Source organism: Lissotriton vulgaris, chromosome 4_1 (assembly GCF_964263255.1).
Source record: "Lissotriton vulgaris chromosome 4_1, aLisVul1.2, whole genome shotgun sequence".
Classification (NCBI taxonomy): Eukaryota; Metazoa; Chordata; class Amphibia; order Caudata; family Salamandridae; genus Lissotriton; species Lissotriton vulgaris.
The window spans coordinates 81,559,987-81,704,165 of record NC_141691.1 but is presented as its reverse complement, the minus strand read 5'-3'; the positions used below and the strand labels follow the sequence as shown (position 1 = coordinate 81,704,165).

At 45.4% G+C, this 144,179-nt stretch overlaps 1 protein-coding gene across 1 annotated transcript; it reads left to right on the top strand.

Moving 5' to 3' along the window:
- Positions 1–71,109: 71,109 nt before the first annotated feature.
- On the top strand, positions 71,110–123,544 carry LOC147718402 (uncharacterized). Its single transcript, XM_086967192.1, has 4 exons — positions 71,110–71,356; positions 120,439–120,540; positions 121,646–121,777; positions 123,108–123,544. Exons 1-4 carry the CDS (start codon positions 71,110–71,112, stop codon positions 123,542–123,544), a joined length of 918 nt encoding a protein of 305 aa, XP_086823318.1.
- Positions 123,545–144,179: the final 20,635 nt, after the last annotated feature.

Below are 144,179 nucleotides of genomic sequence, written 5' to 3'. Positions count from 1 at the left end.
ATGTCTTATAATGAAAGTTCAGATTGTGTTTGAACTAAGACCTCATTTGCCACAGATTTTTTATTGTAGGTTTTGTTGAGTGAAGAGTTTAATGATAGAGTCTATGCTGAGTGAGGAAACCTGCATGTACTTTTCGTATTTCTAATAGGTTTGCACCCCTCTTCTTTTGACCACACGACAGCAAACCTTGCAACAATAATGCATAGGTGCCTTACTTTCATGCTACAAAATATGATGTATTACAGTGAGGATGAAATCCCACAGGGAACTTTATTTTTTTTAAACACAACTCCATGATGCAGGAGGGCAGAGTAAGTACTGGGATTGGACAGAAAAACTCATCGAGATATCACCAATTTATTGGATAACTCCACCTTCCCATGATTTTCAAGTTTTTCATGGAATTGATGCCGGAATGTGCATGCGGGTAACTGGGTAAAAAGAGGGAAAATGTGCAAAAACGAAGTGTGTGGTATTTCTGATTCTGCATGCTATTCCACATTCCAAATTATTGAGTACTTTTAGCATGGGGATCACTGCAAAATGTGTAACTTGTTTTGCTTTTGGCAAGTTTAGGGCGCATTAATTCCTGCAAGGTCAAAATGAGGAGCTGAATGTGTTAAAGAGAAGTGTAATGAATTAATGTTTTATTTTATATTTAGGTAATTGCCTATACTTTATGATTTATATCTTGAGAAAAAAACGAACTGGTGTGTGCGTGCTGTAAATGAATAAACATATGTATGGAATTAAAAAAACGAAATGAAATCACTTACAAATGTAAGAAAGTTCAGAAACACAAGTATCTTGGATACTAAACGTTGTAAATAATCCATGTGGCATCAACTACTCTATTGGAACAATGACTAATGTGGTATGATACAGAGCTGAAACTGCATACAGAGCACACAGCTGGGAAAGTGAATACTTTGTGCTCCTCAGAAGGTTCCAGACGAAGGAAGTTTACATGAATAGATTAAACACCCTTTGAAGTCCACTCCCACTCTGACAAGGGCTTGTGGAAACGCAAGAGGCGAAGAAATAAAAGGAGTGACGCTTTTCCACTCCAGCTAAATGACACTGTCTATAAAAGTGTGCATGAAATGACTCCTCTTATAGAACAAAGAGGATCAGAACAAAACGAATGCATTTAAAAAAAAAACCTACAGTATGACTCCAATTACCTCGCAGTAAATGCACATGTCTGTAAATGAAGCTGAATTTAAAAGAATGTTATGGCAGAGTAAATGATTATTATTGAAGGCATGAATGCCTCACTTTTAATACCGAGTTGATAATTTTAGATCAATTTCAGCAGTTCATGAGCACAATGTCTACCAATATCTATCCAAAGTGTATTAAACGTGAAATGTCATCCGACTTTGATTTATTTTTAATGAAAGCTTTTTTTGTTTGGAATTTAATGCAATAATCTACTTTGTGGGTATATTAAAAACAGCATGGCATTTTGCAATGCATAAGTGCTGGCCTTCCATTCCCTTTCGACTATAAGTGCCCCTTTCAACTCCAATTATAATACCGTCTTAGTCTCTTTGCTAAATCCTTGATTTAATTACAAATGAAACATTTCTCTTCTGTTGCCAAATTGGATAATGCTCATCTAGAGATCAATAGCAAAGCACTTCTAGCTGTAACGTTTGTTAAAGTGGAATTTGTCCCCGGATACATAGGTAAGGAAGGTACTTTCACAGTTAAAGTTAACACATCACTCCATGGTAAGAGCTGTTTTCGTGTTAGTGATAACAGTGCCCCCTTCAAGCCAATCATGTGGCCAGTCTGCACCAAAACTTTACACAAATCTTCAGGAATCTCACATTGGCACATCCAATGGGTATATTAACAAGGGCCAGCGATAATTATCGCTGGCCCCACAGAGCGGTAGAAATATTATCGCCGGCTATCGCTGAAAATTATCGCCATGATAACGCTATGTTAACAATACATAGCGTTATGGCGATAATATTTCAGCAATAGCGGTGTATACCATGGAACATCGCTGGTTTTCCAGCGATGTTCCATGGAAAACAGCGATAAAATTGCTGATACCACCCTGTGTCGTATCAGCATAATCCACCTACCATTATTAGTGTGACTCAGTCTGGAATTTAACAGACGTTAAATTCCAGCATTAAGGCCGAGGTAGCAAGTTTTTTTTATTGCTGCACCTCCTTGTTAATATCGCGAAGCTGCCTTCGCGATATTTTCATGTGTTGTGTTCAGCGATGCGAGGCAGTGAAAAAACGGGCTCTACAACAAAGAAACGCGCTAGCGAGTCCTTGATGATATTGCGATATAATTATCGCCCGAAAACGGACGCTAAAGCGGCGATAATTATATCGCCAGCCCTTGCTGATATGCCCCCAAATTTGTTGCAGTTGAGCAGGAGTGTCAGAGTTATAACGTGGCTGAGGTAAAGAATTTCAATTCATTATCTGTATGGAATTTCCAATAGGCAACTTTCCCTGCATAAAACTCAACTTTGAGACTTTGATTCTAAATTGTACGTTAGTATGCAAATTGAATGCAAGTACTTCTTGTGTCGGATCTAGCTATTCCAGGTTATAGAGTAGTCACGCACACCTGCAAGATTTCCCGATCCATATTTTGCAAAGAAATTTATTTCAAACTTTACGATACGTGTATTTACCCTGCATGACTTTACCCCTGCAGGCTTTACAACTTGTTGACCTTTACAACACATTGTAATGTTACGTAAGGGTTTACAACTCATGTTTTACCCTGCAATGCTGTTGTAAAATCTGATATTCATTCAAACCTTTGGTTTTATGGTGAATTTCGAAGGTTTTTCAATGATATTTCCTAACTATACGGTCCCTGTAACCTTTGTTTTTTCCAGTGAATATATATCTCAGTTTACATTCCTGTAACCTTTCTTTTTTCGGTAAATATATATCTATATTCACTGAAAAAAACAAATGTTACAGGAATATTATAGTTAGGAAATGCCATTAAAAAAGAAATTCACTGAAACCAAAGGTTACAGGGACAATATTGTTAGGTTGAGATTTTACACACAAAAAAAACCATGGAAATTCAATAGTTACAGTTGGAGTTATCTCAAGTAAATATAACCGCTCATCTTGCCCTAAGGTAACTTTAACTGGCACCGTCGCCATGCACAGTTTTCTCATGAACAATTTTACAGAAAATGTTGCAGTGATATTATTAATGATGGCATAGAAGATGTCATGAGAGATGTAATATGTGGGGTAATTAGCAGGGCATGGTGTGGTTGCAAGTTATAGCTACCTTCGAGCACAAGGAACCCCATCACCCGGGCCTGGCCAAATAACTATGGGGTAGGAGGCCACGCAGTCCCCCCCCCCCACCTTAGGCCTATTTCGTCCCTAGGGATCCCATTCCTAGGGGCCTCCACAATAATGCATGGGTACCCTGGAACCCGCCCAGGGCAGCCATTTTACCATTGTTGGTTGTTGCCGTGTGAGCCCCAAAGCCCCCACAGCCCCAGCAGGCTCCCTGCCTCCAGCGGGAGCCAGTATTGCTCCCACCTGCAGTGGGCAGTTAAAAAGGCTGCTCCTGCAGGCAGCAGCAATCTCTTAATCTGTTTCCTTGCCTGCTTTACAGCGGACAGGGAAGCAGATGAGTGGATGGCTCCCAGTAGGTGGGAGCATTTTTCACGCTCCCGCCTGTAGGGAGAGGACTTTGTGTTTGCTCTCGCTTGGTGGGAGCTTTGCAATTGTTCCCGCCAAGAGAGAGCAAACACAGGTTTTCTTGCCTGCACCTTTGTGGGCAGTGAAACCAATATGTCCAATGGATGGACACCACAGGACATATCAAGAGCCAGCCCTGGCAGATGGGGTGCCCAAGATCATCACTGGCTCTGAGAGGTATTCTGTGTCGCCCCTCCCCTTTTCTATGCACAGCCCAGCCTCAGAGTACCAGGAGAGTGGTGCCGCATGGCCCCTTTCCCCTCATTAAATTTCGGCCGGGCCCTGGGGTCACTGGGCCGAAAATGGCCCAGGGAGGTGGGTCGCACAGATCCCTCCCCATTTTCCAATTTGGCCGGTACCTAGGGGATGAAGTCTGGGAGGGGGTTGGCAGACCCCCTGCCCATTTATATATATGTTGTGGTGCCCGGGGGATGGGGCTCCTTGGGTCATAATCAGCCTTGGGATCAGACTACATATGCCCCCCTCTCCCTCATAAATAAATTACCCCAGGACGTGGGTGTCTTGGTTTTTGAATAAACTTTCCCAGGGATCAGCGAATCCTCAGTGAATTTGCTGGAAAAAATAATATTTTTGGCCACCCGCAGCTTCCCTGTGGGACCTGAATACCAGACCATGGAGAGATCAGAGTATTCCTACACTGCCCCTTTATGTTTTTTTGTGTTTTTTCTTGGGACTCAGCCGAGTTCAAAACCCAAGATGGCTGCCAATGCTTCCTGGTTGAAGTGTTGGCAGCCATTCCGACATCAATAGATCTGTTGGATCTGTGAAGGATTAATGTCCCCAGATTTCTTTAAATCTTTTTTTGTTAATGACTTAAAAACTAATGAATGGATTTACACCAAATTACAAAAGGGCTTTTTCTGGACCAAGAGCTATTTTTCTGCTGAATTTTGGTGTGATTCCGTTCAGTGTTCTGGCTGTAGTCATGTTCAAAATACCCTTTTTTTGCATGGGGAAAGTGTGTTCCCCCTACTTTTTTTCGTGCCTTGCTTGATGAATCACCCTGAAACTTTCTAGGCAGCTGCTGAAGTGAAAGCCAGCTAGTTTTGAAAATGTTATGAAGATTCCTCAAATGGTGCCAAAGTTACTAGCAAAACAATAAACACTTTTCCTATGACAAGTATGTATTCCCTAACTACCTAGTCATGACCGCCACTAGGCAATATATCAGCTTTGCTAATTTGCATACGGGCTGGTGGGAGGAGCAGGTGCTACATGGACGAGACCTACAGGATTGGACGGAACCCCTGGTTTTGTGGGTCCACTACATCGATGATGTGTTTGCACTGTGGGAAGGGAGTGGCATTTCGGCAAAGGCATTTGTAGAAAGAGTAAACTGCAATAGTTTGAATCTGAAGTTCACGTGATATCAGCAACAAAGAGATACATTTTCTGGACGTACTGAATACAGTAAAGGATTCGAAAAGGATCACTAATGTGTACAGAAATCTCACGGCAGGCAACTGCATAATGCATGCCAACAGCTTCCACCCACATACATTGAAACGTAGTATCCCCTATGGAAAACTAATAAGAGCCAGAAGAATTTGCAGTACAACAGACACCTATAACCAAACAGGGAAAAACATAACACAGAGATTACGACAGAGGGGCTATAAAGAACCAGCACTAGAGGAGGAAAGGCGAAAGGTATCTGAGATAAGGAGGGCAGACATACTCTTTTCAGAAGAGGTGCCCCCCCCCTCCCCTACCCAGTAAGGAAGAAAAAGAAGAAACAAGATTCATAACCACATATAAGGACAAACATACCCTACTCAGGAAGGCACTAAAAAGACACTGGCACCTAATACAAAATGACCCAATTATAGGAAAGGACTTCTCACGTAGGCCACAAATCACATTCAGGAAAGCTAAATCTAGGTGTGATGCACTGGTAAAAAGTAAGTAATAACAACAGGGCAACCCAGGCTGAGGCCCCAAAAAGGCTTTAAAACGAGTAATAAGTGTAAAGCCTGTGAGAATGGAAAAACTTAGTGGAATTAACAACACCGCTGGGTAAATCTTTTAAGATTAGACAGCACCTAACATGCAACACAGAATATGCAGTGTATACACTGAAGTGTCCATGCTCCAAATGCTATGTGGGCAGTACTAGCAGTGCACAAACAGATTTTGCAACACCTAAGAGCATGAAAAAACAACGACCCCAGTTATACAGCAGCTCGACATTTACACAAAACCCATGGGGAGATCATAAACTATTAAAATACAGTGCTGTAGACAGTGTGCCCAAAGGAAACAGAGATGGTAACTGGTAGAAGGAGCTCAGAGGTCTACCATCAAGGTACATCCTAGAGATAGACAGTAGAGAACCAACAGGTTTGAATATTGACGAAGAGCTCTATGTATACCTCTAAAAAACTGATCGAGGTTGCTAGCTCCATGATCATGTTATGTTTTATCATTTTAATGTTCAAGACGTCCAAAATAGATGTTATATGTTGTGAGACTGTTCAGGCAATAAGGGTTGTAATAATGTTATTGGATGTATTTTGTTCACACGTGGAACAGCAATAGAGATGCATCACAAAGACAGCAAGGATAAGAGTCTTCTACTCCAGTTGAGAGCAGCAAGAGAGAGTCAGAAGACTGCACAGCAACAAGTAATAATGTTTATATAGTGTTTATATAGGTCCACTGGGGCGTGACTTTGTCTGCAAATAGTTGACGTGAAGAGATTTATATTTTGTTATGGTAATAAAATGTGAACCCAATTATAACCATATCGATGAGTTAAAATAATTTAAATATTTGTGGTATGAATGAATTTGATAAAATGAATATTATTGTTGGGGTAAAAACACAGTTTATTATGAATTAAGAATGTTTGAAATACAGACTTGCACAGAGGAATGTGAACCGCTATATTGTTTAAAGCCTATTGAGAGCACCATACATGTTTCACTCCAAAATGTCTGCCATGGTAAAATGCATGCATGAAGTCCATCTACGATGATTACCAAGATTATTGTCCTAATTGAAAAATAATTGCATAAAGAAAATTTGAGCCAACATGGTCAGCGTCGTGACCAAGGTGCTTTTAAGCATCGAAACATGTTGGCATTTAGGCCTTTGCTTAAATAAATAAGCATATTGAAAACTTATATCAGAGTGCTTTAGGATCTTTTTAATGAAGTGTCAGGGACTGCAATATATATATATATATGTATATATAAATATAAATATATATATATATATATATATATATATATATATATATATATATATATATATATATATATATATATATATATATATATATATATATATATATATATATATATATATATATATATATAAATATAATATAAACTCGAAAGTAGCCTGCTGTAGAAGAGCCCAACAGCAGGTAAGATTGCTGAAATTCTTTAATGAGGGTTACCGCATGCACAAGAATCCTGGTACCACAGTAATTACAGTCCTGGTTACCCGACGCGTTTCGTGCCCCTCAGCACTTAATCATGGGCTGCGGACTTGAGTTGGACAAGATGGCACAGCAGTTCAAGAAACACAACCTTAAGTGAGTTCCCGCCTCAGTGGGCGTGGCCGCATCAAGCAGCATCTTGGTCCTCGTAGTGTCATCCTTTCTTACCCCAGTGGGTTGCCTGCCGCCACACAATTTTCAGACAAAATAATCCCCAGTGGGTGCTGGTGCGCCCATCTTCTTTGCACCGACACCTTTTGACCCCCAAACAGCTGCTCCTGTTCCTTTTTCTGCAGCGCAGTTTGGCGTCACAGTAGGTCTGAAATTAATCAGCGGGGCTCTTCCGCGGTCCAGGCAGAACTGCTACTATCCATAAACTCGAAAGAAGCCTGCTGTAGAAGAGCCCAACAACAGGTTATATTGCTGAAATTCTTTAATGAGGGTTACCGCATGCACAAGAATCCTGGTACCACATTAATTACAGTCCTGTTCACCCGACGTGTTTCGTGCCCCTCAGACATTAAAGAATTTCAGCAATCTTACCTGTTGTTGGGCTCTTCTACAGCAGGCTTCTTTCGAGTTTATGGATAGTAGCGTCCAACTCAAGTTCACAGCCCATGATTAACTGCTGAGGAGCACGAAACGCGTCGGGTGAACAGGACTGTCGTTAATGTGGTACCAGGATTCTTGTGCATGCGGTAACCCTCATTAAAGAATTTCAGCAATCTTACCTGTTGTTGGGCTCTTCTACAGCAGGCTTCTTTCGAGTTTATACTAAAGGTACAAAACAATAATTGCTTTTAAAATCTGGACACATTTTGAATTGTGACACGCATTTGGGAACTTCATAGCCCAGCATGCAACAGTGAAAGCTCATCAGCACACGCCCATTGAAGGGCGAGCATGTTAATAAAGCACAGCAGAAAATGTCAAAATGCGTGCATCAATCTGTGTTCAGGAGCAGCCCATGAAGAAGCGGCGTAGGACCGCAAAATGCGTTGGCACTAATGAAACAGGTGGGGGCATGAAAGCAAGCTGCATTTAATTGCCGGATGGCCGAGCGGTGTCGAGTGCCCTCTCATCTCGATGGGAACTTTGTGGAAAAACTATGCACGCGGCCTCCCTGCCGTGGAGAGGGAACCATCACCAGCTGGAAGAACAGGATTCCAGCTGACTGAGGCGGAGATTTCAAACTTTTCGAGAACGACAGCACACTGCTCGAAACTTTCACACAAGCTTACAGTTATGCCCCAACTCTTACTAAAGGTACAAAACAATAATTGCTTTTAAAATCTGGACACATTTTAAATTGTGACACGCATTTGGGAACTTCATAGCCTAGCATGCAACAGTGAAAGCTCATCAGCACACGCCCATTGAAGGGCGAGCATGTTAATAAAGCACAGCAGAAAATGTCAAAATGCATGCATCAATCTGTGTTCAGGAGCAGCCCATGAAGAAGCGGCGTAGGACCGCGAAACGCGTTGGCACTAATGAAACACGTGGGGTCATGAAAGCAAGCTGCATTTAATTGCCGGATGGCCGAGCGGTGTCGAGTGCCCTCTCATCTCGATGGGAACTTTGTGGAAAAACTATGCACGCGGCCTCCCTGCCGCGGAGAGGGAACCATCACCAGCTGGAAGAACAGGATTCCAGCTGACTGAGGCGGAGATTTCAAACTTTTCGAGAACGACAGCACACTGCTCGAAACTTGCACACAAGCTTACAGTTATGCCCCAACCCTTACTAAAGGTACAAAACAATAATTGCTTTTAAAATCTGGACACATTTTGAATTGTGACACGCATTTGGGAACTACATAGCCCAGCATGCAACAGTGAAAGCTCATCAGCACACGCCCATTGAAGGGCGAGCATGTTAATAAAGCACAGCAGAAAATGTCAAAATGCGTGCATCAATCTGTGTTCAGGAGCAGCCCATGAAGAAGCGGCATAGGACCGCGAAACGCGTTGGCACTTATGAAACACGTGGGGGCATGAAAGCAAACTGCATTTAATTGCCGGATGGCCGAGCGGTGTCGAGTGCCCTCTCATCTCGAAGGGAACTTTGTGGAAAAACTATGCACGCGGCCTCCCTGCCGCGGAGAGGGAACCATCACCAGCTGGAAGAACAGGATTCCAGCTGACTGAGGCGGAGATTTCGAACTTTTCGAGAACGACAGCACACTGCTCGAAACTTGCACACAAGCTTACAGTTATGCCCCAACCCTTACTAAAGGTACAAAACAATAATTGCTTTTAAAATCTGGACACATTTTGAATTGTGACACGCATTTGAGAACTTCATAGCCCAGCATGCAACAGTGAAAGCTCATCAGCACACGCCCATTGAAGGGCGAGCATGTTCATAAAGCACAGCAGAAAATGGCAAAATGCGTGCATCAATCTGTGTTCAAGAGCAGCCCATGAAGAAGCGGCGTTGGACCGCGAAACGCGTTGGCACTAATGAAACACGTGGGGGTATGAAAGCAAGCTGCATTTAATTGCTGGATGGCCGAGCGGTGTCGAGTGCCCTCTCATCTCGATGGGAACTTTGTGGAAAAAAAATAAATATATATATATATATATATATATATCTGCGCAAACTCCAACAACAGCCACTACTGGTTCTTGTGAAAATCAGAACCCTCCAGGCAAATAGGAGACGGACCACGAACTGGATACACAGATGATTTTATTCAAGGGTTGAAAACAGCGAGGGCAAGACGCGTTTCGGGCTTCCAAAGCCCTTGTTCACATGCCAATATATATATATATTCACTGAAAAACCATAGATTTCAGGCCTGATATAGTTAGGAATTAGCATTTAAAAAACCTTAGTAATTCACTGAAAAAACTGTAGGTTTTAGGGGTGTTATAGTTAGCTGTACATTTCACTCGTACAAAACTATTGAAATTCCTCCGATATAGTTAGTTGTACTAACTATATCTCGTGGGCCCACAATCCACTGCTGATGATGTCACATATTACATCATTCATGACATGGTCAGTCACATCACTGATGACATCTCAAATGACATCACTGATGCCATCACTGTTACCTCATCCAGTGAATGTGGTTAGCTTCGTTATTTAAATATGTATTATATATATAGCAATTTGCATTGAAGAATGAGTGTATATATAAATATAAATATCTGGATGGAGGATTTAGTAGCAGTGTGATTGACTGTTTACTTGACTAATTTAAAGTGTCTCTCTAAATATATTGTATAGTGAATAAACTGTGTGAAAATCTGTATCACTTTGTCAGTTGTTGTAAAAACTACTTCTCCAGTTGGTTACTAGCTAATTGAAAGTCTATATTAGTTATTGATTAGTTAACTGAGTATTTGTATGGGAGAGTGAATGTGTATTTGGTTTGGTGGGACGTGTGTGACTGCCCAAAGATGTGTGAATAGTTGATGTAGTAGGTATATGACGTTAAGAATACATGTTATAACAGTTGTTTGGGTGAGTGAATATCTTAATGGGTGTGGTGATGAACAAATATCTCTCTTAATGGTACATGTCCAACAAAGTAGAAAAATAAAAGGCAATGTATGTGTCAGTTGTTGTTTATAAATAAGTATACATAAGACTCAGTGATTGTATGCGTGACTGTATGGATAACTGTATTCTTGTAATAGTGATTTTATAACACACTAAGTATAATTTACTTTCTATAGGAATAGTTAAAGTGGTGTTTGTATTAGTGTATAGCTTAGTAAATGTAAGTATGATCCATTGTTTGAATAAGTGAATTAGGATGACTTTATAAGTGAATAGGATGTGTGCTGGTGTATAATGTCGATATAGGTGTATAAGTATATTTGATAGTGTTCTATTTATCATTGACTGCATGTATGAGTGAATCTGTAGGTAAGTGATTTGTGTATAGATCTAGGAATCACTGAGCGGGTTTTTAGAAACTTGTATTGGTGTATCAATGGATTCAAATATGGTACTCTGTATTTTACAGTGAGTGATGAAAGGTTATACTAGTGTATGATGAGGTGTATCATCACGTGGATGATCTCATCAGTGATCTCATTTGAGATGTCATCAGTGATGTCACTGACCATGTCATGAATGATGTAATATGTGACATCATCAGCAGTGGATTGTGTGCGCGCGAGATATAGTTAGTACAACTAACTACATCAGAGGAATTTCAATGGTTTTGTACGAGTGAAATGTCCAGCTAACTATAACATCCCTAAAACCTACAGTTTTTTCAGTGAATTTCTAAGGTTTTTTAAATGCAAATTCCTAACTATATCAGGCCTGAAACCTATGGTTTTTTCAGTAAATTTCAATGGTTTTTTAAATGCTAATTTCTAACTATATCAGGCCTGAAACCTTAGTAATGTTCAGAGAATTTCGAAGGTTTTCTAAATGACAATTTTTAAATGTATTAATTGTTATATTTATTTGTTTTGATACTGATTTACTACATTTTTATTAGAAATATTTTTATTTCTTTTATTTTTAAGTTATATTTCATATTCTTAATGTAAAATAATAACAAAACTAAATTCAAAAATAATTTTTTTATTAATTCGTTTTTTAATATGGGCTGAAAGATGCAGCACTGAGGTCTGCCAGTCAATTTTAGCCTCTGGAAGGAAATTCAAGTTACTGTAAGTATGGCTAGAATTACCTTTCAGGATCAGTAGTGGGATAAAAGATGCAGCACTGAGGTCTCTCCTGATAACAGGTGAATAAATCGGAATTCGTAGTTTGGCTGATTTTAGAGGAATTTTTTTAAGTTCCAAAACTCCACACTTAGAAGAATTTCCAAGTGAAACCAGTCAATGTTAGCCTATGGAAGTAAATTCAAGTTACTGTAACTAGGATTAGAATTACTTCTCAGGATCAGTAGTGGGATAAAAGATGCAGCACTGAGGTCTCTCCTGATAACAGGTGAATAAATCGGAATTCGTAGTTTGGCTGATTTTAGAGGAATTTTTTTAAGTTCCAAAACTCCACACTTAAAAAAAATTCCAAGTGAAACTGGTCAATGTTAGCCTATGGAAGAAAATTCAAGGTACTGTAAATATGGTTAGAATTACTTTTCAGGATCAGTAGTGCGCTCAAAGATGCAGCACTGACGTTTCTTGTGATAATAGGTGAGTAAATCAGAATTCGTAGTTCGGCTGATTTTACAGGAATATTTTGCTCACTAGTGAAGGAAAGGGCGGGGCCTGAGGTAACATGTGTGCAAACACGCCCCGTGGTGCATTTTAGATCGGGGAATTAATTCCTCTTCAATCCTGAGGTCCCCTGTGAGCCAACTAGCCCACCAGGTACCTCCAGTATGCGCCAGGCAGCTGTGTTGCAGAGAGGTGTTCAGAGGGCACGACCCCTTTTTACAACACTCTGTAGCACAGCTCCGTGGCGCTTACTGGAGATACCTGTTGGACTAGTTGCCCCCTAGGCGACCTCTAGATTGAAGAGGAATTAATTTCCCAACTTAAAACGCGCCACAGGGCATGTTTGCACTCACATCACCTCAAGCCCCACCCCCTACCTTCACCACTGTGCAAACGCGCCCTGTAGCGTGTTCTAAGTTGGGGTATTAAGTCCCCTTGCATACTGGGGGTCCCTGGGGGCCAACTAGCCCACCAGGAAACTCCAGTATGCGCCAGGGGACTGCGTTGCAGACAGGTGTAAAAAGGGGCGTGGCCTCATTACATCTCTCTGCAACGCAGCCCCCTGGCACATTTGCAGAGGAGGAACTAATTCCCCTTGCTCACTGGAGGTCCGTGGGGGCCAACTAGCCCACCAGGAACCTCCAGTATGCGCCAGGGGGCTGCCATGCAGAGAGGTGTAATGAGGCCACGCACCTTTTTACACCTCTCTGCAACGCAGCCCCCAGGCGCGATTGCAGAGGGGAACTAATTCCCCTTGAATACTGGGGGTCCCTGGGGGCCAACAGGCCCACCAGGAACCTCCAGTATGCGCCAGGTGGCTGCATTGCAGAGAGGTGTAATGAGGCCAGGCCCCTTTTGACACCTCTCTGCAACGCAGCCCCCTGGCACGTTTGCAGAGGGGGAACTAATTCCCTTTGCATACTGGGGGTCCCTGGGGGCCAACTAGCCCACCAGGTACATCCAGTATGCGCCAGGGGCTGCAATGCAGAGAGGTGAAATGAGGCCACGCCCCTTTCTATACCTCTCTTCAACGCAGCCCCCTAGCGTGTTTGCAGAGGGGGAACTAATTCCCCTTGCATACTGGAGGTCCCTGGGGGCCAACTAGCCCACCAGGAATCTCCAGTGTGCGCTCGGGAATGTACAGAGTACAGCACAGAGTATGGTACTTTGTACCCCGTGATTTTAGAAAATAAAAATAATAATTTTGGGGCCTTGGGGGCCTTGTGGGACCCCCTGAGCAGGCCTAGGAGATCAGGGTGTTTCTACCCTGCCCCCTTTGCATGTTTTGCACGTTTGTTTCACTTTTCAGGAAGGTACAGAGTACAGTACAGAGTACAGTACAGAGTACGGTACTTCGTACCCCGCGATTTAAAAACTAAATATATATTTATTTTTGGGGCCTTGGGGGTCCTCGTGGGACCCCCTGACAAGGCCTAAGGGGTCAGGGTGTTTCTACCCTGCCCCCTTTTCATGTTTTGCATGTTGTTTCACTGCTTTCTTGTGCCTCGGTTCTACTGAGGCACAAGATGGCTGCCAACACTTCCTGGTTTGGAGTGTTGACAGACAGTTGACAGTCAATGACCATGCAGCTCGTGCTAGGGAAGGTACAGAGTACAGTACAGAGTACAGTACAGAGTATGGTTCTTCGTATCCCACGATTTAAAACACTAATAATAATTTTTGGGGGCCTTGGGGGTCATTTTTAGACCCCCTGAGCAGACCTAGGGGGTCAGGGTATTTCTACCCTGCCCCCTTTTTGTGTTTTGCACATTTGTTTCACTGCTTTCTTGTACCTTGGTTCTACCGAGGCACAAGATGGCTGAAAACACTTCCTGGTTTGGAGTGTTGACAGACAGTTGACAGCCAATGACCATGCAGCTTGTGCTCGGGAAGGTACAGAGTACAGTACAGAGTACAGTACTTTGTTTCTAGATATCACTATGATTTCACTTTTAATTTTCTCAGGAACTACTGAACGGATTTACACTATTTATGAAAAAGCACAATCTGCGAACCAAACTCTACCTTTTTGCCAAATTTGGTCTAATTCCGTTCAGCCGTTCGGGCTGTAGCCTTGGCTAAAGGTCCTATGGAAAAATGCATGGGGAAAACATGTTTTGGGACCCCCTTTTTTCTCGGCCCCCACTTGATGAAGTCCCCCCAAACTTTTAGGGAAGGAGCGGAGCAGGCCATTTTCTTGGAGAATTTTTTGAAGATTCGTTCACCAGCGCCAAAGTTATTCCAAATAGAATGTTGTGGATTTCCTATGGAAACTAGGTCCTAACTATATCTACTTACTGGCGACCGCCAGTAGGTATTATATATATATATATATATACAGTACATTGTACAGTACAGAGTTCAGTACAGAGTACGGTACTTCGTACCCCACAATTTAAAAAAAGAAATAAACATTTTGGGGGCCCTGGGGGTTCTTGTGGGACCCCTGAGCAGGCCTAGGGGGTCAGGGTGTTTCTATCCTGCCCCCTTTTGTGTTTTTGACGTTTGCTTCACTGCTTTCTTGTGCCTCGGTTCTACCGAGGCACAAGATGGCTGCCAACACTTCCTGGTTTGGAGTGTTGACAGACAGCTGACAGCCAATGACTATGCAACTCGTGCTCAGGAAGGTACAGAGTACAGTACAGAGTACGGAACTTTGTCTCTAGATATCACTATGATTTTACTTTAGATTTTCTAAGGAACTACTGAATGGATTTACATCATTTAACAAAAAGCACAATCTGCGAACCGAACTCTACCTGTTTGCCAAATTTGGTGTAATTCTGTTCAGCCGTTCGGGCTGTAGCCCTGGCTAAAAGTCCTATGGAAAATTGCATGGGGAAAACATGTTTTGGGACCCCTCTTTTTTCTCGGCCCCCACTTGACGAATCACCCCCAAACTTTCAGGGAAGGAGCGGAGTGGAGCAGGCCATTTTCTTGGAGAATTTCGCGAAGATTCGTCTACAAGCGCCAAAGTTAATCCAAATAGAATGTTGTGGATTTCCTATGGAAACTAGTTCCTAACTATATCTACCTACTGGCGACCGCTCAAAAAACTTTCACATTTTGCATGGGAACCAGGTTATTTATTGGTCTCTATGGATGTAACATCCTTGTATACTAGTATATTTCACAGGGATGGCACAAGAGCAATCCAGTACTACCTGAATAGGAGACCAACGCCATCTATTGAACACTCAAAAATGATTATTGATATGATCAATTTATGTTTGGACAACAATGTTTTTCTGTTTTCTAACCAGCTGTTTCAACAAACCAGGGGAGTAGCCATGGAGGCCTGCTTCTCCCCCAGTTATGCCTGCTTACCCATGGGCTACTGGGAGGAGCAGGTACTGGCTATTGACTTCAGTCCCATCGTCAATACCAAAATAAAGAGGTGGTTAAGATATATTGACAACCTCCTCTTTATTTGGGACGGGTCCACTAGCGAGGTTGTTGAATTTATTGAAGAACTTAATGTAAACAACCTGAATTTAAAGTTTACTAGCAGCATCAGTGCGTTGTCAGTAAGTTTCCTGGATGTTGAGATATTTGTGGCCGATGGTAGATTGGAGACTAAGCTCTTTAGAAAACCTATGGCTGGAAATTCCGTGTTGCATGCTACAAGCCAGCATCCAGCACACCTAATACGGGGCATACCCTACGGGGAGATGCTCCATATCAGGAGAATATGTAGTAGTGACACAGAATGCCACAAGACTCAAATGGAATGTCAGACCAGGTTCCTTAGCAGAGGTTACAACATTGATACTCTGACTAGAGCAATCAAGAGAGCTAACTCCAAAGACAGACAGCAACTGTTATTCCCTACAGTGGACAATGTTCCAATTTCAGTATCTGACAATGAGACACAATTTATTTTTGGCTTCACTTCCCAACACAAGGCCATTCACAGGATTGTGAAAAACAACTGGTCACTCGTAACCAGTGATCCGGTTGTTGGCCACTTAGTGAAGGGCACTCAGAGTATTACCTATAGAAAATCCAGATCTATGCAGGATAGTCTTGTATCCAGTAGCCCGGAAATTAGAACCAACACATCCTGGCTAGACAGCAGTAGGGGCTTTCTGAAATGCTTTGCTTGCAAAGCCTGCAAAAATGGTGTAAGCAAGAAAGAATATATGACCCCTTTCAGTACAGACCCAGTCAAAATTCGACACAAATTGAATTGCAGAACCGAATATGCCGTATACATTCTGGAATGTCCCTGTGGCCTAAGGTATGTGGGGAGTACCAGGCCTTAGGTGTACAAACGGATTCTGCAACACGTCAGGGCCATAACTAATGCCGACTCAGCGTACCCTGTGGCACGGCATTTTGAGGAGTGTCATGCTAAGAATGCAAGTGGGCTCAAATACTTTGTAATTGACACAGTACCACCTCAGAGAAGGGGTGGGGACCGTGAAGCCCAGTTGCGTAAACTTTAGACAAGACATATTATCCTGCTTGATACTAAAATACCTAATGGTCTCAATGCCAGCGAAGACTGTTACACCTATCTATGAAATTGGAACCATATCAGAAAATCTTGTATTTATCATTATAATTCATTGGTACATGTTATGGAATAATGAAATTTACGCCTTTCATAGCCAATTTTAGAGCACAATTAATATTTTACATCACTTCTTTGTTATCTCATTGGTAGCACTATTATTTATTATACATATTTATGTTTCTTATTTTATTTATTCACCATTGCTAGTAGACATATTCATGCATTTGATATGCCATGCGTTGCTTTGCACATAAATTATGGTTAGCCCACTTGGGCTTAATGAACCTCACGGTCATTCTTTAGTATGATGACGGAATTGGTTTTAGCCTCCCTGTAAATATGTGTGATTATGGGTTAGAGATTTTGATATTTTATCATAGCTGACCTGGCATTTTACACACATTTTTTACCATGGTTTTAGGGAAGCCAAGTCTTTTATCTTTGCAATGAATTGGAATATTTATATTTTAAAACATTTTAGATAATTATTTATTGTGTTTTACTATTATTCTCAATTGCAAATGATAACAAATAATAACCATGTCTACTTTATTTGTGTACAAAGTTAATGGCAAGAATATGGGATTGTAGAAATTGCCATGTGCGTTATTTTAACGTAAGGAAAGCATGCTTGCAGTATTTTGTCTATGTCTATACATAACAATGGCACTGTGCACTTTAAAATGATCAGTCCGCCTCCGTGACGTTGTTATGTGATCAAGGCCTCGTCAGGCCGAAACGCGTCATGGCAGAGTGGTGTTGGGTTAAGAAATAAATATCACGCACCAGATACTGTGTGTGCCTCGTCTTTTTACTGTGAGACGACAACGTACCGAATATATATATATATATATATATATATATATATATATATATATATATATATATATATATATATATATATATATATATATATATATATATATATATATATATATATATATATATATATATATATATATATATATGTGTGTATCATGTGATCAAGGTACGAATAGACCTCTATCTATACATAAGAAAGATCAAATTGGCCAAGTTCTTTGAGGAAAATAAAAACAAAAAAGACTTCCAAAAATACAAATGGAAGAAGAAAGCACCCCAAATCTCTGTGTAAAAGCAGCAGAAGCATATACCACACTTCTGAATCTAGATATAACCGATGAAAATGAAATAACGGTTAGTCAAGCAATTGCACAAACAGGAGCAGGCATCAGCAAACTAAACCAAATCGAAATTCTATCCCCAGTTACCGGCTGGAAACAAGGTGGATATTTTTCAAGAAGCTGTGATCCAGGACCTGTATAAAATCAAGGGATCCAATTACAAAGATAACCTAACCCTGGAGGAACGAAAAGCACTAGAAAATCTGTGCAAAGATGACCAAATAGAAATAAAAATGGCGGACAAGGGAGGAAATATTGTGATTTGGGAAAAGAGTTCATACATCATTGAAGCTCATAGACAATTGAAAGATGTTAAATACTACGAGAGGCTAAAAACTAATCCAACTGTTGAAATAAAGTACAAATTGGATGAAAAACTAAGACAATGGAAACTGAATAATTTGATTGATGAAGATGAACAAAAGTATCTAACAACCAGCCACCCGACAACAGCAACAATATATTTCCTGCCAAAGGTCCACAAAGATCGAAACAAACCTCCAGGAAGACCAATTTTATCCGCAAAGGGCTCTCTTTTGGAACCTGTCTCAAACTATATAGATCACTTTCTCAAACCACATGTCATACAACTAAGCTCATACATTCAAGATACTAATGATCTCTTGAGAAGACTGGAAAATACACCATGGCAAGAAAATTACCAACTGATTTCCATGGATGTCGTATCTTTATATACGAACATACAAAATGACACTGGAATAAAGGCATGTAATTACTTCTTGCAACAAAGAGACATCAAATACAAAAAATCACAACCAAATGTTGTTAGACATGATTGAACTATGTCTATCGCAAAACATCTTTCTGTTTGGTGAGGAGTTATATAGACAATCCAGTGGAACCGCAATGGGTTTTTCATTCAGCCCGAATTATGCGTGTCTCACAATGGGATACTGGGAAAAGGAAATAGCCTGGGCATCCGAACATGATCAGTTCACCTGCAAAATTATGTGTTGGATAAGGTTTATAGATGACCTCCTGATCATCTGGGATGGAACCAAAGAAAAATTCCAGGATTATTACAAGAACATCAATAGCAGTATGACAGGGTTAACCTTCACATACGAAATCAACAACAAAGAAGTAACATTCCTGGATACCCGCATCTATATCAAAGATAATCAGATCCACACGACGTTGCACAGAAAAGAAACGGCTACCAATGCAACACTAGAAGCGACCAGCTTCCACCAGGCCTCCCTGATCTCAAGCATCCCATATGGGGAGTTTCTTCGCATCCGAAGAATATGCAGCGAAGATTCTGAATGGCAAAAACATAGTGCCACAACAAAACGAAGATTCAAAAATCGCAAATATAATCAGGGGAACATTGAGAAATGTTGGAAAAGAGCCAATGAAAAACCCAGACAGGAATGCCTAAAACGATCGAACAAAGATAAAAGCGATCAAGAACCCATCAGACTTATCACTGATTACTCTGAAAACAGTAAAAAACTTGTTGAAATCATGAGAAAAAATTGGAAGATTCTACATTTGGATGACACTTTAGGGAAGCTAGTGGGGCAACATCCAGTGGTAACATACAGGAGAGCACCGAACATGAAGGATCAGTTGATTCACAGTCATTGTAAACCCAACAAAAAGAAAGACTGGCTTAAAACCACTGGCTTTGTGAAATGTTATGGTTGCAAAATGTGCCAAATTGCCAAACAAACTAAGGAAATATCATTGCGTAACAACAAAAAATGGCAGATACGACACTTAATCTCATGTAAAACTGAATTCACAGTCTACGGAATAGAATGTCCATGCCCCCTCATGTACGTGGGTAGCACTCGCTCTACGCTTCCGAGCTGAGTGGTCGCTCCCCTGCTGCTAAGGTATCGTCTGTGCAGCGCTTTTGCTCAAATCTTGGCTGGAAATAATTGCATGTTAGAACTGCTGCTCTGACCATTCTGTTTGCTGCTTTGCCTATTTTATCTGCTGAACTTGCCGATCTGCCCACTCGCAGTGTGTTACTGCCAGCGTGACTCTGCTATTTAATTTATTTATATATCGCCGCTTTTGCTAATTTGCATTCTGTTGACCAGCGCAACCCTGTTGCAGTACTTGCGTTTCCCCCCAAGCTCTCCTGCCGCCCTGACCCCTCCACCTCCATTTTGGTGTTGTTGTCGTCCTCCTTAGCCCGCCCCGCCTCCCAGCTGAAGCGCCCTCGCCCCTCCACCATCCATTTATGACAGGAGTTCCCGCGCGCAGCGTTTACGCGCAGCGTTCGCGCCCAATCCGCGCCGAAGGTGCGCCAAAGGTAAGCCCGTCTGCGCCCGTCCGCGCCTGGACTGCGCCCAGCGCCAGACCCCCTGGCCCCCGTCCCTCCCACTCCTCCCGCATTACCTACGATGCCGCCACCCTCCTAGCCCTTAACCCCGGTCGCGCCCCCAACTGCGTCCTAGCCGCTCCTGGACGCACTCATGGACCGTTCTCCTGCTTCTCCTGCAAATTTAGCGGCACCGACAACATCTCCGCCACGACCACACCACAGATTCCCGACCCCAACCTCCTACAATGCATCCTCCTCAACACCCGCTCGATCCACAGACACGCCATTGACCTATGGAATCTACTAGACACCATCTCTCCAGACGTCGCCTTCCTAACGGAAACTTGGATGAACGCTTCCTCCGCCCCTGACATCGCCATCGCTATCCCTGATGACTATAAGATCACTCGCAAGGACCGCACCGACCACACAGGAGGAGGAATCGCTATCATCCATAAGAAATCCATCCGCATCTCTACCAGCTCCGACGCCAACCTCGCTAACTCCGAACACCTTCACTTCCAGATCCACATCGACCCCAAGACCACACTCAGAGGCACCCTCCTCTACAGACCACCAGGACCCCGCGCAAAATTCAGTGAAGACATTACGGACTTCATCACTCCACACGCACTCCCCTCCAAAGACTACATCCTTCTGGGAGACCTCAACTTTCACCTTGAAAAGATCAACGACCGCAACACCGCCACCCTCTTAGACAACCTAGCCAACCTCGGACTTAAACAACTGGTCACTTCCCCCACCCACATCGCAGGTCACACACTCGACCCCATCTTCACCTCCAGCAATCACGTCTCCTTCAGCCACACTACGGATCTCCTCTGGACTGACCACAGCTGCGTTCACTTCACCTACAACAAGCCGAAACCCATCATCCACCTCCAACCAACTCTACAAAGAAACTGGAACAAAATCACCACGGATCAGATCTCCACATCGCTCCTTCGAACCTCCCCAGCCCTCTCTTCTAACGCCAACGAAGCCGCCTCAAACCTCACCCTTTGGTTATCCAACACCGCCAACACCTTAGCACCACTGAAAAAACGTCAACACAAACTTGGCAACAAGAAGGCCTCATGGTTCAACGATGATCTCAAGAAGTCCAAGAAAATGTGCCGCTCCCTTGAAAAGGCCTGGAAAAAAGACCCATCCACCAGCAACAAGGACGCCTTCAAAAGTGCCACCCGTACTCACCACCAACTGATCCGAAAAGCCAAGAAAACAGCATTCAAGGATCGACTTGACAACAACGCCCACAACAGCAAGGAACTTTTCAACATCGTCAAGGAATTTTCCAACCCATCGGCCAACTCCAACGACATCACCCCCTCTCAAACCCTCTGCGACTCCCTAGCCTCTTTTTTCCACAACAAGATTGCTGACATCCACAACAGCTTTGACAACCAACCCGGAAGCCAACCCACCCTACCATCTGCTGACCATCTTCCCCCCGTAAACACCCTTAACTCCTGGAACCCAATCTCCACTGAGGACACCATCCGCCTGATGAATTCCATCCACTCTGGATCCCCCACGGACCCATGCCCTCACCACATCTTCAACAAAGCAGACTCCGTCATAGCACCGCACCTCCGAGACGTCATCAACTGCTCCTTCAACTCCGCTACCTTCCCAGAAGACTGGAAACACGCTGAACTCACCGCCCTTCTGAAAAAACCAACAGCAGACCCCACCGAACTCAAAAACTACCGCCCCATCTCGCTTCTTCCATTCCCGGCCAAAGTCATCGAGAAAGCCGTCAACAACCAGCTCGCCGCCTTCCTCGAAGCCAACAAATCACTCGACCCCTCACAATCTGGCTTCCGAGCCAAACACAGCACTGAGACCGCCCTCATCGCAGCAACAGACGACATTCGAACTCTACTGGACAATGGAGACACAGTCGCCCTCATCCTCCTCGACCTCTCTGCAGCCTTCGACACAGTCTGCCACAGCACCCTTTTACAATGCCTCAGAAACATCGGAATCCAAGGAAAAGCACTGGAATGGAAACCTCATTCCTCACCGGAAGAACCCAGAGAGTCCGCCTCCCACCATTCAAGTCCGAGGCCTCTGAAATCATCTGCGGCATACCTCAAGGATCCTCACTCAGTCCCACCCTCTTCAACGTATACATGAGCCCCCTCGCGGCCATCGCCCGCCAACACAACCTCAACATCATCTCTTACGCGGATGACACTCAACTGATCCTTTCTCTCACCAAGGACCCCAGCACCGCCAAAACTAACTTACACGAAGGAATGAAAGAAGTCGCCGAATGGATGAAACAAAGCCGTCTGAAACTGAACTCAGACAAAACAGAAGTCCTCATTTTAGGTACATCCCCCTCTGCATGGGATGACTCCTGGTGGCCGGAAGCCCTCGGAAAAGCACCCATCCCGACAGACCACGCACGGAACCTGGGCGTCATCCTGGACTCCTCACTCTCAATGACCAGACAAGTCAACGCCGTATCCTCTTCCTGCTTCAACATTCTTCGCATGCTCAAAAAAACATTTCGCTGGATCCCATCCGAAACAAGGAAAACAGTCACCCACGCTCTAGTCACGAGCCGACTGGACTACGGAAACACCCTCTACGCAGGTACCACCGCTAAACTCCAGAAGAAACTACAACGAATCCAAAACGCCTCAGCAAGGCTCATATTAGAGATCCCACGCAACGAACACATCTCTGGTCACCTTAAAGACCTCCACTGGCTACCCGTCAATAAGAGGATCACTTTCCGACTGCTTACCCACGCACACAAATCACTCTACGACATCGGACCAGATTGCCTCAACTCTCGTCTGTCCTTCTACACCCTCTCCCGCCAACTTCGCTCTTCCAGCCAAGCCTTTGCCACTGTACCTCGCATCAACAAGACCACCATGGGAGGCAGATCCTTTTCATACCTGGCTGCCAAAACATGGAACTCACTCCCCGCTTACCTTCGCCTCACCCAGAATCACCTAGCGTTCAGAAAGCAGCTTAAAACGTGGATATTTGACAAACAATCATCCTCCCCTCCCTAAGCGCCTTGAAACCCTCTGGGTATGTAGTGCGCTATACAAATTTTATGACTTGACTTGACTTGACTAGCACCAAAGGAGAACTAAAAAAAGGAATAATGGAACATGTGAGAGCCACAGTACATAAGGACAGAGCCAACGCAGTGGCAAAACATATGGAGCTAAAGCACAATGGAGATTGGCTAAAATTTAAATTCTTTGGAATAGAAACTATCCCAAAGAACATACGTGGAGGAGATTGTGAAAAAATTTTGAGACAAAAGGAGTCACGCCACATCCTAAATTTCAGAACTTTAAGTCTGCATGGCCTGAACCAATCGGAAGACTTGATGATCCAAAATAAGGGAACCTTATCAACTAATAGTTGACTAATCCAACTAGAGGGATGAAAAGGGATAAGTGTTGACAACAAATAATGGCGAAAAATTATACTGTCAGCTAATATTATCATATGTGCTAGTATGAAAGCAAAAATAACAAACAGTTAACTAATCCCACTAGAGGAAAGGGAGTAGAGTTGGAAAAAATAATGGTGAAAAATTATAATGTCAGCCAATATTATCATAAGTACAAGAATGAAAGTAAAAGGTTGTTTGAATTCTCTTGTTAAATGGTTTAATTTCACTTAGAGACTTCTTTTAAAAATAATTTGTTAAAAAACCACAAATACCACAATGCCTAGCTACTAAGAACAGGATGTGATGTAACATCAAACACTGAGGTTGCTTTAAATGTGTTACAAAAAAATTGAGAAAGTGATCGTGAGCAAGGTGCTAGGAGCACTGAAATATATATATATATATATATATATATATATATATATATATATATATATATATATATATATATATATATATATATATATATATATATATATATATATATATATATATATATATATATATACATTGTTATAGTGAGGATTTGTGTATTGCGAATAGTAAAAATCTGTAGATGAGTTCTCAATACACTCTATAAATAGGAATGCAAATTGTGGCCCATGTTATTGAGAGGAAGTGTGTAAGACATAAGTACTGTGAAGGGTAAAAGGTTAATTCTTTTTGTTTTTTAAATGTTATTATGTCGTGAAACTTTTGGTAGATTGTGAAAAGTAGGAAGGAGTAGGCGATGTTTAAATACACTCTGCAACTCTGCTATGCATACTTGTATGTTCGTTAGTAATGTCAATAATTAAAGAACAGACATCATTGATAGTCTCAGCACATGTAGATACGGGTGCACAGACATAATATTGAGGTTTTCTTTTCGACCTACAGAAATATCGAGGTGTAAATATCTTAGGGACAGAATATCGACATCAAGAATATTGGTGACCAGAATATCGACCTGAAGGTAAGAAAAATTGTTCTTTTTAATATTGAAGTTAGTAATAGACAGTGTAGTGGTGTGGCTCACTGGTTAGAGGCGGCAGACCCGAGAGCAGAAGTCGGCCCGGGACCAGGGTTCAATTCCCGGCGCGGTAGGGTCGTGGACCAGGGTCAGCGGACTCGATAATTCTCGCCTCGGTGCCTACTCTAACCTGGGGTCCCACTCGGCAACTCTGGGCCTTAGCTTGCCTAATCTCCACAACGGCCCCATCAACGCCGGGGATGCCTGGCTCCACCTTGGGGATTCCCAGTTGGGACCCTCCCACAGGGAAAGCCAGGACCGGTTCCCCAGCGGTATACAGCGCCGGGACGCCCCTTTGCTGGGGCAGCTGTGCGCTTTACAAGTATACAACATTTAATATCATTTGCAAAAATATTGTTGTTAATAATATCGATGTATATTTTAGTGTTATGTATTTTAGTATGTATTTTATATGTATGTGCTCCACATTTTTGTTATGTTTTGTCTTTCTTTTTAAGTATATGTATTACATTTTTAGAAGTTATTAATTTTGTTTAAAGTAAATTGGGCATTTTAGTACCGTAGCATGTTGTGGGTTTATAGGGAAATAGAGTGGGAAGTAATTTAATTATAGTTCATTAAAGAATAATTTGTATGCATTATTAATTATTTGTAATTAACTTTTGCATTTTAGTTCCGTAGAGGGTTGTGAGTTTATAGGGTAATTGGGTGGTAAGTAATTTAATTATAATATAGTAATTATTCATTTTTATTTTTTGCGATTGATAACTAATTTATTGTTAATTAATTGTTAATACATTTTTATTAGTTGATTAATTGATCATTATATTAATTGTGTTAATTTAGTTTAGGATCGGGCTGTTGGTTTATAGGGGAATAGGGTGGGAAGTAATGTATTATAATTAAGTAATTATAAATTTTTATTTGTTAATATTGAAAATTATTTATTGTTAATTAATTATTAATTGTTAATTAATTTGTATTAGATGATTCATTGATAATTATATTAATTGTGTTAATTTTTTTCAAAGCGGGTTGTGGGTTTATATGGGAATAGCGTGGGAAGTAAATCAATTATAATACATTAATTATACATTTTTATTGTTTGATATTGATCATTAATGTATTGTTTAATAATTATTAATTGGTAATTAATGTTTATTAGTTGATTAATTGATAAATATATTAATTGTGTTAGTTTAGGAGCAGGTTGTGTGGTTATAGGAGAATAGGGTGGGAAGTAATATATTATAATGAAGTCAATATTTATTGGTATTGATAATTAATGTATTGTTAATTATTAATATTTGGCATTTCATTTTTATTATTGATTAATTGTTAATTATATTAATTGTGTTAATTTATTTTAGGAGCGGGTTATGGGTTCATAGGGGAAAAGGGTGGGAAGTAATGTAATGTTATTAAAGTAATAATTAATTTTAATTTATTGTTATTCATCATTAATTTATGGTTAATGAATTAATAATTTGTTATTTAATTAAACAATTTATTTAATTGATTATCATTTTAATTTTAACCCTCTGCTATCCAATACTTTCCCTACAGTTATACTCTCTGGAGTGGGAATAGTAATTTTTACCCCTACGCTATCCAACACTTTCCCTACTTTTGCACTTTTTGGAGTGGGAATAGTAATTTTTACAACTTCGCTATCCAACGCTTTCCCTAGTGTTGCACTCTCTGGAGTTGGAGTAGTAATTTTTACCCCGAAGCTATCCAACACTTTTCCAACTGCTGCACTCTCTGGAGTGGGAATAGTAATGTGTACCCCTACGCTATCCAACACTTTCCCTACTTTTGCACTCCCTGAGTGGCAAATGTAATTTTTACAACTTCGCTATCCAACACTTTCCCTAATATTGCACTCTCTGTAGTTGGAATAGTAATTTTACCCCTACGCTATCCAACACTTTCCATACTGTTGCACTCACTGGGGTGGGAATAGCATTTTTTTACCCCTATCCAACACTTTCCCTACTGTTGCACTTCCTGGAGAGGGAATAGTAATTTTAACCCCTACACTATCCAACACTTTCCCTACTGTTGCACTCTCTGGAGTGGGAATAGTAATTTTTACCCCTACGCTAGCCAGCACTTTCCCTACTGTTTTATTCACTGGGGTGGGAATAGTAATTTTAACCCCTACTCTATCCAACACTTTCCCTGCTGTTGCATTCACTGGCATGGAAATAGTAATTATTACCCCTTCGCTATCCAACACTTTCCCTACTGTTGCACTCTCTGGAGTTGGAATAGTAATTTTAACCACTGTCCCTACTTTTGCACTGTCTGGAGTGGGAATTGTAATTTTTGTCCCTACACTATCCAACACTTTCCCTACTCTTGCACTCTCTAAAGTTGGAATGGTAATTTTATTCCCTTCGCTATCCAATATTTTCTCTACTGTTTTAGTCAATGTAGTGTATAATTTATTTTAAAAAGATTACAAATATTGTAATTTTCTAATTTGTTATATATATTTTTTATATTTTTATTTATATTATTGTTGTATGTGTATATATGTAATTATAATGTATATTTTTTTAACCCAATTTGTAAGTTATTACAATATTTATTTATGAATATTATTAATATTAATATAAAAAGATTAATATAACACTTAATATTATTAAGTGTTATATTAATCTTTCATTATAAGAGGGTGTGATTGATCCGCTCTGGGCTGATACTTCCAGTTTCACGTAGTATCCTTGTGGGGTATTGTAAAGGCACTATGTCCTAATATGGGTTTCCCCCATTATACCAAAATGTGTAATATAATTTTGGGATACTAGTTTTCCATCCATTATAGTCACGTTGTCTAGATAGGGTTCTTGGGTAGTCTTTAATATGAGTCCATAAACATGTAAACCTCCTAATATGGTGTAACATGGTTGGGCCTGAGTTATCCCTTACAATTTCCCGATTTACTTTTCAATATTTAGGCCAGCCACATATGAGGCATTAGGGGTCAGGGATCTGACTCTTAAGTTGACTGAATTTGCACCTTGGCACTTTATATATTTTTTGCACTAGGGTCTTTGCACTTTTGGGATTACAACTGTTAACACTAGCACTTTAGCGGGCAACTTTAATGGTAAATAATGATTTTTTACACTATCATCCTGTGAACCAAGGATTCTAATATTGAATCAATAATGTATATATATGTATTTAAACGGATATGGGTTAAACAGATCGGCAATTTGTAAATATTGTACAGATAGGTATATAAAACATTGATAAATTATATATATTCAGGCAATGTATTATATGTACACTTAGACCAATTTCTAATTGTATATACTGACTTTTTAACCGTTGTAAATATGGATCTGTTTTTCACTGTGGATGAACTACAATTTAGTGTTTTTCCTGTTTCCATTACTGTGTACGCCCTGCTTTTGTGTTAATTGGTCACCCTTTATAAGCAATTTCATTGGTTTTGTTTGGCATGTGATCAAGGTCACCGTGTAGTGACCGAAACGCGTCATGCTGGCGATTGCGTGTGAATAAACCACTGTGAATTTACTCTTTACGCTGTGGAGTGGTCTGTACCTGTGGGTTTCGTTGATGCAGATCGGATTTCTGTCCATGTGCTGATGCAGCGGAGCAGGATTGTGAATCGTATATATATATATATATATATATATATATATATATATATATATATATATATTTTATATGTATATGTTTAATTTATGTTTACATTATATATATTAGTTATCATTTTTAAACATTTAAAATATTTATAACTTTGTTGCTTTTAGTTATATGTATTACTTTTTTTTCTCAATATTTTTGTACTTACCATGATGTAGATAAGATGTCAACATAAAGTGACATTCCTACTCACTCCTGAACCCAAAAAAGCAAACCTTATCCCCAGTTTGCCTCTACCCACCCTAAACCCTAAGCCACCCTTGCCCCTTTACCTCTACCCTCCCCTTAACTCTACAAACCCTTATCTCTCTTTACCTCTACCTGACATGAATTCAAAAAACCGGTACTGCCTTTTACCTCTACTCACCAGTGAACCTTAAAAATCCCCTACATCATTTTACAATTGTATCCCCAACCAGCTATAATCATCACTACCATCCTTGCTTTTATTCTTCATTACCCTTAGCCATCCCTTAACCGGGCGTCTGTCCCCGCCCAGTTTACCATGGGAAAAGCCTTGGGGTCATTGTGGACAATTCACTGTCCCCTAGCTTCCAGGTTGGTAGGACAGTCTCTCCTTGTTTCTGGATCATTAGGATCCTAAGAGAAATCTCCCGCTACCTCTCTTTGGAGGCACATACGTAGGCCGTCTTTGCCCTGGTAACGTCCAGATTGGACTATTGTAATGCCCTCTATTTGGCATTAACCAGGGCCTAGTGCGACGTCTGCAGATGGTGCAGAATGCTGCAGCTAGGCTGGTGATGAATTTACCAAAATATCATTCAGTCTCAGCCTCCATTAGGTTGTTTCACTGGCTGCCTATGGACTGTAGGATCGTCTTTAAGAGTTTGTGCTTGACTCACGATACCTACTGTAGCAAGGATTCTGCTCCTACACAGAACTGTGCACAGGGAAACAGTGAATTGTGGTGTACCAAAGACTCACCTTAGTGCCTAAAAAAAGCCCAACCAGCTAGCAACAGTGTCACATTAGCTCTTCGTCCTATAGCAAAGCAACCAATGATTAGATAACCCAGAACATGCAAACTAGGATAAACTCAGGAATGGTGGGAAGTGAAAACACTCTTCGTTATACTCTCATACCAGTCCACAACAGGAGTAAAAAAGAGACATGGATATAGTTAAAATATTAATTTTAACGATATGCTCTAAGATGCAGTATTTTTTCTAACATAAGCAGACATATTATTAGAAATGATGTAAGCAGCATTGTTACAATTCCATAAAACACAAAAGAAGAAATCAAATCAAATCAAATCAAAAGTCCTTTATTCAGTATTCATGATATAGAAACAGCATAAAAGTACATATAAAATTTACATAAAAACAATGATTAAAAAATGTCCACAGTGACAAACGGTACCAATACAATAAGTAAAGTGCTAAAGTGCAATCTAGACAATAGCACACAGGCAAAAACTGCGATCACAAAAATAAAGTTAAAAATAATGAATTTTAAACTATAAAATACATTACATATCCTAACCTAGGTTTGATCTATGCCTCACGTAAAATTTCAAAAATTGGACAGTGTTTTTTTGCGAGGTTATGGTCCTCCAGAAATTGCAGCACAAGATAGGCAGGATGACATCTTCGTAAACCCAAGGTTTTCAATAGTGGAATTAGCCATCTCTTCTTCGGCTCTTTGTAAAAAGTACAAAATAAAACTGCATGAATCGTTGATTGGTTTGAAACTTCATCGCAGGGCAGTAAATCAGATTAATTGACAAGTCGTTAGTTTTTCGGGAAAGAGATCAATCGGTGAAATATGTTCAGCCTATGACGAGTTAACACAAATTTTTCATAGCCACTTAATTCAAAAGTTAAATATGGCTGCATATTTAGAGTGGTTTGGATTGTTACCATATGTTGGACAGTGGTTTTAGCTGCTTCAAATGTCAATCGTAGGTTTTCCAGGTGAGTCAAACACAATTTTTTAAACCCTTTTCTAGGAATCTCTAAGATTGATGAGGGAGAATAATAATACCTTGTCAATCCTAGGTCATTCAGAAAGTTTTTGATGCAAGCTAACCAGCCAATCCTGTAACCATTTTCCAGGGAGAGGCAATCTCGTAAAAGTCCTTAGCTAAAAGTGGTTTTTGTGGACGACCAGATACGGTGCCACAACCGGATTGGTTGAAGTTTGATTACATCGGTGATGTACGGCACGCCCAGTTGCAGGTAGCAGCAATATGTTGAGGTGCTTTTGGGTACAACAAGGAGGTATCTTGGAAGTTGTTCTCTTCCTTTTGAAGATTTTCCACTTTACTGTAACCCCATACCCCAGCTCCATAAGTCGCTATGGTTAGACATTTTGCCCAGTAAATGCTAATCAGTTCCACCGGGGGTCTCTTTCCTAACCTTTGGGCAAACTTAACTAATACTAGTGTAGCCCTAATGAAAAGTAGTTTTCTGGCGTCAATAGCCTGCCTCCATGAGCATTTATCATCTATTAATATGCCCAGATAAGGGTAAGTCTTAGTATTCTCTAATTTAATGTTTTCGATAAAAATATCCCTCGATTTCTTAGATCTGGGCCCTATAGACATAACAAAAGTTTTCTTAATGTTTATTCTGAGGTCCAACTCTGCCATAAAACTGGGGTATCTCATCAGGGAGCTTTGAAGTTCTAGGGGTTCGAGCTAGAATCACCGCGTCATCGGTGTAGAGTAGTACAGGAATTGGGCGTTTATTAATTAAAGGTAGGTCCTGACCCCCCTTTAACATAGCACACTCCAAACCATTGGTATATAGAGTGAACAGGAAGGGGGCCAGGACACAGCCCTGCCTTACCCCCCTATCTACTCCAAATAATGCTGTGAGTTCGCCGTTTTTACCGAATCTCACCCAAGCTGTCGCATTGGAATAAAGTTTCCCGTAGGAAGTTTAACAAGGGAAGTTCTACTCCCATAGCTAACAAGATAGACCATAGTTTAGAATGACTTACACAGGCTGTAGTTAGGTCTACGTAAGCCATATGGAGGTTCCCACCCTTTGCATTAACATATTTACCGATAGGAGAGTCAGGTTTAATGATTAATCCGTGGTGACCAGGCCTGCTCTGAACCCGAATTGGATGTCCGAAAGTTTGTCGTTTTCATCTGCCCATTGCTGTAGTCGGTCAAGAATAATCCACCCCATTGTTTTACCTAAGGTGTCTAGCAAGGATATTGGGTGGTAAGGATCGCCCTTTTTAAAAATCGGGACCAGAATAGACTCAGACCATGTTTTTACAAGCCCCACTGCGCAGGGTGCTTCAATGACCCTGGTCAAGAGTGGGGTCCACAGGTCCAGATTGTGTTTAAAAAGGTCTACTGGGACACCGTCTGGTTCAGGAGCCTTCCCCCCCCCCCCCCTACTGGCTAATAATGCTCGCTCAACTTCCAGGTGAGTAATTCCAAGTTCTGTGGGGAAAACAGATTGCACAGGATATTGACCTATCCTCTCATTGTCCTTTTGAATACAGTGGTCTTGAGTCGGCGTGCCAAATATCCCAGTAAAATGTTGGACCCACAAAGCTTCATCAATTGCTATGTCTATTTTTGGGATATCCCTTACTTCCGAAAGGAAGGGTGACTTAATAATTTTCCAAAAAGCAATGCTGTCCTTCGTGGTACTGCTGTTGTGTAATTGGGCCCACAGTTCATCTTTCAGCTCTGCTTTCCTGTGCTTTATGGCAAGATTATACATCCTTCTGAGATTAGCTATTTCTTGTTTGTCTCTTACTATTTCATGAAGTGCTGCTTTAAGGTTTGAGTAATCTTTAGTACAATTTTTATCAAACCATCCTGTGGGTTTACCCTTACTCCCTTTTGATTTTCTGCATAGTGCTAGTTTTACTGTATTGATTATTTCTAAGAAGCTACCCAGGATCTCTTCATTAGTGGTAGCTACGTCTAAGCATGTGTTAATCGATGTTAGGGAGTTTTTCAGTACCTCTGTGGTAAACGCAAATGGATCTACTTTGTCCCATTTTAGCGAATTCCCATTTATCCTATCTAGGCTTAAAGTTCCTAGACCATATTTCCTTGTTGGGTCTTGCTTACCTAATTTATGCAGAAAAGATACTGTGATAGTATTAGGAAAATGATCACTGGTAGCAATGGCGTGCGTATTCAAATTCAGGATGAGGGACGCTGCATTACATGAAACAAAAATAAAATCGATACTGCTTGAGGCACCCCTTCCAATAGAAGTGGAAGTAAGTGGGACTGAGGGGACTACTAATTTGTTAGCCAGCCCTAAATCCAAGATGAACAGTACTTCATTCAAATAATCCCCAATTAATGTGTGGGGAAAGTGAACTAAGGTGTTCTCATTCTCATCTTGGAGACCACAGTTTAGATTCCTATTAAAAGTACATAAGGCAAGATTGAAATGACCCCCCCAAATAATCAAATAATTTTTAGAATGAGTAGTTCCTGAAGGGAAAGGGAGATATCCTTTAGAGTTGCCAATAATTGAACGTGAGGAAGGTTATTATAGAGGTTCACCAATATACTCCGGCAGTAATTGAGCGCGTAACAAAACAGCATAATAATAATAATAATAATACAAGTGCCACTCTTGTTCATATTTAAATTTATTATTTGGAAATTGGGATCCATTCTGACCATTGTGATTTCCTTAATCTCAAGGAGATTTGAGATAAAAGTTATTAAACCCCCTTTGGCTCTCCAAGTATTGAGGGAATCGCTGGGGTAAAGTAAGTTTTGTACCCCTCCAAATGAATAGGTGAGGAAGCCCACATCTCCTGTAAACACAGCACATCAAAGTCTCCCACAAATCTAAGCCAAATATCATTAATCACTTTGGAGCGGGGATCAGCTACGTTCCAAAATAATATTTTGAGGGCACGATCCTCCAAAGAATCCGGGCACCTCAAACCCTGATCAGTTGGTCCTTCGGCTGGAAAAGGATTCTTCATAATGCTGGTCCTTTCATGATCTAGGGTCACTTTCTCGTGCAGGGGTGGATCAAAACACTCTATTATAGGAGGATAAGGTAAAATAAGGGTGTTCAGTTCGCCAGTGTTGTGTGCATGTAAGGATCGATCAAACTTCTCAGTTTTGGGTGAATTAACCACATCGCTGCTTGAGATATTCTCCTGCTGTGCTGGACAGCAATAAAAACGGGTGTGGTCATGACGAGCTCAGCTCGTCATAAGCACACGAGCACTGTGCTGCATGAAGAACTGAGCTCGTCATGAGCATGGAAGGGATTAAGTAATGTGGGGATGTTCAGTTCACTACTATAGTCCTTCGTACTTGGGGGCCGAATAATGGTAGGTATACGGGCTAGTTGATCTTTGTCCGTATGGGTAAGAACTTCCCCCAAAGCTGGAGAACCAACGTTAGGGTTAGCCAGTCAGTCATTTCCATCCAGGCCAGATAGCAAACTAAATCTATTAGATATTGGGACGCCAAAACATTCGCCCTGAATTAACAAAGTGGTTCTAGTTTTAGACTCGCTTGGAAGCCTACTTGTGGGGGGATAAAAAAAGCCAAGCAGCAAAACATTGATCCTTCCCGCTTCCATAAAATCATATCCCACCTCCTATAGGATTTCCTTAACCAATGCCGGTGATCTTAATGTTAAGACAATACAGTCTCCAGGAAGAGATTTCCCTGAAATTTCCACCCACCGCACCCTTCTTGCCAACTTGAACTCCCTAAAGAGTAGGTCAGTTAACCCTGTCCTTTTGTCCAACCAGTGGAGCGATTTGTTTCTGAGGGACTCCCAAGATTCAACCTCCGACAGGCCCTTCCTCTGTACATTTGGCAAAACAATTACATAAGGTGTAGCCTCCGGAGGAAGATGAAGTAAAGAGTCTGTGCCTGTATTATCTCATCTTTGGCCTAACGAAGTAGGGAATGTGGAGTGGGAGATCTGAGAGGTGCATGGCAACAATTTAGGTCCTGGGGCGCTAGATAATCTTGTTGGCCCCCGTCCCTACCGCCTACGGCTGAACTATTTGGGGGATAATTTACTTTAAACTGAGTTGGAGGGACCCTTAATGAGTCATTAGCGCCTGCTTTTAAGGTATGAAGTTCCTTAATAGAGAGCTCCCTATCCCCGGTTATAAAGTAGCCTCTATCCTGTATTTTAAGGAGCCCGGGCTGCACGTTGTTACTGTCATCCTTCACCCTTTGATCATGAATTCCTGGAATAGGGCCCCCACTGTGGCCGTTGTTACTAGCAATATGATTTTCAATAAGAGTTAATCTGTCCCTCATTTGGTCCATATTGACTCCAAGATAGAGATCTAGGGGCATATTACCAAGCAATAGCGATAATTATCGCTATTGCTTGGTTAGAGACAAAAATTTACCGCTGAGCTGCTGCGATTTTTACCGCAAATAAACCTTGGTATTACCAAGGTTTATCGCAAATGCGATAAAAATCCCCGCAATGCATGAATATCGCTGAAAAGTCAGCGATATTCATGCATCACCGAGCTAATGCTCTTAGCCATGTTATCCACCTCCCATTGGATAACATGGCTAAGAACTACTCAGTTAGTTAAACAACAAAAATGGGGTAGACCCAGTATCCCTATGAACCTGGGCAATTAAGTTATATTCAAAAAACAGTTCTTTCATTGGGGAACACAAAATTACTTTTGTTATCGCATAAGGTTATGTAGATATTTAAAACACACAAAGCAGAATCCAGAGACCATCTACGTATTTATGCACTATTTTATCAATTATAGTCATTCATAAACACTAGTTTTAGTAAATAATTTGCAAAAGAAGGCTGTACACAAATAGTGAATAGTGCAAAAGTGACTTAAAGTGCTCAGTGATTACGGCGCAAGGTGAATACTGTACAATTGTTTTAAAAATTGGAAGAAAGCAAAAAACGTGTGGTCTATGCGTATTATACAATTATCACAATGTACATAGTATTAATCAGTAATGATACATGATATGTATGCACATAATCCACTTGATCGTCGACGTTTCGACCCTGAACTAGCAAGCATGTAAAGTCAAAAACGGGACTGTGGTCGATGACAAGACAGCCTAGGGAATTTTAAAAAATATGGTATTGTTTAGAAGTGGATTCTGCGGGTGAAAGTTTAGGCTACAAACTTCAATGCCCACTTTACCACTCACCTTCATTAAACCACGCTGGGTTGAGGTGTGAGTAGAACTAGTACTAGTCTGTTCTATCGGGGTGACTTGGAATTCACACACGACCCTCCGTATTAGAATCAGGTACGACACTATTTGGGACGAGAATCTGTAAAAGAGGGGGAATCCAATTTGTAATCTGTCTGCCATATTGAATCTGAATACAGCAGAGACTGGTACCTATACATGTGGCTCACCTGGGATTGGGTATATTGATTATACCCAATGAGACGTGAGATTCTCAACTCCTTATTTACGTAGAGCTGTGTTGTTTTGCTCTGGTGAAAGATGTATAAATTCTCAATTAATAATCTCATACTTAAAGAGTCATGTATCCTATGTGGAGAGATATGTACACTCCATTTCTTACCTGTCGGCGTAATTACTTCTGCCCGACTGTGGTACAAGATATTGGACTTGAATCGCAACTAGAAAGGAAAGGCATTTATTTACTTTATTGCCTAATCCCATTTTAAATGTTGGTAATAGGAGATAGCGATGTTAGCGACTGTTTTCAGTCGCTAACATCTTGGCATGCCCACTTTGCATGTCATTAGTGATAAATATCACTGACATGCAAAGTGGGGCCCAAGATGGTCGCTATCTCCTACTAGCTGTCGCTAACTGGTGTTAGCGACAGCTAGGTAATAGGGAGATAATTTTATCTCCGCTTTCTTGGCTTTTAAAGCCAAAAAAGCGGAGATAAACTGCCTTGATAATATGCCCCCTAGTCTTTCCACCAGAATGGTTAAGTTCTTAATTTCATTGGTGGAGATATCAGGATTTCTACCATTAACTTCTTTATCGCTGCTGCCACCTTTTCCCAGACCTATCTTTTTCTGACCTTTGTTGCTCGGTTCTGCTGACTCAGTCCGTTCTAAGGTACTTTTACCCTTCGTACCTCGAGCTTTAACAGGACATAGGCTCTCAACAGGAGAGGGGGGATTCTTCTGCTTTTTCTGGGGTGGTTGCGAAGGGGAATCGGAATCACTTTCTGAGATTTCTTCGGAGATAAGTTGGATACTCCCATTTCTAGCAATCTCTGAGGGTATGGATTGGGTTGGTAACACCTGATCTCCTTGGTGGGTTAATTCAGTGATAGACTTAGAAGAACCAGCTTCAATTGATTCCTCTACGGAAGAAATCTGTTAATTTAATGCCCCCATTGCCCCTGTTAAATAATTCAATAAGGATTGCTGAGTATCCGTTGAATTTTTTTTGACTGCAGATGTCTTAGGACTAGTCATTTTCCTTTTACCCATACTTAGAATTATTATTCAATTTGGGCTCTGTATAGCTTTGTGTTCCAGCTCAACCCTCACAAAACAAGTCAGCGTACGAGTTCAGTGCTAATATGAAATTAAATAAATTATATAGAGCTCGAGTCACATTCAATTTAAAACTGTTAAGCGATGAGTATATCCAGCAAAGATAAGTTCTTACTTAAAGTGTTCTTCCAGGTCATAAAGTTCTTGAAGGAAGGACCAAAGGAGTATGCCCAGCCCCGCCTAAATCGGCCACAGACGGGCAAGAACGGGCCTGCCCTTGGCCCGCGCTTCGCCCATGCGCGTCCCGCGCTGCGGGAGTCCAGGGTCTCTTTTTAAGGCGCCTTCTGTCGCTTCGATGCTGTCAGGGGGAGCGCGACGCCGTGGTCTGTTGCAAAGGACCCTGGGTAGTGTATTTTGGTCTCTCACCACAATCCCGGTCCTGGTCGCCGACTCCTTTGCGGCAATGGCAGTGACTGGCCCTCAGTTCCTTTTGCGGCGTGCCAGTAGCTGGCTGTTGGCTGTAGAAAAATGTGAGTCCAAAGCAAAGGGCGTCCCATGCTGTAGGAGCCCCGGGTCTCTTTTGAAGGCGCCTCCTGTCGCGCCGATGCTGTCAGGGGGAGCACGACGGCGTAGTGTGTTGCGAAGGACGATGGGTAGTGTAGTTCGGTCTCTCACCACACTCCCGGTCCTGGTTGCCAACTCCTTTGCGGCAATGGCAATGGCTGGCCCCCAGTTCCTTTTGCGGCGTGCCAGTAGCTGGCTGTTGGCTGTAGAAAAATGTGAGTGAAAACAGATACAATAGCGCCTAGTGAATCACCCTCCCTACCTAGGAACTATGGGCCATATTGTCAAGAAAGGGCGATAGATTATCGCTGATTTTATCGGCAGGAAACTGCCGCTAAAGCGGCGATAATGGGCTTGATAATATACCCTTGTGTATTCCCATAGAAGCCCAGGTTAACACGAGAACCTGGGCTTCTATGGAAATTCACAAGGGCATATTATCAAGATCATTATCGCCACTTTAGCGGCAGTTTCCTGCCGATAAAAACAGCGATAATGCATCGCCCTTTCTTGATAATATGGCCCTATGTTTTATAAACTAAAGAAGGTCTCTTGGGCTTGCTTGGGGGAGCCCATTACCTCTCAGCTCAGCAAGTGTGTATCACATCGGGATCAGCCAATGCTCTCTGCAGCTCTGGAAACCGAAAATCTTCCAAATGTGTAAAATCATGACTGCTGTGTGATAATAAAGACACCAGGATCTCGGCTGGCCTGCAGCTGCCATTTGTTGTGTCTAAGGCCGTTATCCGATCAGTACAAACAACAGTTTCTATGCTATGATAACCTTGACAGCTGCAGCACTCACTGTGCTGGCTAAGTCCACGATGTAAGTCTAGGGATGTCGAAAACAAGCATTTCTCATGTAAAGCAACAAATATTATATATGGTGTCGTGTGCAAAAGCGGCAGAAAGTTAAAATGGCGTTTAAACTTCTAATAAGCTCATGCTAACAATACAGAGAACGCAACTAGTTTCAGGCCTTACTACACTACCACGGTTCAGGTCCTGAGGCGATAAAGGCTATTGTACACCGCTATGGTCCTAGCAGGCCGCTTTGGTCTACAGATAAGAACCTGCTTCTAGTACCGAGATTTAAGAAGGTTAAATGGGAAGGAAGAGCTTTTTCTTCTGCTGCTGCTAAACTGTGGAACTGCCTCCTGGAAGAGCTTTCGAGTCAGGCGTCTCATTCTCTTTTCCATAAAGCCTTAAAGACCTAGCTCTTTTCACAGTCTTCGGTATGAGCATGTTTCCATGTCTGCACCTTCATGTTCCGCTTACATCGCCTTGACGCCCTTGGGCGAAGTTTTGTGTTTTAAAAGTCCAATATTCCTTAATTCATTCATTCCCAATCTACTAACCCTTAAATTCCTTTTTGAATAAAATCATTTGTTTGGAAAAAAATGTGCCTGCCTGGTATTTACCTTTGTAGTACTGTCCTGTTGTGCAAAGACCAAAGGGTAAAGAGTAATTTCTTTAAGTTCAGAATGAGGCCTGAATGTTTCAAAGAGAAGTGCAATGAATTAAATATTTATAATAGTATTTCTAGTTATTTACCTATAATTTAGGAATTGACAATTGATGTAAATGTAGGAAGATTTAACATTATTTAAATGAACTGGGGCCAGATGTACGACCATTTGGAATTGCGACTCGCAAATTGCGAAAAATAGCGAGTCGCAGTTTGCTAGTTGCAAATTCCAAATGTACAACAGTGTCAGAGACACTGTTAGCGATTCCCAATGGGGGTCGCAAAATGCAAGGCTCATCATCTCATCATAATGGGCTCAGCAGACCACCAGGTCTGGGACTGCTTTTAAATAAAGCAGCTTTTTTTCAAATGCAGCCCGTTTTCCTTAAAGAAAAACGGGATGCATTTTTTTTTTTAAAAATGAAACGTTTTCGTTTAATTTTTGAAGGGCAGGCAGTGGTCCCTGTGACCACTGCCTGCACTTAAAAAGTATTTTCGCATTCATGTGCAAAGAGGAAGAGGTCCTCTAGGGTCCTCTTCTCATTGGCGACTGCATTACCACCTACTTGAAGTAGGTGGTATATTGCAACCCTTTTGTGACCGCAATTGCAGTAAAAAAAGATTCATACATAGGGTTTAGAGTCGCAATTAGGAAGGGACCCGCTTGAAAAGCCCCTTCGCAATTTAGCGAGTCGCAAATAAATTGCGACTCGCTAAATAGCTTTTGTACATGGCCCTGTAGAGTTTTTGCATGCACAAATGGGTCACATACCCGTTTCCGCATGCAAAACGGGTCGTACATTTGGTCTCTGATCTCTATATAAAACAAAAAATGTTAACAAAAATTCACCTACAGAGGATTATGAGAAAGTTTAGAAGGTTAGTAACTTCTGATATTATATTTCAAATAAGAAATATTATGGCATCAAGCACTGTGTGGGAGTGAAAAACGTGTTATTATTACTGTGAGCTGAAAACTAACTTCTAAAAGCACAACGAGGCAAGTTAAAGCTTTACGTTTTCAAGGGATTTTGTAGATGAAAGAAGATTGCATTAATAGATTAAAAGCACTCTAAAACATTCAACCCACTTTGCTAAGTACTGAAGCAGGAGCTTCTGTAAATGAGGTGGGAAAAAAAAACTAAATGAGTGAAGATCTTTCACTTCAGGCTACTGTTTATAAAACTGTACACTAAATGACTCACCTGAAGAAGAATCAATGAGCATCATCAAAAAACAAGTTCATTGGGGCATGCTGAATCGTGTGAGGGTCAAACATGTACTCGATAAGAGGATCCTTCACTTTCTTTATTTTTTCCTTGTTTTCCATTGATCTCTTATACTTTTTCCTATCAGTCTCATCATCATCTCTACCCCCCCTAAAAACTGTTCATCATCATTCGTTTTCTAATTTAATTAAATCCCTTCTACAAACATCCAATTTCTTCCTCAACTGACTAGATAAAAATGAAACATCCATATGGGCACATTCTTGTACTTTGTCAACCAAAATTCTACTCATTTGGGGTAATTCCTTCCATAATGCTTTTTACCACTACAGATTCCAACCCAAAACTATCTGACTCAAAACTGACACTGCTCTTCTGAAACCTCAATATCTAGCATTCACACCCTGCAGGCCTTTTAGTCAACAACGCTGTGAAACTGACTATAAAAACAATCTTTTTTCTGCCTAAAAGATGGGTGACCAAATTTTCACACTACTGCCTCTACCTTGTACAAATCAAAATGGCCGCCTACCTCAAGAGACGCCAACACCATCCCCAATAGGTCAAACATGTTCCAGGTTATTCCTCACAAAGATGCTCGTGCCATCCGAGCACGAGCCACAAAGACGTTGTAATCGTGAGGAACATTGCCACATCAAATCGCACAAGCGCATGCTGTTTTAAAACCAAATGGCAAGCTGCATCCTCAATGACGTAATTTTAATTCCATCTTTATTTTACAACACCCCTAAAAACCAAGGACCTCATTTTCAAGAAACTGACGCATCGCTGCGTTAAAGCAGCGATGCGTCAGTTTTCTTGCACCTGCAGGAGAAACTCTTATGAAGTTACAAAGAGATGGTGATGAATCAAAGTGGTCCAGGATCGGTGGTAGATTTAGAGATGCTTACAGCTGGGATCAGGATAAACTGCACTGGGGGAAAGTGAATGTCACAAACATGTAGAATCCCACAGAATGACCTATGAGAAACTGGCAGTCAGGCTGGATGTTCTATGACAAAGATTTCATTCGCCCAATGCCTCCAAAAGAAACAAAGGGGCATATTCTCAAGAACAAGTGATAACCATCACAAATTTAGCTTAACGCAACTTTGCATTTCGCAGCCTATCGCTGGAAAATTACGCTGTGCTAACAAAGCATTCTCAACATGGCGGTACCATGCGATAGACACCAGATAACGCATCAAATGGCAGCATTAAAACCAACGCCACGCCTCAAAAATGCGTAACGCGAATGCCAAAAATCCTTCGATGAGGCCACTCGCGGTACAAAAATCAGCGAAAACCAGCGACAAGCACACGCGTCTGGCGGGAAAAATGCACTATCACAGCTACAAAAACAACACACCAGAAACAATTGAAAGCGCATAGCGACATGAATGCACCCTGACCAAGCACATAGGCCAACGTGAAACCCACGAGCCTCACAATCCACCAGCAAGGAACAACGGGGTCGGGGAAGGCCAAGGAGAAGAGGGAAAGGAAGATGGGGTGCAGACCGCACAAAACAAGATCAGTGTCACGGAGGTGACAGAACACAACCATCAACTGACCCACAATCAGACCACTGGGAATGCAGTCAGAGTGTCGAGGAGGCCAAGAGGCGTTGGCATGATGTGAAAATATAAACCAGCCACAAAGGCGCTGCCAACAGGAAGGCAGCAACGGCGACAGAAGATGCGAGTCCTGCGCCAAAGGAGATGCTGGAGGAAACAGAGGCCTCAGTCAACAGTGTGGAGACGGTGCAAGGAGTTGGGTGTCCGAGCACAGCTCGGGAGCACCTGCTACAACATAAACAGGGTGAGTAATGACCAGGGACTGGGGGGACATGGGCACTAAGCATGGGCGGAAAATCCGTTACGCTCGCGGATTTTGCGGATTGTTGGGAAATTCGCAATCCGCGAGATTTGCGAATTTCCCGCAAAATCCGCAAATTCGCACCCAGCGGATTTTTTTTGCGGCGCGCGGCGTTGGTGATACAATTTTTGCGGCGCGCGGCGTTTATCATCGTTTGCCGAGTTGTTTTTCTCGATAGTTTGCGAGTGCTGCGCCATTTTGGATCTTGCTGTGTGATCCCGCGGGAATTGGCGAGCGCGATTACGTCATCGCGACTTGCCAGCGATAGTTTGTCAACGCGAGTACGGCGAGATCACGTCTCGCGGTACTTCACAATTGCGAGATTTGAGATGCGGCGAGCAGCAAGAATCTCGCACAAGCGAAAATATAAAATTTGCAATTCTGCACAAGAAATCCACCAGCAAGCAGCATAAACCTTCTTGAAATGATGATTTTTATCTGAATAACTCCTTAGGTTGACATTTGCCTGCACTTTTTTAGCGAGGAGTCCATTTTGGGGAGGGGGGGAAGGGGGTGGGAGGAAGGAAGTGCCCCACAGTCTTCAACTTCCTGTTCCTGTTCAGCAGGCTCCTCCCAGTGCTTTGTCCATCTCCTGGTCACTTTTCATTAGGATCTGGAGCTGGAAGGATTACTTTTTGTGGATGCTGCTGGATCTTTGGATTTGAGGCCTTTTTGACTTTCTTTGGATCACTGTTGGATTAGAAATTTTACAAGTAAGTTTGTTTGGGGCATTACAGTTGCTGCAACTAAAATTTTGGAATTTTCGATTTTTGGGCTGTTTTGGGGCCTTTTGCCCAGGGGTACTCAGTGGTGGGTGGACTGAGTCTTTCTGTGGGTTGTCTTGAACTTAAACATCATGGAGGCCATGGATGGATTGGGATTGTGCTGATTTTTCAGTGATTTTCGTTTTTTGGGGCTGTACTTGTGGCCTTTTCACCAGGGGTATTTGAGTCTAGCATGGGCCTAGTCTTTCTGTGGGGTGTCTTGAACTTAAACATCATGGAGGCCATGGATGGAATGGGATTGTGCTGATTTTTCAGTGATTTTCGTTTTTTGGGGCTGTACTTGTGGCCTTTTCACCAGGGGTATTTGAGTCTAGCATGGGCCTAGTCTTTCTGTGGGCTGTCTTGAACTTAAACATCATGGAGGGCATGGATGGAATGGGATTGTGCTGATTTTGCAGTGTTTTTCGATTTTTGGGGGTGTTCATGGGGAGGGACAGGCCATGTGGCTGGTGGCCATTTTGAGTGCTGCTACAGGCACTGGCCATGTGCTGGCAGGCAAGTGGCCATTTTGAATGCAGGCTTTGTTGTTAGGCCTGCAACCATTTTGCCTACTTTTCAACCTTTATTTATGCCCAGGGGTAGTGAGTCTTGCATGGGCCTAGTCTTTCTGTGGGTTGTCTTGAATTTAAACATCATGGAGGGCATGGATGGATTGGGATTGTGCTGATTTTTCAGTGATTTTCGTTTTTTGGGGCTGTACTTGTGGCCTTTTCACCAGGGGTATTTGAGTCTAGCATGGGCCTAGTCTTTCTGTGGGGTGTCTTGAACTTAAACATCATGGAGGCCATGGATGGAATGGGATTGTGCTGATTTTTCAGTGATTTTCGTTTTTTGGGGCTGTACTTGTGGCCTTTTCACCAGGGGTATTTGAGTCTAGCATGGGCCTAGTCTTTCTGTGGGCTGTCTTGAACTTAAACATCATGGAGGGCATGGATGGAATGGGATTGTGCTGATTTTGCAGTGTTTTTTGATTTTTGGGGGTGTTCATGGGGAGGGACAGGCCATGTGGCTGGTGGCCATTTTGAGTGCAGCTACAGGCACTGGCCATGTGCTGGCAGGCAAGTGGCCATTTTGAATGCAGGCTTTGTTGTTAGGCCTGCAACCATTTTGCCTACTTTTCAACCTTTATTTATGCCCAGGGGTAGTGAGTCTTGCATGGGCCTAGTCTTTCTGTGGGTTGTCTTGAATTTAAACATCATGGAGGGCATGGATGGATTGGGATTGTGCTGATTTTTCAGTGATTTTCGTTTTTTGGGGCTGTACTTGCGGCCTTTTCACCAGGGGTATTTGAGTCTAGCATGGGCCTAGTCTTTCTGTAGGTTGTCTTGAATTTAAACATCATGGAGGGCATGGATGGATTGGGATTGTGCTGATTTTTTTGTGATTTTCGTTTTTTGGGGCTGTACTTGTGGCCTTTTCACCAGGGGTATTTGAGTCTAGCATGGGCCTAGTCTTTCTGTGGGCTGTCTTGAACTTAAACATCATGGAGGGCATGGATGGAATGGGATTGTGCTGATTTTGCAGTGTTTTTCGATTTTTGGGGGTGTTCATGGGGAGGGACAGGCCATGTGGCTGGTGGCCATTTTGAGTGCAGCTACAGGCACTGGCCATGTGCTGGCAGGCAAGTGGCCATTTTGAATGCAGGCTTTGTTGTTAGGCCTGCAACCATTTTGCCTACTTTTCAACCTTTATTTATGCCCAGGGGTAGTGAGTCTTGCATGGGCCTAGTCTTTCTGTGGGTTGTCTTGAATTTAAACATCATGGAGGGCATGGATGGATTGGGATTGTGCTGATTTTTCAGTGATTTTCGTTTTTTGGGGCTGTACTTGTGGCCTTTTCACCAGGGGTATTTGAGTCTAGCATGGGCCTAGTCTTTCTGTAGGTTGTCTTGAATTTAAACATCATGGAGGGCATGGATGGATTGGGATTGTGCTGATTTTTCAGTGATTTTCGTTTTTTGGGGCTGTACTTGTGGCCTTTTCACCAGGGGTATTTGAGTCTAGCATGGGCCTAGTCTTTCTGTGGGCTGTCTTGAACTTAAACATCATGGAGGGCATGGATGGAATGGGATTGTGCTGATTTTGCAGTGTTTTTCGATTTTTGGGGGTGTTCATGGGGAGGGACAGGCCATGTGGCTGGTGGCCATTTTGAGTGCAGCTACAGGCACTGGCCATGTGCTGGCAGGCAAGTGGCCATTTTGAATGCAGGCTTTGTTGTTAGGCCTGCAACCATTTTGCCTACTTTTCAACCTTTATTTATGCCCAGGGGTAGTGAGTCTTGCATGGGCCTAGTCTTTCTGTGGGTTGTCTTGAATTTAAACATCATGGAGGGCATGGATGGATTGGGATTGTGCTGATTTTTCAGTGACTTTCCTTTTTTGGGGCTGTACTTGTGGCCTTTTCACCAGGGGTATTTGAGTCTAGCATGGGCCTAGTCTTTCTGTAGGTTGTCTTGAATTTAAACATCATGGAGGTCATGGATGGATTGGGATTGTGCTGATTTTTCAGTGATTTTCGTTTTTTGGGGCTGTACTTGTGTCCTTTTCACTAGGGGTATTTGAGTCTAGCATGGGCCTAGTCTTTCTGTGGGCTGTCTTGAACTTAAACATCATGGAGGGCATGGATGGAATGGGATTGTGCTGATTTTGCAGTGTTTTTCGATTTTTGGGGGTGTTCATGGGGAGGGACAGGCCATGTGGCTGGTGGCCATTTTGAGTGCAGCTACAGGTACTGGCCATGTGCTGGCAGGCAAGTGGCCATTTTGAATGCAGGCTTTGTTGTTAGGCCTGCAACCATTTTGCCTACTTTTCAAACTTTATTTATGCCCAGGGGTAGTGAGTCTTGCATGGGCCTAGTCTTTCTGTGGGTTGTCTTGAATTTAAACATCATGGAGGGCATGGATGGATTGGGATTGTGCTGATTTTTCAGTGATTTTCGTTTTTTGGGGCTGTACTTGTGGCCTTTTCACCAGGGGTATTTGAGTCTAGCATGGGCCTAGTCTTTCTGTGGGCTGTCTTGAACGTAAACATCATGGAGGGCATGGATGGAATGGGATTGTGCTGCTTTTTCTGTTTTTTTTCCGATTTTTTTTGTGGTGTATAACTGAACTGATGTTCCTCTGTCTTCCATTGTTTTTAGGTGCACAAGACTCAAGAGAACCACCAGTGCCAGGAAGAAGTCCTGCAGCGGTGTGTGTGTGCAGCATAACGTCACGCGACGTCACGTCTGGCCTCAGACAACTCTACAATTCGTGCAACTGCGGCCTGCTGTCTGACCTGCTCTGAAGAAGATGGCCCCCAAAAAAGTTCTCCGTAGCTCCTCTAGCAAGAAAGTTGCTAGTAAGGAGCAGAAGAAGCAAGTTACCAAGGAGGCTGGTGTGCCGGCCGCCGCGTTTTTTGGGAGCAAAAAAAAAAGTACGCCTGCAGCAGCAGGATCTGCTGGGGACCAAGCTGGGAGCAGCACCCCTGCTCCATTGGGTTCAGTGCCTCCACCACCACGCCAACTTAAGTCAAAGCCCTTGAGTGCTTCAGAGGCAGTCAGTGTACTTCTCCAATCACCATCGACCAGTGATGTTGGCTCATCGCAAGAAAGTAGCAGCAATGTCCCTGAATCAACACAGGTTGTTGTAACTCATCTGACAAGTGTTGAACAACCACAGCCGCAACAACAACACCATGTGCAAGTACACGCCCAAGTACATGTGGAAGGAGTGGCAGCATAAGGAGATGCGCAAGCAAAGGTGCATGGAGGTTCACAAGTGCCCACAATAGTTGTTCCTACCGAAGTAGGGGCACATCAGGAAATCGACAATGAAGCCGAGGTATTGGAAGCCACTCCTCCTGATGATCATTCATTGTCTTCCACATCCCTAGCAAGGAAAAGATCAAGGGGGGTGTCTACATCTTCTTCAAGCCCACCTCCTTCTGATGCAAGTGATCCGTCTTGGGAACCACAACTGCGGTCTGACAGTGAGGCACACCATGATCTGACAAAGGTACCTAAGCGTAAAAGGAAGGTCGTCGAAAAACTCATAGCTATGGATTGTGATGAGGCTCAACAAGAAGTGACAGATACTGCTGGTGATGAAGCCTCTCACGATGACGACGAGCCAGTCATCACAAAGGTCACTGCAGCCCCACCGGGCATGCAGCAAAGAGACATTTTGACCCTATCCCGAGAAGCTGCTGAGCGTGATGATGATGTCGACGAGGAGGCAATGGAAATGGAATCATTAGATTTGGAGTTAAGTAGTACACCAACACCTACCGCTTCCATATTTCTTCCTCGCAAGAAGGTACCCACCTCGACCTCAATTCGTGGTGGTGAAAGTGCAAAACGTACTGAAGTTCGGCAATCCACATCCTCCACTTCATCTGGCATTAGCAGCAGGACCACCACCACCAGTATCGCCGCCTCCTCCGGCCCCCAAAGACATTTCAAGTCTCCAGTTTGGGACTTCTTTAGTGTTTGCCCCAAAATGGAAAACGTAGCCATTTGTAGCATTTGTAAGCTTCGAGTTGGTCGTGGTAAGCTTGGTTCTAATTATGGTACCGGAGGCCAGAGAGGTCATCTTAAGAGAGCGCACCCTGTCCAATGGTTTCCGCACCTAGAGGCGTTTAAGAAAGCCAAAATTGCACGTAATGAAAACGTTGATTTTTCATCTGATGATGACGAGGAGGAAGAAGACGATTCAAACACTTCACTTACACCCAGTACCCCTGTCAGCAGCACACCCCATGTGAGGCACACTAAGAGTGTGGGAGAGAGTGAGACATCAATGCGGAAAAGTTCATCAGCGAGCGTAACTGGGTCGAAGATATCATCATCATCCCGTAAATCCTTGGTCCAGGGCAACATTAAAAAGATGTTGTTTACAGAAGCGCAATATGAACGCAACCACCCACTGACGCGTCTGTATAACACTAAGCTGGCTAAAATGCTAGCTCTGGACCTTCTCCCTTTTTCTTTTGTAGAAGGGGTTGGTTTTCTAGAATTAGTGGCAGCGCTCTGCCCTAAATGGAAGGTTCCTAGCCGGTTCTATTTTGCCCGAGTTGCGGTTCCAGCACTACATGAAGATGTTCTGAAGGTGATTGGGGCAGCTTTGCAGAAGAGTGCTGTTCACACTATACATCTGACAACAGACATGTGGACCAGTGGCGCAGGCGCTGATTACATGTGCATCACTGCACACTGGGTCTCTTTTTCAGGGGCTAAAGCAAAGCTAAACGCAGGTGTTGATGCGGACATTGTTTTTAAAGCTGCTCGGAAACATGCAACACTAGCCATGTTTGGTTTGGAGAAACGTCACACAGCAGATAACATTTTGGATGTCTTTAACACAAAGGTCCTTAACTGGCTGTCCCCACTAAAACGCCAGGTTGGTTATGTTTCCACGGACAATGGCTCCAATATAGTTAAGGCCATGAGGGACGGTGACTATTTCAGAGTGCCGTGTTTGGCGCACTGTATAAACCTGGTTGTCCAAAAATTCTTGGGTAATAAAGGCAGTGCAGCGTACAGTGTATTGGACACCTGCCGAAAAATGTGCAAGCATTTCAGCCATTCTTTTAAGGCCCGGAAGCAGCTGAGGAGCCTGCTATATCAACGTCAAATGCCAGTGAAAGCACTCATCCAGGAGGTGGTAACACGTTGGAACTCAACCTTCTACATGCTTGAGCGTCTGTATGAGCAGTATAAGGAACTCGATCAATCTTTCCTTACAGAGGGTACAGAGGAGCTGAGGATGGGTGCGGCGCAATGGAACATAGTTCAAAGCCTGACACGCATGCTTCGTCCTTTTGAGTTCTTCACGCGTGCAGTCAGCAAGGAGGACTCTAATTTGGGAAAAGCTATCCCATTGTTGTACATGCTGGAGGACCAACTGAAGGAGGTGTGTTCTGTGTTTGAAAAAGATGAAAAAAAACAAGACTCTTTGCTTCTGGCTGAGAAATTATTAGAGCTCCTACAAGGTGATGAACGTCTTAAAAAGATCCACTCAGAAGAGCATTACATTTGTGCTACTATTCTGGATCCACGCTACAAAAAGGCGCTGGCAGGCCAAGCATTCTTTCCTTTTGATGATGAACATGTTCCAAAGTACAAACGTTGGCTAGCCTTGTCAGCCAAGAGGTTTGAAAGAGAACGGCTGGAAATTGAAGGAAATGGCAGTACATCAGCAGGCCATCCCCAGTCAAAAAAATCCACTTCTGCACTTGTGGCTGTGGCACAAGTGACCTCTCAGCCGTTAAAGACACCGGCAACCGGATCATCTGCACGAGACACAACAGAAACATTGGAGGCTGAAGAGGATTGGCTAGCTCTGCGTGGGTTTGGTTCTCAAAAGGTCAGAGGCACAGCAAGAGCTAAGCAAAGTAGAGGAACCTTGGATGAGGACCTTGAGTCGATGGTGAAGGACTATCTGAATGACTCAACAGAGGTCTATGTTAATTCTGACCCATTAGCGTATTAGCATGGGAAAAAAGAATTGTGGCCACAGCTCACCAACCTGGCTTTAAACTAGTTGTCTTGCCCACTCGCAAGCGTGTCTTCTGAACGGGTTTTCAGTGCTGCTGGTGGCATTGTAACTCCCAAACAGAGCCGCCTCTCGCCCAAAAATGTGGAGAGGTTAACAATGATCAAGATGAATCAGCACCTCATACAACCAGATTTCAGAGTACGAGAAAGCGTGCCGGATGAAGAGGAGGTGGCCAGCAACATAGATGAGGGAATTTCCACTCTGTCAGGTGACACTGAGCTCACCCTGCCTGAATTTGCAGAGTATGATGACGAAGCCTTATTCTTATTCCTGGACCGTGATACCGAGCCCTGAAAATGAGACAACAAATCAATAACTTTCTTTTTCGTCCTTATTCACTTTTATTCCTGTGTGTCTGTCTTTCTTTGTTGTGCACAGTTAATATATTTCAAACTTTAATCAGATAATCACAAAATCAAGCCCATCAGCAGAACTGTCTTCACTGGTTTGCTAATTGATTTGAAATTGCCGCAGTCTGCATTCCTCAGGTTCACAAGTTCAGAAGAACATGCTCCTCTATCCTCCTCCTCCAGACTCCTATTTCCATCAAACCAGAGCGCTGGTTTACGCCCAATGAAGAAAGACTCAGCACTTGTGGGAGTGTTGTTGTACCTCTTTGCAGGTGAGTTGACGGCTCTGGGACCATTGTTGGGAAGCTCTAATACCGGATAAAAGTGGTTTGGACCAAATCCCAGGCGGAAATTTTTTTGTGTTTTTGATGACTTGCTTGCCTTTGAGGTGCTCTTAGGGGGGGTTCCGTCTGTTTGTGGGTGAGTTTCGTGGTCTGGGAGCACTGCTGGGACACTCTAATCTTGATTGCATTTGCTTTTCAGGAAATCCGTCGTGGCAACCCCGACTTAAGGCCTAGCTACGCAGCGCGTTTGGACCGAAGGCCGAGAAATATTGCAAGTATGAGATTTTGCTTTTGGCCTGTTTGGGGGTGTTATGCTTCTTGGCGGGTGGGTTGGCGGGTCTTGGGGCATTCCTGGGAAGGTCTAATACCGGGTAGAAGTGGTTGGGACAAAATCCAGGTCGATTTTTTTTTGGCTATTTCTGACATTTTGCTCAATGTAGCGTTTTCGGGGGCCTGTTTGGGAGGCTTCCTGGTGTTTGTGGGTGAGTTTCGGGGTCTGGGAGCACTGCTGGGACACTCTAATCTTGATTGCATTTGCTTTTCAGGAAATCCGTCGTGGCAACCCCGACTTATGGCCTAGCTACGCAGCGCGTTTGGACCGAAGGCCAAGAAATATTGCAAGTATGAGATTTTGCTTTTGGCCTGTTTGGGGGTGTTATGCTTCTTGGCGGGTGGGTTGGCGGGTCTTGGGGCATTCCTGGGAAGGTTTAATACCAGGTAGAAGTGGTTGGGACAAAATCCAGGCCGATTTTTTTTTGGCTATTTCTGACATTTTGCTCAATGTAGCGTTTTCGGGGGCCTGTTTGTGGGGCTTCCTGGTGTTTGTGGGTGGGTTTGGGGTCTGGGCGCACTGCTGGCTATATATACTTTACTTTGCAAGAGGTTTGAAGCAAATCCATGGTGGCAGAGGGGAGTTAGGGCCTAGCTGCAGAGCGCGCGCTGAGTGATTTGGGAAATTTGTGAAAAATTGACAAAGTCCCCATTTTTGTACTTTTGCTCTTTGGCTGTTTGGGGGTCTTCTACTCGTTTTCTCCTGGGTTGACGGCTCTGGGGCCATTGCTGGGAAGCTCTAATACCGGATAAAAGTGTTTTGGACCAAATCCCAGGCGGAATTTTTTTTGTGTTTTTGATGACTTGCTTGCTTTGAGGTGCTCTTAGGGGGGGTTCCGTCTGTTTGTGGGTGAGTTTCGTGGTCTGGGAGCACTGCTGGGACACTCTAATCTTGATTGCATTTGCTTTTCAGGAAATCCGTCGTGGCAACCCCGACTTATGGCCTAGCTACGCAGCGCGTTTGGAACGAAGGCCGAGAAATATTGCAAGTATGAGATTTTGCTTTTGGCCTCTTTGGGGGTGTTATGCTTCTTGGCGGGTGGGTTGGCAGATCTTGGGGCATTCCTGGGAAGGTCTAATACCGGGTAGAAGTGGTTGGGACAAAATCCTCGCGGAAAAGCCTTTTGGCACTTTTTGTAACTTAGGGTTCGTTAGGGTTAGCCCTCGCAGCAGGATTGCATGTGTTTCGGGGTGTTCTAGATTTTTGCAACTGAGTTCTGGGGTCTTAGAGCACTCGTGAGAATGTGTAATTTTGGTTGCAAGTCATTTGAAGAAAATCCATGGTGGGAAAGGGGGGATTTGGCATAGTTAAAGAAAGCCTTTGCCACTATTCTTAACTTAGGGTTCGTTAGGGTTAGCAGTATTTCTATTGCATGTGTTTGAGTGGGGGGGATTTCGAGTCTTGGAGCGATGCTGGCTATGGATACTTTTGCTTGGTTGCTTGCAAGTGGTTTGAATGCAATCCACGGTGGGTAAGGGGTAATTAGGAAGGGGGTACTTCGGCCTACTTTTACTTTCAAAGTAAGTTTTGTCACCAGTTTTCTGCTAGGCCTCGTTTTTTGAGATTTGATTGGGGGTCTTCTACATTTTTGCGACTGGCTTTAGTAAGGGTCTGGGTGGGAGCACTGCTAGGAAGATCTAATTTTGTTCTAAAACACAGTTTACAGTACACCTAGCTTGAGGGGAAAGATCCGCTACATTAATTTGCCCCTACTTATTTATCCTTCAAAAGGTGACTCAGACAGAGTACGCACTTTCAAAAATATTGTACTGTCTACTAGGAAAATCAAATTGTGACTTTTTGCACTCCACAGCCTACATACCTTATATTTATTTATCAGTGGTGTTGTAATATTATATCACATCCTGTTTTTCGTTGAATAATTACAGGCCGGGTTTCAGTCTCTGCAATGGGGAAAAAAGGATGGAGTCAGGCTTTACATTAGCGAGCCACAATTCAGCATCAGGCAGGCAGTGGACAGGGTGTCTTCTGGTGACCAACATCGATGGACGAAGCGTCGGCTGCAATGGAGGAGTGCCGCTAATAAGAGGATTTTTTTTCTGCAGGCAACTTACTTACCACTTCCAACAGGACAACTACAACAACATAGATACAGTATCCCTTGCCTTTTTCTCTGACTGTGACTGCATTTCTTGGATCTCTCTCTGCTTCTAAATTGATCCCTTAACACATCACTTAGTCCACTCCACTATCACATCTGCACCACACATAGTCATTTGTAAGTGCTCCTACGTAATTCGCAAGTCGCAGCACGCCCCAGCCCGTAGAGGACTGGGATGGCCCCTATGATGAAGCATGTCACTAAGGGGCAAAAAAAGCAATTTCTCCTTTTCTATCTACTATACCTTCCAGACCAACCCCATTGAGTATTGTTGTGAATGGATTTATAGTGACCAGCAAGGCTCTCAGGTATCTGGCTACAGAGACCTTATGTTGAATATAGTTATCAATAATTCCACACACGCCCTGTACTGTCGCATTCTTTCTTCCACAGTTGTCGAAAGTACTACTTACTTTTCACTGACATGCATGCAGTAGTGCATGCACTTTCAAAGATTGATGGATAGGTTTGTACCCAAAGAATTGTTTATGTTCAATTGTTTGTCTATGCTGTGCTTTTTTTACAGGGTGTCTTCTGGTGACCAACATCGATGGACGAAGCGTCGGCTGCAATGGAGGAGTGCCGCTAATAAGAGGATTTTTTTTCTGCAGGCAACTTACTTACCACTTCCAACAGGACAACTACAACAACATAGATACAGTATCCCTTGCCTTTTTCTCTGACTGTGACTGCATTTCTTGGATCTCTCTCTGGTTCTAAATTGATCCCTTAACACATCACTTAGTCCACTCCACTATCACATCTGCGCCACACATAGTCATTTGTAAGTGCTCCTACGTAATTCGCAAGTCGCAGCACGCCCCAGCCCGTAGAGGACTGGGATGGCCCCAATGATGAAGCATGTCACCAAGGGGCAACCCTGGTGAGTGAGGGGACACCTAGAAAAAAAGCAATTTCTCCTTTTCTATCTACTATACCTTCCAGACCAACCCCATTGAGTGTTGTTGTGAATGGATTTATAGTGACCAGCAAGGCTCTCAGGTATCTGGCTACAGAGACCTTATGTTGAATATAGTTATCAATATTTCCACCCACGCCCTGTACTGTCGCATTCTTTCTTCCACAGTTGTCGAAAGTACTACTTACTTTTAACTGACATGCATGCAGTAGTGCATGCACTTTCAAAGATTGATGGATAGGTTTGTACCCAAAGATTTGTTTATGTTCACAATTGTTTGTCCATGCTTTGCTATTTTTTCTTGTCTCCCAAAACCTTTCCCAAAAACCCCCATACCCATCCATTTTTCAAACCCTAACCCTCTTCCCCCGGGCTGTGTGGTTTTGATTGATGTGTGACTAAATTACAGCAATAAATCCACACACTTGCTGGGGAGGATAAGGTGATAGCAACAGGCTGGTGAAGAAATCCGAGGATATATTCTTACTCTGCGTGACAAAGACCCATGGCTAATGTCAAAGAACTTCAACCGAATTAGTTATACTTTAACATTTGTTAGGCTACAATGTGGCACTGTTCTAGTGTACTTCTGTCACCTGCTATATTCTGTATTGTACCGTTGTATTGCTCAGGAGGACAAACCAGATTTCATTTTCTTTTTTTTCATAGGCAAGCAACTGCCACTGTGTCACACCACTAGTACCACCGCTATGAGGAAATTTTATCCGCCCAGGATTGCCAACCTTATTTGCTGTTTCCGTGGAGCCAGCCCTGGGCCTAGCCCTACTTGCAAACAGAAATTACAGGTAAGATAGGCGTTTGGTTGGAGGTAGTATAATGGAGTATTAGGAGAGACGAGAGATTTGATTGACGGTAGTACTACTAAAGTCCTAGGACTATTCAGGAAAACAAACTTACTGTTATGTTAAACCCCCACCCACCAGACTCAAAAGCAGTAAAAAACAGGTATGGTCAGATAAAGTTTCAAAAAGTATATTTTTATAGCCCTAACAAAAGAATCTCCCGCAAGACCCTCCCTAATCCCAACGATTGTCCTTCAAAAGTCCCCAAAAATCCCAACTCCCAATTCCCACCCCCCAAAAGTCTCTAAAAAAGGGGCAAGGGACACTATGGCAGGGGGACTGTTGGAATTAGCAGCCAGGGCATCATGCTCCTTGCGGAGGGTGGCAAGTTCGAAGCGGAGGCCCTCCACCACGTTCTTATAGTTATGGACCTCCTGCTCCAGGTAGGACAGTCTGAGGGATAAGCGGCGCCGGTGTGCCTTGCAAATACTGTGAGGGGCAGCTGCTTTCTTTGCTGCTGGGCGGTGGCGTTTGGCTTTGGTAGCCCGGCTCCGTACCGCTGGAGCACTGCGCTGGCTGGCAGCCCGCACGGAGGAGGATGCAGCTGTCCCAGTGGACGTTGTTGTTGTACCAGACTGCATCTCCTCCTCCTCCAGGGCCACCAGCCGCCGATATTCAGCAACAGTGGCATCCAGCCTCCGTTGCCGGGCCATTCGAGCCAGCTCCTTCCTCCTTGATGGTGTCTTGGATTTGGAAGGAGCAACTACATGAAAAAAGAAAGACATAGTCTGTAACCAATGCTCCTTAAGATTAACACAAAATGATTGAGCAGAAAGTTGTCACAGTACAAGTAGCAAATTGAAAGCACAGTACATAACTATTGAGGACAGTATCTATGTAACCTCCGACTTCTTCATCCTTGCTCTAACATTAGTGGGAGTTTAAGGAACAAATTCAACGAGCACTATGGACTTCTATTACAGTCGACTATGACAGTACACCACTCTTATTCTTCTTCTTCTCTCTTGTTTAGGAAAATTGGTACGTTATCTTATGCAAGCCGGCATAATGCCAGCGCAGTGAACTTGCACCCGAGAAAAACAGACGCACACCATGGTGAGTGAGACAGACTTGCGTTACTGTACCGGTCCAGTACATGCAGGTGGTGAAGCTCTTACTTTTCTATTACGGGTGGCACTGGGAATACTCTGTTAAAAGGGCTACTGCTTAATTAATTTAGCTTTCACCCTACAGTGCAAATGAGTATTAGAAAAGGAAAATGAAGAAGCTAAATTATCTGATTATCTATCACTTCACATGGGGTGTTTTTGATGACATATGGGATGACTTTAGGTGCTTTGCTTATTATTGAGTGAACAGTGATACCCCCACACATGAATGACGTACTACTACTAAACTAAAGTTATTAAGGGAGGTAGGGAGTGTCCACCGTAATAACCGGATATATGCTGTGCTTGCAGTTGCAATACAAACTACTGCTACTATTCATGGTAGTCTTTGGACAACGTTACAACTTCTTTTCCTTGCCTTTCCTACACTGGAACGGACGTGCGGGTGCGGTGTTACATGCTCTTCAAAGTAACACTTAGTTCATCCAGTGACCGTCTACTCTCTCTAGATACACATATGCTATCTAAGAGTCAGATAGTACCATGAATGATCCAGGCATCCATCCATTCAAAGTATATTGCACACATACAGTTTCTGTCTCACCCACCCAGGCTGTTCTCCTTCCACCCACCCTTGCTTCATCATTCACCCAGCCATGCACCATTTTCTTACCTTCCCAGCCACCTCGGGGACCAAGCAAACACATATCATTCTTCTTTGCCAGTCATCATTACATTTCTCGTGCTTCCACACTTACTTACACCCTTCTTTTGCTTTTCGTTCATCCCATCCATCAAGTTCACCTCAGATCTGATTGGGATTCTTCTCGCCAAAAACTTCACAGCTAAGTCGAAGTACATTTAGAGGAGGCTACTACCTGCTTTTTTTATAATACACCCGTGCAGAAAGCACACTCTGCAGTCTTCAATCTCAATGACTAAGGAATGTATAGCTTACCTCTGCCCGCCACCACCGTGTGAACCCTCACAGGCATGTCCTTGTCCGGCACTTGCACCGCCTCCTCCCCAGAGTTGTCCTCCTCGTCCAATGCCACCACCACCTCCGCGCTGGCCCCGTCTCCAGATGTTCCACCTACAAAGTACATTTAATAATGTTAGAATACACCACTCACTACTATATAATATTTGGTCTAGGAGGAAGAAAGAAATGTGAAAAAAAGTGTACAATTTAATAATTTTTGACTGTGTACTCTAGAGTAAAAATGCCCCTTTTTCCAGGGAAGGCTGTTGTCTTGCTGCACTTTTTGGCACAACTGATGAATGTTTGCTTTTTACTTTTTAACACGCACCACTTTTTCTCCTAACAGACAGAACCTTGACTTCTAAGAACACGAGCAGGATCAAGTTCAAACCAGGTGAGAGCTCGGCTCGACCCCAAGAAATGTGTCCAATTAATCGTCAGCACTAAGCACTTTTCCATTTTCAGTTACACGTTCACTTTTATTACAAACTTGAATTTAATAAATGTGTTTACTTTTAATAAAGCTTTTAAACTTAAATAGACTCTGTGGTTTTTGGTCCTCCAGACTAGAGTGGATGAGCTAAAGGTTTTCGAATTTTTGCAAGCATGAGTCCGTGCCTCTGCCATCGGTGACTTTGGGAGCTAAATGACTCTGCCACACTATCTAGTCAGTAAAGAGATTGGGGGTTCAACTACAAAGTCTGTTATCACTGAGGTATGTGGAAAGTCTAACAGTTATAGCACCTATTATAATTGATAAGCTAAGCGATGCATTATTTAGTGTCCATAGTTCTGTTTGTGCAGATTTGTCCCTGCAACAGTAGTAGAATGGATTGTCCTCCTATCCAAACCAAAAGTAAAGTAGTATCTTATTCTTTCTTGGTGGTGGTCATTCACCTTTTTATTGTTGGCAATGGTCAAAGCATAAACATTTAGAATACTTGAAAAGACATTATGGACAATCCCAGAGGACTGCACTCAGTGCATAGAGCTATTGCTGACTAGAATGGGAGTCCAATGGAAATGCCAAATGTGCAATCTTAGTTAGCTACACAGACAGACTAATAAGAATAATCTAGTAATACCACACGGAGTCATAGTCGAGGCAGGATAAGAATTTAGATCCTGTCTACAAGAAGATCAAAGACGATTTAGAAAAAATCGAATGAGGAACGCTAGGAAAAAATAAGTACTCTATATTAAAATTAAAACTTACTGGTGCCAGCAAAGGAGCCCTCGACTGCCCGGTCCTGGCCTGCATCGACAACAGCACCCTCCTCCTCCTCCTCCTGTGTCCTCCTCTTGCCCCTGGGGGAAGCTGATATACAACATGAAAGAAAGAAAAACAGAAAACATGGATGATATTTCGCAACCAAATCAAACATTTCAAAAGAACTAACAAAGTAACAAAATATTTTTGCGAAATAGCAAATAGGGAACGACTCCATGGGATATATTATTGACCAATCTCATGTGGTCGACTACGTCATTACTTTAGTATTGCTTGATTTGCGGACCGTCGAATTGGAAACTACCCTATGTAACTCACTAAACAAAGTACTAAAAAGGTTTGCCTAGGATTGGCAGGCAGCAGTCCGCAGCACGCAAAGTGACAGCCAAAGTCCATCGTGATTGAAGATCAGCGACAACACTAAAGTTTCCTACTACATTCACCAGTCATTAAAATACTCAAACTACTAATCCACCACCTCTATTTCTTCTTATCGCCATGTGTACAAAGGAAGGACTGGACTTGAGTCTGTAGGGGCTGATTTAGAAGGCCCTTGCGGCTCTTTTGCTCCATTGTTGCGTGACTTTTGTGACGCAGCGACAGCACAAAAGAGGCGCAATGGTGCGGTGTATATTAACAACGTGACCCATATGGGAGATGCATCACGTTGTAAAGCCCTGCGCCAATAGGGGGCATCCGGCGCAAGGGAGGGCGTTCCTGCGCAGGAACGCATCCAAAAAGTGGCTGAGGGAAATCTACAAGATTTCAATCAGTCACTTTGAGGACAATGATGCGTGACTCAAACCCTGCGCCTGCTTGAAGCAGACGTACGGCTTGACGCAGCATTGGGGAGATAGGGCACCCCAGAGCATTGATGGAGCTGCACCATTGTTGCAACGCAACTCCAGCAATGCGCCGCCTTTACGGCACAGATGCGTAATGCTTTGGTGACGTTTTGGGCCCATGGCGCGCCGCATTGTAAATACGGCGCACCATGGGTGATGGTGGCGTGACGCACAATTACTGGCGCATCCCTGCAACTTTGCAGGGATGCGCCGGTAATTAAAAATCTGAACCTTAGTGTGTAGCATTACGCAGTTCTTTCAACTACACTCATACATAATTTCACAGGCCAATGAAATGAACTCAAAATCTAAAACAAATAAGCATAGTAGCAACACTACTGAGAAGAAGGAGAGCTGTGTACCTGAAATGCACAGAAGATTTTGAAATAAAATTTACCTACAATGTAATTAGCAGCATTATTGCTCTTGGTAAAAAACAAAAATTTGCAATATAATAACACAGCAGGAGAAAACATAGTAGTAAAGACATAGCTACTACTACTCACCAAGCCCGGGGATCTCAAGGCCAAGGAGGTCGAGCAGATCTCGCTCACGGGTCAGGACATCCGTCCAGCGGTGGGTGGCCTGGTTGTAGGTGCGCCAGACCCGAGAGTGGTGGTAAATGGCCTGGCACACCTTCTCCCACCGCTTCCGGCGCTCCCGGGCCCCGTACCCGGCACTGATCTTGCCGCCTCCCATGATGGTCCTGGGGAGGCGGCGCTGAACATAAAAAATTAGTTGGGCCACCTCCTCCGGGGTAAAGATCTCCCGTGGCATCACTAGCTCCCCCCTCAAACGCCCGCACGGGAGCCGGACACGGTGTGCGGGACCCTTCCCCTTCTCGGGATGCTTCCCGGCTCCCTTCACCATGGTCTGGGCGGAAAGGAATAAAGAAAATAGAATAGGGAAGAGAAGAAAAGAAAAGAAAAGAGTTTACAAAAGTAGTTTAAAATTAACCAAAAGTAGCAGTAAACACAAAAATATAGGGCTAGAAAAATAGAGGGATAGATAATAAGTAAAATAGATTAAAAAAAACTTCAAACAAGCAAAGGATGGCAGAGATTGACAGAGGATACAAAGACCATGCCCAGAACCATAGCAATGAATGAGAAACAAGATGGCCGCGCCCGTTCACGACCGCGCGGGTAAGTTCGCGCGAGATTTTCCTTGCGAACACGCGCAAGACTGTACTGGCAAGCCGCGGACTTTGCGAGATTACACTTCGCGCCCGGAAACGGAAATACGTCAGGCAAACAAGATGGCTGCGCCCTTGAACGACCGCGAGGGTATCTTCGCGTCTTGCGCTACGAGCGGCTCGCAAAAACGCACAAAACCTTGCCAACTAACACGCCGCAAAAAAAACAAATTGCATATTCGCACGAATTTGCGGCTTCCGAATCCGATCTCGCGCGTGTTCGCGCCCCGCGAACCCCACGAAATTGCAGAAAAACGAGTTTTTCAAAACTGAAAGCACTCGGCAGGGGCAAGAGTTCAAACTCATCATTAGTAACAATTCCCGGTAGTGCTTCCTGACTGGGGCCCCTCCAGAATTCAGTTGCTAGTTGCAACAATTGTATGACCCTGCTCTGACCCTCACAGCAGGCTCATACAATAGCTACAAGTAGACCACAAAGAAGGTCCTGGGGAAAAAAAATGCACTGCAACAGAAAGCAAAATTACAGATAAGGAAGCAGGTGCCAGACTGGAATTTTAAAACAGTGACACATTAATAAACTAACCCCAAATTAATTCATCTCAGTTGAAGCAGGGCTGGTGTGCTTGCTTTTCCCCCCAACCCCAAAATCTACAGTAATGATGAACCAGAGGGTGGCATTGATGTAACAGAGGGTTGCAGTGGTGAAACAGAGGGTGCTGGGAACCTGTGATGATGAACCAGACGTAGAAACAGCATAATTCACGACCGTTGCGCGCCGAAATGTAAGTTCGCAATTGCGAACTGGTACGAAACCCTCGCGAACTGGCAGAAATCCTTGCGAACACAAAAAAAAAATCTGCAAATTCGCAAGAATTTGCGGATTTTGCGGATTGCGAGTTCGCAAATCCGCAAAATTCGCGAACGCGAGATTCGCAAAATCCGCCCATGCTTAATGGGCACAATGGCACACATGCACAACAATGTGTAGCACACTGCACACCCACAATGACCCTGGATCATGTCCCTCATCCCCGTGGCACACTGCAGCACACACACATAGCAAGAACAGAACATCCACATTGACGAAAATGTGGTACAATCTGACAGAGATGGAAACTGTGAAATGGAAATGTACACGTACAACCTCACATCTGTCATGTAGTCAAAATGTACACTGTTCCGCATCTAAATCCTCCACCTCCACAACAGTCACAATGTACATTGTCATGTAGTCTGCATGTAAACAAGAACAATGTGCCAACATACATGTCAACACAATGTCAACATGCATCTCCACCTCACAATGCAGAGGGACACACAACACCTCCAGCAGAGCAGACCAGACAACTCATCAGTGATGCTGGAGAGGACCACCACACCTTCGACAACGATGCCCTACAACAGCCCATGGACATTACAGGCAACCCACCACCAGGACCAGGGCAGCCAAGCTACTTAGGGGAGCACCCCTCCCCTGCAACAGACCACACAGCATGAAGCACCCGCAAGCACGGCAGGCCCACAACACTTCACAGACCCATACATGGCACCTCAATGCCAGGTGTCAGAACGTGAAAAGGAGGTGTGGGAACAGGTGCGGGTGGTCCAAACCCGTGGAAGGCAAACTAGATCACATACGTGGGTGTTTATCACCCTTCAGGGACCACCTACACCCCACAAAGGAGACCCACACTGCCATAGAGACACATGCAGATGCACATTTCCAGCACAGACCCATGCCCAGGGGCATGCACATATCAGTCACACACCCATGTTATCTCTGCGTACGATGGCCCAGTCCACTCTCCTTACGAATTGAGTGGGTGACGACAAAGCTACATGTCCAAGCACTAACCCTCTGCCTGCGGTGACATGTCTGCGTCCGCTGTACACAGCACAATGTAATGTCATAGGGCCCAGGTCCCTCATGCATGCAACAAGACCACAGAGACACACGCAGATATTATGTAGTACTGGTTACAGGCATGTGCACCCTGCCCCTTTATTGGCAGGGCCACAAGTCCAGTAACGCCTGTGTTGGAAGTGTGTGGGGTGAGTATGAGCCAGCCCACACAGAGTGCCTGGTGCTGGCAACAACTTGAACAGTGGACACAAGTGCAATGGAAAAAGACAACACCTGCATAACAGAGCCAACTGCTGAGCAACATAGAGGGAGCCAGAACAAGTACAGTGGACACCCAACATACAAACAGAAGTGTCTGTGAGTTTCAGTGCGCTGAGGTTGGGGCACTAGAGCTGAGCGTGCTCATGTGAAGAAAATGTCTAGGATGGTGTCCCTCCTGGACATTCCTGATGCAGCTGCAGGGGGTGGGGGGTGTCATACATGCATCATCTTCACCATCGTCATCCCAGGTCTCCCACACTGCCTGAGGAGACATTGCTGCGTGAGCTCTCCACAGCACATAGCCAAAACAGTCATGGAAGATGATTCGTGGTGCACTGAGTTAGTGGCACCGGGAGTGCTGGGCAGGGGATCAGGCAGATGATGGCATCCACGACAGGTGTGTGCAACTCCGTCAGTCTGCCAGTACCACCGTTTTGAGTCTGGCAGATGGCGGTTGGAGGTGGTCCTGGCGATGGTGGCGTGTGTGTGCCTCCTGCTGTGATGCCACGTCCTGGCTGGTATGGATTCGATTTGATGTGTTAGCCCTGGTGGGCTGCATTTGTGGCCGGAAGCAGCGGCCAGCGCAGGGCCACAGACACATGACGTTGATGACCCCAAGACCTTCGCCTTGGAGGCCATCCAATATCTCAAAAGAAGGGGTCCCGGACCTGACTAGCACAGAGTTAGTGGCCTCGGATGCACAGCAGCCGGCACAGGCCCCCCGCCATGGGACGGTGACTTGCGGTCCACAGAGGTGGGGCCACGCGGACTGAGTGGGTCCTCGTCGAGGTCCAAGGTGATTGTGGCAGAGGGTTGCGGGGGACAGTGGAAGGTATCCTCCAGGGCATGATGCAGAGGTCTGCTCTCTTCCGGAAGCAGCAAATGGGGGAGTGAAAAAGCGACAGCCTCGTTGCCAGCACCAATTCGGTATCAGCTACATGAGGATGAAAACTACCCCCCAATCCATAGACTCAGATGCAACCAATGTACAATCAGGGAGTGTCCATGAATGTTGGGGGACAGACTTAGTGGCACTGGGGCTGAGGGGGATGCAGTCTGCGATGATGTCGGTATACTGATATGAACTCCGCCATTGCTAAATCAAAACTCTGTGACCTACTGGACCGCAGTGTAGGCCGGAGGCAGCGGTCAGCAGTGGCCCACAGCCATGTGTCGGGGCTCGCGATGCACAGAGTCAGTGACACCAGGGCAGTTGTCTGTATGTTCGATCACTTCCGTAACGAGGATCCTTTTTTCCTCCCACATGCAACAAGTCATCCTCTTACGCCTCTCCTTGCGTGCAATGATATGTACTCTGCCTTTGAATAATCAATGTCCAGTACCAATTCTGTAGCCTACTCGAGCGCAGTGTAGGCCGCGGGCAGTAGTCCGGGTAGGCCCACAGACACGTGTGGTTGTGATGCTATGCACAGACTTGGTGGCACCATTAATCGAAGGGAGTATAGGGACATGGACTCTGCCACAATTATTGTCCTCTGCCATGGTGTAATCAAGACTCAGTTCCAAATGTGTGACCTACTTGTTCACTGTGTCTGCCGGTGAAGTCCGCTAATGAGAAAGGAGTACTGCGGGCCTGTGTTGGGGATGCCGTGATGGTCTGAGGAGGCTGCCACGGTCGCTGGCCTCAGCCTTGGAGATTGCACTGGCACGTGGTGGGCCCTCTTTGACACACGCCGGTGTCAGCAGGTGGGCATTGAGGCCAGGGTGCGCAGGGGCGGGCAAGACTGCATCGGGGACCAGCGTCCTGGGGTGCAGCAGGCTCACAGGATCGCAGGCCCCGCCGCACACGGCGTTGGCCTCATGGCGGGGTGAGAGGCGCTGCCCTGGCAGAGAAGTTAGGCATTCCAGAAGAGGACCACGCCCAGAGTGACTTGCCTTTTATTGACACTTACGGGGGACCTAACAAGCTACATTTCCGCGTTCTTCCCCACTGGCTGGTGTGACATGGTTGCGTCCACTGGCCACAAAACTTCAAACACCATTGGTGTGTGTCGACATGGATATGTGTGTGTAGTCTGCATACTGCAGTCTGGCCCTCACTTCCACGCCACACTTGGCATTGTGTACATTCTCATTTATCGGTCACTTGCCTCCTTCGCGCATGCCTGGTCCCCACCTCTTCCGACATTCTGGTATTGTGTGGCTGATGTGGCATGCCGTTGATGGCTAATGTACATGGCTGGGCCACGTTCCCACTGTGAGTTGTGCTGTGGTGCCTGGTGGGTGTGCATGTGAGCTTGTGACGTGTGCATTTCCGGTGTTGTGAGTTGCATGATTGTGGGGTTGAGGTGTGTGCATTTGGTATTGGCCAACGAGCTATGCATTTCCGTGGCTGCCATCCTGGTAGTGCAGGTTGATGATGGACTTTCGGAGGCGTATGCATCATGCACACTGCCTGGGTGGTTGGCGGCGATGTTGGCGGAGATTCCTCAGTGGTCCACTAGTGCCTGCACATTGGTGGGATGCATGCGCTTTCTGTTGCGCTTATTGTGTGCAGTTTTGCCAGGGGGCACAAGTGGGACATGTGTGCAGTCAATTGCTTCCTGACACATGCGGGAAGCCAGCTGTGGCATAGACGCCTTGCTTGGTCTGCACAGTGTGGAGGGAGTATTGGTACTGAGGTACCAAGCTGATGGTGTCATCCATGACGGTTGTGAGGGACTTGGATTGGCCTGGCAGTGTGACTCTGCCGACTCAGGTGGTTGTTGGTTGGAGGGAACCAAAGGCCAACAGATGCATCCGGGCAGCAGCTTTGCCTGAGGTGGGATGTTGGTTGTCCGCTGTGTTGTTACTGTCAGACGGTGGCCAATGGTGTTCATGATGCGAAGGTGGGTTGTCCCTTTGGGCCTGTAGTGGGCAATGACATTCTCTGGTGTTGGGGCTGTGAGGTTGGTTCATTTTCTGAGGTCGCAGTGTTTGTCTACGCTGCCTCAGTGTTGGTCCGGGGGTGGTGGCGGTGGGTGTTGTGGCCCTCTTGGGTGTCCGGCCCGCATGTTCAGTGGCTCCATGGCATCTGTTGACCTTCAGGTGTGGCTGTGGGCAGGGCTCCCTTTTGTGATGCAGGCCGTGGTACGACTTTGCGGAGTGGTGTTGTCACTGCTTTTTGCAAGGGAACGCCTACTCGGCATAGTTGCCGGGGTCGTCTGTGGAGATGTTTTTTGCTGCTGCTATCACGGGTAAACTGGTGCTATGGGCTGTTAGCCCAAGCTTGTGAATGGGATGATAACTTTATTGAGACTTTGGCTGCGATAAAGTGCCGTTAACTCTGCGATAGCTCCTTGAGAATATGCCCCATAGATCATTAACCCCAATAATGTACATGAAACCCCACAGGTCAAAATTCCCGTGTGATGTATATGTATTTGATTGTGACATTGACCACAAACTCTGGCAAACAAATAGAGAAAACCATGGTAAGGCAATCTGATAGGCATAAGCTCAAAAAAAGAATCTCACTAAGAGCTTGCAAGACAATAGCTAAATGACATTATCACCCAGTAGCAACCCCCCCCCCCCCTTGAAAGTACTAACCTCACAATGACTGCACACAAAGAGAAGAGTGAAAAAGAATCAATGGACTAATAGGAATGATTGAATGGAGAAAAATAGTGATTTACTCTCTCCTTAAAGAATGCAAACCCAGAACTGGCCCAGACAGGACAACGAGCAAATAGTCATAATGAATAAAAACATCGGGACAGTGAAATTGACAAAAGACCTTGATTGTATATGCAACCCCACAGAAAGTCAAAGAGAGGAAGTCGAGAGGAATGTCTTTGACACAACACAACAAAACCCTTAATAATAATAATAATAATAATAATAATTATTATTATTATTATTATTATTATTATTATTATTATTATTATTATTATTATTATTATTAGTGATTTGTAAAGCGCATGGATACCTAAAAACGGTGTACCAGCGCTAGCCTAGTCACTTAACCAGAGTCATCGAAACATTACCAATAGTCTAACGGTAATTGAAATGAGAGATGTGGGAACATCCAGGTTTTAAGCAGTTTATGAAAGGCTGAGAGTGATTTGCAGGCTCTCAGCATCTGTGGCAAGGCGTTCCAGAGCTTAGGCCATTAAGGGCAACTCCATCAGGAACTTAGGGACCAAGGCGACAGGAGTGATGGGAGCGAGAAGACGATTAGGAAAACTGAACATGAGAAGAAGAGAACATAATAGCCAACTACTGGAAAGGTGTGATGCTCTACATTGAAATCTGAGAGATGGTCCATAGTAGAAACAGAGGTGTATAAGAATCAGGAGAATTACACTATTGAAGAATTTGAGCCTCAGCAAGGACAAAGTTGGAGAATGATTATATTATCTTCTCCAACTCTTACTTCGTGAGCAAAGGCCATCCAGCAGAAAAAAGTATTCATGAGCATAGGTATTCTCTAAAAGTGGTCTGTACCTCCCAAAAAGAACATGCTCTGGTGAGCTGCAATACAGCAGTCAAATCCCCATGCTCACTGCAGACGTGTACTGGTAGAGAAGGCAATAAGTAGGGCCTGCTCTTCCATCAAGAGAATTAAGACTTAAAGATTTTTTCAATCAATTAGCAGCATGACATAGGCTTAAAAAGATTCAAAAGGACAATGTTCAAAAGTCACCCAGAGCATTTCCTCTCTGGAAGCCATCATGGAAGTAAGATAGACATTTTACTGGAAGACAGCTTTGTTGATCATACCAGAACATAGGATGCTACAAGAAGCACTTGAGGTATCCTTTGCAGAAAAGACCTACTCAGAGGTTCAAAGTGAATGTACACTGAAACCAGAAGCCACTATCAGCCACAGCTCTTGCGTGGAAAACAGATCCAAACTCTGCTTAATCATGAGCCATGCAAATGACCAAAACCTCAAGTAATCACAGAGACAAAGATAACACGAATACACAAAGGAAGAAAGTGTGCATGAATCAAATATCTGATAAACCATCAGATCCCAGACGGTAAATGAGCAGATCTATTTATGAGTATCACCTGCAGCGCTGGAGGAGGAATTCTGCCCAATTCCAGCGCCATATTGAGGTGTCTCACAAATTCCAGTAGCTGCCTAAAATGGTAAACTGGACTGCCCAATCAGAGCCCTCAAGGAAACTAGGAGCAATATTGCAAACCCCAAAACCAAAAGACAACAATGTCAAGGAAACAAAAATCATTAAAACGGCACGCAGCAAATAGAGATGACTGGAGCAGTGGCCTGCAATGATCACTCAATTTGTCAACCATGTATGGAATCAAACCTTTCATTCCATGCTGGTAATTTTCATAACCATTGCTTGTCAGTTACCTGTGTGCTAACGTCCTGTTGGGTAAAGACAGTAGCGAAAAGAACAATTCTTTTAGGATCAAAAGGAGGCCTGAATGTTTCAAAGAGAAGTGCAATTAATGAAATGTTTATAATGTTAATTCTAGTAATTTACCTATAATTTAGGAATTGTTAATTGAAACAAAGGCCATGGGTTTGGTGTTATTTGAATGTCCAAATCTCTATATAAAACTGCAATTTTTTAAAAATGTTAACAAAAATTACCCTATAAAGGAGTATGAGGGGGCGGGGGGGGGGGTGGAGGGGGGCATGGCCACGCAAGGTGCCCGACAAGGCGAGTTAGAGGAGAGCTCCTCTGCACCCTGCCATTATCCTGTCCAGCCCTCCAGGGTTGATGGCTGGCAGTGACATCTATATGGCCCTGAAGGAGGCCACTCTGCTGGAGCACCCAGCAGTGTCCCTGAGGAGCCGCTGGGGGACCCCGGCCCCTCTAGCTCCTGGTGATCGTGGGTGAGCACTACCCACGACAGCACTGGCACTCACTAACTCGCTTTCATAGTGACACTGCAGCCGTTTTTGTAATGCATTTTTTGTAATGCATTTACCACTCTCCATGCCCTCCTCTCTGGCCACTTAACCATAGTGTCATTGCACTGCGCCTATCATCTTTCATGTTCTTGCATCCGAACTTGTTAACTACAGCGCTACACAGCCTTCGCGCATGCGTGGCAATTCCGAAAACACTGAGCATGTGCCTATATCCACTATGACGCGTCCCTTCACGACGCATGCGTGCATCAAGCTGTACCCGGCACCGGGAGTCTCTCTACCATTGTTCCCAACTCCAGGTTCAGGCACTTACTGAACAGACACACTCATCTCCCTCCAACTACACAAGATCATCAACGTCTCCTTCAAAACAGCTACATTCCCGGAAAGCTGGAAAACATGCAGAAATCAACGCCCTTCTCAAGAAACCCAAGGCCGACCCCAAGGACCTCAAAATCTTCCGTCCAATCTCCCTCCTTCCGTTCCCGGCAAAGGTCGCAGAGAAAATCGCCAACATGCAACTTACATGCCACCTGGAAGACAACAACATCCTGGATCCAACCGAATCCGGATTCAGACAAAACCACAGCACCGAGACCGCCCTCATCGCCGCCACAGACGATATCAGGCGCCAACTCGACAACGGCGAAACTTCTGCCCTCATTCTCCTGGACCTCTCAGCAGCCTTCGACACGGTATGCCACCGCACCCTAAGGACACGCTTCCAAGAAGCCGGAATTCAAGATAAAGCCCTAGACTGGACCACATCCTTTCTCTCCGGCAGAACCCAGAGCGTCCGCCTCCCTCCATTCTGCTCAGAAGCCACCAACATCATCTGCGGCGTCCCCCAGGGCTCCTCCCTGAGCCCAACGCTATTCAACATCTACATAGCCCCCCTCGCACAAGTGGCCCGCCGTCACGACCTCAACATCATCTCCTACGACAACGACACCCAGCCCCAAGAGGGAATGAAGGCCGTTGCCGACTGGATGAGGAACAGCTGCCTGAAACTGAACTCCGACAAGACGGAAGTCCTCATCCTCGGACCTTCTCCATCAGCCTGGGACGACTCCTGGTGGCCTACCACCCTAGGAACGGCACCAACCCCCACCGACCACGCTCGCAACCAGAGATTCATCCTCGACTCTTCCCTCTCCATGGCCAAACAAGTCAACGTTGTCTCCTCCTCCTGCTACAACACCCTCCGCACTCTCTGCAGGATCTACAAGTGGATCCCGACCAAAACCAGAAAAACTGTGACACAGGCTCTCGTCAGCAGTAGACTGGACTACGGCAGCGCACTCTACACAGGAATCCCAGCCCAACACCTACCACGACTACAACACATCCAAAACGCCTCCGCCCGACTCATCGCAAACGTCCCCCGCCGCAGCCACATCAACCCCCATCTGAGAGAGCTCCACTGGCTCCCCGTCAACAAGAGGATCACCTTCAAACTCCTCACCCACGCACACAAAGCACTCCACAACGCCGGACCAGCCTACCTGAACAGAAGACTCAACTTCTACACTCCCACCCGCCAGCCTCGCTCTTGCCACCGTTCCCCGCATCCAACGAACCACCTCCGGCGGCAGATCCTTCTCCTACCTCGCCGCCACGACCTGGAACACCCTACCCACCTACCTGCAACAGACCCAAGACCTACTCGCCTTCAGAAGACTCCTCAAGACATGGCTCTTCCAGCAGTAGCAGCCCCTCCCCCTCCCCCAGCACCTTGATACCCTTACGGGTAAGCAGCGCGCTTTACAAATTTGGTTGATTGATATAAACACCGCCGCTACCCTCACTCGGGTTCCGGAGGTTGATGGCGGCACAAATGGTACCCCGCAGGCTTTGGCTTTGTGAGTATGATGATCATCACACGCATCTACCGGGTAAGCGTTTCTCTCCTTACAGGTTGTCTAACTATCAGTGGTCCCCCTCTACGGTCAATCCCCTTGCCGAATCACTCCAGGGAGCATACGAAGCAAATCCCTAGCGTGAGACAACTTTATTTACGCTCCTGTCACCAAGTTTGTGTGTGATGCTCGCTCTCTAGCCTCACCACGCCAAGATATCCCCCGTTAAGACCACTAACAGCACCACCAGTACTGTTACACTTTTGTTGTGCTATAGTTCTCCCCCCTGCCCCCCATGAAGCACTTAATATCCGGCAATTACGGTTCTTCTGACCTAAAGACAAATGCTAATTGACTCTTTATTCTGTATGTCCTGTTTTGTTATACGTATTATTCGTTCAGGTATGCTTGGTGAGGGAATCCCCCTCGCACACTTAGAGCACCTGAGTGAGTGCGACACATAGTCTGTAAAAAACTCACTTATTTGTTTGATTTTTAACTTGCACTCACACTATTTATGGTCCTGAGGAAAGCCAGCATTACGACAGGCACTGGCTGAAACATGTCGACCAACATCGGATGTAAGTGGTCTTAACTCTACCACCATAATATCCACCTGCCTTGTTTTTAACCGCTCACGGAGGCCCAGTTATTAAAATGTAATTTACCCTCGGGTACTGGGACCACTGCGAAGCTGTTTTAACCTTCACTTTATCACTCACCACACTGCAATTTCAGTAAAATACTTGCTCCGCTATAATCAGGCATTGAAGCACACCGGGGACACATTAGGTGTCACTGGGTGGGCCCGATGATGAAGCATGCCACCAACTAGGTTGGTGGGTGAGGGCTTCATGAAAACACCTACTAGGTGCCTGCTGATAATACAGTTCAGAGTCCTACTATGGTCACACATGGCTAGTCCCTGTTGATAATCATATATAAACCCCTGGGGATTCGGACTAGCTTTCTAGTCCTCTCTCTCTCTCTTGATACGCTAAAAAGCCATAAATAAGTAGCATAGTGTTGGAGCGCTGCATGGACCTTGGCTTTCACTGGGGATCACCAGAGAATATCCCCCCCATTGATTGTGGACTGCCAATGGTAGAAGATGAGCCCCGGGCATGTGGACTTTGGAGGCCTCTGCTGCAGCTGGGTTTAGACAGTACAGGGGCTGGCGCCTGTATGTGGGGACTGCAGGCGAGGCAGGGGACTCTCCATGTCCCACTAGCCCTTGACATCTAGGACACTGGAGCTGGTGTCTCTCCCCCTCCCTTGTGAGGACAAGATCTCTGACCCCTGCTGCTGATGGCTGCGGGGCAGAGCCCACTATGTGGATTTCTGACCGGTGGCCCCAGGAAACATCAAGGTGATTGACCCCGAGGTCTCTCATTGATCACTACTGATAATGGCACCGGAACCACCCCTGAACAGGAAGTAGTCTCTGCCTGTCCCTGAGTAGGTGGCATATGCTGTATCCTTTACAATAGCCCTGACAAGCTGGTGACTGGCACACTCAGAAAAGGCTGCTGAGCTGGTGGTGGCTAAAGTTGAGCAGAGACCCGGATTGCGTGGACGTGCCTTCAGATAACACTATCTATGGGGCATGGTGGTGGGCATGCCAAAGGCGAGAGATGCTAGTGCAGCTCCAGCCTATCAGGGGTCCAAGCACAGGAAGGTTTGCAATCCGACAGCACCATGGAACAGGTGCCCCACATTCTGCAGCTGACTCTCGATAAAATACTGCCAGCCATCACAGAATCCTAAGCATCCCCACAGCTGCAGATCTGCAGTGACTCAGAGTAAATGGGCCTGCTGCGGGCAGACCACTGCAAACAGACTGACCGAGTCAAAGAGGTGGAGGTCCTGGTCGGGGAGTTGGAGCCAGCACAATTGTCCCTGAATCTGCAGGGGAAAGACCTCAATGACTGGGTGAAAATCCTGCTGAGTAGGGCAGAAGATGTGGAGGGCCATAACCGCCTCAATAATGTGTGGATTGTTGGACTTCCAGAAGGAGCCGAAAGGCCGGACAAGGTTATCTACTTGGAAAAATGTATGAGAGAAGTTGGCTCCCGAGGGGCTTTCCCCCTTCACCATGCACACAGAATGTTGGCCAGATCCCCTGTCTCTGGCCACCCACCACACCCAGTCCTGGCGAGACTGCTACACTACTGAGGCTGTGATACTCTCCTTTAGAAGGCTGGTGAGAATGGCCTTTTCTGAGTAGAGAACACAGGAGTGACTATTTTTCCCAGCTGCACAGCGGTCACACAAGCAAAGAGGGAGTCATTTTTGAAGGTCAAAACGGAGCTGTGGGAGGTTGGCTTCCATTATTCAATACTGTTTCCCACCTGACTGTGGGTCATGCTGGATGGGGTAACTCAAATGTTCTTGAACTGTATCGAAAACGGAAGGATGGAGTGTCAGGGTGCTGGAGAGGAAGCCCCTCCTCAGACATGTTTGAGGAGATGATGACGAGACTAGGGCCATGAGATCTCTGTACAGAGTCGCATGAGAGCACAGGTTGAACAAGACAGGGCATCAGCCCTGGTGGCAGCAATGGGCTTTTCACGTGAACTCCACACAGACTCAGAAATGAGAACTCCATTGGACAAAAACGTTGTAGTCTCTGTACTAGAGGACACTATGTTAGACCATCAGCAGATTCCTTTGGTGACTCCGCAGATGGCGGATGACTTATTCTGACTTTCTCATTTTGGGCTAGTAAGGCTTCCAGGGGCCCTGCAATTTGTGGATGTGTGATGCTCCTGGTTGATTGTGGAGATGGCCATTCCCCTCCTTGGGTGGTGTCTTGTGCTATACCAGTGTTTGTGCTATGTTAACGGTTTGGATGTGCCATTTGGTCGGATCATTCCCTGATAAAATTTACCATCTCAATGGCAAGCGATAGTAAATCTCCAACAATATCTGGAGGTCTTATTAGGAAATGGAGCACTCTTAACAAACAAGCCTTCCTAGATAATTTAGCAAGCACCATCCCTGCTGACAATATTGATCTCGAGCAGGCCGAAATGAACATCTCTTGTTGGCTGCTCGCTGCAAGCAACTTACATTTTCCTCTGAAGAAATTCAGAATAGGCCGCCGCCCGGACTCCCAGAAGTGATTTACTGAGGACTTCAAGGCGAAAAAATTAGACATCCGCCAAAAGGAACGAAAGTGGAGGAGAAACTACGACCCCCAGACCAAATCTATTTATATAGCTGCTCGCATTGCTTATAAGCAAGCTATCGTCCAGGCCAAGGCACTCTATTTTTCAAACATAATCATCAACTTTGAAAATAAGTCTAAGGACATTTTCGCCATTGTTAATAAACTGTCTAACATGGAGAGAGTTATCCTCAAACCAACGGTGACCCAGGACCTGTGTAACTCCCTCAACCTATACTTTCGGGATAAAATCTCCACAATTAAAGCCAGCATTCCAGTCACTGCCCCCAGTTTGAACACCACCTCCCCGATCCCTAGTGATCACTTCTTTGATCATGTCCCACCTCTCAATGCAGACTCTTTACGAACCCTCATCACCAGGGTGAAATGTGGCTCTCCTAGGGATTGCAGCCCCCCGTATATCTTAAAGGAAATTCTCTCGGTCCACTCTGTCCCTATCCTGACCCTCCTCAACGCCTCTCTTCCTCAGGGTGTGGTCCCTAAAGCCTTCAAAGAGGCAGTAATTTTACCCTTGCCAAAAAAGCCTGGTGCGGATTCCTCAGTCCTCTCCAATTACAGGCCAATTTCCCTTCTTCCCTACTTGACCAAAATTCTCGAAGCTTATGTTACCACCCACCTTTCTACCTTTATTGAAGATTCCAACTACCTGGATCCCCACCAGGCCGGGTTTCGGCCCGCCCACACGACCGAGATTGTCATCACCGCTGTCATGGATTCTCTCCGTGACAATGCGGATAAGGGAATTCCTCAGGCTCTGGTCCTATTAAATCTATCTGCCGCGTTCGACGCGGTCGACCATGCCATCTTATTGGACTGTGTCGAACAGGCAGGCATCCGGAGTTCTGCCGATAATTGGATAAGGTCTTTCCTTAGCGACCGCACTCAAGCCGTCGTCCTGGCCCCTTTTACTGCCCCTAAAATTTAGACGACCTGTGGGGTTCCTCAAGGTTCATCGCTGTCTCCCCCTCTGTTTAATTTGTACCTTGTTCCTCTGATCCAGTCCCTAGGAAAGTTCAAAGTCACCACATTCAAATATGCTGACGACCTACAGCTCATATTCACTTTTGACGGTTCCTCCAACTCAATCAGGGATTTCCAGGACACCATGCTACACATCCGCCGTTGGATGGATACCAATCATTTAAAACTGAACCCTGGAAAGACAGAAATAATCCTCAACGGCAAAAGTCAAATACTTTGGGGCCCCCAATACTGGACCCTAGAATTGGGTCTCGTGCCTCCCCCCTCAGCATCGGTTATGAGCCTGGGAGTAGTCATTGACAGAGACCTATCACTGAAAACTCAGGTGGGCACGGTGGTATCTTCCTGCTCCGCAGGATAAAGAAAATCAGTCAGATGCTGACCCAGTCGGCACTGATCCAGGTGGTGATAGCGTTAGTTCTATCTCACCTGGATTATGCCAATTCCATCTATCTGGGCCTCCCTCTGTATCTTAGCAAACGTCTCCAATTTGTCCAGAACCATTCTTAGACAACTTCATTGGCTCCCCTTCCCCCAATGAGTGCAATTTAAAGCTGCCTGAATTGTCTTTAAGTCACTCTATACTCGCAGCCCTCAATTCATCAACACCCTACTATCTAGGTATACCCCCTCTCGCAACCTCCGCTCTGCCGACCTTCCCCTTCTGCCTACGCCAGCCTTTAAGCTACAACGTCAGGGTGGACACAGGTTCGAGGTACTCGCATCTAAGCTCTGGAATTCCCTCCCTTTTGGGATTCGTTCCTGCACTGATCTTTTAGCATTTAGGAAACAGCTTAAGACCTGGCTTTTCCCTCCGGCCTAGGCTCAACCCTTGTCCATCTGGGTTACTCTGTTCAGTCAGCGCCATGAAGCCCCTGGGTGTACGTGCGCTATACAAAAGGTTATTAACATAACATAACATAACACATTGAGTGTAACTGGCTGTGGAGGTTGCGCGGAAGGTTCCTGACTAGCATAAACTAGGCTAAGCAAGATGATGGCACTCAGATGGATGTGTGGGATGCTCCCCTGGTTTTCTTCCCCACTCAGCGATAGCAGGAGTGATAACTGCTGCCTAGTTATTGGGGTGCAGTATTGGAGAGACTGTGAAAGCTTGATGTCTATGTGACATGTAAACCCCCATGCACATATTCATGTATCCACGGATAGTGGGTAATGCTCATGTGTAACACAATTTATTTTTCGTCATGCCTATGTTTGAGCAGCTGGCTGTTGCCAGGCCTCTCTGGGGTGGGGAATTTGGGGCTTTTATGCTTACAATATGGGATCCAGAGCTAGTGTGGTAATCATCGCAGCACAGGGGATGGGTGAGAGGGCAATGGACGGCTCTTTCTGGGGGTCCCCAACCTCCTGCCCTGCATTGCAGAACATTACATAGCTAGGACATTGACACACACAGAGCTGAAATTGACCCGCAACATTATGGGTATGAGGATGATAGCCTGATGACATCTCATCCATACATTCGTTAAACCTAGAGCTGTATACATGCTCTAATACAGGAGACACACCAAATCAAGGTGGAGCTTCAGAGGCATTGGCAGGGGCATGTCTATGCCACGATGTACTCTGCATATTTGAGAAAAACATTGATCTGAGGTAACGTAGATCTGCATAGTCAGGGAAAGCAGATATGTCATGGTTGAGGGGAGATTAGATGGTATGTCCCTGGTATTGGGCTATGTGTATGCCCCCAACCAAGACCAATTATCGTTCCTGACCCGTCTGTCAGCCCAACTGGACTTTTTCCTTGGGGAAGACTTTAATTCTGTGGCCAAAGTTGCTCTCGATCACTCGACTCTGCCTCTACTAGGTGACCTGGTGCACTGAGTCCAGAGCGGCAGTGGGGGAGGCCCTGTGTGAAGTGCCCTGACCGGCGAGGGAACTCCAGAGCAACGGGACGCTCTTTGGATAAACTACATTCCAACAGGCTTTGAAAAACCTACATTTGCGCTGCACAGGCTCTTTTCTTGGCTGCATGACCCCTCATGCCTGACTCTAAGATGGCGCCTTAAGCTTTGAGGGTTCGAGTCGAGAGCATCATGATGAAAGGACTGAGAAATGAGTGAGTGGTAACCAACCCCCCCTGACCGCCCCCCCCGCCTCACAGAACGAAATAGAGCAGAAACAGAGTCCTGTCGCTGTAGCGGCCCGACTGAGCTCCAGCTACCCTGGAACAACTGACCTCAAGATGGCGTCTGAAATTCATTCGGACCATGGTCCCCCCTCCCCCACCAATCTGCTAATCTCTGAGTACTCCTGATCTCCATCCTGACAGCGGAGTTCGAGCACTATGTCCGACAACCGGTGCAGCTGCTCTATTTGCTTTGTAATTTGGTCACCTTTTTTAAAAAACTGCTACTAATTTTTGCCGCGCTCACCCTCTACCACTCAGCCGATTAGGCGCTGAGTGCCGCATGACCACGGAGGCAGCTGGGGGAAACGATCGCCCATCTTAGGAGTCACGCAGGGTGGCGGGCTAGTCTTTCTCCGCGCTCAGCAGGACCATAAAGGAAGGGGGGAATGCTTACGCGCAGCGTGCGCCCCGATGGCTGGCTTTGTACTTGAGAGGGGCATGTGGAGTTCCCGTCATTTCCTCCCTCCCGACTGCTTATTCTTCTCTTGCTTGGACCTCAGGGTAATGCCTCCACATGGAAAACCATTGTTTATTTACTTGTTGCATTTTTACTTGTGTTGATGATGAATAGGACATGTTACAAAGCAAACTTTTACAGCACATGTCTTTACAACACAGTTTTTACATCGCAACATCCATTACAATGCATGATTTTACAACGCATGCAATCATTCACAACTCATTTTTAGAAACTACACTCACAACGCATTTCATTACAACGCATACCATTACAACGCATTATACTTTTAGGGCAACAGTAGTGTAAGTGTTGGATAGTGTAGGGGTAAAAATGACTATTCCCACTCCAGTGAGCGCAACAGTAGGGTAAGTGTTGGATAATATAGGGGTAAAAATTACTGTTTCCCATTACTTGCCTTATTATGTGTTGTAATGGCATGCGTTGTAGTAGCATGTTTTGTAATGGCATGCATTGTAGTGACATGCATTGTAATGGCTGCGTTGTAATGGCATGCAATGTAAAGGATGTTGCGTTGTAATGACTGTATTGTAAAGGCAGTGCGTTGTAATGGTTGTTTCCCGATGATGATGTAAGTAATGCTAACCTTACCACACCTGGGGTTGCCTCTCCCTGCGATTACCTGTAAATTGTTGCTGATAGAGTGTAGAGGTGGGAACTAAAATCTTCAAACTGTCAGATCGCAAAGGCTGCCTATTTACGTACCATTGACAAATGTGAGCCCCCCCCCCGCTAACCCTCTCTTGGGTGGCATGATGCGAAAAGTTACATTTATATGCTATATTATTGCTTATGTACGTGCGATGTCTTTACAAATGCGAATAAACACAAAGAAATTACAAAGGAAAATGAGAAAGTTTGGAAAAAGTTAGCAACTCCTGATATAACATTTCGAATAGGAAATATTGTGGCATCAAGCACTGTGTGGAAAAACTTACACTACTATGAGCTGCAAATTGACTTCTAAAAGTACAACGAGACAAGTTAATCTTTATGTTTCCAGGGATTTTGTAGATAAAAGAAGATTACTTTAATAGATTAAAAGCACTTTAAAACATTCAACCCACTTTGCTAAGTGGGTTGAATGTTGAAAGCCTGTCAATTACCGCTTTAACCATAAAATTAGCAAAAAGGGAGACTGACAAAAGAGCTCAATATATTACAGACTTCCTATCCTTGCAGGAAATCTTTAGCAAATACCCATTGTCAAAGACTGCTAACTCTGAAGGATGCCCAAACTCCAGAAGAGGAAACACAATCCAAGCAGCAGCTGGATCTTGAATAGGAGCCTGTCTTATAAAGAGTGACATGTTGATGGAGGTACCTCCAGGGAAGGCACCCCTCACAGCTGAAGAAAACATCTGTAGCAAGGGACGCGACACAGTAAATGTTAAATGTTAAATACTTGTAAAGCGCACAGCTGCCCCAGCAAGGGGGCATCTCGGCGCTGTATACCGCTGGGGAACCCATCCTGGCTGTCCCTGTGAGATGGTCCCTCCTGGGCATCTCCAAGGTTAAGACAAGCATCCTCAGCGCTGATGGGGCCGTTAGTAGAGATTAAGCAAGCTATTGCCCAGAGTTGCTAAGTGGGACCCATGGTTAGAGTAGGCACCAAGGCGAGAATTATCGAGTCCGCTGACCATGGCTCAAGACCCTGCCGCGCCGGGAATCGAACCATGGTCCCGGCCGACCTCTGCTTCCGGGTCTGCCGCCTCTAACCAGTGAGCCACCTCTAACCAGTGAGCCACAACACTCCACAGTACAATGTGCCAAAGTCTTGCTAACAGGTTGAGTGAACTCACTGTACAAGTGAGCGGAAGTCTTAGCTGCAAAATGTGATGACTATACTGGAGAAATATTATAAGCCCCCAAAGCTAGAAGAAGAATATGAGTCATTAGTCATTGGGTACACAAATACAAGACTGAAGAATGAAAGTGATTCTCAAATAATGATGGATGGTCACCTGGTTCAAAGAAAACTTGCTCATGGTCCTTCATGACTTGTTCACAGTTCTGAAAGACGTAGTGGAACAGTAATTATAAGCACTGAGGGATTACCCGGTAGCAACGCATGCATGTACAATATGATTCATTTTGGGGCATGCATCTCCCATGAGTGATGAATCCAAAGGTGTCCTTCATTGCAGCAGGGATGGGCCACATGCCAAGGTACAACAATCTCATAATGAGCTAGGTCCACTATTTGACACTGAAACCTGCAAACAATTTCGAAGAAAATGCTGTTAATGGAAGATTTTAGCCCATGGGGAGGCCATGAGAGTTACAAAGAGGCATATCTCATGGAGGCCATTAGAGGAGAATGACTCCCCATGCACAGGGGGTGGAAGATTAGATGTTAACTCACAACTTTGAAATATCTGGTGAAGTCAAGCAATCAGAGGTAGTTGGACCATTTGCTGAATTTATCATAAGGGCCAGACTCCAGGACAAACAAAACATGAAAGCAGGTTAGAAAGAGTAGACCTTCTAGATGCTGTCAGCCCTAATATTACCAGAATAATGAGCCTAGTTACATCCCCCTTAATGTAAACCAACTGAACGGCCCAGCATAGAACTCACCAACTTGAAAGGGAGAGGTGAATCTGGAGCAGCAATGGTGAACAAGACCACCTAATCCTGCTGCAGGGCCCACTGAAGAGGATCTTGCAGAGTAGCCAAGAGGGAAAAGGATGGTTTCATGTCAATTAATTCAAATGGACAAAGCAGCCAATCAGGCATTTCAGAACTGCAATTTTTTCCATGAAATAATTTGGTCTAAAATCTTGAAATTCTAAAAGTAAGCATTCACATTTGGTATTGAGATGATGATGATAATTATTAGTATCATGATGGTGTGATGTGATGTGAATTTGTAGGTGGCAGTTAATCATCAGTGCTGGTACCAGGTGCTGAGTAGGGCAGCCTTGAGGTGGGGAGGAGATCATGCCTGTTTTGACAGGAAGAGCCATGTCTTGAGGTTCCTTTGGAAGTTCATGAGGGAGGTGGAGGTTCTGAGGTGTTTCAGGAGGTTGCTCCAGGTCTTGGCTGCAAGCTTTGAGAAGGACCGTCCTCTGCTTCTGGTCTTCTTGTTGCAAGGGAGGTGTGCTCTTGCCTGGTACGCAGACTGAAGGTGTCTGGCGGGTTGGTATAAGTGTAGGCGGTGGTTGAGGTAGGCTGGACCTCTGTTGTGGAGAGATTTGCAGGCGTGGGTGAGTAGCTTGAACTTGCATATTTCCTGGCCTTGGAGGCAGTGGAGACGGTTGAGGAATGGAGAGATGTGGTTATATACCCCCTCCATAAAGATGTCCCTCATATTGGTCAGGACCCTCCATTACGTCTATGAAGCACTATCCAACCTCAATTGAGGTAAGTCACAACCATGCCTATCACGGGCCAACCGAACGTTGGAAGCTCTAGACTACATTTCATAACCTTACAAGATATATGTGCTTATTTTACGTGTTGCACTTTAGATTTTTGTATTGATTTTATTTATATTGTCTATTACATAGTAGAGTGAGGAAAGGAGGCTCAACAGAGAAGCAAACAGTCATACTTCACCTTGATACTCGAACATGTGCAACTTTGCACTTTTAAATAAACTACACTGAATGTGTATGCCACACCCTATTTCATTTTGTTTAAATCATGTCGCTGGTACTTCTTCACCTTGTGTCTCCTTTGTCCAGGTGGAGTCACTGATTGGCTCCCACCTTGGGTCACCAGTTAACACAACTGGCCATCATTGTTAGAAAGGTGAGCCCTCGCCCCCGATGGAGAGCGCAAATTGCTTTTTCCTAGGTCCTGAAGAAATGCCTCCCGACTTTGGGGCCACCAAGGCATGAAACATGTCAACCATACCATACTAGTGATCACACTAGTTTAGTAGCTATCCTGGTACCTGAAGACAACATGATAGCTCCTCTGTTTTTACTCTAGTCCTGATCACCTTCCACAAGCATAATATTTTTTTCTATAGGTGACCAGAGTCTATTTTAGTTATTACCCACTCACAATCCTTTCTCCCCCTCACTTATATTAATCTATGAGGCACCTCCCTCCAGCTCAAAAGATCTCCGATAAAGAAGCCCCCAGGCCCGTCAGGCATTGTAGAGCCGGCCAGACGAGGAGCACCCAATGATGAAGCATGACACCCTAACAGGTGTGTGAGGGCACCAAGATATGAATTTCAGATCTCAAAGCGACTGATACGATAGCCATTGGAGCAAGCTGGTTGTATCCACTTGGCTCAGGAGGAACTACCCACTTTCTAATGACTATTTCGCTGGAATTTCAGGATGAGTCTGGTGGTGGCGTTCTGGGTAGTTTGGAGTCAGCATAGGACATGGGCTGGGATTCCAATGTAGGGGGATTTTCCGTAATCAAGTCTACTTGTGATAAGATCCTGGGTGACCGTTCGTCTAGTGTTCAGAGGGATCCACTTGAAAGTCTTGCATAGCATTCACAGGATGTAGAAGCATGATGAGGAGTTGGTATTGATCTGTCTGCTCATGGAATGGTTGGGGTCCAGGATGACCCTGAGGCTCTTGGCATGGACCGCATGGGTGGGTGGAAGGTCGAGTTTAGACGGCCACCAAGAAGCGACTAGAGTAATACTGCACTGGGCTCTGATGCATCTTTCAGATGGTATGCATGGGTATGGAGCATGGCTACAATGGTCTGTGACTTATCTCTGAGATGGCGTGCATGGGTATGTAGCATGTCTACAATGGTCTGTGACTTATCTCAGATGGCGTGCATGGGTATGGAGCATGGCTACAATGGTCTGTGACTTATCTCTCAGATGGCATGCATGGGTATGGAACATGGCTACAATGGGTCTGTGACTTATCTCTCAGGAGGCATGCATGGGTGTGGAGTATGGCTACAATGTTCTGTGACTTATCTCTTAGATGGGATGCATGGGTATGGAGTATGGCTACAATGGTCGGTGACTTATCTCTCAGATGGCATGCATGGGTATGGAACATGGCTACAATGGTCTGTGACTTATCTCTCAGGAGGCATGCATGGGTGTGGAGTATGGCTACAATGTTCTGTGACTTATCTCTTAGATGGGATGCATGGGTATGGAGTATGGCTACAATGGTCGGTGACTTATCTCTCAGATGGCGACCATGGGCATGGAGCATGGCTACAATGGTTTGTGACTTATCTCTTAGATGGCGCGCATGGGTATGGAGTATGGCTGCAATGGTCTGCCACTTATCTCTCAGATGGCGACCATGGGCATGGAGCATGGCTACAATGGTTTGTGACTTATCTCTTAGATGGCGTTCATGGGTATGGAGTATGGCTTCAATGGTCTGCAACTCATCTCTCAGACGGTGTGCATGGGTATGGACTATGGCTGTAATTGTCTGTGATGGATCTTTCAGGTGGCGTGCATGGGTTTGGAGTATGGATTCTAATGCTCTGTGATGACTCTTTCAGATGGCAAGCATGGTTAAGGAGTATGGCTAAATGGTCTGTGGCGTAGGTCTCAGATGGCATGCATGGTATGGAGTATGGCTACAATGGTCTGTGACTTATCTCTCAGATGGCGCTCATGGGTATGGAGCATGGATACAATGGTCTGCGATGCATCTTTCAGATGGCGTGCATGGTTCTGGAGTATGGCTACAATGGTCTGTGACTTATCTCTTAGATGGGATGCCTGGGTTTGGAGCAGGCTACAATGGTCTGTGACATAGCTCTCAGATGGCATGCATTGGTATGGAGTATGGCCACAATGGTCTGTGACTTATCTCGCAGACGGCATGGATGGGTATAGAGTATGGCTACAATGGTCTGTGACTTATCTCACAGATACCTTTCATGGGTATGGAGCATGTCTACAATGGTCTGTGACTTATCTCTCAGATGGCACGCATGGGTATGGAGTATGGCTTCAATGGTCTCTGACTTATCTCTCAGATGGCATGCATTTGTTATGGAGCATGGCTACAATGGTCTGTGACGTAGCTCTCAGATGACATTCATGGGTATGGAGTATGGCTACAATGGTCTGTGACTTATCTTGCAGATGGCATGCATGGGTATGGAGCATGGCTACAATGGTCTGCGATGCATCTTCCAGATGGCGTGCATGATTATGGAGTTTGGCTACAATAGTCTGTGACTGGTCTCTTAGATGGGATGCATGGGTATGGAGCATGGCTACAATGGTCTGTGACTTATGTCTCAGATGGCATGCATGGGTATGGAGTATGGTTACAATGGTCTGTGACTTATCTCTCAGATGGCGCGCATGCGTATGGAGTATGGCTATAATGGACAGTGACTTATCTCTCAGATGGCATGCATGGGTATAGAGTATGGCTACAATGGTCTGTGACTTATGTCTCAGATGGCGCGCATGGGTATGGAGAATGGCTACAATGGTCTGTGACTTATCTCTGAGATGGCATGCATGGGTATCGAGTATGGCTACAATGGTCTGTGACTTACTTCTCAGATAGCGTGCATGGGTATGGAACATGGTTACAATAGTCTGCGATGCATCTCTCAGATGGCGTGCATGGGTATGGAGTATGGCTGTAATGGTCTGTGATGGATCTTTCAGGTAGCGCACATGGGTATGAAGTTTTTATTCTAATGGTCTGTGATGGATGTATCAGGTGGCGTGCATGGGTATGGAGTATAGATCCTAATGGCCTGTGATATATCTTTCAGATGGCGAGATTGGGTATGGAGCATGGCTACAATGGTCTGTGACTTATCTCTCAGATGGCATGCATGGGTATATCAAGCATGGCTACAATGGTCTGTGACATCTGTCAGATGGCGAGCATGAGTATGGAGCATGGCTACAATGGTCTGTGACTTATCTCTCAGAGGGGGTGCATGGGTAGGGAGCATGGCTATAAAGGTCTGTGACTTATCTCTCAGACGGTGTGCATGGGTATGGAGTATGGATGTAATGGTCCGTGACTTATCTCTCAGATGGCATTCATGGGTAGGGAGTATTGCTACTATGGTCTGTGACTTATCTCTCAGATGGCAAATGTGGGTATGGAGCATGGCTACAATGGTCTATGACTTATCTCTTAGATGACATGCATGGGTATGGAGCATGGCTACAGTGGTCTGTGACTTATCTCTCAGAGGGCGTGCATGGGTATTGAGCATGGCTATAATGGTCTGTGACTTATCACTCAGATAGAAAACATGGGTAGGGAGCATGGCTACAATTGTCTGTGACTTATCTCTCAGATGGCGTTTATGAGTTCTGGAGTATGGCTACAATGGTCTGTTACTTATCTCTCAGATGGCATGCATGGGTATGAAGTATGGCTACAATAGTTTGCGACTTATCTCTCAGATAGCGAACATGGGTATGGAGCATGGCTACAATGGTCAGTGACTTATCTCTCAGATGGCATGCATGGGTATGGAGCATGGCTACAATGGTTTGTGACTTATCTCTCAGATAGCGAACATGGGTATGGAGCATGGCTACAATGGTCTGTGACTTATCTCTCAGATGGCATGCATGGGTATGGAGCATGGCTACAATAGTTTGTGACTTATCTCTCAGATAGCGAACATGGGTATGGAGTATGGCTACAATGGTCTGTTACTTATCTCTCAGATGGCATGCATGGGTATGGAGCATGGCTACAATGGTTTGTGACTTATCTCTCAGATAGCGAACATGGGTATGGAGCATGGCTACAATGGTCTGTGACTTATCTCTCATATGGCATGCATGGGTTTGGAGTATGGCTACTATGTTTGGTACTGAGTTTGTGGAGAATTATTGCTTAAGGTTCCACCCCGAGACACCCCAGGAATTTCTTTTGATGAGAGGAGTGGCCCACCTGACAATGAACTTGTGCTTCTCCACCCTTCAAGACACAACAGTCTTTCTGCCCCATGTTCCCCAATGGGAGGCAGATGGGGTGTTTACCCCCTGTTTCCATCTCCTTTTCGAAAGCCCTCTAGACATCAGAAAAATATTTAAGCACCACCCACCTACTAGTAATCTTGAGAACATAAGGCAGGGCAGAGACAGAGCGGAGGTGCTGCTCTACTGTGAGATGTGCACCCGGCAGAGATTCCACGCGGGTCGACGCCTGACCTTAAGATGGCGGCACCCTAATGACATAGGCGCCGCTGACCACCCTGCGAGCTCCTGGGTCCTGGTGGCATCTGGAAGGACCCAGGAGCAACAGCGCGACCATCAGTGTGCACCCATTGCTCTCTTATGAGGAACACACCCGACTGCGCTAAAGCGTGGGCCGACTGCTTGGTCCTAAGATGGCGGCGCCCTTAGGAAATCGGTACCGCTGACTCTGCCTTTGTGTGCCATCAATGCTGCGGCAGTCCTGGAGAAATGTGTCATGGGAGTGCTTTTGTGTGTGCGTCTGTGCGTGTATGAAAGATTATGTTCACATTTGTGTGTGCTTGTGCATGTCTGTGCGTGTGATGGTGTGGACATTTATTTGGGTGTTTTTGTATTAGAGCATATGATTCTATGTGTGCTTGTGTTTGTGCGCGCAGATGTTTCTGTATGTCTGCTAATGTCTGTGCGTGTGATGGTGTGTGCATGTATTTGAGTGTTTTTGTATTAGAGAATGGGATTACATGGGTGCGTGCGAATGTTTCTGTATGTGCGCCCTCTGTTTGCGTATGTGAGTGTGTGCGCGCATTTGTTGTGTGCTTGTGCATGTCTTTGCATGTGTTGGTGTGTGTTTGCATGTATTTGTGTGTACGTCCTTGGGTATTTTTGTTCTTGAGCAAGTGATTGTGTGTGTGCTTGTGTTTTTCATAGTTTCTGTATGTGTGCTTGTGTGTTTGTGCGTGTCTGCTTGTATGAGAGTGAGCGCATCTGTGTGTGCTTGTGCATGTGATGGTGTTTGCATGTGCATGTATTTGTTTTTTTGTATTAGAGCATGGGATTTAATGTGTGCTTGTGTTCTTGGATGTTTCTGTCTATGTGTGTGTCTGTGTGCGTCAGTGTGCATATGAGAGTGTGTGCTCACATTGGTGTGTGCTTGTGCATGTCTGTGTGTATGATGGTGTGTGCACGGTGGATTTGTTATTTTCTGGCGGCCACTGTCCTGAATATTGACTTTAACTGTCTGATGCCTGACCTTAGGATGACCACCAGTATACAGTACTGTCCCCTGCCTGACCCCAAGATGGCTTCGATAGTGGTCCCCTACATGTTGTTTTACTTCCCTAGGACAACAATTGGACATTGACCAGACCTTGAACCTATCCCCTAACCTGCCTACACATCAGGACTTGGATCCTGCGGAACTTACCTCAGACTATGGAGACCTAGCGATTTGTCCGATGCCCGGTGGAGCTACCATATAGCTAAAGAGGAGATGGGTTGTGGACTCCCCCTCCCTACTGTCACCTACCCAGCAGGACCTTGGGCAGATTTTCCCCTCGTCTCTACCTCCTATCTTCCTCCTACCCCTTTACCCTATCCCCTTACCCTTCCTTGCTCCATTCACCTTGTCCCCTATGTTCTTTAAATGCTTTTCTTGATACTTATGTAACTTTTAACTGATGTAAATTGCAAAATTATTGTCCCTCGTGCAAAGTGCTCTGATTCCATCGGGTCTAGCCAGCGCTATATAATAACTCATTAATTAAATGTGTTCCCCTTTAGTACTCTTTCTATCTTTGTCTACCTCCCTAGCTCATATCCACGCTCCCCTGAATCTCTCACCTTGCCTGCTAGTCTGCCCAGCCCCCTGTCCTTTGTGCCCTTTGACTAAGCACTCCTTTTCCCCTTGTTGGGGAAAGATCCAATATTTATACTCTGGAGTCTCAGCGTACCCGCTGAGAGAGTCCACTGCACCAAGGGAACCACTCACAGCCGAGGTATGGTATGGCACCCCTTGCCAAAGCACTCCCTCTCCCCTTTTTGGGACAGGATCCAGTATGTAGGTCTTGGAGTCTCAGAGACCCCTCTGAGAAAGTCCGCTGCGTAAAGGGAGCCTCCCACAACAGAGATAGGGAAGTGATACCACTTCCACTGGGATCACAGCTTACTGGACTTTGGACTTTGCTTTGACTCGTCTACCAGTTTATATCCCGTCGCCCTTCCCCTCCCCTTTCCATGCGGTGTCCTTCATTCTCCTCTCCTCTTTCCTGCCTTCACTACCTGTCTACTTCCCCAGCTACTTCCCCCTCCCTAAATCTTTCCCCTTGCTTGCTTTTCCCCTTACGTATTTGTGCTTATTGTTTATCTTGACCTTACAAGTAACTATGTTGCCATACTCTAAAAGTGTGTAACCTTTGTAACGAAGTAACCTGTAACTATGATCTGATGCTCATGTAAAGTGCTCAGATACCTCCGGGTCTAGCCAGCGCTATATAAAACCTTTAAAGTAAATAAAATAAATAAAATATGGTCTGTGACTTATCTCTCAGATAGCGAACATGGGTATGGAGCATGGCTACACTGGTCTGTGACTTATCTCTCGGATGGCATGCATGGGTATGGAGCATGGCTACACTGGTCTGTGACTTATCTCTCAGATGATGTGCATGGGTATGGAGCATGGCTACACTGGTCTGTGACTTATCTCTCGGATGATGGGTATGGAGTATGGCTACACTGGTCTATGACTTATCTCTCAGATGGCGGGCATGGGTGTGGAGCATGGCTACAATGGTCTGTGACTTATCTCTCAGATGGCGAGCATGGGCATGGAGCATGGCTACAATGGTCTGTGACTTATCTCTCAGAGGGCGTGCATGGGTATGGAGCATGCCTACAATGGTCTGTGTCTTATCTCTCAGAGGGCATGCATGGTATGGAGTATGGCTACAATGGTCTGTGACTTATCTCTCAGATGGCGGGCATGGGTATGGAGCATGGTTAGAATGGTCTGCGATGCATCTCTCAGATGGCATGCATGGGTATGGAGTATGGCTACACTGGTCTGTGACTTATCTCTCAGATGGCGGGCATGCGTATGGAGTATGGATGTGATGGTCTGTGATGGATCTTTCAGGTGGCATGCGTCTGTATGGAGTATGGATCCAATGGTCTGTGATGCATCCTTTAGATGGTGTGCAAGGTTATGGAGCATGGCTACAAGCGACAGGCTGCTGTGGAACAATGATATGTTCTCATGATAGTTCACCATGACACTGACACGGTGTTAATACTTGTGCCAGCTGCCAGCAACATGTACATTTCATTCAAGCCCTCTGAGCTGGATTGTACAAGATGGGTCTATCATACCTTTGCCCTCACGCTGTGCTGCATGCCCGAACAGTTGAACTGGAGATGTGTTAATGCCAGTCAGTCACTGTGGTGCCACCGGGGGAGGGGTGGGGGAGAGGGTTGTAATGCCCTGATGGCCCTTTGGCAGGCAGAGGCGTCTGATGCCCATAGAGATTAGCTAGACAGCATCTTCTGGATAGGTTTTACTAGACTCTCAAACTGAATAAAGATAACGAAGAAGAGGTCAACTCAAACCCTTGATTCATAGAAGAGTAGTACAACTCTGGGCAATATTTGAAGAGGGACTGAAATGTGTGCAGCAATTAAAAGACCTGGATTTACACACCCACAGCGAGTAGGCTCAACTAGGCGATGACAGGCCGCGTGTCTCTCCGGAGGGAATGTCAAACCAACAGGTGAATATGAGCAGGTAGGAAGGAAAACAGTGTTAGGCCGCTCCCGCCTCATAGGCCGGATCTAGGGCAGCACGACAGGTGCCACTGCACCGGGTGCTGACTTAGGGTTAGAGCTGCCACGTTTGCATGTATATTAATGATTTAAAAGGACCTGCCACCGCATTCCTTGCCTCCAGAAATGTTCAGGCTTAAAAGTTTTTTTCAAGATAACTCCATGAATAATGATTTTTCTGGATAGAGACCGGAGTTTTGTCTAGTGGAAGTTTTGACTCATGGTAAGGCAGTGCTGAGGCTTAAGATTCCTGATGAAAGGAACCTGTACCATGCAGATCACAAAGTGCACATAACGTAAATAGGTCAGTGGGTTACTGCTTTAGGCAGAGAGATCCTCTTTTTGCCTGCAGTTTATAAGTTAAAATCCTAACATAGAACGGAGATCTATTAACTGTCATCAAAGATCTGCATGCAAACTGCAAGGTATAGATTAGAGGTATATGTTATTTTTTTTGCCCCGTCTTTCATTATCCTAATCTTGCAAAAATTGTTCATTTTGATAGAATGTAATTCTTATTATTAAAGAGAACCCCTAGCAATGATGTTACATTTTAAATTCTGAATTTGTGCTTTACCAGACCAAGGACTCTTAAACTATACTGCCTACCAGTATGTATGACAGTTGACTCCTACACCTCTGTCTGATTTAACATCTTCTATGCACTGATTTGCACACGTTTGATTGTCTCTGTGCAATGTGTGTGTGAAATAGAGTGCTCTGACACCTTACACTGGTATGAGTGGCGCTATAAAACTAAATGAATCTGAGAGAGAGAGTGGTTATGGAGACTTGAGGGGTACTGTTAAATGGTGTTAGTGAGGGAATCCATGGCAGTGGTGGTAATTGGGGGGCGCCAACAAATATTGTCGCCCTGGGTGCCCCCAGTGCTAATGCTGGCCCATCCCCACCTGCACTAGTGGAGATGGAATTGCTTTGTCTCCTATTGGAAATATTACTCCAGAACCATTCTGACCCCTCCCTGACCCCAGACCACACACTGAGGATTTGGTTTACCCCAAACAAAGCAGAGCTGCGTTGGGGGAGGTCTGGGAAGAGGTACAGCGCCATGATTGGACCCTGAGAACAAATACATTCAGAGCAGAATCATGTCAAGGTGGTCCAACAGGGCGCTCATGCAAAGGCGACCTCCCAAACAAGTGGGAAATGATCAGAAAACCTTCGAGTGTAAGTGAGAGGAAACACAATTAAATACAGTAAAAACAAGGCAGAAATACAGCAATTAAAAAGCACACTCGGTTCAAAGGGATAATGACGCACATAGGACCAAATGAAAGCGAACATACCATTTAAATATGAAAAGCAGGGATTGGAGCAAAGATCACAGAAGAGCCAGAACAATACAACACTGAAATAACCTCTTGTGAACATATCCAATTAAAGCACAAACTAAACAAGTACAAATGTGAATTTAAGTAGCATCTCCCATCGCCTAACTAACAATAAGGGACAATTTAATTAGTTTGAAAACTGAGCTGAGAAGCAGAAAATGACCTGTGAACCTCTTGGTAAACATATTTAAATGCCAGCACTGAGCTTATATAATGAAAGTGCTTGTGAAGAGGAGGGGGAGGTCATAGTGCCTTGCCTGGTGTTATCCACCATATTAAAAAGTCTGGAAAATCCGTTGCTGAACTGTTAACAGTCTCCACAGTGTTTTTTTCATTACTATCTTTTTAAATTGACGTCTTCGAACAGTGTAGATGCATGGAGCTGTACACCCCTTCATCAAAAGGAGTCAACCAGAGAAGGAAATAAACAAGCTATCAAAACATGCACTGCTTAAAATAGGCCTTACCAAAAGACTGCCTGGCTAACTCAATGACAGCGATGTGCAAGTGAGTGAAATATAGGGGCATATTACCAAGGGCCATTATCGCCGCTTTAGCGGGACTTTTTCCCGCTAAAGCGGCGATAATTTTATTGCCCTATTACCAAGCTGTCACTAACACCAGTTAGCGACAGCTAGTAGGCGATAGCGATCATCTTGGGGCCCGCTTTGCATGTCAGCGATAATTATCGCTAATGACATGCAAAGTGGGCGTGCCAAGATGTTAGCGACTGGAAACAGTTGCTAATATCGCTATCTCCTATTACCAACAATGGCTTAGTTTTGGAAATATTCGCGCTAAGCGCGAATATCTCCAAAAGCTAACGCCTGCCCTGACCAGTTCTTAACCATGTTATCCGGTGAGAGGTGGATAACATGGCTAAGAGCATTGTCACTGTAATGCCTGAATATCGCTGTATTGACAGCGATATTCACGCATTTCGCCCGTTTTTTATCGCTTCTGAGATAGACCTTGATAATAGCAAGATATCTCAGCGATAAAAACAGGTAAAGGTCGGCGTTAGGAATATTCCCGATAAGCCAACTTTCTTTTTTTTTGTTTTTTTTTTGTAAACTGTATTTTTATTGCAGATATATAGTAAACATACAGACAGTTATTTCGAGTGTCTCATCAAGTAGCAATGACCTACACCAGTTGTAAAACAAGTTTTACACAGCCGTGTAACCCGCATCCCGGAGGTCGGGCGGCAATAGCTAGTAAACACCGGACCAGGAAATCGTACAAGGAAACAATGACATCTGCTCGACAGAACGATCTAGTATCTGCTTTTCCGTTTCTCCCCCACCCCTGACCCCAACAAAGAACTGGCTCTACTGCCCAAATGAATTTCTTTTTAACCAAACAGATCATTATTGAGTCTGTGTAGCACCTCACAGTCACGCTTCATACGTTCACCCATCGCGCTGATGCTCAATAATGCAGCGTCTCAACATCGTTGTTGGTAATATGCCCCATAGTTTTAAGTTAGCAACGAGTTACTGCCAACCCATGAAAACAATGCACACACCCATCAACAGGGAGCTGTAGCTTTAGCTCTAAAAACTCAAAATAAATGTAAATCTGCCATTACTCTTATATCATAAGATATGGGAAATATTGGATGAGACCAGAGGAGATGTTATAAAAGACTAAACAATCGGTTAATATTAACACTTCAAAGTTTCAATATGTGATTAGTTGACTTACCCGAACATATCTCACCCACATCTGGAGAACAAACATATCCCCCTGTTGACTTATAAGCACAATTTGGCACCAAAAAGAGCTATCTATGATAGGATTTCAGTGTCAGGTAAAAAATCCATATCAAATAGTAATAATAATGATAATAATAAAACATACTGCATCATCACACAAATAAGAAAAACAGATAATTCATTGGCTGACAATTAATCAGATGTGGATTAAGTTTCTGCACAATTGGCCTGTGAGGTTTTGTACAGTTGATTAACTTTGGATAATGTAAGAAATCATGCAAAAAAAAATTTGCAGAAAAATTATTCTGAAAGAATTTTTGTTACAAAATGATGTTCCTAATTGTTTTTCCAGGAATGTTCTCCCAAAACTTAGTTACAAAATTAACATTTTCTCATATATTTTTTATTGATGGAACCTTTACAATGGTTGTAAAGTTTTAATAAAATCTTCCAAAAGTTTGCTAAAAATAACTTAGTGAGTTCCAAAAATTGTTGCATGGTCTGGACCAGAAGTTCAAACTGATTTAACACTATTTTCGTTACGGAGCCCAAAATTAATGCGCTATGTTGCAGTGGCATCTGATCAAGTAGGGTAAAAAGGAGTGGTAAATTATGTTGTTTTGTACAGTGAACTGGGTGAGAGTATTCTGCTTAATTCAGAAACTCTGTCCATCACCACCCCCTGTTATTTAATTAATTGTTTTGTACAGTGAAGGCAGGCTCTTTAGCTCACTGTAGTTAATGCAGTCTTACTTTACCATCATGTTAAGGCACAAAATATATAGGTATCCTAGTCAGAGAGTGTTAGACCTGGCTTTTTCAGAGGGTTAACGCCTAGACCTTTTGCTTTTTGGCCTCCTGTTTTTTACCATGTTTTTGTTGGTTTTAGGGCTCTGGGTACTTGACCACTGCTAATCAGTGCTAAAGTGCATATGCTTTCTGTGTAACTTGTTATTATGGATTGGTATTTCCAGGATTGGCTTATTTAACTTAATACTAAGTCTCTAATGCAGTGCATTATTTGTTTCCAGGGCCTGTAAATTAAATGCTACTCGTGGGCTTGCAGCACTGATTGCGCCACCCACATAAGTAGCCTGTAATTGTATCTCAAACCTGCCACTGCAATGTCTGTGCACAGTGTATTTCTGCCAACTGCAACCACTTGCCATACCCTAACCTTCTCTTGTTATACATGTGTGTCACCCCTAAGGTAAGCCCAATGTACCCCTGTGGGCAGAGTGCAGTGTATGTGAAAGGAAAGACATGTCCTGGTGTGTGACAAGTCCTGATAGTGAACCACAGTCTAATTTGTTTTTCACTATTGAAAGGCTATCTGTCATATAGGACAAAATGGAAATGTATTTATAACATCTTACAAGTATAACTTCCCTGTGGGACAAGATGGAAAGATGGAGTTTAGCATGCCTGAACTCAGGATACAAAAATTCATCTTTTAGTAAAGGTGATTTTCATATTGTATGTTTGAGAATACCACTTTTAGAAACTGGGTATTTTCTTGCTTTGCCATCTTGTGTGCCTCGTCTGGTTTGGGGATGACTGTCTGGCTTTGGAGTGACAGGGGCTGGGGATTTGCATTCACTGTAGACAGCCACTGGGGGGAAGGGAAGGTTGAGGTGTGTCCTGCCTTTCCTGGATGAGTCAGGGCTGGGCTGAATAGACCTGGGCAGCATTTAAAGTAGGGGGAGGAGATTTCCCTGCATCTGCTTACCTGGTCTGCCTTACACAATGCTGTCTCCACCTCCTGCTGGGAAGCTAGGACAGAGAGGACAGACCTGGTTTTGACTGAGCACAGAGCCTCTCCGTCACAAGAGAACAAAGAGAAATGCTGTATAAATATTGGGGCCCAGATCCCAGAACTTCAGAATACTTCTGGACTCAAGAGGAAGCTCTGCCAAGGAGAAGAGCTGGGAAACTGAAGGAGAAGTACTGCCCCTTTGCTGTGTGCTGTCCAGGGTTGGCATGCAGTGGCTGTTTCTGCCAAGGAGAGGACAAATACTTTGCTGTGTGCCCTGCTTGAAGAAGATCTCCAAGGGCTTGATGTAGAGCTTGCCTCCTGTTCTGAAGTCTCAGGGGCACACAAACCAAACCACCATCTCCCCTAAACTTCCTTGTTGGGGGTTCTGACTTTCCAAGAGGTGCCTGTTGCTGAGCTGGGCTTCTGGAGGTTGTGCCAGCTGTTGGGAGCTGGAAAAGGGATACAACTATGAGATGCACGATGCATCCGCACCTGTTTCCAACACCGCTTCTGTGTGGGAAGAATTACCACACATCGCCATTGTGCTGCTGAAGAAACCTACGCAGCGACTGCCTGCGGCTGGAGAAATCAGCAGACGCTGAAAAGTGTGCACCAATTTCCGAAGTCTGAGATCACTGCAACGATTCCGGAGCAGGGCCTGCTGTGCAGCAGCAAGAACCAACGCATCGTGGGACTGCGGCTGGAGAGACCAACGTTGTGCCATTTTCGCTGCATCGAGAACCGACGCATCCCCGATCCCAACGCATCGCACCGGGGTGCCAAATCTACAGGGATACCGGGGGCGCAGTAAGAAACTGATGCATCACCTCCCCGCACAGTAAGAAACCAATGCATCACCTCCCCTTCGACGCATCGCCTCACCTGCTTTGCAGTAAGGAACCAACGCATCACCTCCCCTGGAGTAAGGAACCAACGCATCACCTTCCCTGGACATAGGGAACTGACGCATCAACTTCCCTGCAGCAGTTCTATTTTATGATTGTGACACATCCAAGGTACTTTGTTTTGAAAGTGTTGCATCTATAGTTTGATATGGACTGAACTGTTTTTATCTTCAAAGTACATATTAATTACTGTATTGTGGATTTTTGTCCTTTTGGTCTTGTTTGGTTTACTTAACGATTACTTATGTTTCTAAACTGGTGTGGTTTCACTGTATTACTGAATGTGTGCACAAATGCTTTACACACGGCCTCTGAGATTAGCCTGTCTGCTTGTGCCAAGCTACCAAGAGGGTGAGCAGGGTTTTTTTCAAAAGCTTATCCCCCTTAACCTGACTAGGAAGAAGGGTCCCTACTCGGACAAAGGTGCAAACCGTTGCCAACTAGAGACCCCCATTTCTAACAGAGAGGTAGAATGTCGAACAAAACCCTAAGCTCTGTTTACTTCTATATATTTCTTAAGTTTAGCCCTTCTTTTCATCTAAGAGCATATTTATGAACATGAGGTGTTTTTGTTCCAGGCACCAAACTGATTGCCCATTCATATGGTCCATGTGGGAGCATGGTGTGTGTTCCTTTTGTCACAGAATACATTCACAAAGTCATACTACTCTACTGCTAGTTTGGAAAAATCTTGAATGTAAGCAGCGAACACTGCAAAAACTCAAAATATAAAACATGTCTCTTGGCAATGAACAGAAGAGAAACAAATGATTTTCCTGGTTCAGTCCGTCGCAAGGTTATGTTTACGAAGCCAAGAAATTCCCAAAATATTTGTAAAATTACGACCATCGATCACTACAAAGATGATTTCTTCCAAGTGTTGAGTGAATAACACCATACCTAGCTGCATTGTTTCTTTCACATCACCAGACAGTAAGGGATTAGCATTCACTACTTTTACAGGTTCAACTGTTTCGCTAGAAACTAATGCAAAAGAAGTCTTTTAGCAGCCAAAGATTCTTGAATGAACTATGGCTGAGACTGATAGGAGACTGGTAATCAAAGAGCATCATTTCAACAATGTGGCTCATTTTCAGTGGGTTTTAGAGTGATTGAACTCAACCAGTGCATATCCTGTCCTTTCTTCCTGCGCTGGTGCCATTTCGGCAGCAAAGCACCAATGTAGGTAATCTTGCACCATTGTGCTAGGGTCCCTCAGTTGCATGCAGGGTCACGTTCCTGCATGAAAACAATTCTAAGAGTGGTGTTGCATTGAAAAAACCACTGCAATGCCCATGAAACTCCTCCCGGCCGCAGGATAAGGCAGCACAGAGATTTGCACTGCATTGCCTTATTCAAGATTTATGAAGCCATTCAAAGCCAGTAACTGAAGTTTACTGAAGTCTGCAGTTCATTCGACAAGGGTAAAGTACTAATAGAATGTCCAGTCAGTAGAATATGCTCCAATTGAAGCAAGGGCCCTCACACACCCTGAATGGTGTCATGCTTCATCATCTAGGTATGCTCCTCGTCAAGTCGGCACTGCTATGCCCGACAGGCACCAGCAAAGGGGCTCTTTCCCAGAGATCTTTAGATTGTGTCATTGGATGAAGATGGCATGTGGAGTGCAAAGTAAAGTTAGTAGTCTTAAATCTATTCTGTGAATACCGAAAAGAGTAATTTCATTCTGTGAATCCTGAAAGTAGTAAGTTCACTCTGTGAATCCCGAAAGTAGTAAGTGCATTCTGTGAATACCAAATAGTAGTACATTTAGGATTTAGTCTTAAATTCATTCTGTGAATCGGGCCCATAGTGTTGCTCATATGGGATACAATGGTCCTAAGGAGCAGTCGTGATTAGTTTATAAAATGTGAGGTCAACATGTTTCTTGCCTACCATAGCCCACAAAAGGTCTGTTGGTAATTTACCAAGACGATAAAAAAGCAACCTACACTGCTGCGTAACTGATTCATTCAAGTGTTTTGGGAATTCTATCAATCAGTCACAACATGTAACACAAAGCATGATTCTACCTTGTTAATGGAACTCACCCACTTTTAGGTCAATGGGGGGGTAACGAAAATCAAACAGAGCGAACTACTCATTTGTGTCTCATCCGCAGTGTTGTGTGCAACTCTGCACCTACCCTGGCTCTGTGTTCTGTGACCAACACAGGGTGGCTTTGCATGGCTTTATAAGTCACATTGAGAGCCCTGTGTCATACATGTACCACTTGATGTGGTGCAAAAGTGACTCAGGGCTTTCAGAAATAAGCCCCAGTGTGTTTTGACCCAGAACGTTGAGACCTTGGGTCTTTTTCCCCTACTGAGTCCACTATGTGTTGAAAGAAAAACCCAAGCATCAGGAGGACCACCATAAATAAGGCAGACATCTTGATACCTACAAGGCAGTATCCAGGTGGTGGTTAGGTGGAGGCTTCACTGGCAGGTGATTAGTGATTCCCCTTTCTAAATGAAATGGGGGGATCACAAGCTTGTTGTGGTAGGAGAGCCACTGAGTTACAGTGGTTCATTTATCAAGCTATGCTCAAAATTACCTCTTAGGTCTTGGGTGGGTGGTGAAAGCTTTATTTCCCTCCTTGTTTGTTGCCTTCTGCTGTGTTAAAGCATTTACATTCTATTATCATTACTTAGGTTTGTTATAGGGGTGTCTCTCCTTTAAGTTTGCTTTGTTGTTTACTAGCTGAAGTCTTTCCTTGGGGTTTCTGGTGGTTCATCTAGAGTTCTGTGATCCTGCCTGGCTGTCGAACCTTGGGACTTGGAGTCTGGGCATGCTTCTCAGGTTGGTGAGTCTTTTCTTGAGGGTTGTCCGTCCCATCCCATTTCTAGCTTTGAACTCCCTCTGAGCTTGGGGCTTAGTTTTGTCTTGTGCATCCTTCCTGTTGCGGGTGCTTCTGTTGGAGCTTTGTACTCCACATCGCTTTCCCTTTTTGGTAAAGGATGATAGCCCGTTGTTTCCTGGGGTCCTCACTTCTGGTTCCCCTGTGTCTGTTCACCCTGTTGGACTTTTTTTCTGGGGTTCTTCATTTGATGGTTTTGGTTTCCATCTAATCTGGGTAGCCTTGCTATCCTTACACTCACCAATGCATAATTTCACCCATCCACACATTCACTCATCGACACATCCTATCTGATCACATCATTTCACCCACCTAATCCTTCACCCATCCTTCCACCCATCCACATATCCTTTCACCCATTCATCCAGTCACCCATCTTTTCACCCACCATGCATTGTTTCACCTATCAAAGAAGTCACCCATCCCATCAACCACTCATGCATCCTTATACCCACCCATGCATCCTTTCACCCATACTATCATCCAATCATTCTTTCACCAATCCACACATCCTTTCACCTATCCAACTCTTCACCAATCCTGTGACCCATCATAACACCCATATATCCTTTCAGCCATCCACCTTTTCATCCAGTCTATCACCCATCTTTCACCTACCCACGTGTTGTTTCACTCATCCACCCTTTCACCCTTTCACCTTCACTTTCCCCACTCCTGCATCCTTTGAGCATTTTCCCATTCAACCATCCTTTCACCCACCGATGCATCCTCTTACCCAATCAGGCATCCTTTTACCCAGGTACCCTTTCTCCACCCACATATCCTTTCACCCATTTACCCTTTTACTCACCCATGCAACCTTTCACCAAACCATGCATCCCTTCACCCAACCACCCTTTCACCACTCACCTTTCACCCATCCTTTTGACCCACACATCCTTCCACCCGTTCCCTCATCCTTACACCCACTCATGCATTCTTTCACCCATCCCACCTTTCACTCATCGACACAACCTGTCACCCATTCAAACTTTAACCCATCCTTCCAACCACCCATGGATCCTTCCACCCATCCACCCTTTCCCCCATCCTTTCTCACAGCCATGCATCCTGACACTCATCCACCCTTTCACCCATCCCTCCACCCACCCATCCATCCTTTTAACTTTTAATCCTTCTTTTCCTTTTCCATCAACCCATCTTTTATTAGGGTTAAGTATGAAATTTGCCTGAGTAGAAGACAGATGAAGCCCATAAAGACATCCATCCCCCCTGTATCTGTGAACGTGGGGGTTCATTCCACCCCTGTACCTACATGGCAACATTTTAGAACTTGAAAATGTTGGAGTGTTCCACTTGAATAGGGGCTTGTGGCATGTATGATTACATTTTCTTTCTTTCTCTCTCTTTTCAGTCTCTTTCTCTCTCTCTCTCTCCCCTCATTCTCTCCTTTTTCTCTCTTTTTCTTCCTATGTCTATATGTTCTCGCCTCCAGTTCCCCCACTCGCTTTTTCTCCTCTCGCTATCTTCTTCTCCCTCTCTCTTATTAGTTCTTCTCTCTTTTCTCTTCTTGGGGTCAGTTCACTAAAACATTTATCAGTACACGGAGTAGTACGCCAGGAGTACTCTTTTATGTACCTCTATGCCTGTGTGAATGGGTCCCAAAACGCCAAATTCGCTAAAGGTAAAAGAACAAAGAAAACAGTCCTTTCTATTTGAGCTAATTACATATCACTATTCCTTAAATATTACTATTTTACATAGTTTGGGGCTTCAATAACAAAGTCATAAAAGATTAGGTTAAAGAGTACTGCAGAAGTACTACTTTAGGCACCTCAAAATGCCTTTGTGATTAGGTGCCCCATGTCTCCCTCCAGCCCTCCTCCTCTATCTTTACCTGTCTCCATCATTTTTATCTCTCTCTCTTTCTCCCTCTCCCGCTCTCTCCTTCCCCTTATCTGTACCTTTCTCTTTCTCCCACCGTTTTTATCTCTCTCCCTGTTCCTCTCTCCTCTCCTGTCCTGCTCCCTTTCTCCCTCTCCATCTCTGTCTCCCTATTCCTCTCCCTCTCCTTCCCTTATATGTATCTTTCCTTTTCTCTCCCACTGTTTTTATCTCGCTCTCTCTTTCTCTCTCTCCCTCCCACTCTCCCCCTTCCTCTGCTCCTCACTTTCTCCCTTCTCCCTTCTCCCTTCTCCCTTCTCACTCTCCATCTCTCTCTCTCTCCTTTTCCCGCTCCCTCTTTTCTCCTGCTCCCTCTCTCTCCCTCTACATCTACATCTCCCTCTTTCTATCTCCTTCCCCTTATATGTATATCTCCCCTTCGCCCACTGTTTTTATCTCCCTCTTACCCCTCTGCTTCTCTTCTTCAGCTTCGTACCCCATCTTCCTCTCCCTCTCTCCTTTTCCTATTTGTGTCTCCACCCTTCTTCCACCATTTTTATCTCCCTCTTTCCCCTTCGCCCTCCCCCTCCTCTTCACCATCCTACCCCATCTCCCTCTCCTGCTCCCTCTCTCTCAACCTCTTCCTCTCTCTCTGCTACCCCTTATATTTATCTCTCCCTTTCTCCCACCTTTGTTATCTCTTCTCTCTCCCTCACCCTCCACTTTCCCATCCCCTTTGCCTCTTTCTCGCCCTCTCTATCTCCCTCTTCCTCTCTCCCTCCTTCCCCATATATGTATCTCTCCTTCCCTCCCACCATTTTTATTTCTCCCTCACCCTCCACCTTCCAATCCCCCTCTCCTGTTCCTTCTCCCCCTCCCTCTCTCCTTCCCCTTGTATGTATCTCTCCTCTTCTCCCACCGTTTTTATTTCTCTTTCTCCCCCTCTCCCCTCCTCCTCTGCCTCTTCCTCTCATCCTTCCCTTCTCCCTCTCTCTCTCCTGCTCCCCCCCTCTCTCTTTCTCTCTCTCTCTCCCTCCTCCTCTCCGGCTCCCTCTCTCTCTCTCCTTACCCTTATGTGTATCTCTCCCTTCCTTCCACAGTTTTTATCACTCTCTCTCACTCACCCTCCACCTTCCTAGTCCCCTCTTCCTCTCCCTCTCTCTCCCCTTCCCATATGTATCTCCCCCTTTCTCCCACCGATTTTATCACTCTCACGCACCCTCCACCTCTGCCTCTTCCTCTCCCTCTCTCCTTCCCCTCATAAGTATCTCTCCCCTTCTCCCACCCTCCCCGTACCCTCATGGCTCCCTGCCAGGGCCCATCATGTGTAAACTGATGCAAACCATGCAACGAGGCGCGCGTGAGCCTTAAAACGCGGGGCTCAGCAGGCCGGAGGCTGCGCCTACAGAGCGCCCGAGGCCCTCACCAGCAGCACATATTTTATCTGCTGCTCCCAGCAGCTCGGGGGCCGGCCAGGCGCTGGGAAGCGGTGTTATTATTTATAATGAGGGTGTGAGGAGGCAGGCGCAGGAGCTCCGCGCGCGAGCCCACCACGGAAAGTGCTTTAACAGGACCACTTCAGGAGATGGACAGCGCCTGCCTGGATGCGGAGACAAGTGCTGGGCGCTTTGAAGAGACGTCGAGTAAACACGTCCTCGCGCCACTGCGCTCTCGAGCACAAAGGAAGCCACATGCTTAAAAGCAATCCGTGTGACTAGCAGACATGCTGATTATCATGCGTCAGTGAAAGATGCTGTGTGCTGAACATCATTATGTGGCTGAGCTGTGAATGATGCCTTTAAATGCCTCAGAGAAGGATGTAGAGATAGATGTGCGGTTGCTGGACCTGGCAGCTTTGGCGTGGTCTTTCCCAACGTTTTGCCTTCAATCCTCCTGTGTTGTTTTGCTGGGATTGGGACTCTGCACACGTTACCACTGATAACCAGTGATAAAGGGCTTGTACCCCCTCCTTTAAATATGGTAAAATTCTCTTTCACCCATTTGGCCAATTTAATTTAGTTACAAGTGCCTAGTATAGTGGTACTACATGCACCCAGGGCCTGTAAATTAAATGCTAATAGTGGGGCTGCAGCACTCATTGCGACACTCACTAAAGTAGTCCTTTAAAAATATTTTTTTTGAAATCTCTTGCCATGCCTGGACCTTCCTTTTTAATACATATAAGTCGCCCCTAGGGTAGGCCATAAACAGCTCACAAAGCAGGGTGTGGTGTATTTAAAACATTGGACATGTGCTTTTAACTTTTAGATTTCCACGAGTGAAGATGTGCTTACAGGGTCTGACTGGCCCTATCGGGCATCTGCATTTTCCCAGGAGTCTGGAAGAGAGGGGGCTGCTATTGCAGCTTTGGGGGCTTTTTTTTGTTACTGGGGATGTGTTTTGCAGTTGTGCAGCATTATCGGCCCCAGTAACTTTAAGTAGCAGTGAAAAACACTTGCACATCCATGCGCCCCCAACCCGGAAGCTAATCCTTAACAACTGCCATGGTTGCTTTCGGTTCCCAGTCCGGCCTTGTGTGCTTAGATTCGTTTTTCACAAATGCAAGATCTGTCTCTCCCATTTGATAAGATTCGGTTACTTTATTAAATATAATAAGTGATAATTTTCAATTGGGAGCAGGTAGGAATTTGAGTTTGGTCTCTAATGTTAAAGTTGGATTTTAAATCACAATTCTAAAAATGCCACTTTTAGAAAGTTGGCATTTTCTTGTCTTAACCATTTGGTGCCTGCAGTTTGTATCCTGTGTTATATAACTAGGTTTAGCTGGCAGTCGGCCTTTGTTCACTAACTCCAAGACAGTGAGACAGAGAGGGGAAGGGTGGTGTTATGAGAGGCCCTCTCTGTCAGTATGAGGAGGAGAAGCTGCCACCCCCCACACTTGCACATCATAGGTACTCTGCCTCAGCACACTCACAAAGGGTTTCATACCCTTATTTTGTGTCCCCAGACAAGCTGGGGCCAGCACAGTGAGGCAGGAAGTTCCAGACACCTCGTAGGAGGAGGACATTAGGAGCTTCTCCCACTTCAAAGTTGGCACTGGGTGTAAATAGTGGACCCTTAAAACCAACTCCTCAGATCACGGAACTCTGCTAGGAGGAAGGATTGCCCAGCTGTGAAGTCTGCCCTGCTGACCTTCTTGCTGACCAAGGGCTAGTTTACTGACCAAGGCCTGCTGTTGCTGCACCAAGACTCTTCTTCTGCTGCCCTGCTGGATCTAGCCTGCCTCTGTCGATCCAGAACTCCAAGGTTAATTGGGTGACCTCCTGTTCAAGCAACAGGAACATAACAGGATACTTCAACATCAAGGCACATCCCTGCATCTAGAAGCAGGGTGATGCAACCCACCATTGACTTCGTGCCTGCACGACACAGCTCGTCCTGAATACCGCCACATTGCTGCACAAGTCCTTGCACGCTGTGCTGGCTTCCTTCACAATGATTCAGGACTTTGCTCTGCTGCCCTTTGTCGATAGTCATCGACTCCGCGACTACGCTACGCATCTCAGAGCTGGACCTCATATCACAGATCCTCATCACCAGCCCACACAGCTCAACACAAGGACTTTGCATCTTGATGCCTGGGGCACATGGTAATTTTCAGTGGACGGAAATTAGTCTTCTATCCGGCCTGCACTCCATCCCAGTCGGCCTGAACTTGTGACTTCGACATGGTCTACTGTGAAAAGATAAACGCATGGTTGGCGCTTTTTGCTCCGTGGCACTTGATTTTCACAAAACCTTTAACATAGCATATCTTCAGTTCTACTGATAAGACTTGTGTTGCTTTGGTGTTACATAATGTACACAATGTTGCTCTATTTTGTATATTGGTGTGGGATTTTTCTTGTGTTGTGTTTTCACTTTGTTACTATCTGTGTGCTGAACAAATACTTTGCACATTGCTTCTAAGTTAAGCCTGACTGCTCTTGTAGCAAGCTACCAGAGGGTTGAAAACAGGTTAATTTGGGGTTTGCTTATATTTAACCTTGACAAGAATTGTAGTTGCTGCTTAAGTAGGGTTATACCCCACTCAACCAGGCCCGGTACAATAGGTGGTCCAGGCCCACACAGGGAAATCTCATGACCCATCCTTTGCTCATCCACAAGTAGCAGAACACCCATTTGACCTTTATTTTTGTAATGTTTCACTGTTGCCTGCAGTCCATGCTTTTTGTCTATTCCGCCTGCATGAGAGCTGAGCAGATGATATTGCTGCTGTAAAGAATGCCATGCTTTCTTAGATTGTTGATGAGGATGGGTACTCCGAACCTTAGTGAGGGTCAGGGTTCTCCGTGTCCAGCGTTTATGCTGTGCACTACAGGTTTGCAGCCTTTATCTGAGAAAAATACTGGCTATTTCTTCCCTTTAAGAGATTCTGAAAGTGCCTCAAATCTACATTTGTATAAAAGTCTCCCCATTCATTCAAAGATCCTTTTGAAATTGTTTAAACTCAAAAGAGCTTTTGAAGTAATATTTTTATTGGATTGCTGTTATAATTTTAAATCACGAAGTTGAAAGAAAATCAGGCGTTTTTCTATTTTCCCATTTGTTTTACTGGCCTTGAAATAAAAATGCAGAACATGCTGGTAAAATACCGGCAAACCTACCGATTGGTGATTAAAGATGAGACAGGTTGTGTCCCTGAAAGACTGACTGGGCTGGGTCAAAGTCAATCACATGTCAGAGAATACCTTAATTATAATGTTGCACGGCATGTGACTGAATAAGTCCCAGCCCTAGCCCCCTTTCATAGTTACCTTGATTGTATACAATTCTCCCTAATTGTTAGTGTACTTTAAAGCAATTCTCTTTTGACTTATTTTCTAAAAATTCTACTTATTCTATTCCCCCAAGGGGCATATTTTCAAGGACTTATTGCCGTGTTATTGGCACTTTATCGCAGCCAAATTGGCGATAACTTTATCGCCCCATTCACAAGCTGGTGACAACAGCCCATATCACCGGTTTACCTGCGATAGCAGTCGCCAAAAACTTCTCCACAGATGACCCAGGCAACTATCGCTAATAAGATGCAGAGTAGGTGTTCCCGTGCAAAAAGCTGCAACAACACCACTCTGCAACATTCGCAATGACCAGCCAGATCGGCGAAAAGAACCTTAAACAGTCGATAAGGCGCGTTAGCAGCAGGAAGTTAACACCGGCTCTGACCTGGTGTAAAGTCGGATGACAACCTGCACCAGAAAAGAAAGCCCAGCCCAGAGCCACACCTGAAGATCAACAGAAGCCATGGAGCTAGTGATCCTGCAGCTCGAAGCACCAAGAGGGCCACAACACCCACTGACACCACCCCCAGGCCCGCCACCCTCCCAATCTCCCACCCCCGTACCACCACAGAGGCAGAGCATACAAAGACAGACGACCTTCAGGAAACGCACCAGCCTCACAGACTTAATGCCAGAGAATGTCATTGGCTCTAAAGGACAACCGTCCTCCGCATCCTGAGCATCAATGCCCACAGGCTGATTTTACCAACACAGAGGATAACCAACATCCAAACTCAGACAAAGCTGCTGGCTGTGTTGCACCTGTTGGCCTCTGGTACCTTCCAACCAACAACCACTAGAATCGAGGAGTCTCACAGCCAGCCCTATCCAAGTTCCTCACACCTGTCCTGGATGCCATCATCAGCTTGGTACACCAGTACCTATACTTCCCCCACACTGCGCTGCAACACCAACCACTCCGTGACGGCTGGCTTACACTCAGACCATACACATCTAGCACAGGTGTTACTGTCCCTGTGACCCTGCCAATAAAGGTGCCGGGCGCACGTGCCCATAGCCAGTTTCACATACTATCTGAGTGTGTCAGTGTGGTCATAATGTATGCATGAAGGCCCGGGGCCCTGCAACATTACATTGGGCTTTGTACAGCAGATGCAACCATGGCACCGCAGGCAGCGGGTAAGACCTTGGACATGTAGCTTTGTCGTCACCGACTCCATACGTAAGTGTAGTGGACTGGACTGTCAAACGCAGGTCCAGAGTGGGGGTGTGAATGATTATTACGGGGCTCTGGGCGTGGTTCAGTATAGGAAATGTGCAAATTCATGTGTCTCTGTCGCAGTGTGTGTCTCCGTTGTGGGGTGTAGGTGGTCCCTGATGGGACTTAGACACCCAAGTATGTGATCTAGTTCGGCTTCTATGAGGTCGGACCCCACCCGCACCTGTTCGGCCACCTCCTTTTGGCATTCTAACACCTGGCACTGGAAGGTGATGTGTGCCTCAGTGAAGTGTTGTGAGCCAGCCGTGGTGGCGGGTGCTTCCTGCTGTTTTGGTCTGTGCAGGGGCTGGGCTCTCCTCTATGTAGCTGGGCTGCCCTGTTCCTGGAGGTGGGTTACCTAAGATGTCCATGAGCTGCTGTAAGGCGTTGGTGATGAAGGTGTGGAGATCCTCTCCAGCATCACTCAGGAGTTGTCTGGCCTGCTCAGCTGGAGGTGTTGTTTGTCTCTCTGCAATGTAAGGGGGAGATGCATTTTGGCATTGTGTTGAAATGTATGTTGGCATATTGTTCTAGTTTACATGCAGACTGTATGACAATGTACATTGTGACTGTTTGGGAGGTGCTGAATATTTGATGCAAGACAGTGGACATTTGAACTACATGACGGATGTGAGGTTGTACACCTACATTTTCATCTCATAGTTTCCTGCTATGTTAGATGTGATTGGGTTGTTTCTGACCATGAGCAGACCCACTTGTGTCCTCTGTTCTGCAGTGTTAGTATAGCACCTTGTACCACATTGTTGTCAATGTGGATGTGCTGTTACTGCTATGTGTGTGTGCAGCATTGGAGGATAGTCACCCCTGCAGCTTTGATTTTGCTGACACTTTTCCCTCTGAGGTGGTGAGCCTTTGACTTTTGTGCTTTTACAGTGCTGAGATGTTGGCGACTTGGGTCATTTGTGCTCTTGGATGGTTATTGTACTGTTGTGCATTATTTGTCTGCAGATGAGTTCTTGATGTCAGGCGTTGTTTGTGCACATGGATGTGTCAGAGAGTGTGCTGCTCCTTTCCGGATGTGGTCCACACTCAGCCACCTCAGTGTCATGGTATGCACAATGTCATGATAATTGTACTGCAGCCATGCTGATCATCATGTATTGTCACTTGCATTGTCAGTGTGGCTCACAAATACACATCTGTGCAGGGCTTCGCACGTGTGCATGTGTTGGTTGTGGGATTGGTGATGTGTTGGGTGGGACCCCTTTGGACACATGGTGGACGGGGCTTACTTGGTGTTGGTATGTGTGTTGCAGTGTGCCACAGGGATCAGGGACATGATCCAGGGTCATTGTGGGTCTGCAGTGTGCTACACATCGTTGTGCATGTGTGCCAATGTGACCATCTCCACCCGTCCCCCAGTACCTGGTCGTTACTCACCCTGTTGGTGTTGTGTCAGCTCCTATCGAGCTGTGTCCGGACTCCCAACTCCTTGCACCGTCTCCACACTGATGACTGTGGCCTCCATTTCTTCCAGCTCCTCCTGTGGCACAGAACTCCCACCTCCTGTTTCTGTTGCTGCCTTCCTGTTGGCAGCGGGTTTGTGCTTGGTTTGGCTTTTTCCATCATACCAGCCTCTTGGCCTCCTCCATTTACATCCTCGACACTCCAACTGCATTCATGTTTGTCAAATTGGAGTTCAGTTGATGGTAATGTTCTGACACCTCTGTGACGCAGATCCGGTTTTCCTGCAGCCTGCACCCTGTCTTCCTCTTCTCCTTGGCCTTCCCTGACCCCAAGGTTCCTTGCTGGTGATCTGTGGGACTTGTGAGGTTCGTGTTGACCTCTGCACTCGGTCTGGGTGCATCCATGGTGCTGCGCAGTTCATTTTTGTTTCCCTTTGTTTTTGTTCTGCTTTTATGGCGCCTTTTCCCGCTTGACACGTGGGAATTACAGGCCTGTCGCTGGTTTTCACTGATTTTTGTATTGCGATTGGCCTCATCGCAACTTCTTTTGCAATCGTGTTTCATGTTTTTTCAGTGTTGTGTTATTTTTAATGCGTTATTTGACACGTTATTGTGGGACTATCGCATGGTACAGCCGTGTTGTGAATAAAATTTTAATAGGCCGTTATTTTCCCGAAATAGACTGCAATGTAAAGAGTTGCGTTAAGCTAATTTTGCGGTAATTATCAGATATTCTTGAGAATATTCCTCAAGTCTTTTAAGTGCACTGTGCAATTTTTTATAAGTAGCCACTGGAAATTATGTTGCTTAAGTCCATCCTAATCTTTGAATCTATGTGTCCCAGTATGCATTAAATTCAACATTCATCAGGTTTCCCTAAACTTTCTTCTAGGAACTTGTCTCACCAATAACTATAAATCATAGTTTATTTTGATCAATGTTTCTTACCCACACAGTGTTTGAAAGATACATTGTGATGCTTCCCTACTTCTACAGTATTAGAGAAACTGGTCATTATGATGCATGGCTTATGGAGCTCTAAGAAGATGACTGAGGAAGATCGGATTTTAGAGATGGCGTGAATGGTGATTCATCTTCCCATCCAGCTTGTGGGTGGCACCACCATGAAGATGGCAACAATCACAGTAACTTGCTCTATTAATGTTTTACTTCCAAAATTGTCTTTATTGGTTGCAGAAGAGAGACACGGGCAAAAATGCTACAAGGTCAGAGGAAGGGATTTGCTTAACTGAGTGCACAAGTGGTCCTGCTGTATCCAACAGGACTCAGATGATGGAAGGGTGCATATGTTTGTGAAAGGCAACTCTCTCCCAGCATTTTGGGGGCGGACTACAAAAGATGGAATGCTCAAGCAGTGGGCGACCAAAGGGGATGACAGACGGAGCGTTTGAGCAAATTTAACACACACCCCCAGTCAAATGATCTGGGTTTAATCCATCATCTTTAGCTCACTCTACCACCCCAGGTAAGACATGGCCATCTGCAAATCAGTCCGACCCTGTGCCTCATGGGAACAGTCAAGCCCGAACTGCCAAGCCATGTCTTCCCTGGACTGGAAACAAGCATCCTGGGACCGGTTTCTGGCTAATCAGCCGTCATCAGCCAGGCTAGCTTGAATCCAGTGGCAAAGTGAGCAAGGGACCCACATCTGGGCATACCCTGTCAGCTTAGGGTGAACAAAGCAAAACCAAAGGGTATGATAGAAGGAGTGTTGAACATTTCAAGCACTCACCCCCAGTCAACTGATCTGAGTTTAATCCATCATCTTTCTTTAGCTCACTCCACCACCCCAGTTCAGACATGGCCATATGCAAATCGGTCTGGCACTGTGCCTCATGGGAACAGTTGAGCCTGAACTGCCAAGCAGTGGGAGAGGCAGGTTTAGGTGTCCGAGGGGGGAAGGAAAACTGATCAGGTTCTCAGTCCCGATCATCTTACTACTAGTTAAATTAAGTGAAGCTATATAAATATATATCTATATATCTTTATCTATATATCCACAATGTCACTTACTGCTGAGCGGTTTCCTCCACAAGCAGTGCATATGCTTGATCTGGGGGCGCACCTCCCAGCTTCTCATCCACAGCAAATCCCCCTGGAAGAAGAAATAAAGATGAATCCTCTGAAGGGATCAGGTTTGCCAATTCATTTGATGGTGAGGCTATGACAGCTGACAAGTTTGATTTCCATAATTATATGGTAAATGCAGCAGCCACAGAAACGCTAGAATTTACTGCTGAGCAACATTGCCCTGTTGCTTTTTTAACTATTTATTCAAGAAAGATCACATCCTAACCATTTTAATTTCATTGAGTGCCCATCCTTAGCTGCACGTTGAAGAAAACAACCTTTTCAAGCTAACTACACCAAAATAAATATAATAATCTATATATATAAAAATGAATGTATGTATGTCTGTTTGTCCTTTATGCATTACTACACCATTCATCCGATCGGCATGAAACTTTGGGAAGTTGTTGAGTACACTGCTGCGAAGGTTTCTGGCAAAAAAAAAAAAAATTGTTAAAAGTTGTTGAGTACACTCTCGCGATGGTTTCTGGCAAAAAAAAAAAAGAAAAATGTGTTGAATATCGCCCCCCCCACCCCGGGCCCTCCAGGGCCCTCATAATCTTTCCAATACTGAATGTTTACAGTTTCCGGTGCGACTCGCTTTTGCAATGACCATCAACAAAGCACAAAGGCAATCGCTGCAAGTGTGTGGACTAAATTTGGAGAATCCATGCTTCTCACATGGACAACTGTATGTGGCCAGCTCACGCGTCGGAAAACCTTCTGATTTATTCGTGTTGAACCAGAAGGAAAAACAAAAAATACTGTGTATCCACAAGCACTCGAATAAATAAACAGAATTAAAACAACACTTTAAAATGTTTTCCATATTAAAATGAATAAGTTTCAATAAAAATGACACAATGTGGGGGCGTGGCTAGCAGCCAACGATGGCGGCCGCAGCTTAGAGAGGCTCCCGTGACGAGGCGGCTTCCCACTCAAATCCGATATATTAATCCTGATTTTCGAGGTGCTTTGAGGGGTGGATCGGACCCAGAGGCCGTGCAGCACCCGGTGGTCCAATCTTGGGACGGCGAAGTCCCCGAAACAACGCCATCATCGCCTGGCAGAAGGCGGCGAGAGGTGGGGCCTAGCGCTCTCCTGGAGGCAGCGGAGTTGCGTAAACTTGGGACCCGGCCGGAAATAATCTTTTGTCGGCGGTGGTTGGCTGGAAGTGCCGGTGCCCGGGACGCACCACCAGAACAATCCGTACTCATCCTCCGGCGGCCCGGTGATGCACGTGGGGCCCGGAGACGGCCCGTGGCGGTAGATACTCGCTGACCACGCCCGGAGGCGCCGCAAATATCGCCGGGGCTCAGACGGCTGGCCCCGCCATTTTTGGGCGTTGGCTGCACGTTGTGCCCCGGGCTTTCTCAGCAACCACCCCAGCGGAACCGCTTGCCATGGCGGAGCGATGAAGACCTGAGGTCCTACTATTGCGACAGTCGACTAACGGGACCCCCGCGGACGACGCCAAAATAGCGAACCATTGATTTGATCTCGGACCTGCGTTGGTCCGCAAAGACCGTCAGACCACAGTCATGTCCAACAGAGGCCCCAGGAATACCGCTACTCAGGCAAAACTGGACAAATTCGCCTACGAGAGACAGACCCCTCCCCAAGACCAGCGCAAAAATGCGGGGAAAACATCGGAGTCTGAGGGGGCGAAGAAGGCCACGCTAGAGGACGTTATGGCGGCGCTGGCCCAGGTGCAAACTACGGTAGAAGCGACAGCCACGGAAGTCACCCTGATACGAGCGGATCTCCAGAAAATGAACGAAAGGGTTAAGCAGGTCGAGGTGGTCACTAAATCACTGGTCAAAGATGTGTCTGAGTTACAAATGGCAGTGGAACATCTGCAGACAGATAACAAACTACTCAGAGATAAGTTGGATGACCAAGAAGGGCGCTCCCGGCGCAACAACGTTCGAATTTTAGGAGTGCCGGAATCTGAAGACAAGGGCGCCATGGACCTCTATGTGGAAGAGTTAATCAAAAACAAACTCCAGCCCAAAGGTCTCTCGAACTTTTTTTCGGTGGAGCGGGCCCATAGAGTGCCTGGGGGCAAACCTAAGACAGGTGGTTCGCCTAGATCAATATTGGCGAGACTTTTCAATTTCAGGGACCGCGATGCCATCTTACAGGCCGCGAGGGTGGCGCCGCCTATCCAAATACAGAACTCAAGAATTGCCTTCTTCCCAGACTATACGGCAGAGGTCTCCAGGAAGCGAAGAACGTTCCTGGAGGTAAAGAAAACATTGAGGGAAAAGGAGCTGCCGTACTCGATGCTCTTTCCGGCCCGGCTGCGAGTGGTAGCAAACAAAAAAGTATGGTTTTTTGATACTCCGGAAACGGCCCGGAACTGGCTTGAGGGATGGCATACTGTGGACCGGCAGCGGAGGCGACACAGGTCCGACGAGGATCATAGACTTGACAGCAGGACTGGCTCACAGACGTCTGGACGTGGAGGAGCGGAAAGTTCTCAGTCCCGTGGCTTTGCGGGGGCTGGCAGTGAAGAATGACCCCATTCTCTGATTCTCTTGAACAGGGCAATAGCCGACCATTCACACACTGTTGTATAAGCTGCAGTTGGACACTGGCACAAACACCCCTACGGCACGCAGGGATGCCGCCTGCTCGGGGAGAAGCTCTTCCCCCTACACGCAAGTACTCTGGTTGCGGGATGGGTTAAGCACTCTGCTCAGTTGGGGGGGCGGGCAGTTGGAAGTCCGTTAGGCAGGGTAGCAGGGAGGGGGGATGGGGGGGTCGTAGTGTTATTGTTAGGAAGGTATGTAAACGGTCGAGGACAATGTTTTAATTCCTGTATGAGTCAGTACATGTTGGTCGGGATGGACAGTGATCATAAGCCCCCGTGATGTCCCTTAGTTCTTCACTGTGCATTGGCATAGCCACCATGCCGGATCCACTTCTTGGCCGATACATCATGAACCCCGAGGTACCTAATGGCTGATAACTTTGTCCCGGCAGGGGGGGTAATGGCCCCTGAATCACAGTGCCCTCCCCTACATTTGCTGTCTTGGAATGTGAGAGGTCTAGGGGATAAGGTCAAGCGAGGGTTGGTACTGACCGCAATTAAAAGACAACGGCCCACCATAGCCCTACTGCAGGAGACTCATCTGGTAGGGGGGGCTACAAAGGCCTTGGACAGGCGAGGTTATAAAATGTTGGTCCACTCCGAGTTCACGTCCGGTTCCAGGGGGACCGGCATTCTAATACAGAAAAACACACGATTCATCCCCTTACTGACTAAGACTGATGATCAGGGCTGCTTCGCGGCCCTGCAGGGGCAGTGGGAGGGGAAACTTTTTAATTTGGTCTCAGTGTATATCCCACCGGCACTGCACTCGGTTCACCTCCCAAAACTAGGTGACTTTCTTCTGACTCTCCCCGAGGGCGAGATCATCCTGGGGGGGGGATTTTAATGCAGTTACGGACACGCAGCTTGATAAACACCCCACGCCGGTTCAGGCGGGGGGGTCCCCTACCTCCAACGGTTCGCAGCGGCCATGGGACTGACTGACATCTGGAGACACCTACACCCTGACATGAAACAGTACACTTTTCATTCCGCTGTGCATGGCAGCCTCTCTCGCATCGACCACTTCCTGACGCTGGGAGAGGGTCTCTATATATAGATGCAATGGTAATTCACCCTCGAGGGATTTCGGACCACTCACCCCTCACGCTAACACCTTCCTCACAGGCAAAATCACACAAACGCATTTACCCCATTCACGCTACCTACTTTAAAGTTCCACAGGTTCGCAAGGCCCTTAAAAGAACAACGAAGCAATATTTCCAAGAAAACATACACTCAGTGCACTCCCCCGAGATACTTTGGGAAGCCTATAAAACGGTCCTACGGGGACAAGCCATTAACTCCATTACGGGTCATAAAAGACAAATGTCTCAGGAATTGGTCGATCTGGAGGTGGCTTTACAGGAACGGACCATGGCCCATGAACAGCACCCCTCTCCATCAACACTTCATGCACTTACCCTTCAACAACAGCTATATAACGACCACCTGCGCATCCAAGTAAAAGGACACATAACCGACACACAAAATAGAATCTATGAGGTGGGTGAAAAAGCTGGGAAAATGCTGGCATGGCTTGATAAACGGGAGGGTAATTCCAGGGGGATCCAACGTCTGAAAGACAAAAGTGGGGCGGTACACACAGACCCAAGACGTATCACAGAGCTACTCCCTGCCCATTTCGAACGGGTGTACACCCTGGCACGAGTGATCACACCCGAGATGGCCAAAGACCTCCTAGCTCCGATCGAGGTCCAAACGTTGTCACCGGAAGCGTCAAATCAGTTGGAGGCGGACATCACTGCCGATGAAATCCAACTAGCGATTCGGGCTCTAAACCCGGGCAAGGCAATGGGACCCAATGGCATACCCATTGAATGGTACCAAGCAGTGCCTGAGACCCTCAGTGTACATCTATTGGGAATGTTTACAGAATGTTTAGAGAAGGGTTCCCTTCCGCCGGATCAGCGCGCGGCGACCATCGTAACTATTCCTAAACCGGGCAAACCACCTGATGAATGTTCTTCTTATTGTCCCATATCCCTGCTAAATGCCGAAGTTAAGATTCTGGCTAAACTCTTAGCGACAAGGATCCTGCCCCATCTGTCGTCGATTATACACCCGGACCAATCCGGATTTATGCCACACAGAAACACAGCGTTGAATCTGCGAAGGCTGCACGGCGTGCTGGCTAGAGCCGATTCAATCAACACACCAGCAGTAATTTTGGCGCTTGACGCTAAAATGGCGTTTGATTTGGTGGAATGGGCGTGTCTTTTTGAGGTACTGAAGCACTTGCGATTCGGGCCCCGCTTTATTGCGTGGGTCAAACTACTATACACTGACCCGATGGCACACGTGGTGGCTAATGGCCATATTTCACGTACGTTCCCGCTGGCGAGGGGCACACGGCAGGGTTGTCCTTTGTCACCCCTGCTGTTCGCTATTTCGTTGGAACCTCTCGCGACACTCATAAGAACCTCGCCTCTCCTCAAGGGCATATCATGGAGTGGGGGATGGGAGGATCGACTGTCTCTATACGCAGACAATATGTTGATTTATCTAACAGACCCCGAATGCGGAGTGCCGGCTTTGTTACACATTTGTGACACCCATGGCAGTGTTTCCGGCTATACGCTGAACTGGAATAAATCGGAACTGTATGTTTTGCAGGGGCAGGCCCCGAACCTTGGCGAGGCGTGCCCACTGACAATAGCGGGCTCATCGTTTAAGTATCTGGGCATTCATATCACTAGGGACCCGACGGAATTTATGGATAAGAATCTGAAACCTCGCTTGGATAGCCTTAAACGAGATGTTACGTTCTGGTCCGGTCTTTCGCTAACACTCTTGGGCAGAGCTGCACTCTATAAAATTATGGCGTTGCCACGTTTTTTGTATGTCCTCGAAAATACACCCTATCCTGTAGCCCCTAGGTTTTTTCAGAAAGTGGCAGCACTAGTTTCCAACCTTCTATGGGGGAACCTCCCCGCACGCATTGCGCAATCCAAGCTGCACAGAGGTTGGTACGACGGGGGTATTGCTCTACCAAACTTAAGACTGTATTATTGGGCAGCACACCTTAAGCCGATCAACCAATGGATTCACGCACCTCAAACCGAACCAGCGTTCCAGTCAGACAGGGCACAATTGGGCACGAATAGTCTGTTGGGTCCGTTGTATGATCACCGTAAAGTTCGCGCCTTACTGGGTCCCACTAAATTAACAGTTCAGTTGTGGCATACAGCAACAGCAGCGCTGGGTTGTAAAGGGAAGATCACCAAGATGACCCGCTGTGGGACTCTCGGGTGCTGGGCAACATGAGGAACAGTAAGGGTTTTACACACTGGGATACTATAGGGATTTCCACGGTGGGTGATCTTTGGGAGAGGAATGGGGTGATACCTTTTGCCCAGCTAAAAGAATTATATGACCTTGGTGACAGGGAACTTTACAGGTACATCCAAATACAGCATGCATTGCTCACAGCCCTGCCCCCCGACACACCTCTGCCCGAGTCCTCGCCATTGGAAGACCGCCTCCTTACTGATTGTATGTTGGAAAGGGCAACATCACTTACTTACCGCAAATTGCTCAATAATTTCCCGGATCCAACACTCCTGTTAAAGGGGAAATGGGAGGGGGACACCAGCGAAATGGACGAACATGAGTGGAATGAGGCACTTGGGTCCCCTAAGGAAGTGGGCATCTCGGCGCGAATGCGGCTAGTGCAACTCAAGATACTACACAGGGTTTATTACACTAGGACCATGTTACACCGCATTCATAGGACGCCACATCCATACTGCCTTCGTGGGTGTGGGGAGGAAGGAACATTTTTCCACACCATATGGGAATGCCCCAAGATTAGGGAATACTGGAAGCAGATACTCCGCACAATCTCACAAGCATTAGATCAGTCGCTGTTGCCTGACCCACGGAGGTGCTTACTAAACATCTGGGAGCCTACTGACCTTTCCAGATATGAACAACTTTGGGTCACGGTAGGACTAATGGTGGCAAAACGAGACATCGCACAGCGCTGGGGTGCGGCAGAACTGCCGACCAAGTCACAATGGTGTCTGAATATGGACAGGGTGATGGTAACCGAAAGGGCAGTCTATTCTAACCGGGCCTGCCCAGGGAAGTGGAATAAGGTCTGGACGAAATGGAATGTGTACAGGGGGGAAATTTGTGATCCCTTGCTGGAAGATGACCAAGATGTCTCCGACGAGGAAGAGGAAGAGGGGTGAAGCTAAGTGAGATGGGTGGGAAGGAGGGAAGCCAAGGATACTGTACGGGATCTCCTCTTAAAATTGACACGTGGGAAACAGGGAGTGGATGTAAGGGTAAAATTGGCGGGGGGCGATCGAATACCGGGGCACGAGATTAGAGTAGGCCTCTCCCGAGAGGCATTTGTAACTCGAACTGTGTTGATTCATGCAAGACCGTAATATCATTCCTAATGTTTTAAGTTGAAGTTTGTTGTTTTTTCAAAAAAAAAAAAGTAAAATCAAAAAACCTCATTCAGCGTCGACACAGATATCTGAGATGCACTTTTATTTTGCAGCGACCTCATTTGTACATATACAGAAATTGGTGACTTAATGACTATTTCGAAATGCTCCATTTTGAGTTACGAACTGTGATAGCGACCGGCCCACTGGGTTGTAGGCATTCCGCTGTGTACTATACAATGTGCAATAAAGGTTTAAAAAAAAAAAAAAAAAGACACAATGTAAATTGAATGTTATCATAACAAATTTCCTTTCTTCTGAGATTGCAGCAACGCGCGACAGGTAAGCTAGTGTAAAATAAAAATTAGATAACTGGTACCATGTGTAATATGATCCGATATTGCCATTTCGGGGTTCTGGTAATATATACAAACTACATGACCTATGGCCTTGTGGGTTATAATGCCACCCGAGCCCCTCAATTGCGATACTGAACCACAGTTCAGAGTGTAATATACTATTTATTAAAAACCTACCTGCAACTCTGTGATGGCTCCTCCATGCCTCCCAGGGCAGACTTGCTCGCACTGTTCCCTTGAGAGGCTCAGTGGTGTAGCAAGGGTGTCATGGGCCCTCATGCAAGCAAGGAACATGTGACTGGTTGGATAGTAAATGTCAGTCAGTGTTTAGGAGCAGTGGGCCCCTAAAGCCCCTGGGTCTTAATACTGCACCTAGTTTATTACCGATAGCCACGCCCCTGGAGAAGCTTCCTTCACTTCTCCACTCACTGAGGATCCCCGGCACTTCAACCAAAGCTTCCTTCCAGTGTCATTAGCAAGAGGCAGGTCCAGTGCTGTGCAGTCTCAGACTGTCCTCTCACGGGAGGCCAAATCCAGCTCAGTGACGTCCAGCATGGCACCGTTTCAAGCATCATGTTTGGGTGTTTGGTATGTTTGCTTTAGTGGCCAAGGGTATGCCCAGACATGGGTCCCTTGCTCACTGCGCCACTGGATTCAAGCTATCTTTACTGATATGGGGTAATACCCCGAAACCGGTATGGCCATTCCTGGGTCCCTTGCTCTCTGTGCAACTTGATTCAAGCTAGTCTCGCAGATGAAGGGCAATTCCCAGCAACTGGTCTCAGAATGCTTGTTTGCAATCATGGAAGGACCTGGCCTGGCAGTTTGGTCTGGAATGTTCCCATTTGGCACAGGGTAAAGACTGATTTCCTTAAGGCTGGGTCCAATCTGGGGTGGCATAGTGAGCAAAAGATTGATTAAGACCAGATCTGTGACTGATAGTGAGTGGTTGAAAAGTTTCAACACTCCGACCATCTTCGTTTTGTGTTTGCTATGTTTGATCTAAGTGGCCTATGGTATGGGTATATCGAGACATGGTTCCCTTGCTCGCTGTGCCACTGGATTCAAGTTAGCCCGGTTTATGAGGGCTAATACCCCGAAACCGGTCCTAGGATGCCTGTTTCCGGTCCAGGGAGACTACATCTATTTTTGACCAGCAGACTCGAGAGACGACGAAAGGCAATCCCTGCCTCACTCGGCTTCGTGTGACAGCAACCACATCTTCGGCAAGCTGGCACGTCGCCTTTATCCACTAGCCGAGTTTTTTAATGCACCAGAACTTGAACATATTCAGCTTCGCATAATAGCAGCCAGATACTCGGTAAGCTGCAACGCTGCTTTTTAAACCAAGTCTGACTGCACTCGAAAGTGAATCTACTCAGCAATGCTTAATCATTTGGAATCATAAGACCAGAGGTCCCATATCGTCAATATACCGGAGCATCATTCTCACTATAGAACACCACCTCCTGCAGGACTTGCACAGCCACAGAGCATTCTATAAATACAGGGACTACTACCTACAAGACAACACATATCAGTGATTGTTCTATAGCACCAGCGTTCGTGCCCCTATCAGATTGTTTTAAAAAGTCCCTTGATGGTAATTTCCTGACGAAGACACTTGTTGTCGAAACGCGTAGAGAAGAATTCGTCATTATCTCATTTGCACCATTTTTTAATATAACTTTTTTTTAATGTAATTTGTTGTCCATGCAATGTACTTTTATTATGTTTAAACATCTTGTATGTAAAACATTTTATTCATATGTATATGATAATTATTAAAACATGTCATTTTCAGTTGTCTGGGTCTCATCACACTGTATATCTAGGTTGCCTGCCTGGATGTGTTATTTTCATTAGTCCGGTCCAGGGAGGACCTGGCCTGGCAGTTTGGGCTGGATTGTTCCCATGAGGGACATGGTCAAGCCTGATTTGCAAATGGCGGGGCCTAAACTGGGGTGGCGAAATGAGCAAAAGAACAATGGATTAAGCCAAGATCTATGACTGGGGGTGAGTGGTTGGAAGGTTTCAGCACTCCGTCCATCATCTTATTGTGTTTGGTGTGCACCCTAAGGGGCTAAGCGTATGCCCAGATGTCGGTTCCTTGCTCGGTCTGCCACAGGATTCAAGAGAGCCTGGCTGATGAAAGGTAATAACCTGAAACTGGTTCCAGGATGCTTCTTTCCGGTCCAGCGGAATAGTCCAGCCCAGCAATTCGGGATGGGCTATTCCCATTGAGGCACATGGTCAAAAGTGATTTGCATATGGCTGGGTCCGAACTTGGGTGTCATAGGGAGCAAAAGAATGATGGATTAAGCTCAGATCTGTGACTGATGTGAGGGGTTGAAAGGCTTCAGCAATCCATCCATCTTCTTGTTGTGTTTGTTAGGTGGCCAAGGGTATGCCCAGACGTGGTTCCACTGCTTGCTGTGCCACTAGATTCAAGCTAGCCTGGCTGATAAGGGATAATACCCCGAAACGGGTGCCATAATGCTTGTTTCCCGTCAAGGGAGGACCTGGTTTGGGCTGCACTGTTCCCATGAGGAACATTGTCTAGACTGATTTGCATATGAGTGGCGAGGGTTTCGTACCAGTTCGCAATTGCGAACTTACATTTCGTCGCGCAACGGTCGCGAATTATGTTGTTTCTACGTCTGGTTCATCATCACAGGTTCCCAGCACCCTCTGTTTCACCACTGCAACCCTCTGTTACATCAATGCCACCCTCTGGTTCATCATTACTGTAGATTATGGGGGGGAAAAGCAAGCACACCAGCCCTGCTTCAACTGAGATGAATTAATTTGGGGTTAGTTTATTAATGTGTCACTGTCTGGCACCTGCTTCCTTATCTGTAATTTTGCTTTCTGTTGCAGTGCATTTTTTTTCCCCAGGACCTTCTTTGTGGCCTACTTGTAGCTATTGTATGAGCCTGCTGTGAGGGTCAGAGCAGGGTCATACAATTGTTGCAACTAGCAACTGAATTCTGGAGGGGCCCCTGTCAGGAAGCACTACCGGGAATTGTTACTAATGATGAGTTTGAACTCTTGCCCCTGCCGAGTGCTTTCACTTTTGAAAAACTCGTTTTTCTGCAATTTCGCGGGGTTCGCGGGGTGCGAACACTCGCAAGATCGGATTCGGAAGCCGCAAATTCGTGCGAATATGCTATTTGTTTTTTTGCGGCGTGTTAGTTGGCAAGGTTTTGTGCGTTTTTGCGAGCCGCTCGTAGCGCAAGACGCGAAGTTACCCTCGCGGTCGTTCAAGGGCGCAGCCATCTTGTTTGCCTGACGTATTTCCGTTTCCGGGCGCGAAGTGTAATCTCGCAAAGTTTGCGGCTTGCCAGTACAGTCTCGCGCGTGTTCGCAAGGAAAATCTCGCGCGAACTTACCCGCGCGGTCGTGAACGGGCGCGGCCATCTTGTTTCTCATTCATTGCTATGGTTCTGGGCATGGTCTTTGTATCCTCTGTCAATCTCTGCCATCCTTTGCTTGTTTGAAGTTTTTTTTTATCTATTTTACTTATTATCTATCCCTCTATTTTTCTAGCCCTATATTTTTGTGTTTACTGCTACTTTTGGTTAATTTTAAACTACTTTTGTAAACTCTTTTCTTTTCTTCTCTTCCCTATTCTATTTTCTTTATTCCTTTCCGCCCAGACCATGGTGAAGGGAGCCGGGAAGCATCCCGAGAAGGGGAAGGGTCCCGCACCCCGTGTCCGGCTCCCGTGCGGGCGTTTGAGGGGGGAGCTAGTGATGCCACGGGAGATCTTTACCCCGGAGGAGGTGGCCCAACTCATTTTTTATGTTCAGCGCCGCCTCCCCAGGACCATCATGGGAGGCGGCAAGATCAGTGCCGGGTACGGGGCCCGGGAGCGCCGGAAGCGGTGGGAGAAGGTGTGCCAGGCCATTTACCACCACTCTCGGGTCTGGCGCACCTACAACCAGGCCACCCACCGCTGGACGGATGTCCTGACCCGTGAGCGAGATCTGCTCGACCTCCTTGGTCTTGAGATCCCCGGGCTTGGTGAGTAGTAGTAGCTATGTCTTTACTACTATGTTTTCTCCTGCTGTGTTATTATATTGCAAATTTTTGTTTTTTACCAAGAGCAATAATGCTGCTCATTACATTGTAGGTACATTTTATTTCAAAATCTTCTGTGCATTTCAGGTACACTGCTCTCCTTCTCAGTAGTGTTGCTACTATGCTTATTTGTTTTAGATTTTGTGTTCATTTCATTGGCCTGTGAAATTATGTATGAGTGTAGTTGAAAGAACTGCGCAATGCTACACACTAAGGTTCAGATTTTTAATTACCGGCGCATCCCTGCAAAGTTGCAGGGATGCGCCAGTAATTGTGCGTCACGCCACCATCACCCATGGTGCGCCGTATTTACAATGCGGCGCGCCATGGGCCCAAAACGTCACCAAAGCGTTACGCATCTGTGCCGTAAAGGTGGCGCATTGCTGGAGTTGCGTCGCAACGATGGTGCAGCTCCATCAATTCTCTGGGGTGCCCTATCTCCCCAATGCTGCGTCAAGCCGTACGTCTGCTTCAAGCAGGCGCAGGGTTTGAGTCACGCATCATTGTCCTCAAAGTGACTGATTGAAATCTTGTAGATTTCCCTCAGCCACTTTTAGGATGCGTTCCTGCGCAGGAACGCCCTCCCTTGCGCCGGAACACCCCTATTGGCACAGGGCTTTACAACGTGATGCATCTCCCAGATGCGTCACGTTGTTAATATACGCCGCACCATTGCGCCTCTTTTGTGCTGTCGCTGCGTCACAAAAGTCACGCAACAATGGAGCAAAAGAGCCGCAAGGGCCTTATAAATCAGCCCCTACAGACTCAAGTCCAGTCCTTCCTTTGTACACATGGCGATAAGAAGAAATAGTGGTGGTGGATTAATAGTTTGAGTATTTTAATGACTGGTGAATGTAGTAGGAAACTTTAGTGTTGTCGCTGATCTTCAATCACGATGGACTTTGGCTGTCACTTTGCGTGCTGTGGACTGCTGCCTGCCAATCCTAGGCAAACCTTTTTAGTACTTTGTTTAGTGAGTTACATAGGGTAGTTTCCAATTCGACGGTCCGCAAATCAAGCAATACTAAAGTAATGACGTAGTCGACCACATGAGATTGGTCAATAATATATCCCGTGGAGTCGTTCCCTATTTGCTATTTCGCAAAAATATTTTGTTACTTTGTTAGTTCTTTTTTAAATGTTTGATTTGGTTGAGAAATATCATCCATGTTTTCTGTTTTTCTTTCTTTCATGTTGTACATCAGCTTCCCCCAGGGGCAAGAGGAGGACACAGGAGGAGGAGGAGGAGGGTGCTGTTGTCGATGCAGGCCAGGACCGGGCAGTCGAGGGCTCCTTTGCTGGCCCCAGTAAGTTTTAATTTTAATATAGAGTACTTATTTTTTCCTAGCGTTCCTCATTCGATTTTTTCTAAATCGTCTTTGATCTTCTTGTAGACAGGATCTAAATTCTTATCCTGCCTCGACTATGACTCCGTGTGGTATTACTAGATTATTCTTATTAGTCTGTCTGTGTAGCTAACTAAGATTGCACATTTGGCATTTCCATTGGACTCCCATTCTAGTCAGCAATAGCTCTATGCACTGAGTGTAGTCCTCTGGGATTGTCCATAATGTCTTTTCAAGTATTCTAAATGTTTATGCTTTGACCATTGCCAACAATAAAAAGGTGAATGACCACCACCAAGAAATAATAAGATACTACTTTACTTTTGGTTTGGATAGGAGGACAATCCATTCGACTACTGTTGCAGGGACAAATCTGCACAAACAGAACTATGGACACTAAATAATGCATCGCTTAGCTTATCAATTATAATAGGTGCTGTAACTGTTAGACTTTCCACATACCTCAGTGATAACAGACTTTGTAGTTGAACCCCCAATCTCCTTACTGACTAGATAGTGTGGCAGAGTCATTTAGCTCCCAAAGTCACCGATGGCAGAGGCACGGACTCATGCTTGCAAAAATTCGAAAACCTTTAGCTCATCCACTCTAGTCTGGAGGACCAAAAACCACAGAGTCTATTTAAGTTTAAAAGCTTTATTAAAAGTAAACACATTTATTAAATTCAAGTTTGTCATAAAAGTGAACGTGTAACTGAAAATGGAAAAGTGCTTAGTGCTGACGATTAATTGGACACATTTCTTGTGGTCGAGCCGAGCTCTCACCTGGTTTGAACTTGATCCTGCTCGTGTTCTTAGAAGTCAAGGTTCTGTCTGTTAGGAGAAAAAGTGGTGCGTGTTAAAAAGTAAAAAGCAAACATTCATCAGTTGTGCCAAAAAGTGCAGCAAGACAACAGCCTTCCCTGGAAAAAGGGACATTTTTACTCTAGAGTACACAGTCAAAAATTATTAAATTGTACACTTTTTTTCACATTTCTTTCTTCCTCCTAGACCAAATATTATATAGTAGTGAGTGGTGTATTCTAACATTATTAAATGTACTTTGTAGGTGGAACATCTGGAGACGGGGCCAGCGCGGAGGTGGTGGCATTGGACGAGGAGGACAACTCTGGGGAGGAGGCGGTGCAAGTGCCGGAAAAGGACATGCCTGTGAGGGTTCAAACGGTGGTGGCGGGCAGAGGTAAGCTATACATTCCTTAGTCATTGAGATTGAAGACTGCAGAGTGTGCTTTCTGCACGGGTGTATTATAAAAAAAGCAGGTAGTAGCCTCCTCTAAATGTACTTCGACTTAGCTGTGAAGTTTTTGGCGAGAAGAATCCCAATCAGATCTGAGGTGAACTTGATGGATGGGATGAACGAAAAGCGAAAGAAGGGTGTAAGTAAGTGTGGAAGCACGAGAAATGTAATGATGACTGGCAAAGAAGAATGATATGTGTTTGCTTGGTCCCCGAGGTGGCTGGGAAGGTAAGAAAATGGTATGGTGCATGGCTGGGTGAATGATGAAGCAAGGATGGCTGGAAGGAGAACAGCCTGGGTGGGTGAGACAGAAACTGTATGTGTGCAATATACTTTGAATGGATGGATGCCTGGATCATTCATGGTACTATCTGACTCTTAGATAGCATATGTGAATCTAGAGAGAGTAGACGGTCACTGGATGAACTAAGTGTTACTTTGAAGAGCATGTAACACCGCACCCGCACGTCCGTTCCAGTGTAGGAAAGGCAAGGAAAAGAAGTTGTAACGTTGTCCAAAGACTACCATGAATAGTAGCAGTAGTTTGTATTGCAACTGCAAGCACAGCATATATCCAGTTATTACGGTGGACACTCCCTACCTCCCTTAATAACTTTAGTTTAGTAGTAGTACGTCATTCATGTGTGGGGGTATCACTGTTCACTCAATAATAAGCAAAGCACCTAAAGTCATCCCATATGTCATCAAATACATCCCATGTGAAGTGATAGATAATCAGATAATTTAGCTTTTTCATTTTCCTTTTCTAATACTCATTTGCACTGTAGGGTGAAAGCTAAATTAATTAAGCAGTAGCCCTTTTAACAGAGTATTCTCAGTGCCACCCGTAATAGAAAAGTAAGAGCTTCACCACCTGCATGTACTGGACCGGTACAGTAACGCAAGTCTGTCTCACTCACCATGGTGTGCGTCTGTTTTTCTCGGGTGCAAGTTCACTGCGCTGGCATTATGCCGGCTTGCATAAGATAACGTACCAATTTTCCTAAACAAGAGAGAAGAAGAAGAATAAGAGTGGTGTACTGTCATAGTCGACTGTAATAGAGGTCCATAGTGCTCGTAGAATTTGTTCCTTAAACTCCCACTAATGTTAGAGCAAGGATGAAGAAGTCGGAGGTTACATAGATACTGTCCTCAATAGTTATGCACTGTGCTTTCAATTTGCTACTTGTACTGTGACAACTTTCTGCTCAATCATTTTGTGTTAATCTTAAGGAGCATTGGTTACAGACTATGTCTTTCTTTTTTCATGTAGTTGCTCCTTCCAAATCCAAGACACCATCAAGGAGGAAGGAGCTGGCTCGAATGGCCCGGCAACGGAGGCTGGATGCCACTGTTGCTGAATATCGGCGGCTGGTGGCCCTGGAGGAGGAGGAGACACAGTCTGGAACAACAACAACGTCCACTGGGACAGCTGCATCCTCCTCCGTGCGGGCTGCCAGCCAGCGCAGTGCTCCAGCGGTACGGAGCCGGGCTACCAAAGCCAAACACCACCGCCCAGCAGCAAAGAAAGCAGCTGCCCCTCACAGGATTTGCAAGGCACACCGGCGCCGCTTATCCCTCAGACTGTCCTACCTGGAGCAGGAGGTCCATAATTATAAGAACGTGGTGGAGGGCCTCCGCTTCGAACTTGCCACCCTCCGCAAGGAGCATGATGCCCTGGCTGCTAATTCCAACAGCACCCTGCCATAGTGTCCCTTGCCCCTTTTTTAGAGACTTTTGGGGGGTGGGAATTGGGAGTTGTGATTTTTGGGGACTTTTGAAGGACAATCGTTGGGGTTAGGGAGGGTCTTGCGGGAGATTCTTTTGTTAGGGCTATAAAGATATACTTTTTGAAACTTTATCTGACCATACCTGTTTTTTACTGCTTTTGAGTCTGGTGGGTGGGGGTTTAACATAACAGTAAGTTTGTTTTCCTGAATAGTCCTAGGACTTTAGTAGTACTACCGTCAATCAAATCTCTCGTCTCTCCTAATACTCCATTATACTACCTCCAACCAAACGCCTATCTTACCTGTAATTTCTGTTTGCAAGTAGGGCTAGGCCCAGGGCTGGCTCCATGGGAAACAGCAAATAAGGTTGGCAATCCTGGGCGGATAAAATTTCCTCATAGCGGTGGTACTAGTGGTGTGACACAGTGGCAGTTGCTTGCCTATGAAAAAAAAGAAAATGAAATCTGGTTTGTCCTCCTGAGCAATACAAAGGTACAATACAGAATATAGCAGGTGACAGAAGTACACTAGAACAGTGCCACGTTGTAGCCTAACAAATGTTAAAGTATAACTAATTCGGTCGAAGTTCTTTGACATTAGCCATGGGTCTTTGTCAAGCAGAGTAAGAATATATCCTCGGATTTCTTCACCAGCCTGTTGCTATCACCTTATCCTCCCCAGCAAGTGTGTGGATTTATTGCTGTAATTTAGTCACACATCAATCAAAACCACACAGCCCGGGGGAAGAGGGTTAGGGTTTGAAAAATGGATGGGTACGGGGGTTTTTGGGAAAGGTTTTGGGAGACAAGAAAAAGTAGCACAGCATGGACGAACAATTGTGAACATAAACAAATCTTTGGGTACAAACCTATCCATCAATCTTTGAAAGTGCATACACTACTGCATGCATGTCAGTTAAAAGTAAGTAGTACTTTCGACAACTGTGGAAGAAAGAATGCGACAGTACAGGGCGTGGGTGGAAATATTGATAACTATATTCAACATAAGGTCTCTGTAGCCAGATACCCGAGAGCCTTGCTGGTCACTATAAATCCATTCACAACAACACTCAATGGGGTTGGTCTGGAAGGTGTCAGGTTTACTCCCCGTGATCCAGTCGATGCAAATATGGTTCCACCTCCAAATGTCACCAACACCCAGAAGTGTAAACACAGGGTGTTCGAGGCATTAGGCGGGGGAGAAAAATAACAAACTAAAATTAAAAATGTGGGATGGGTAAAGGTAGGGTCAGCAGGGAAAGGATACCTGTAACAGAAGACAAGACAGGCATCAGTGAAGTGCTGTCCTAACATACAAGGGTACTCTCATATAGTCTCACTAAATAGTCTGCAAGTCTCCCGCCTACTCATGGGAAATGTAGTTTCATAGTACGGTAGGCGCTTAGGGGCTGCGTAACCTGACAGAAGGTATAGTAGATAGAAAAGGAGAAATTGCTTTTTTTCTAGGTGTCCCCTCACTCACCAGGGTTGCCCCTTGGTGACATGCTTCATCATTGGGGCCATCCCAGTCCTCTACGGGCTGGGGCGTGCTGCGACTTGCGAATTACGTAGGAGCACTTACAAATGACTATGTGTGGTGCAGATGTGATAGTGGAGTGGACTAAGTGATGTGTTAAGGGATCAATGTAGAAGCCGAGAGAGAGGCAAGAAATGCAGTCACAGTCAGAGAAAAAGGCAAGGGATACTGTATCTATGTGGTTGTAGTGGTCCTGTTGGAAGTGGTAAGTAAGTTGCCCGCAGAAAAAAAATCCTCCTATTAGCGGCACTCCTCCATTGCAGCCGACGCTTCGTCCATCGATGTTGGTCACCAGAAGACACCCTGTCCACTGCCTGCCTGATGCTGAATTGTGGCTCGCTACTGTGAAGCCTGACTCCATCCTTTTTTCCCCATTGCAGAGACTGAAACCCGGCCTGTAATTATTCAACGAAAAACAGGAAGTGATATAATATTACAACACCACTGATAAATAAATATAAGGTATGTAGGCTGTGGAGTGCAAAAAGTCACAATTTGTTTTTCCTAGTAGACAGTACAATGTTTTTGAAAGTGCGTACTCTGAGTCACCTTTTGAAGGATAAATAAGTATGGGCAAATTAATGTAGCGGATCTTGCCCCTCAAGCTAGGTGTACTGTAAACTGTGTTTTAGAACAAAATTAGATCTTCCTAGCAGTGCTCCCACCCAGACGCTTACTAAAGCCAGTCGCAAAAATGTAGAAGACCCCCAATCAAATCTCAAAAAACGAGGCCTAGCAGAAAACTGGTGACAAAACTTTCTTTGAAAGTAAAAGTAGGCCGAAGTACCCTAATTACCCATTACCCACCGTGGATTGCATTCAAACCACTTGCAAGCAACCAAGCAAAAGTAGCCATAGCCAGCATCGCTCCAAGACTCGAAATCCCCCCCACTCAAACACATGCAATAGAAATACTGCTAACCCTAACGAACCCTAAGTTAAGAATAGTGGCAAAGGCTTTCTTTAACTATGCCAAATCCCCCCTTTCCCACCATGGATTTTCTTCAAATGACTTGCAACCAAAATTACACATTCTCACGAGTGCTCTAAGACCCCAGAACTCAGTTTGAAAAATCTAGAACACCCCGAAACACATGCAATCCTGCTGCTAGGGCTAACCCTAACGAACCCTAAGTTACAAAAAGTGCCAAAACTAAAGGCTTTTCCGCGCGGATTTTGTCCCAACCACTTCTACCCGGTATTAGACCTTCCCAGGAATGCCCCAAGACCCGGCAACCCACCCGCCAAGAAGCGTAACACCCCCAAACAGGCCAAAAGCAAAATCTCATACTTGCAATATTTCTGGGCCTTCGGTCCAAACGCGCTGCGTAGCTAGGCCATAAGTCGGGGTTGGCACGACGGATTTCCTGAAAAGCAAATGCAATCATGATTAGAGTGTCCCAGCAGTGCTCCCAGACCACGAAACTCACCCGCAAACACCAGGAAGCCCCCCAAACAGGCCCCCGAAAACGCTACATAGAGCAAAATGTCAGAAATAGCCAAAAAAAAAATCGGCCTGGATTTTGTCCCAACCACTTCTACCCGGTATTAGACCTTCCCAGGAATGCCCCAAGACCCGTCAACCCACCCGCCAAGAAGCATAACACCCCCAAACAGGCCAAAAGCAAAATCTCATACTTGCAATATTTCTGGGCCTTCGGTCCAAACGCGCTGCGTAGCTAGGCCATAAGTCGGGGTTGGCACGACGGATTTCCTGAAAAGCAAATGCAATCAAGATTAGAGTGTCCCAGCAGTGCTCCCAGACCACGAAACTCACCCGCAAACACCAGGAAGCCCCCCTAAGAGCACCTCAAAGGCAAGCAAGTCATCAAAAACACAAAAAAAATTCCGCCTGGGATTTGGTCCAAAACACTTTTATCCGGTATTAGAGCTTCCCAGCAATGGCCCCAGAGCCGTCAACCCAGGAGAAGACGAGTAGAAGACCCCCAAACAGCCAAAGAGCAAAAGTACAAAAATGGGGACTTAGTCAATTTTTCACAAATTTCCCAAATCACTCCGCGCGCGCTCTGCAGCTAGGCCCTAAGTCCCCTCTGCCACCATGGATTTGCTTCAAACCTCTTGCAAAGTAAAGTATATATAGCCAGCAGTGCTCCCAGACCACGAAACTCACCCACAAACACCAGGAAGCCCCCCAAACAGGCCCCCGAAAACGCTACATAGAGCAAAATGTCAGAAATAGCCCAAAAAAAAATCGGCCTGGATTTTGTCCCAACCACTTCTACCCGGTATTAGACCTTCCCAGGAATGCCCCAAGACCCGTCAACCCACCCGCCAAGAAGCATAACACCCCCAAACAGGCCAAAAGCAAAATCTCATACTTGCAACATTTCTGGGCCTTCGGTCCAAACGCGCTGCGTAGCTAGGCCATAAGTCGGGGTTGGCACGACGGATTTCCTGAAAAGCAAATGCAATCAAGATTAGAGTGTCCCAGCAGTGCTCCCAGACCACGAAACTCACCCGCAAACACCAGGAAGCCCCCCAAACAGGCCCCCGAAAACGCTACATAGAGCAAAATGTCAGAAATAGCCAAAAAAAAAATCGGCCTGGATTTTGTCCCAACCACTTCTACCCGGTATTAGACCTTCCCAGGAATGCCCCAAGACCCGTCAACCCACCCGCCAAGAAGCATAACACCCCCAAACAGGCCAAAAGCAAAATCTCATACTTGCAATATTTCTGGGCCTTCGGTCCAAACGCGCTGCGTAGCTAGGCCATAAGTCGGGGTTGGCACGACGGATTTCCTGAAAAGCAAATGCAATCAAGATTAGAGTGTCCCAGCAGTGCTCCCAGACCACGAAACTCACCCGCAAACACCAGGAAGCCCCCCTAAGAGCACCTCAAAGGCAAGCAAGTCATCAAAAACACAAAAAAAATTCCGCCTGGGATTTGGTCCAAAACACTTTTATCCGGTATTAGAGCTTCCCAGCAATGGCCCCAGAGCCGTCAACCCAGGAGAAGACGAGTAGAAGACCCCCAAACAGCCAAAGAGCAAAAGTACAAAAATGGGGACTTAGTCAATTTTTCACAAATTTCCCAAATCACTCCGCGCGCGCTCTGCAGCTAGGCCCTAAGTCCCCTCTGCCACCATGGATTTGCTTCAAACCTCTTGCAAAGTAAAGTATATATAGCCAGCAGTGCTCCCAGACCACGAAACTCACCCACAAACACCAGGAAGCCCCCCAAACAGGCCCCCGAAATCGCTACATAGAGCAAAATGTCAGAAATAGCCAAAAAAAAAATCAGCCTGGATTTTGTCCCAACCACTTCTACCCGGTATTAGACCTTCCCAGGAATGCCCCAAGACCCGTCAACCCACCCGCCAAGAAGCATAACACCCCCAAACAGGCCAAAAGCAAAATCTCATACTTGCAACATTTCTGGGCCTTCGGTCCAAACGTGCTGCGTAGCTAGGCCATAAGTCGGGGTTGGCACGACGGATTTCCTGAAAAGCAAATGCAATCAAGATTAGAGTGTCCCAGCAGTGCTCCCAGACCACGAAACTCACCCGCAAACACCAGGAAGCCCCCCAAACAGGCCCCCGAAAACGCTACATAGAGCAAAATGTCAGAAATAGCCAAAAAAAAAATCGGCCTGGATTTTGTCCCAACCACTTCTACCCGGTATTAGACCTTCCCAGGAATGCCCCAAGACCCGTCAACCCACCCGCCAAGAAGCATAACACCCCCAAACAGGCCAAAAGCAAAATCTCATACTTGCAACATTTCTGGGCCTTCGGTCCAAACGCGCTGCGTAGCTAGGCCATAAGTCGGGGTTGGCACGACGGATTTCCTGAAAAGCAAATGCAATCAAGATTAGAGTGTCCCAGCAATGCTCTCAGACCACGAAACGCACCCACAAACAGACGGAACCCCCCCTAAGAGCACCTCAAAGGCAAGCAAGTCATCAAAAACACAAAAAATGTTCCGCCTCGGATTTGGCACAAACCACTTTTAGTGCTTCCCAGCAATGGCCCCAGACCCGTCAACTCACCTGCAAAGAGGTAGAACAACACCCCCACAAGTGCTGAGTCTTTCTTCATTGGGCGTAAACCAGCCCTCTGCTTTGATGGAAATAGGAGTCTGGAGGAGGAGGATAGAGGAGCATGTTCTTCTGAACTTGTGAACCTGAGGAATGCAGACTGCGGCACCTTCAAATAAATTAGCAAACAAGTGAAGACAGTTCTGCTGATGGGCTTGTTTTTGTGATTATCTGATTAAAGTTTGAATTATATTAACTGTGCACAACAAAGAAAGACAGACACACAGGAATAAAAGTGAATAAGGATGAAAAAGAAAGTTATTGATTCGTTGTCTCATTTTCAGGGCTCGAAGTCGGTATCACGGTCCAGGAATAAGAATAAGGCTTCGTCATCATACTCTGCGAATTCAGCCAGGGTGAGGTCAGTGCCACCTGACAGAGTAGAAATTCCCTCATCTATGGTGCTGGCCACCTCCTCTTCATCCGGCACGCTCTCTCGTACTCTTATATCTGGTGGTATGAGGTGCTGATTCATCTTGATCATTGTTAACCTCTCCACATTTTTGGGCGAGAGGCGGCTCCGTTTGGGAGTTACAATCCCACCAGCCGCACTGAAAACCCGTTCAGAAGACACACTTGCGAGTGGGCAAGACAAGTAGTTTAAAGCCAGGTTGGTGAGCTGTGGCCACAATTCTTTTTTCCCATGCCAATACGCCAATGGGTCAGAATTAACATAGACCTCTGTGGAGTCATTCAGATAGTCCTTCACCATCGACTCAAGGTCCTCCTCCAAGGTTCCTCCACTTTGCGTAGCTCTTGCTGTGCCTCTGACCTTTTGAGAACCAAACCCACGCAGAGCTAGCCAATCCTCTTCAGCCTCCAATGTTTCTGTTGTCTTTCGTGCAGATGATCCGGTTGCCAGTGTCTTTAACGGCTGAGAGGTCACTTGTGCCACAGCCACAGGTGCAGAAGTGGATTGTTTTGACTGGGGATGGCCTGCTGATGTACTGCCATTTCCTTCAATTTCCAGCCGTTCTGTTTCAAACTTCTTGGCTGACAAGGCTAGCCAACGTTTGTACTTTGTAACATCTTCATCACCAAAAGGAAAGAATGCTCTGCCTGCCAGCGCCTTTTTGTAGCGTGGATCCAGAATAGTAGCACAAATGTAATGCTGTTCTGAGTGGATCTTTTTAAGACGTTCATCACCTTGTAGGAGCTCTAATAATTGCTCAGCCAGAAGCAAAGAGTCTTTCTTTTTGTCATCTTTTCCAAACACAGAACACACCTCCTTCAGTTGGTCCTCCAGCATGTACAACAATGGGATAGCTTTTCCCAAATTAGAGTCCTCCTTGCTGACTGCACGCGTGAAGACCTCAAAAGGACGAAGCATGCGTGTTAGGCTTTCAACTATGTTCCATTGCGGCCCACCCATCCTCAGCTCCTCTATACCCTCTTTCAAGAAATATTGATCGAGTTGCGTATACTGCTCATACAGACGCTCAAGCATGTAGAAGGTTGAGTTCCAACGTGTTACCACCTCCTGGATGAGTGCTTTCACTGGCATTTGACATTGATATAGCATGCTCCTCAGCTGCTTGCGGGCCTTAAAAGAATGCCTGAAATGCTTGCAAATTTTTCGGCAGTTCTCCAATACACTGTACGCTGCACTGCGTTTATTACCCAAGAATTTTTGGACAACCAGGTTTATACAGTGCGCCAAACACGGCACTCTGAAATAGTAACCGTCCCTCATGGCCTTAACTATATTGGAGCCATTGTCCGTGGAAACATAACCAACCTTGCGTTTTAGTGGGGACAGACAGTTAAGGACCTTTGTGTTAAAGACATCCAAAATGTTTTCTGCTGTGTGACGTTTCTCCAAACCAAACATGGCTAGTGTTGCATGTTTCCGAGCACCTTTAAAAACAATGTTAGTGTCAACACCTGAGTTTAGCTTTGCTTTAGCCCCTGAAAAAGAGACCCAGTGTGCAGTGATGCACATGTAATCAGCGCCTGCGCCACTGGTCCACATGTCTGTTGTCAGATGTATAGTGTGAACAGCACTCTTCTGCAAAGCTGCCCCAATCACCTTCAGAACATCTTCATGTAGTGCTGGAACCGCAACTCGGGCAAAATAGAACCGGCTAGGAACCTTCCATTTAGGGCAGAGCGCTGTCACTAATTCTAGAAAACCAACCCCTTCTACAAAAGAAAAAGGGAGAAGGTCCAGAGCTAGCATTTTAGCCAGCTTAGTGTTATACAGACGGGTCATTGGGTGGTTGCGTTCATATTGCGCTTCTGTAAACAACATCTTTTTAATGTTGCCCTGGACCAATGATTTACGGGATGATGATGATCTCTTCGACCCAGTTACGCTCGCTGATGAACTTTTCCGCATTGATGTCTCACTCTCTCCCACACTCTTAGTGTGGCTCCCATGGGGTGTGCTGCTGACATGGGAACTGGGTGTAAGTGAAGTGTTTGAATCGTCTTCTTCTACCTCCTCGTCATCAGCAGATGACAAATCAACGTTTTCATTACGTGCAATTCCGGCTTTCTTGACCGCCTCTAGGTGCGGAAACCATTCGACAGCGTGCCTTCTCTCAAGATGACCTCTCTGGCCTCCGGTACCATAGTTAGAACCAAGCTTACCACGACTAAATCGAAGCTTACTAAGGCTACAAATGGCTACGTTTTCCTTTTTTGGGCAAACACTAAAGAAGTCCCAAACTGGAGACTTGAAATGTCTTCGGGGGCCGGAGGAGGCGGCGATACTGGTGGTGGTGGTCCTGCTGCTAATGACAGATGAAGTGGAGGATGTGGATTGCCGAACTTCAGTACGTTTTGCACTTTCACCACCACGAATTGAGGTCGAGGACGAGGTGGGTACCTTCTTGCGAAGAAATATGGAAGCGGTAGGTTTTGGTGTACTACTTAACTCCAAATCTAATAATTCCATTTCCATTGCCTCCTCGCCGACATCATCATCACGCTCAGCAGCTTCTCGGGATAGGGTCAAAATGTCTCTTTGCTGCATGCCCGGTGGGGCTGCAGTGACCTTTGTGATGACTGGCTCGTCGTCATCGTGAGAGGCTTCATCACCAGCAGTATCTGTCACTTCTTGTTGAGCCTCATCACACTCCATAGGTTTGAGTTTTTGGACGACCTTCCTTTTACGCTTAGGTTCCGGTGTCAGATCATGGTGTGCCTCACTGTCAGACCGCAGTTGTGGTTCCCAAGCTGGATCGTTATCATCAGAAGGAGGTGGGCTTGAAGAAGATGTAGACACCCCCCTTGATCTTTTCCTTGCTAGGGATGTGGAAGACAATGAATGATCATCAGGAGGAGTGGCTTCCAATGATACCTCGGCTTCATTGTCGATTTCCTGATGTGCCCCTACTTCGGGAGGAACAACTATTGTGGGCACTTGTGAACCTCCATGCACCTTTGCTTGCGCATCTCCTTTTGCTGCCTCTCCTTCCACATGTACTTGGGCGTGTACTTGCACATGGTGTTGTTGTTGCGGCTGTGTTGATTCAGGGACATTGCTGCTACTTTCTTGCGATGAGCCAACATCACTGGTCGATGGTGATTGGAGAAGTACACTGACTGCCTCTGAAGCACTCAAGGGCTTTGACTTAAGTTGGCGTGGTGGTGGAGGCACTGAACCCAATGGAGCAGGGGTGCTGCTCCCAGCTTGGTCCCCAGCAGAACCTGCTGCAGCAGGCGTACTTTTTTTTTTGCTCCCAAAAAACGTGGCGGGTGGCACACCAGCCTCCTTGGTACCCTGCTTCTTCTGCTCCTTACTAGCAACTTTCTTGCTAGAGGAGCTACGGAGAACTTTCTTTGGGGGCGGGGCCATCTTCTTCAGAGCAGGTCAGAGAGCAGGCCGCAGTTGCACGAATTGTAGAGTTGTCTGAGGCCAGACGTGACGTCGCGTGACGTTATGCTGCACACACACACCGCTGCAGGACTTCTTCCTGGCACTGGTGGTTCTCTTGAGTCTTGTGCACCTAAAAAAAATGGAAGACAGAGGAACATCAGTTCAGTTATAGAGCACAAAAAAAAATTGAAAAACACTGCAAAATCAGCACAATCCCAATCCATCCATGCCCTCCATAATGTTTAAATTCAAGACAACCCACAGAAAGACTAGGCCCATGCAAGACTCACTAGTACCCCTGGGCATAAATAAAGGTTGAAAAGTAGGCAAAATGGTTGGAGGCCTAACAACAAAGCCTGCATTCAAAATGGCCACTTGCCTGCCAGCACATGGCCAGTGCCTGTAGCTGCACTCAAAATGGCCACCAGCCACATGGCATGTCCCTCCCCATGAACACACCCAAAAATCGAAAAACACTGCAAAATCAGCACAATCCCATTCAATCCATGGCCTCCATGATGTTTAAATTCAAGACAGCCCACAGAAAGACTAGGCCCATGCTAGACTCAAATACCCCTGGTGAAAAGGCCAAAAGTACAGGCCCAAAAATCGAAAAACACTGCAAAATCAGCACAATCCCATTCCATCCATGGCCTCCATGATGTTTAAATTCAAGACAGCCCACAGAAAGACTAGGCCCATGCTAGACTCAAATACCCCTGGTGAAAAGGCCACAAGTACAGGCCCAAAAATCGAAAAACACTGCAAAATCAGCACAATCCCATTCCATCCATGGCCTCCATGATGTTTAAATTCAAGACAGCCCACAGAAAGACTAGGCCCATGCTAGACTCAAATACCCCTGGTGAAAAGGCCACAAGTACAGGCCCAAAAATCGAAAAACACTGCAAATCAGCACAATCCCATTCCATCCATGGCCTCCATGATGTTTAAATTCAAGACAGCCCACAGAAAGACTAGGCCCATGCTAGACTCAAATACCCCTGGTGAAAAGGCCACAAGTACAGGCCCAAAAATCGAAAAACACTGCAAAATCAGCACAATCCCATTCCATCCATGGCCTCCATGATGTTTAAATTCAAGACAGCCCACAGAAAGACTAGGCCCATGCTAGACTCAAATACCCCTGGTGAAAAGGCCACAAGTACAGGCCCAAAAATCGAAAAACACTGCAAAATCAGCACAATCCCATTCCATCCATGGCCTCCATGATGTTTAAATTCAAGACAGCCCACAGAAAGACTAGGCCCATGCTAGACTCAAATACCCCTGGTGAAAAGGCCACAAGTACAGGCCCACAAATCGAAAAACACTGCAAAATCACCACAATCCCATTCAATCCATGGCCTCCATGATGTTTAAATTCAAGACAACCCACAGAAATACTAGGCCCATGCAAGACTCACTACCCCTGGGCATAAATAAAGGTTGAAAAGTAGGCAAAATGGTTGGAGGCCTAACAACAAAGCCTGCATTCAAAATGGCCACTTGCCTGCCAGCACATGGCCAGTGCCTGTAGCTGCACTCAAAATGGCCACCAGCCACATGGCATGTCCCTCCCCATGAACACCCCCAAAAATCGAAAAACACTGCAAAATCAGCACAATCCCATTCCATCCATGGCCTCCATGATGTTTAAATTCAAGACAGCCCACAGAAAGACTAGGCCCATGCTAGACTCAAATACCCCTGGTGAAAAGGCCACAAGTACAGGCCCAAAAATCGAAAAACACTGCAAAATCAGCACAATCCCATTCCATCCATGGCCTCCATGATGTTTAAATTCAAGACAGCCCACAGAAAGACTAGGCCCATGCTAGACTCAAATACCCCTGGTGAAAAGGCCACAAGTACAGGCCCAAAAATCGAAAAACACTGCAAAATCAGCACAATCCCATTCAATCCATGGCCTCCATGATGTTTAAATTCAAGACAACCCACAGAAATACTAGGCCCATGCAAGACTCACTACCCCTGGGCATAAATAAAGGTTGAAAAGTAGGCAAAATGGTTGGAGGCCTAACAACAAAGCCTGCATTCAAAATGGCCACTTGCCTGCCAGCACATGGCCAGTGCCTGTAGCTGCACTCAAAATGGCCACCAGCCACATGGCATGTCCCTCCCCATGAACACACCCAAAAATCGAAAAACACTGCAAAATCAGCACAATCCCATTCAATCCATGGCCTCCATGATGTTTAAATTCAAGACAGCCCACAGAAAGACTAGGCCCATGCTAGACTCAAATACCCCTGGTGAAAAGGCCACAAGTACAGGCCCAAAAATCGAAAAACACTGCAAAATCAGCACAATCCCATTCCATCCATGGCCTCCATGATGTTTAAATTCAAGACAGCCCACAGAAAGACTAGGCCCATGCTAGACTCAAATACCCCTGGTGAAAAGGCCACAAGTACAGGCCCAAAAATCGAAAAACACTGCAAAATCAGCACAATCCCATTCCATCCATGGCCTCCATGATGTTTAAATTCAAGACAGCCCACAGAAAGACTAGGCCCATGCTAGACTCAAATACCCCTGGTGAGAAGGCCACAAGTACAGGCCCAAAAATCGAAAAACACTGCAAAATCAGCACAATCCCATTCAATCCATGGCCTCCATGATGTTTAAATTCAAGACAACCCACAGAAATACTAGGCCCATGCAAGACTCACTACCCCTGGGCATAAATAAAGGTTGAAAAGTAGGCAAAATGGTTGGAGGCCTAACAACAAAGCCTGCATTCAAAATGGCCACTTGCCTGCCAGCACATGGCCAGTGCCTGTAGCTGCACTCAAAATGGCCACCAGCCACATGGCATGTCCCTCCCCATGAACACCCCCAAAAATCGAAAAACACTGCAAAATCAGCACAATCCCATTCCATCCATGGCCTCCATGATGTTTAAATTCAAGACAGCCCACAGAAAGACTAGGCCCATGCTAGACTCAAATACCCCTGGTGAAAAGGCCACAAGTACAGGCCCAAAAATCGAAAAACACTGCAAAATCAGCACAATCCCATTCCATCCATGGCCTCCATGATGTTTAAATTCAAGACAGCCCACAGAAAGACTAGGCCCATGCACCACTCACTACCCCTGGTCAAGGCCCCAACAACAGGTCAAAAATCGAAAAACACAAAATTTTACAACAAAAAAAAAATCGAAAAACACAGAAAAATCAGCACAATCCCAATTCATCTATGGCCTCCATGATATTTAAGTTCAAGACAACCCACAGAAAGAATCAGTCCACCCACCACTGGGCAAAAGGCCACAAAACAGCCCAAAAATCGAAAATCCCAAAATTTTAGTTGCAGCAACTGTAATGCCCCAAACAAACTTACTTGTAAAATTTCTAATCCAACAGTGATCCAAAGAAAGTCAAAAAGGCCTCAAATCCAAAGATCCAGCAGCATCCACAAAAAGTAATCCTTCCAGGTCCACATCCAAATGAAAAGTGACCAGGAGATGGACAAAGCACTGGGAGGAGCCTGCTGAACAGGAACAGGAAGTTGAAGACTATGGGGCACTTCCTTCCTCCCACCCCCCTGCCCCCCTCCCCAAAATGGACTCCTCGCTAAAAAAGTGCAGGCAAATGTCAAACTAAGGAGTTATTCACATAAAAATCATCATTTCTAGAAGGTTTATGCTGCTTGCTGGTGGATTTCTTGCGCAGAATTGCAAATTTATATTTTCGCTCGCCGCATCTCAAATCTCGCAATTGCGAAGTACCGCGAGACGTGATCTCGCCGTACTCGCGTTGACAAGCTATCGCTGGCAAGCCGCGATGACGTAATCGCGCTCGCCAATTCCCGCGGGATCACACAGCAAGATCCAAAATGGCGCAGCACTCGCAAACTATCGAAAAAAACAACTCGGCAAACGATGATAAACGCCGCGCGCCGCAAAAATTGTATCACCAACGCCGCGCGCCGCCAAAAAAATCCGCTGCGTGCGAATTTGCGGATTTTGCGGGAAATCCGTAAATCTCGCGGATTGCGGATTTCCCGAAAATCCGCAAAATCCGCGAGCGGAACGGATTTTCCGCCCACGCTTAGCTGTGTTCGCCCTAACTGGCCAAGGGTATGCTCAGATGACGGTCCGTTGCTCGCTGTGCCACTGGATTCAAGATATCCTGGCTGATGAAGGGTAATTCCCTGAAACCGGTCCCAGGATGCTTGTTTCCAGTCCAGGGAGGAACTTGTCCCGCAGATCAGGCTGGACTGTTCCCATGAGGCACATGGCCAAGACTGATTTGCATATGGCTGGGTCCAAACTGGGATGTCATAGTGAGCAAAATAACAATGGATTAAGTCCAGAGCTGTGACTGGAGGTGAATGGTTGAAAGGTTTCAACAATCCGTCCATCTTGTTGTGCTGGCTATGTTCAACCTAAGTGGCCATGGGTATGCACAGATGTGGTTCCCTTGCTCGCTGTGCTACTGGATGCAAGCTAGCCTGACTGATGAGGGGTAATACCCTGATACAGTGCCAGGATGCTTGTTCCTGGTCCAAAGAGGACGTCGAGTGGCAGTTTGGCCTGCAGGTCACAAAAGTGACGCAACAGCGGCGCAAAAGTGTTGCAAAGGGGTTGTAAATCTGCCCTTATGTTTTACAATGAAGTCAATGTAGCAAAACTGGCATTTCCAACGCGTTACTATGCAGATGGGCACTTTTGGTACATTATCGGAGGGTTTTCCATAGAGTGCACATTTGCAGAGGCACAATTTTACTTGTCCGATACTTGTCCCCCCCTAACAAGCTGAGGGTCTTAGGGCCACTGTTCTCTTTAAATGCCCTTCTCGATAATTATCATTAGTATAATTGTTTTTAAAGTTCCCATCCTCCCCGCTAATAAAGGGATACCATGGCGGATGAGTCCTTTTTAACATTACCCATCGGCCACTATATAAAAAAGTGTATATATACAAAGAGCTCCTGGTATACCGTCAAGCTCATCGTGTTTTTTGGCAGCCAGGCTGAACCCGATGATGAAGCATGCCGCTACTAGAGTGAGTGAGGGTTGCGCATAAAAAGAAAAGCTTTTTCCTCCCCTGAATCTGAACACACCGAACAAGGGTATTTCAGTTCTGTGGGTTTCTTTTGCATTGGCAGGCGGGTTCTTTATTGGTTTGAAGGACACTTGTCCTCCTCATTATTAAGAACAATGCCTGGCTACTAATCAGCCAAAATGCCACCAAGGCTGGGCATCTATGGCGATATCTCAGGAGCAGAACAAGCCCCTCTGGCTCTGTGATGCACTGACGTGAGTTGTTCTATATTAATTCAGCCCTTTTCTGTGTGTTATGTAGTTACTCATTATTCGCCTTGATGTACTTTGCAGTTGTTTTTCCCTTTGGCCGCGCTTGCGCGTGGGTGTTCTGTTGCTCGTGTTAGTTGACATTTAAACTGCAAAATGCAAAAACATTTTCAACATGAGTGCATTGTTTCTCATGGGTGACTCAACTCTAAGGAGGGTAATTCACTTTCAAGTACAAAATGTAGAAAATAACGAGAATACAATAAGAAAGCCTGCAAACTTTAGGATTCAACCGTAAAAGAACACATCAATTAAAACACAAATCACAATAGAGCATCTTTTCAGATGAAGCACCAGTGATGAGAAGTAGAACAGCTGTGCACTTCGGAAATACAGAAGGTCTCAACTTGCCTGACCCTCTCCTCAAAACTCAGCATCCAGAAATATGCACCAGTCATGGGTTTTGGATAGAGGTTTGGTTAAGCAGATACACAATCTTATATCTTTCATAAGTTGTAAGAGAGAGGTACGCATGGCTAAACCACGCGCGCCTCTAATATGAAGCTCCAACAACGAATGCGTCTTAACAATGCATTCCTTTACCACGCATGCCTCTACCACGCAATTGCATGTTAAAGGCATGACTGGTAAAGGGGTGTGTGGTAAAGATCACAACCCTAAACCCCCTGCCCTGAGCCTTAAAAATGACCCGCCCCAGCAAGAACCCTAAGAACTACCCCAACACCCATAGCCCTATACACTACCATGACCTCCCCCGAACCCTAAGCACTTCCGGGACTGCCCCTGAGCCCTGAACTACCCAACCCCCCAAGCCCGAAACACTACCCAACCTCCCTCCTGAGCCCTAAACACTACAACGGGGCTAGGGGAGAGGACAGTGCCCCCACCTTTAAAGGTAGAGATGCGGATACAGTGATTGATTTTAATTTTGTAACATCTGACATAGTAAAAATGACCATTCCCTATAAAGTTGTAATATCAGCTTTTAGTGATCATAACCCCCTGGAATTGTTAGTAACCCTAGGTGAAGTTATGACTATACGGGGGAATGGACAGACTGGTCCTACCAATGAACTTGTACTCAGGGACCAGGGAAGGAGACTCAATTGGGCCAAGATAGTCCCAGACACGTTCATGCAGAATCTAAACACCAGGGCACATGCAGACCTGGCAATTTGCTCAGATGACAGGGCAGCTGATAAAGACATTATCAGCTCCTTTGTTGCCATTTGTACTCAAATTAAGGAGGATCTGAGTTGTAAAAGCAAGGGGGAGGTCTCAACAAAACCCAGGTGGTTTGACGCTAATTGTACTAAAACTCACAAAGATCTAATGTCAGCCATAAAGCAAATCCCCAGGGATCGCATGATCGTAGCTGAGCGAAGAAAGAGTTACAAGATAGCAATGGCGAATCGTAGTATAGCCATAAAGAGGGAGGACTGGGAAAATCTCATGTCAACTGATGTCATCAAAAACAACAGTAAATTCTGGGCTACAATTAATCACTCCTATTTTACGGGAACTGATAATTTGCCCATGGATTGCGTGATTACTGACGAGGCCTGGGTTTCCCATTATAGCAAAATATATGATAGTGAAGAGGATTCCATGGTAGAGCTAGGCTTGGAAACCACGTTTGCACCATTATGTTTTAACGAGGTGGAGGTTCTAAAAGCCATAGAGGAAATGAAAAATAAAAAGGCCCCTGGCCCAGACTGTGTGCCTGCAGATCTATATATATCTCTGCCTAAATTTTGGGCCAAAATATTAACAAACGTTTTCAACTCTATATCAACAGTAGGGTTCCCTCCATCATGGGTGACTTCCATCATAATACCCATATTTAAAAAAGGTTTGAGGAGCGACCCCGCCTGCTACAGACCGATCTCACTGATTGACTCTGCCGTTAAGATCTTGGGCAGAGTGATTCTACAGAGACTTGGTGCCTGTCTGAAGGAGAAGGGGGTCCTCTCCGACCTACAGTACGGGTTCAGGGCCAAACGGGGCACACTTGACCAGTGCCTAAATCTTTATATGCTAATTGGCAAATATAGCCAAGCCAAGGAGGGACTGCTATACTTGGCCTTTATGGACCTGACATCGGCCTTTGACTTTATCAATCGTGCCAAGTTGTGGTCTATTATGCTCAATCTAGGGTTAGACCCGCCACTAGTGAACTTTCTGGCCGCACTTCACCAAGGTCTCTCAACTGTCATCAGAGTAACCAAGGAAGGGGGTTGCACTAAGCCCTTAAGATTCAAACGCGGTGTCAGACAGGGGTGCATTCTTGCACCCCTTCTGTTCACGCTATATATAAATTCTCTAGAAAATTCTCTAGAAGGGGTCACACCAGACATACCGCGTGCTGGGAACTATGCGGTACCAGCACTACTCTACGCGGATGACGCGGTGCTCTTAGCCCGCACAGGCTTGGGGCTGCAGAGACTTCTTGATGCTTTCGGGAAGTTTATGCAATCACTCGACCTTCAGGTAAACAACAAAAAATCTCATGTTATTGTGGTGGGTAAACGACCAAAGGCTGCAAAAATAAAATGCTTTACCTGTAATGGTGAGGCGGTATCCAGGGTACCTGTATTTACATACCTGGGTGTAATTTTTGACGAAAAGTGTACCTGGGCCCCTCAACTTCAATCTAAAGGTATAGCTGTTACTAGATCTGTTAGAGCCCTAATGAGTTTTGCCAAATGCCTGGGGTCCCGACCCACCGAGGCTCTATTAACAGTTTATAACTCGAAATGCCTTTCAATAGCTTTATATGGTGCATCATTATGGGGCATTTTATCACAGAAAAAATTGCAGACCATAGAGAATACATTTTTGAGATCTCTTCTAGCAGTCCGAGCTAGGACTTGGGTATATTTCGGACAAGTTACAACTAGCTCCACTAATTTGCTAGGCTAAAACATGGTTGTATGATGAAATCACTCTTAATCACATAGGGCCCGATTCACAGAATGAACTTAAGACTCAATCCTAAACTTACTACTGTTTTGGTATTCACAGATTGCACTTACTACTTTTGGCATTCACAGAATTAACTTACTCATTTCGGTATTCACAGAAGTTAGGACTCCTAACTTTAGGACTCCTAAATGCCTTCTGTGAATACCGAAAGTCCTAAAATTACGATTTTTCTCAATTTAGTAGTAGTAAAGTTAGGCCTACTAACTTTAGGACTCCTTTACTACTACTAAATTGAGAAAAATCCTAATTTTAAGACTTTCGGTATTCACAGAAGGCCTTTAGGAGTCCTAAAGTTAGTAGTCCTAACTTTACTACTACTAAATTGAGAAAAATCCTAATTTTAAGACTTTCGGTAAGGCAAAAAGGACGGCTGATGGACAATTAAGAGGCATTACCGCATTTTAACTGATTGGTATCCATTTGTATGAGATGTTTCCTTTTTTAATATTTTAATCACTTTTATAGTACATTTATGAACTTGAAATGAATTCTTTTATATATATGAATTGTCTGATTTTATCTAAAATGCCATGTGATTGCTTTTATGATTTTAATTAATCGAATAAAGCTGATTTGACTTGACTTGACACTACCACGAGCCCTAAACACTACCCCAACCTCCCTCCTGAGCCCTAAACTCTACCACGAGCCCTAAACACTACCCCAACCTCCCTCCTGAGCCCTAAACACTACCACGAGCCCCAAACACTACCCGACCCCCTAAGCCCTAAACACTACCCGACCCTCCATGAGCCCTAAACACTACCCCTGCAAGCCCTAAACAGTACCCTGAGCCTTAAAAATGACCGACCACCCTGATCTTAAGCACTTCCCCGAGCCCTAAAAATTCAACCAACCCATGAGCCCTAAAAGCTACCCTGACCCTTCTGAGCCCTAAAAATGAACACCCAGCCCCCCAAAACCCAGCCCCAGCCTCACTTATCTCACTTCTTCCTCTCCCGATCCTTCTTATTCCTGGGCCCGCCCATCCCAGCATCTAGACCGCCCACTGCTTTAACCATGCATATGTGTGGTTAAGGCACGCGTGGTTGGGCATGTGGGAAAACGGCATGCGTAGCTCTGCCCGCGTTGTTCAGGCCGTTTCCCTCTTTCATATGTTCAACAGCACTGTTTCCTCTCTTCTAAGAGCTTACATTAGCTATAATGAATTTAAAATAATTTACATTTGTGCCTTTGCACCATCGTGCAATAGCTGCCCACTATATACCAGGAATTACCACCCGCATTTTGCCAGGGTGTGCACTACCATGCCTTGCTTTCCCACAGAAATCACCCCACCATTTATTATTTATTTATTTATTTATTTATGAATTTTGTAGAGCGCACAGCTACCCCCGTCGGGGGTGTCCCGGCGCTGAGGCTGTCAGCAGGAGGAGGAGGATCTATCTAAATAGATGAAAATAGCCACGTTTTCAGACGGCTACGGAACAGTGCTTCGGATGGGGCAAATCTGAGGTCTAAAGGTAAGCTGTTCCAATGTTTGGCAGCAAGAACAGCAAAGGCTCTGCCGCCCATTCTTGTGCGGCGGAAGCGTGGCACAAACATGAGACGTAGGTTGTTGGAGCGTAAGTCTCTGACTGAGTGAGATAGTATCAATCTCTTCTTTAAATATTCTGGTCCGGTTCCGTTCAGAGCTCGGAAAGCAAGAGTGAGCATTTTAAACTTAATGCGGCTGGCTATAGGAAGCCAGTGGAGCTCTTTGCGAAACGCTGAGATCGGGTGTCGGAAAGGGATATTGCCAATCAGTCTTGCTGCCGCATTTTGAACTACTTGAAGGCGTTCAATTTGATACAAAGGGGCCCCCGCGTATAGACTGTTGGCATAATCCAAATGGGAGGTTATTAAGGCCTGAGTAACTGTTCTGCGCGCGTCCATCGGCAGAAATGGGAAGATCTTTCTCATCATTTTTAATTTTCCAAAACAAGCAGCAGTAACCTTGTTAATTTGAGGGCTACAGGAGAGCGTATCGTCGAACAGGAACCCCAAATTGCGGGCAGTGTGCACCGGGATTGGGGGGGGGGTTGAGTACCGTTGGCCACCAAAGTGAGGAGGGTATGGTCAATTTTTGATTAAAAAACAGGACCTCCGTCTTGTCAGTGTTAAGACGAAGATGGTTCGAAGCCATCCAAGAACAGATTTCGCCCAGACAGTGGCAGAAGCTAGAGAGGCTGGAGTCAGAGTGATCTCTAAAGGAGAATATCAGCTGTGTATCATCAGCATAAGAGATCACTCTGACCCCACATGCCTCCACTACCTTGGCCAGAGGGGCCAGGTAGACATTGAAGAACAAAGGACTCAGGGCCGAGCCTTGCGGGACTCCACAGACAAGAGGTTTGCACCCCGATTTAAACGGTCTGAGAAGAACCCTCTGTGATCGTCCTTGGAGAAAAGAACTGATCCACGACAGGGCAGTGCCGCCCAGTCCAATCTGCTCCAGTCGCTCTAAAAGTATTTTGTGGGACACCGTATCGAAAGCGGGGGATAGGTCGAGGAGAACCAGCATGGCCTCCTCGCCCTTATCCACACATTCTCGAACAGTCTCCGATACTTCTAGCAGACCATTATAATGTCACAATAGTCACAATAGTCACTAAAACACCATAGTGCAAAGGCTATCATTATAGCTAGTGTGGGTGCCACGGAGGCCCAGAATATGCCAGGCGTAGCCACTGCTGTGCCAGGGTGAACATTATGCTGTGGTTGAGAAGCTCTGTGTAAAGAATGCCATCAGTATCCCACAACTAACGATCATCGTGCCAAAAACACTATTATGCCATATATGCATCCTACTGTGCCATGAGTCAAAACATTGAGAACAAAATGTAAAAAATCACCTTGTTAGGATCAGAATTGTGCCAGAGACAGATAACATTAGACCTGCATGCC

What these genes read in the sequence shown, in the direction of transcription:
- LOC147718402 (XM_086967192.1), top strand. Translation starts at nt 71,110, where the DNA reads ATGGGCCTGCTGCGGGCAGACCACTGCAAACAGACTGACCGAGTCAAA. An exon ending in GGGCTCCTTTGCTGGCCCCA is followed by an intron (nt 120,541 to 121,645) that starts GTAAGTTTTAAT and finishes TGTACTTTGTAG; the next exon opens with GTGGAACATCTGGAGACGGG. An exon ending in AACGGTGGTGGCGGGCAGAG is followed by an intron (nt 121,778 to 123,107) that starts GTAAGCTATACA and finishes TTTTTCATGTAG; the next exon opens with TTGCTCCTTCCAAATCCAAG.